Below are 141,777 nucleotides of genomic sequence, written 5' to 3' on the forward strand. Positions count from 1 at the left end.
CCTCACATCAACTATTACAGGACTGGCAGATCATTTGTTTTCAAAAGATCACTTATTCTTTTCATTTACAAAAAAACTTCTTGTCGTTACAGGCAGTCTTGTGCCAGTAAAAATGTCTGCACAATTTATACATGCCTGTTCTCCTCATGTCTCTTGTCTCAGCCTTCATTTGCACTATCTTCTCTTGTTCATCTATGTCACTCTTAATTGCCTTTTTGTCTCTCTTCTCCCTGTCTTCTTGCTGGCTTCGCATTTGAAATGAAAAGCAATGACATTTGTAGGCTGGTTCTTTGATTCCATAGGACTAGATTCCCCACAGCCTTAGAGCTGAAACAAGGCCAAGCTATTTCCTGCGTGAATTAAGACTCTTCATTTTTAGCTGTGCCGTGGGAGTCCATCCGAAGTCCTTAGATGAGGTTTTACACATGGTCCAGCTGGCAGCCTGCAGGCTGCAACGTGGCCCTGCCTTGTTTGCAGTCTCTGCTCTCCTACCTTGAAGAAGGTTGGAAAAAGTTGTTAGCGCACTGCGTGAAGTCTGGTGGTTAATGCCACCCCCTGCTCACACTGCAAGCCAGACGGGGCCAGGGGGGGCAGAGGTATTAGGATGTGGCATTAAAGGCAGGATGCATACTGCAACCCCTCAAATGTTTTTGCTGTGCTGGGTACTTATGGCTAAGTCCTGTGAGAGGTTGAGTCATTCTAATAGTTCGATGCTTCCAAAAAGGCTGAACCCACTGCAAGTCATGCAGTCCTGCTGCTTCTGTTATGCTGGTGCTGGTGCTAATGTAAAGCCAGTTCAGTTCCATCAGCTGGCAAAAGCCTAGGTTTTGTAAACTGTAAACTTAGTGAGTTGAACCTGCTCACAAGTCAGATGAGGCCTATCACCGGCATGAGCAAAGGGCTAGAACTGTGTCTGGGAATGGGAGGGGGATGTGGGAAGGTAAGGGAGCATCCTCCTTGTTGGCAATGCGCTGCTACATCAGTGCTGCCATGTTGCAGAATACCCTTGTTGCAGCTGCGAGGCACATTGCTGCGCTCACTGGTGCTGCCACCTAAGGCGTGAGTGAGTCCAAGAGCCGGCATCCACTGAACCCTGTGTAGGGAAGGACAACTATGCAAAACGGAGGGACGTGTTTGAACACATCAGCTATGTGTTTCACCAGAAGCCCATGGTGTCTATCACTACAGTCTGTTCAGCCCCTGGAAGACCACTGACCACTGCTTTCCCACTCTGGCAGGTTTTGTTACTGGAAGCGTGTGGAGATGTGAGTTCCTACCTGTGGCTGCTGCTTTGCAGCATTGGCAAGGAATCCCACTGCACACTAAACATCCTGAGTGACTTGTCTAAGATGTGGTTTTCGTAGCAGATGACTACCATAAGGGCAAAATCCTACAGCTGTTTTCCCCTGCTGTGCAGAATAACCCGTCTTGCTCAAGGTTAACAGCAATCAGCTCATCTTGGCCAAACACAGTGTTAGTTCCAGGACCCTGGTGTTGTCATGCTGTGAATGAGCAGGCCTGTGAAGCAAGAAAGTACTTCTTCAGAAAGCATCCTGTCTTTTCAAAACCTTTTAATTTAAAAGGTTAATTTAAAAAAAAAAAGTTACTTTAATGCTGAATTTTACAAAATTTTGTAAAGTACATTTTCAAATTTAAAAAGAAGGAAATGGTATTCAAATTCTGATAGGAAAAGCTGGGTTCTCCAAAGCCAGACTGGTAAGCAGAAGAAAAAATGGATTGTTTGGGTAATGATTTCATGCAAAGTATTCTATAGACACTATGGGAAAATGATCAAAACTTGGGAATCAGGAAAGAGAATAGTGAGGTTCCTTTAAAAAGTAACAGCACTGAAAGTGTGAAATTTTCCTACATCATTTTGGTGTTTTGATCAGCCAAAATCCTGTACTGTGAAGAACATGGCTTGGGGTCACCTGCTGCCACATCTCACTGTCTGTTGTCTTGTATGAGTCACATTTCTGTTAATGTAGAACTACTTCAACTGTAACACTGCTTTCATCGGATAGTCAAGTGTAAATATGCATTTCCCCCAGCAGATGCTTCCTACTATCCCTGGATATCGAGTACTACCAAGTCAGGGGTGTACTTAAAGTGGTAGAAGACATACTGTATGTGCCATGTTCTTTGGTATCACACCGTCCTCTCTGTCCTTTGTTCAACATTGAATCATCTCCTCTTGTGGAAAAGGTTCTTAAACCACATGCTGCCTGGTTTTTAGTAGGGCATAGAGACATGTTTGCTTTTCTTTGTGTTGCATCTACTAGTGCTCTAATTGGCATCATTTCTTCCAGCTGCTACTTGTTTAGCTGCAGTGCCATGTTGGACAAAAGCCTCTGTGAAGCAATTGTGACTGATCTTTATTTGGCAAGCGGTCAGAGGACAACAGGCTACTTCTCCGATCGCCTGTTGAGGTTGGAAAGTATTGCATAGTAGTGAAAAGCCTTCTGTAGTCCCTTCCTATCTGAGAATCTTTAACAGCTTTTCATTTGCTCATTCAAATAACATCAAATCGAACACCGTGACATACATAGGAATTATTATCTCTGTAGGGAGTCTCAGAAATGAAGAAAAATCAATTTCCCAGGACCTGCTGGATGATTGCAACACTTTCAGAAAATTTTGTCTGGATTACAGGTTTACATTTACTAGAATTGCCTTGCTGGGAACTCATGCTGTATGACTCTCTCATCCACTCAAAGCCCGGAACTATCCTCAGTTCCTTCACCCTCAATGCTTTAAAAACAAATCACATGGTCCTTTTATATCCACAAAACTAGGACATGATAAAGACCTTTGGCTCTTGCCAATGCCAGAGGGCAAATCAGTTACCAAAAAAAAGGAAAAAAGTTCAAAAAGGCTACAAAATAACATTTACTGTTGTTCCTGCTTTCACTTTCCTTTATCCTTGAACTCTGCACAGCAGACTCTGTTACTAAGTTAGAAACTGTAAGATGGGTTGTCATTGTATGCCTATATGTCGTATGTTAGAAGCTGGAGCAGGAAATACCATTGAAAAATTAGGGAAAAGAGGGCTGGAAAGTTCCTTGAGAGTCCATTCCGATGCTTGGGCTGGATCATCCAGACTGAAGCTACTCCTGAGAAGCAGCTGCTTAAGAACTTTTAAAAGCTTGTGATGATGAAGGCACTGCAAGCTCCCCAGTAAGCCTTATCTAGCACTGTCCATACCACTAGAAAGTCTGATGTAACATCTAATACAAGTGGTAGAGAACAGATAATTCCTTTCTTCTGCGTGGTCACCTTTCAGTCTTGAAGATTATGCTATCCTCAATCTTTTTTTAGAATAAACAAGTCTACTTGTTTCAATCTTTCCTTGCAGATCATGTTTTTGTATCCCTAGCTTTATTCTCCTAACTCTTTTCTACAGCCCTCCTGAAATATATGACACGTAGCTGGACATGGTGCTCCAGTTGAGGCTTTGCCCCTGACAAACACAATAGAAGGACTATTTAATATGTCTCATATTTTTACACATGCCAATAGCATGTTGGGTGTTTATTTTTTTTCCAACAAAGTCATCTGTTGTATGACTGAGGGTCAGATTAACTCCTTCTCAGACAGAAAGTGCAAAGACCAAAGATGAGAAGGCTGTGCCAGGGCAGGAGGCGGCTGACTCCCGTGTGCCAGACTTGCTTTCATCATGCAGCCAATGAGATGTGAACAAAGCAAATGAATTATGTGACTAATAATTATGAAAGTTTCCAAAGGACAAAGGAAACTCTCCGGTGGTCACAACCAGGGACAAACTGACAAGGCAGTTGGAATAATGCCCATAACCATTTGGGTCACTTCACTAACCATTCATTTAAGCAGTAGGACACTAGACAAAACTGTCTTCACCACTGCAGAGACCAGAAGAGAAAGTTTTTCCATTGTAAGTAGCAGTGGAAACAGTGAAACAAGAATCAATGTGCAAAAAGCAGAGCAGAATTCTGGTAGAATTGTTTGAGGGTGGCCCTCTTTTGTTTAAAAAAGAAACACAAAAAATGCTTGAGGAAACTTGGGAGCAGTAAGGTTAGGGGTCTGGGAACTAAATAGTTAAACCATAGCCCTATGCAGTCCAGCAGGAAAGAACTGGCTTTTGGACAAAATTGTTGTAAGACTGTGTAACCAGAAGCACACGGATTGTTCAGAGACATGTGAAAAGATGCTGAGCACCAAAGTCAACTGCTGATACGGCACTGATGTCAGGCTCAAGGCAGCTTGCCAAAAATAGTCCATTGGCAGTTGATAAAAGCGTTACGTATCTCATCGTACAAATCAGGTTGAAAATACAAGAAAAGAGGTTATTCAGAGGATCCATCCAAAAGTCACTAGTTAGCCTAAATTTCTCTTTATTCAGAAGTACATGGTTGAGTACTAACAAGTACTTAAGAAATCTGACCAGGTGCAAGCTGTAATGTGTGAGCAGGAACCGGTTTGCATCAGAGATAATAAAAAACGGCTGCCTGCAGAAGGAGCTGGCCAAACTTCAGGGACAACTTAAGGTCAAACTGAAACTAAAGTCCTTCTTAAAAGGAGACAAATTTGGGAAGTTGGAAAGCAGAAGTGGCTGTCCCGCAATATCACTCAGCGTTAGAATCAGTCCAAGTGATCTCTGTGCAAAAAGAAAGAAAGGAGCTGTTCAAAGTTTACCTCAAATAAGATTCCCCTGCTGTAGATATAAAACCTGAAAAGTACTAGACAGCTACTAGGAGTTTCAGGACAGGGTGTAAACATGAGTACTAAATCTGAGGTGTGAGCTTGTACGTAGCTTCCAAGAGGCCCATCTGCAAAGACGACTTTGCAACACTGCAAGTTGTAGAGAACCATTTTCACTGTATGAAGCATTTACAGCACACTGGCACCCTAATTTTGAATTCCTTATGTTTTATTGACAGGTTCATGTAAGGCTTCTTAATGAGAGCTGAATGGGCATTATCCCCTTCCTCTACCAGCTGGTAAGCTTAAATAGACTTTCTCAGCTGCCAGCCTTGTCCTGAGATTAGTAAGGGGGGCAATATCACAGGAATTTTTGACCTTTCAGGGGTAAGGCATGCCATCCACTTGCAAGGCAGCAGAGTGACAGTGGCAGCAGGGCTGCACCACAGGAGTACATCCTACAAGTGTATGGGGATAGATCCTACAAGCATGTCTGGCAGCTCTTCAGTCAGAAAGGGAAAGTGCTGAGTTGCTAGAACAGGCTGCCTTTAAGGGCAGAAAAAAGCTAATTTCAACCATTTCACAGGGAGTCCTGGGCTCTGAACCAAGGGAACCGACTAGTTCTGGTTCTCTTCCAGTCTTTGTGGGCTGGTCACTGCCACCTGCACAGCAGCCCTTTTGAACAGCCCCCATGTTGCTCCTTCTGGCTGGGCAGCGGTGTGGTGGCCACAGCCCATGTCCTGTACAGCACTCTGTGATCCTTCTGAGAGGGCACTGGATATGCATTTACGAAGCAATGTAAAGCTTGCATACTGAGTGCATAATTTCAGCATTGGTAATGCAAAGAAACGTAGTTAGAATTGCACAAAGCTGCATAATAATAATAATAAAAGTCATCTGTGGAACTACTTTGTCAAAAATATTTAACGGGGTATCTTAAAGAACAAAGTAGCTACTTAAACCCACCCTGCCCCCTTCCATTCCTCCACAGAGCAGGTATCTACGGTTCCTGTAGCGATTTAAGGAAACTTAACCCAGATACCGCTGTCGTCTGTAGGCAGCAGGGGCGGCCGCGCAACTGTAAACCGAGGAACAAAATCAATGTCCTTATAGTTAATGATGAGGAGAAACCCTGAGGGGGTGAGCGACCTGTTCATTAACTGAGGAGCACTGAAATACCCGACATACCTGTTCCAGTCTCCCGGGCGAGATTGCTAGTGGAAAAAAACACCCTGCCCTGCCAAGCCCGTAAGTCTCCCAAGGCCAGCAGCGAAAAGAAGACTTCTGACTGAAAGGACAGGGCAATTATTTTTCCCCCCCTGGTTTATTACAGATCGGCTCGGTGTCCCCCTCGATCCAAACCTCCCCTGACGGCCGCGGCTCCTTTAAATCCACCCCCTTCCATACACACACCAGTTCCCACCAGCTCGTCTCCTCAGGCGAGCCCGCCCTTTCCAGCCCTCCCAACGGGGGAGAGGGGCGGAGCTCCGCACGCCTCAAGGGCCGCCCCGGCTGAGGGGGGGAGATGGGCAGGGCTTTATAACCGGCGGTGCAGCGGCGGGCCGACGGTTTAACCTGGCGGTGGTTGGTACGGGAGGACGCGGGGGTCGAGGAGGCCTTCGGTGGTGAGTGGGGTGGTAGGTGTTAGCCCCTCAGATCGCGGGAGGGGGGAGGTGGGTGGTGGGTGTCATCTCTCACTCGGCCGGCGAGGCGGCGGAGGGGCCGGCGAGGCCCAAATGGGCCTCGCCGGCCCCTCCGCCGCCTCGCCGGCCCCTCCGCCGCCTCACCGGCCGGGTGCAGATATTTCTCTGTGAGCTTCACCGAGTGCTGCGTCTGAAGGAGGACGGAGGTTTTCTCAGCTTTGTTCAGCATCTTCCAGAGCCCTCCACCCCTGAGCAGGGACATGCCGCTTCCTCCTCTTCGTTGTTTTTCCTCTCCTGATACTCTTCATCTCAAGGCGAAGCCGGAGGGAGGTGTGCAGTCATTGTTGCCTCTCTTTACCCCTTAGCAGGTGTTGCTGTGCACTTCTCGGCTGTTTAGACTGGCAGTGCTGCTCAGGGAAGGTTTGCTGCAGGCAATCCTTTTTAATTTCGGGGAGGAGGGGCTTTTACTGGCTTCGTACTTGTAGGGCGGCTGGTATTTGGCAAGAACTTGCCATAATGGTTGCTAGCTTTAACCCTGATTTTTTTTTTTTTTTAATTTATTTCTGATGATGCTTCACTGCTCGAATACAAAGTCTGAGCTGTGTGTCTGCAGTGTAATCCGTGCAGTGAGAAAGTATTGTTTGGGTAACTATCTTATACGTGTATGCTTATGTTACCGGTAATAACTTTTTAGGACTAATAACTCATTTAGCAAAAGCCTTCTGTAACACTCCAGGGTCAAATTAATTTTAAATAGCTAAACCTACTGTAAGCTGGAGTATGCTGTGTGTGTAGTATACTAGCAATATTAACCGATAAAGAATTTGATATGTGACTTTTAAAGTCTGTTCTCTAAGTGGGAAATATCTAAATGATGCACATCTAAGTGATGCATTCCTGTATGGAACCTGGGCTTTTGATTTTATTTCAGTCATGCTGCCAATTAAAATTGATCAAACTTGCTTCTGACTTTTGCAAAGTGTGTGTGGATGAATTGCTGTTAAGGGTAGTATCACTTCTGTCATCTTACTGATGTTCAGGGAACAACAATGTATATTTGATAAGGATACTTTCTTTCTACTAAAATAGGAGACCTCATTTTATTTTATAGTGAGGGCTGAACTCTGTTTTTCAGTAGTTTGCCAATTGAATTGCCAATTTAATTCTTCTAAGGAGATGCTTACTATTTTTATCAGTGTCTGGAAGAATTTCTGAGTAAGAAGCAAGAATTCAGAAAATGAGACAGCTGAGGTGAAAGGGCAAAGTTGCTTGCTAGTGTGGGGTTTTTTTGATTATTTATTTTTTTAGATAAGCTGTGCCACTCTGCCTTAAGAGTGTGCCACTCTTTCCTGTAAGTATGGAAAGCTAGCAGAAGGGATGCAAGGCAGAAATAAGTGGAAAGACTGAGATGGTTTGGCCTAAATGGTGGGAAAGGAGACTAGTAAGCCTTTCAGAGGTACAAACATTGACAGTGCTGTGTAAGGCCTTCACCTTGGAATATGTCAAAGGAACAGTATGCTATCAAATTTCTACTTTAGGATATCTTATACATATATCAAAATTTCTGCTAATATTAAAAAAATCTGTGTATAAATTTAAAACTTTATTTGGCTGTGCTTACATACTGTGTCTTACATATTGTGTCTGTGCCCCAGAATTACATAGAAAAACCGAGTAGACTTCACTGCCTAGGCAGAGTGAAATACAAACCAAACGAAAGTACACATATACTTTAGTTTTTTCAGTATTATGGTATTTGTGATAGATGAAAAATTTGTTTTAATGCGAGGGGAGAAAAGTTAACTATATTTTCAATTCTAACAAGTTTCTCAAAAGCAAAGACCATATGTGTAGCTGATAATGGGGAAACTGAGCTTGGCTTTGTCTCCTTTAATTAAATGATCTGCTATTAATCATGGTAGGACAGGAATTTGAAGAACTTGGAGCTGGAAGTGACCTGCCTCTGGCACAGTGTCATAACTGATATGGCTCTGCAGCTTTCATATTGAAAAGCTGGCATTGTTTATGCCCATGGCTCCTGGTCTCTGTGCTGCATTCTTTTTGGCAATATAGTGGGTGCCCTTACTTGCCTTTTCTTCGTGGGTTTTTTTACATCAGTTGTGTTCTCTGCAGTGGCCTAAAGAGTAAGATGGATTTCTGTGGACTTGGCTGTAAAGTATTTGAGATTGTGTGCTTTGAGCTCCTATGGGTTTTTTAATTGTATTGACTGTTGGAAGACTGAAGACCCAGATACCTCCTTGTGAAGTAAAGATGACAAAAGGAAAACTAGGGCTACTGTAACTACGCAGGCATGCTCAGTGTCTGCAACTTCTGTTAACTTCATTTGAACGCTGCATTATTGGCACTTCTAGAGGAAGTGACCAAAGAAGGTTCATCTTTACAGAAGGGGTGCTAAATAACTGGTGTGTTTGTGGTATTTTCCAGCTGGGCAGTACTGGTGAAGAAACAAAGTAACAGGGAATGTATGTGCCAAGGGAAATAGTTTCAAGTACAATTATTCCACAAAATTAGATAACTGTAGAATCCGATGTTTAGGAGGATATTATAGAAAATGGGGAATGGAAAGTATTTATATTATGAGGAAGGGGAAAGATAAGCTGTGGAGAAGACCTACTTGGTTTTGGGAAGTGCAATCTTGTATGGGCTGGACTAATCTGGTTTTGCAGTTCTTATCTCTTTTCTAAGATAATTGGATTACTTTAGCATTTTGCAAAGCATATGCCATAGTTAATTATGATTTGTGGTCACTGTCAAATTCAATTGACTTCTAAGTTAGAGCAGTCTTTTTTTTACTGTGAAAAGCATTATGCACCTGATTTTTACCATTTTCATATAATGTTCACAAGAATGAATATTGTGAACACTGGTAGCAGAAATAGGCCTTAGTGCAGGCAAAATGTTGAATGTGCCTCTGTTTTCTGTTCAAGTGTACCAGCTCATGTTAATGTTGATACCAGGAAAAAAAAGGAACAGGAGTTTGGTAATGACTGTCTCAAAGTTCCATTTGATTGCAGGATGTAGTCAAACTAATTCAGCTTGGTAAGGAATTGTTGGAGGTTATTCACTGCAGTGCTCCTTAAGATCACGGTTGGACTTGATGATCTTAGAGGTCTTTTCCAACCTTAAGATTCTGTAATTCTATGATTCTATCATGCTTGGGAGACAAACTATTTTAACCTTTCATGGTGAGGATAGTGGTGGCCCAAATACATAGTAGAGACATTGATTTGAACCCAGATGCCTTTGTGCAGCATTACTGACTGACTTCTGATTGTCAAAGGTATTAAATGTTTTTACCCTTAGTATGTTTGAAAGGTCCATCTTCAATGGACAAGGCACAAAGTTTTATTAGATGTTAGCATATATATTTATATAACAGCTGTACTTATAGAAGCATTAAATCATTGTCTTATTTCACAGAAAGAAGAATCGATAATGTCAGCACTAAATTGGAAGCCCTTTATTTATGGAGGTTTAGCATCAATCACTGCAGAATGTGGTAAGCTTTTCCTTTACTCAGTCCCTTTTAAAACAAACTTCATTCCATGCCATCAGTGACACAGTAGTAGTATATGGTGGTCTACGGCACAGGAGTTTTTTTCTTTAATGCTGACTGAAGAGTTGGTCAGAACTTTGTTACAGTGTCAGAACATATCTGTCTGTAAACTTATGTCCCATGTGAGTCTTGTTTTTATACAAACTTTCCCTTTGGATTCTGTTATTTGGTGTTTGTTGATCTGTTCCTAGATAGTGGTCGTAAGTATGCACAGCTTTTATTTTGCAAGGGTAGACAAGTTAAACTCTTAACTTAAACATTTTTCTCTTGGCTTTTCTGAGTAGCTATGTTGCAGTTTAAATTTCCTCTCCTTGAATGTGAGTGGCTGATCAGATTTGAACACTTAAATTCAGTTAGTGTGCAACATAGAATAGTTGCTATAGTGAGACAGTGCATCTGATGTCTTAGTGCCTACTCTAAAGACAAACCTAAAATATTAACATCCTTTTAAAATCTCATCTGAAATGCATGTATATGAAAATAAAAGGAATCTGGGTTTTCACAGTGGCAGAACATAGTCTGACATATGGTGGGCTGCATGTGAAGTTTGTCTAATAAAGTAGATGTAGTATAAAATTATACTTAAAACTACTATTTTGTTTTCCTTTTCTACCTTCTCTTATGAATTCTATTCAAACTTGAGTTTGAAACCTTTCTTATTTGACTTGACTGAATGTGGCCAATAATCCAAAAGCTTTGTGAGGAAAACAAGCAATTCATAAAAGCCTTGCTTGTCTGGTAAACCTCATTAGACTAGATGTACTTAATCCTCACTCCTATTAGTGTTTAGATGAGTAGTGAATGTTGAGGTGGTCCCTTTCGTAAAGATAGGCTCTGGAAGAATATGCTTTCTAAGCCTTTTCATAAAGGGAGCATGGAGAGTATGAACTTAACATAGCAGTAAGCTACAGGAAAGCAATAACAGAAATGGGTACTGCTGCTTCTGCTTTTTTAGGTTCTAGATTAGAATCTGTATAGCTTGTCCTATGGAATTTATTTCTTTGCCTTCAATTAAATGCTCTTCAAAGATGATGGTAGAATACACACACAAACTCTGTACTTGATTGTGAATGCAGAGTCCTGTTCAGCGTGGCTGTTTACAACCAGGCAAGACCGTGTTGCTTGAAAACATGGCGAATGTGAAATGCAAATACAGGAAGTAGGTAGGGCCTCTGTCAAGCTTTTAGAAGAAACAACGTGACATAAAATGAACCACTTGTTTAAAAGAAAGTCTTGGTAAGACAGACTTCTTTTCCCCAGGACTATTTTTATGTATTTTAGGATATAATAAAGCCTGCTGTTTCCTATATCATGTTTTTTGTTGTCTTTGGCTAGCTAAGTACTTGATTAATTTTGTCTCTGATTTTTCTTTAAGGTACTTTTCCCATTGATCTGACCAAAACACGTCTGCAAGTTCAAGGTCAAGTTAATGATGCCAAATATAAAGAGATCCGCTATCGTGGAATGATGCATGCACTAGTCAGAATATGCAGAGAGGAAGGATTGAAAGCCTTATACTCTGGGTAAAATTAACTGATTTTCAGTAATGGTTTATGAACAGTATATTGATAAGTATAAGCCCATGGTGTGTGAATTCTTGGGTTTCAGGTTTATAAGGTATTTGTTTAGCCTCAATTAATCTGGAAGTTGAAAGCCCAAGCTCAGATTGCTTCACACTTTGCACTCTGCAATAGCATTTCATGTTTTAAAAAAACCAAACACAACAACAAACATACACACACCAAAAAACCAAAATCATAAACTTGAGGGTAAAAAAAAAAGCTAAGCATGAAATTATTCTATACAAAGCTGCTCTGGATGTTCCATCTCTCAGAAGAAAAGTTGAATTAACCTTTGTGTATAAACAGGCATACTTTTCTTTAAAACATGCAAGATGGTGGGGGAAAGATGTAATCTGCAGCTTACATTTCAGACAAGCTTGCCAGTTATTTTATAGATTGCAAGTTGAGGCACGCTCTAATAGTAATCCTTCCACAGTTCATTCATGTTCTTGCAGGCTTTATTAAAAAAAAACAACCAAACAAAAAAACCCCAAAACAAAAACACAACCACAAAACCTTGTTTTGCCTATGGTGAGTTTAGATTGTTGATTTAAATGAACAAACCTTTCTCTGGTAGATATCTTGTGTTCAGTCTGTCCTGCTTTAAAAAGTATCTGCTAATCAGTCTTTTGCAATTTTGAGCATAAATATTATCACCTCCTATTTTTACAGGATTGCACCTGCAATGCTACGGCAAGCTTCGTATGGAACTATAAAAATAGGCACTTACCAGAGCTTAAAAAGAATGTTTGTTGAGCATCCAGAAGGTGAGTGGGTTTGTTCAATTTAATTGAGGACTGTTTTGCTTGAAGCGGGCTGTTTCCATTTGGTATCTTAATTGGTTTGAACAAATCTACTGAGAAGACATTCCTCGTAACAATTGCAAAGTGAGTCAGCAAGGAGAACTTGTCAGAGCAGTTTTTAAGGCTTCTGTAATCAGCACTCTCTCTGGAGGTGTGGCATCACCCTGCCCTTATGCATCTTAAACTTTCTAAATCTACAGCTAAACTTTTTCTTTGTTTATGGAATAGATGAAACCCTGATGATAAATGTTCTATGTGGCATTCTTTCGGGAGTAATCTCATCGTCCATTGCTAACCCTACAGATGTCTTAAAGGTAATTATGTTTTATGTAGAGTTTGGCCTTAGTTTTTGTCCTCTCCTTGAGGAAATGCTGAATCTCCTGATGAATGTAGGATTTGTTGTTTTGTAACGCTATCTATTCTCATCTCTCAACTTTTAAAAATCAATAACATCCTGAATTCTTGAAACCTTCTTCTGGTCTGTACTAATTATTTGGAAGTATGCACCAGGAAACTGATGGTTGGGGAGACAGTTGGATCCATATAACTTTTTCCTGAGGGTGGGGAGGGAATAATTTTAAGATGACTCTTTTTAACTTTCACGCTATAGTGTTTGTGTGGAAGCCACATTGCATATTTCATCTATACTTCTTGGTAAGACTTATACTAGGATGTTTCTCGAGCTCAAAATAGGTGGTCAATTCAGATGCAAGTGTTTCAGTGAGTGCTACTTGTACTGTATGATTTGTTAATCCTGTAGAGAGCCTTTGCAATCCAGTGTCCTATGGAAATAGTGTTCCAGCATCATAATTTAAAGAGAATTGGTGAAACTATCACCTCTTTAAGAATCTGTTAGCTTAATGATAGTCAATCACCTCTTTTTCCAGTTACTTAAAAGGGTTGATGGTATTTAACTTACAAAACTGTAGCATTTGACTTGCATGGCTGCCTCTAATGAAAAATTCAAGAAAACTTTCTATTCTTCTAAAATTACTAAAAAATTAATCCTTCATAGGGCTAGTGTGGTTATGCAGAGGCATTTCAAACATAAGCTTCTATTTCAAATGTGGCTTAGGGGACATGGTTTAGTGGTTGGACTTGATGATCTTAAAAGTCTTTTCCAACCTAAATGATTCTATGATTCAATTGGTTATTTCCCAAAATTATGTCCACGTACCAACTTGTTCGTCACCAAACTTGTATTTGGTAGTTACCATGGCAGGTTCCCAAGGACATTCTTAGAAATACACAGAGTCAAAGACCATGGTTCCTGCTAGCTGAAACCTTAATCTTTTTAACCTTTCATTTTAATGTGTTCATGTGAGAACGCTGTAAAGGACATCCTGCAGAACCCATCTGTCAGTTTAATCTAAATGGAGTAGTGTACAAGTACAGAAATAGAAGTGACTTAATGCAGTTAAGAACTACACCATGTACTCATTCAAAATTAGCAGCTGCATTTAGATAGTTAAGGCACTTCAACAGATTGCATCATGGTTATGATAATGTCAGCTATTAATTTGTATTCAAAGAGAAATTGACTTTACCAAGAAGATTGTAACTTAAAGTGTTTATGAAACTGTGGTAAACTATTATATGTTTGAAAAGTATTTATCTTCTAATTCTATCTTCAAATGAATCTTAGATCAGAATGCAAGCCCAAGGTAGTGTGATTCAAGGAGGAATGATGGGCAACTTCATACAGATCTACCAAAGGGAAGGCACTAAAGGATTATGGAAGGCAAGTTTTCTGATCTATGTCCTACATTAAGTACACTTTCTTGCTCAACTGAATCTCATGTACTTCTGTAGCATTCTCAGTCAAAATATGGAAAAGTCAGTAGCTAATGTGTACGTAGTTTGTCATGACTGCTTTGCTGCTGGTGTCTCCGGTGCATTTTGACAAAGGGTTACTGTCAGTCTTGTCTTTCAGGATTAGCCACTTCTTAAAAAAAGGGGAGACAAATGGAGGCTTAAATGAGGGTGACTGGCTCTAGTTCAACAACCCTTTGCAAGACACCTCTCAACTTGTGTGCTCTGTTCTTAAAACCAATATTAAAGAATGTTCAGAAGTAAAGGTACTAATGAACATACCTTCCAGCTCAGGAATTCTTGTACTCAGTCTTATAGGTTGTCTCTTATGCCACTTAGTCAGTGACTTTACAAAACCAAGCATGGACAATTGTTCTGAAACAGCTGGAAAATAGAAATATTAATGTGCTTTTATCTGCAAAGTTTCTTATCTCCAATTTTCTATTCACCTTCCTTACTTTTTCAGTTTTTCAGTTAGTGAGGGGAGCCAGTATCACCTGGCTGTTGAGGTTTTAGCTAACTGTTGATGTAAGAATTCAGATGTTAAGCAGAGATGGAGTAGCATAAAGGAACTGAAATTGCTGTTTAGCGTGGAAAAGTGATTTATCTATTAATTTGAATTTGCAGACTTGTGCTAATTAGCCTTATTTGAATTCACGGTGTTCTTAACACATTCATGGTGTGTTGCTTTGTATTATAAAAGCTAGGTTTTTCTGATGGTGCACAAAGGTTAATTTCAAACTTCAAATACATACTTTCTTTTGCCAGGGAGTGTCATTGACAGCACAGAGAGCTGCTGTTGTTGTTGGAGTGGAACTGCCAGTGTATGACCTCACCAAGAAGCACATAATAATGTCTGGATTTATGGGAGATACAGTATATACTCATTTCCTGTAAGTTTGTATAACTGTTTGCATAGCTCATCATTGGTTACTGCCTATTATGGGGGATGAATCTTTTGATTTTTCTGTCATCAGTCTAGATCTAAATATACTTCTGATGTGTTTATACTTTTTAATGCAATAGCATCTCAAGTGGTAGCACATTGCATGGAAGCTAATCTTATTTAGGATTTGGATTTAACTTCCTTTTGAAGATGGAATTTTGTTTTGTGGACGGTCTGAATCATTCAGCTTTGAGTTGAGGTTAGAGGAAAGTTCCAATCAAATATTTGCTATTCTCAGAGTCACAAATGTCTGTTCAAGTATACAGAAGCTGTATATGAGGGCTATATATCAAATCTTCAAAATGATGCTTTACAGTAAATAGAAAATAATTTTTCACATCTATTAGTTGACGTAATTTTTAACTAAAAGTATTAAGCATTCATATTACTACATGTTTTCTGCAGAGGGGGAATTCTTGTGCGTCTTTAAATGTGGTAGGTCAAATTTAATTAAACGTTTATTTTATTAGCTCAAGCTTTACTTGTGGGCTAGCTGGAGCCCTTGCATCCAACCCAATTGATGTTGTGAGAACACGCATGATGAATCAGAGAAGCCAACAACACGGAGGACACTCAAACTACAAGGGTACTTTGGATTGCTTGTTACAAGTAAGTAGTTCATGTATGAACATAAGTAGAAACTGGTGCCATGAAGCAATTATTTTGGTGTAGAACTTGAAATTGTTCTAAGTTTCCCTAGAAATTAATCTAAGTAACTTAAATATGCTTTTTGCTCTTATGCTCAAAATGACTGTACTGCCAATAATGAACTTGATGTGAAAATTATCTACTGTCTTGACGGAAGGGCAGGAAGAAAGTTAGTATGTACTACAGGCACTTACTTCCTTTTGGTACTTGGATGAGTAGACTAAATTTCTGAGCAGCACTGTCTCTTACTTAATTTTATATGATGTTAGGATATTGATAGGAAAGTATCATTTCATTGGTCAGTTCTTGAAGAACAACATCTTCTGGGGTGCAGATGGTTTTCTGTGTTGCTTACTGCATAATGGAAAGCCTAGTACAGCCAAAGGCAATGTCAGTCTCTGATTTTGATTATTTTGGTTTAGTTTCTTCAACCCCTAAATAGGGTATGAGGTTTGAACCTGATGGTCTCTTATATGGAGAAGAGTGGATAGGAAGCTGTTGGTGTCCAAACTGTTGACTGAACAGTTGAATCTGTATAACAGGCCAAGTCACACTGTCCAGTGGAGTTTTGTGAAGTTCATAAAACTGAAAAGTTTCAAGGGTGTGCCTAATGTGACAGCATGTTCACATGCAACCAATTATAAGGGGGTGCCAAATATGAGCTGCAGGTTTACATGCAACTCTGTGCAAGGTTTTGGAAAAACAAGTCCAGGAACGCAATTTGGACAAATCTACGTTAAGCACTAAATGACATAGACTGCATCTTTACCTGCCAGGCAATGCTGCAGACATTGCTAATCTTGGCTTTATCTAGTGAAATGTTTCCTTGTCCCATCATACAATATATTTAAATCAAGGTTACAGCACTAACTCATCTCTTTCAGTGCTATAGAATCTTGTTAGCTGAGATGCTATCTAGATTTCTAGCTAATAAAGAATTACCCAAGTGTGTTCTTGATGTGTTTTTTTCTAGACATGGAAGAATGAAGGCTTTTTTGCTCTGTATAAAGGGTTTTGGCCAAACTGGTTAAGACTTGGGCCTTGGAATATCATTGTATCCTTTTTCAAAGGTGTGCAAAACCATTAAGCTAGCTGTATGACAGCAAGTATTAACACAGCTTCACAAAGTGCTCTGTGTGGAAAGTGTCATGTCAGTATAAATATTCCTTTATGAATGGAACACTTTAGTTGACTGTTTTCTTAGTCAACTGCTGCTGGTCACACTGAATTTGATTCATACAGTGTGCATATTAGAATGTGTTCTTGCAAAGCATTTTTCTCTTCCTCCAATTTCATGCCTGTACGTTTCCTTAGTTTGGAGCCTAGTTTTAAATAAAATTGACCAGATCAGTTAGGAATGGGGGCTATTTCTAGAACTGAGGAAACTGTTGGCAGTTAGCCATGAAATCTTTTTGTATTTATCTTAGTCTCATACAACTTGGTTTGTGTTTCAAGAGCCAGCTGACTGGAACCTGGGAAGTGGGTTGGTAGTAATGTTTTTTACCATGAGCAAACCTACTTTACCTTGTCAAAGCTAAGTGAGTAAAGTCTCTAAGGGTTTTCATAGTAGTCTCCTGCCTCCTCAGTCCTGTGGTTAAGATCCTGAGGAACAGGGATGGGAAAGCGGTTGGCATCACCAGCCTTAAAGCTTTTGATGTTCAGAAGTGCCCTGAAGCAAGTTTTATTGTTCTGCATAACAAAAATGGTCAACTAGCACCATTACACAGGAGGGAACTAAGAAGAGCAAAGTTTCACACAGACGCTGCTGTCCTTTAGTAGTGAAGTCACCAAACAGGAAACAGTTTTCCTTAATCAGCTCTTCCAGTTCTTTCTGACCTATGAACAGCTGAAGAAATTAGACTTTTGACATGTGGAACTGTATGCTGGATTCTGTCAATGTACTATTGTACTGAGTTTAGAGCGACTTGTAAGTTATCCTGAGTATCTGCTCTTATTGCCTGAGATGCTGGCCAAAGGAAGAGGTCACTACAAGACTTGTGGATGAGAGCAACCTGGAAGTGATTGCAAGGCAAACTGCCTCCTGTGTGGCTTGCTCACGTCATTTGGTGGATGATGTGCACTGTTTTCTGGACTGAGCCAAACTTCTGTGAACTATTTAAGTGTTCTTGAATGTGATGATCTGGAATGCAACTTTATGCTATTGAGACTCAGATGCACAGTGCTTTGTAGGTATAAGAGGTAAATAACAATCTTTCTCTCAAAGGAAGATAGGTAGTACCAAGGAGCTGGGCTTTTCCTGTTTTCAGAAGTGTATACAATTTGACCGCAATAGTTTATAGTTTGCAATGAACTGAAAGTGTCACGAGACATCTTTGCAGGCCTTTGGTTCAGTAAAATACCTGTCATGATACAAAATCTTCTCTGGTTTTAGAGATTTCATGTGTTCTCAGTCCTTAGATGTCTGCATAATTTGCTGGGAATAATCCAGCTTCATTTGAAAGTATGGTTGCTACAGCTGTCAGTTTTGCACAGCTTGAGGAAAGTTGCGGTGGTGGGGTTTTTTCTGATCTATCATTCTTGGTTTTCAGCACAAGTGATTCTTCAACATATTCACATGTAAATTATAAGTAGGAATGGAGTTCAGGCAAGTCCATGCTCATCTGTCTGTCTTGCAGAGAAACTTTCCGTGCTTCTTCCATTGTTGGGAAGAACTAGGTGTAATGGTTACCAGCTGTTCCATATCATCTGAAAGACAAAGTCTTATGCTGAGCAGTTCAGGCTGTCACCTGAACATAGGTGTCTATGTAAAAAGAAGGAAACCCCTCCAAAGGTAAGTCTGATGTACAGACTGCTTTCCTTCGTTAAAAAGACACCCAAAACCCGACTGAGCGCTTTCCTATAGTGAACAGGCCCAAGTTGCTGTTACATGCAAGTAAACACACATGTTGAAAACAACTGCAACTTCCTTAAAGCATTACCTTTTGGGTTAAACATACATCAAAACTGCAGAGCCATTAACTAAACAGTTATGTCAAGGTTCTTACAAATGCTGCTGTTAATTCCAAGAAAGGAAATGTGTGAGATCCAAGTTGTACAGTCGTTCCTCCTGTGCACACAGAGGGTAGCAAAGCAGGATGCACAGCTTCAGATTTTTGTGGTACCATATTAATCTCTTAAACGTTTTTGGTTAATCATACATTCCACTTAAAGAAATTTCTATTATCACTTAAAATTAGTAATTTTTGAATTCACAAATGGATTTTTAAATGCACAAGGCACTTTCTTTCCTAAGGTATAATGTCTTTCTATGTATATGGATATGCTTATGTGCAGTGTTTTTTTTTCCTTACAGCTGTTTCTATGCTTTAATAGAAATATTTGTAAATATTTTTGTACACTATGTAAACTAAGCATATGTTTTACATTTTTAAGCTTATTAAAAGTTTTAAAATCATCATGTAATGACTCTGAACTGCTTCCAGTTTCTAAGTTTCAAATGTGTGTGTGGGGGGGAGGAGATGGGTGAGTTTAGAAACACTGGAAGTGATTAGCAAAGGAAAGCTGTTGGTGGCATTGAACTGTTTGATGTTACTGGTTACTTAGCCAAGGCAGACTAAAGTTGCTGTAGTTAAAAGCTTATGTTCCTGTAACTTACTGCCTGAATAACATGCATTAACCAGATGTTTTCACTGTTCTTTGGCACATCTCGAACTGCAAGACCATTTCCCACTCTGATCTGTTCCAGACCGAGCAGTTTTCATAATAATCAGCTTAGTTTTGGGTAGCAGCAAAAGTAACCGGCTAGACTGAGATAATCATAGAATGACAGAATGGTTTGGGTTGGAAGGGATCTTAAAGATCATCTAGTTCCAACCCCCTGCCATGGGCAGGGACACCCTCCACCAGACCAGGTTGCCAAAGCCCCATCCAACCTGGCCTTGAACACTTCCAGGGAGGGGGCAGCCACAGCTTCTCTGGGCAACCTGTGCCAGTGTCTTACCACTCTAACAGTAAAGAATTTCTTTATATCTCATCTAAATCTATCCTATTTTAGTTTAAAGCCATAATCCCTTGTCCTGTCACTCCATGCCCTTGTGAACAGTCCCTCTCCAGCTTTCCTGTAGGTCCCCTTGCGGTACTGGAAGGCTGCTGTAAGGTCTCCCCGGAGCCTTCTCTTCTCCAGGCTGAACAACCCCAACTCCCTCAGCCTGTCCTCACAGAGAGGTGCTCCAGCCTTCTCATCTTTGTGGCCCTTTGGACTTGCTCCAACAGTTCCATGTCTGCCTTGTACCGGGCCCCCCAGAGCTGGATGCAGTACTGTACTGCACTTGTAACTGGCGTGGGTTTCTGGTGTTCAGGTGTGGTAGCACGAGTCTGACAGTTGCAGCTCCGAGGGGATGAGGAACCTGCTGGTTTGGAGTGATGAGGTGGGAGTACACTGCACCAGTTACTCTGTGGGGAAGCTGGAGAGGGACAGATGGACACAGTGGGCTGAAACGAACTGCTGAACACCAAAGGTATCAGAACGTGGGGGTGGGGGTGGAGGGTCTTGGCTGGAGGTGACTGCTGCAACAAATGCCTCCAGCTCTTTAATTCAGATATGCTTTAGGATTTATTTGAATGTGTAATAATAAAAGATTTAAGTTTACAAAAGCCAATAGCAAGCTGAAGGTAATGAAGGGTATTTTCAAAGTGAAGACTAAATCCTGCAGCAGGTTCTGAGGCAGGGTGGCAAATGCAGCTGTGGTCACCTCTCGGTGGCATGTGAGGGTTTGACATCATCGGCTGCTCCTGTGCCTCAATTATCCATTTCATGAGGACTTCAGTTGTCGGACCGAACTAGACCAAAAGCACTGCTGTAAAAGCGAGGCTTTTGCTAACCCAACTGTTCCGATGTGGTGGAGTTTGGGACAGACACCTGCTGCCCGGAGTGAGGTGCCACCACCAGGGTCGCCCGGCGCCTCCCTTCCCCCATCAGGAAAGAAAGTTCCAGGGGATGGCGGGGGCGAGGCAGGTGCCAGCCGCGGCCTCTCCCCACGCTGCGTGTCGGTGTCCCGCGGGGCACCCTGGGGACACGCAGCCAACGGCGGCAACCGGACCCGGTGGCGCCGCAGCTGCCTGCGCTCCTCCCCGCCGGCAGGGGGCGCCATCCCGCCAGCCGCCGCTCGCTCGCTCGCTCTCCCTCTTCCGCCCCTCGCTTGACGCACTTCTCCTCTCCACCAATGACACTGCTGCCGCGCGACGTGGAGCGGAGTGCGCTGTGCTTCCCCCGGAAGCGCCGCCACGCTCGCAAGCGTTCCGTTCCGTTCCGCCCCGCTCCCCTTCTCGGCCCGGCCCGGCCCGGCCCGGCCCGGCCCAGCCGCCGCTGACCCCGCCGCCGCCAGCATGGCGGAGCCGCCACCCGCGGAGCCGGCGGGCAGGGAGGTGCGGGACCGCCTGAGCCTGTGGGACCGCCGTCCGGAGCCCGCCGCGCCGCTCAGCGACCGCCAGACGGACTCGGTGCTGGAGCTGAAGGCGGCGGCTGAGAACCTGCCGGTGCCGCCCGAGGTGAGGCGGCAGCGCTGCCCGGGCCGGAGGGAGGGCAGGAGGCGCCGCGGTGCCACGTCGCCAGGCGGCCGGGGGTGGTGGCCCGGCCCGACCGGCTGGGGCCTGCGGAGCCGCCGCTCTCCCCCGGTTTTTACGCGGTTCACCAGCGTCTTGCGTTGTGGCGGGGCCCTGAGCCCTCCCCCCGCTGCGCCCACAGCCGCTTCCCCAGCATGTCGCCCCGTTTCGCCTCCCTCGGGAGAGCTCGCTCTTCCCTCAGCCTTGCCGAGGAGCCGCACGCCGCCGTGCTGCCCGCCCGCCCCGGCTTGCGGCGGTGGCAGCTTTCCTCTTAAAATCCATGGGGCTTTCGCTGCCTGTCCTTACTGCTTCCCTCAGTTCATCAAAGTTTGTCCTCTTAAAATTGAGAGTTTTAGTCGTGGAGTTACAGATTTTTCAGATCCTTCCTTGCTCCGGGGAGACCTTACAGCAGCCTTCCAGTACCTGAAGGGGCCTACAGGAAAGCTGGAGAGGGACTGTTGACAAGGGCATGGAGTGATAGGGCAAGGGGTAATGGCTTTGAACTGAAGGAGAGTAGTTTTAGATTAGATATAAGGAAAAAATTCTTTACTGTTAGAGTGGTAAGACACTGGCACAGGTTGCCCAGAGAAGCTGTGGCTGCCCCCTCCCTGGAAGTGTTCATGGCCAGGTTGGATGGGGCTTTGGGCAACGTGGTGTAGTGGAGGGTGTCCCTGTCCATGGCAGGGGGGTTGGAACTGGATGATCTTTGAAGTCCTTTCCAACCCAAACCATTCTGTGATTCTATGATTAATTTGATCCTGATCAATTCATAGCTGCTGGCACCAATGTTATTTCCTGGTACAACTGGCACATGATTCAGTGAGCTGTATAAAGCCAGGAATAGTGGTAAAGAGCCTAATAATTTGTCGTTAACAGGGAATACGTGGTCTCCCACCCAGATAAAATATCGCAGTCTGACAAGATGATTATTTATGAATGCTTCCTTGTCTACAAAGGGAAGGGGAACAAAATGTTTGCATTCCTTAACTGTACTTTTCATGAGAGGTTTTTTATTTGAACAGGATCGTAGCGCAAGTTATAGTGCCATAAAATCAACAAAGTTGCCTCTCAGCAAGCATCTGAAAAATCAAAATAACAAAGGAGAGGGGGTAAAACAATTCCTTTCTGAAACGCACCTGTTTCATTTCATGCTTCCTGGTTTCTTTTTTGTGTAAGCTGTGTGCAACTGTATGTAAAGTAAATATTGGCGGGCGTCCAAAATGATTGTAGAAGGATGTGCTGCTATCTGAGGATATTCTTAAGGATCTAAACCAGCTTTGCAACAAGGCGAGTACCGTATTTGCCAATCAGGACAAGGGAGATGCCAAGACATTGAAGACTTCAGCTGGTCTGGGCCCCTGCTGAAGTGGATTGCCATAGCGGTGCCTCGGCCATTCTGAAAAAGCAGGCTCTGATCGACTCGTCTTTTCCTCAGTGGTAGTCATGAGAGAAACTCTGTCTCCCCAGCTACGGTCCTGCCTGTTTTGAAGGGCAGGGGCAGAGATATATGGGAGTTGAACAAAAAAGGTCAATCTGTGTTTTCTCAGATATCTGAAATCCCCATAGTTCTTTCTTTGCCAGACTGATATTACCAGGCAATGAATGTTTTACTGAGTGAGTAATTTCCTAGAGGGATACCAATTTGTTTTTAAGTAGTGTTTTTTGGTTTTATGTGACTGATGTTCTCAGCCATAGGAAACATACTGTACCTGTGAAGTGAATTAAAGAGAGTATTAGGCTAATGAAGACTATATAACGATATTTGTTTTCTTGAGTTACTTTCTTCCATATAAGCTAATTAATAGTCTTCAATCATACTTAAATATAATTTCTCGCAAGTTACTTTTTTCCATATTTTTCTTGCTTAGAAAAACCACAAAACATTGTGGCTGATAATTCCCATTCAGCAGAGCTATTCCTTGTCTTCTAAAAAAGTCTTCTTTTTAGCTTGACTTCTTCATTAAAAAAAATTTGAAAGAATATGAAGTGCTATTTCCTGAATAAATTCTGGCAGTGTTGAATCTTGAATTTTTGATGAGTATCTGGTGAAAAAATCTAACAGTTCCTGTGCAGTGGTGTTTCCATGTAGTGTAGGCAATAGTGGCATTTACTTCTGCTTCTGCATGTGTTCTGAATTCTCATGTTCTCAGACAACTTTTCTAGTGTATTTGTCTGTGTACAGAACCAGTTAAATTGGAAATTAAAGTACAGCTTATCAGTATGTCAGGTACATGTACATTCAGTTTCCATTCTTACACAAATGTGTACTTACATAAAATGCTGTATAATATTTTCTGACTTTAACTAAAAAAAAAAAAAAAGGTGTTGCTGAATATATAGATGTGGTAGTTGTTGGTGTATTATATTGATGGATAAAATGTCCATTGCATTTGTTTCTTCAAAGGTAAATACCTGTAATTTCTCAAGTTGATGCTTTGGATTGTGGTGTTGTAGTTGAGCTGAATATACTAATTCTTAGTAAGTTGCCTAACTAAAGTTTTGTGGGGTTTTGTGAGCAGCTTCCAATTGAAGATTTGTGCAGCCTAACATCCCAGTCACTAACTGTTACGCTGACAGCTGCGGTGCCGGAATCCACAGAGGATGTTCTCTTGAAGGGATTTGCCTTACTGGGGATGGAGGATGAAAGAATTGAAACAGCACAGCAAGTAAGTGATGCTGAATAACCTCCAAGCTGCAGTAATATTCTTCAGAGAATTCTATGAGTTTCTGTGTCTCTTGCCTAGCTTTTGGTGGGTTTGTAGAAGTTTTTGGGCCATTCTCAAGATGCATGAAGAAACTTGGGGGAGAAAAATCCTTGAAGTCGTAGCTCTTAAGTGACAGATACTTTTCCCGTTTCGAGTGGAGTCTTATGTGAGAGTAAGGTGGTGTTGCTCATAATATAGAAGAATGTCATGCACCCTCCTGCCCTTCCTAATGTGACAGCCTTGTTCTTGTGCAAATAAAACCAGATGAAATTGTCTTTCCCATTTTAATTTAGTAGAGGAATAGAACAGAATATTTCAGTTGGAAGGGACCTACAGTGAGGAGTTATAGTTAGTTTCATTGATTAATAATTAAGTTCTAAAACATCTCTGCTTTTTAAAAAAAAGCTCATCTTCATTTGACAGATCTGATTTTGTGTTTGTTTTTTTTTTTTTTTTAATTGATTACATGTGATATCTGTGTTGTTCACACCATAAAATCTCTTCTAGTTCTTCTCCTGGTTTGCTCAGGTACAAACACAGATGGATCAAGATGAAGGTGCCAAGTATAGGTACGTGTTTTTCCTCAGTTCCTTTCACTGCAAGCACTTTAAACCTTGAAGGACTTCATCTTGCCCATAGAATGTTAGCATGCATTTGGATTCAGCTGGCAGGGAATAGAGGAATGTGTTGGAACAGCTGAAGCTTTCCAAGGCGGTATTCCCCACTCCCATCCCAAAGACACTTGTGGCATGAGCAGTTAAAAGGGACACAGATTTCATTCTGAATTGCATGGTATATTAAGACAGATTGAAATTAGTTTTGGCTTATAGAGAGGGCTGTAGATAAAGGCAGTCTAAGAGCTTTCATGTGCCTTTTCGGCTGCTGCTGCTATTGAAATGGCATCCTCTGAGGCTGAGACTGTGTAAGCAGATGTGGCTGTGAGTTGTTTCTGTTATCACCATTCAGTTTGCCGGTGACTATGGCTGTGACTTTGTATCTGCATTCCCTGCATACCTTGGCACTTTGCTCAACTCCGGTTTTGAGACTTGGCATTCTCATCTATTTTTGTCTAACTGACCTTTCTGTCAGGCTCAGAAGAGCCCCTTCCTACTGACTTTCGCAGTTTCTTCTCAAGAGTCTGCAGTACAGCTGAATGGCTTAGCCAAATCTGCTGATGGCTTTTACAGATACTGGCCTGTGTTTCAAAGCTTTACAAACTTGCCTTCGGCCACAAACTTGCCTTTGGCCACAAAGAGATACTGCCGTATTCCCATCTTCTGTTTTTGTCTGCTTTTCTTTGGTCTGTCTCTTCCTCTGACGTTTGAGGGTGTGTCTGTTCTTAAAAGCAGAGGTTTAGACATGTACTAAGCCCATGATCAAATCATTAACAACCTAAAAAGAATAGCACACTTGCACTTTGTCAGTTGACATGTTCATAATAGCGCACACAGATACTTAAGCATGCCATGGATGCAGAATGGTGTGTAGGATGGCCAATATGTAATTGTTTGCAGGGGGCCAGAGGAGCAGGAGGAAAAGAAGTTGCTTGCCTGTTGTACACTAAAAGGTTGCACATGACTACAGAGAGTTGTGATTTTACTTGTTGCTTTATATGTGGTAAAGTAGTAGAGCTCAGACATTTTAGCTGACATCGAGGAACAATTAATTTTAAATGATGTTTAAGTCAAGCTGAATGCTTGACATATATTTAGTGATCATTTAGAGTTTATATCTGCCTTGAGCCTTAGACGAACTCGGTGACATTAGACACTGGATCTATTTAATTTAAGCCTCTTTCAATCCTCACAGTAAATTTTGAATCCTCTGGATTTCAGCTACTTTAGGAAACTAAAACTAGTTTCTAAATGGAAACTGAAAATTGTATAGAAGACGAGACCCAAATTAACACTCCTGTTGGAAGCAAAGCAGGTAGAATTTGGCTGCTAGCAGTAGCTGCCAGTAGTCACTACGTTTGCACTGTCCATTTATAAAGTATTTGCCTACTCTAGACTAGCTGTGGTGCGTGCTGCTGCTTTCTGGGTAGGCTTACTGTAAGGATTGTCGGGGAAGTGGAGTTACTGTAGTGGCTGTTCTAAACCCTATAGCTCTGTTACTTCTGCGGGTCACAAAACATCTGCTTATTGTGCACTCTTGCTTGATGCAAGCAGTCTTGTATTCCTAGAGAAGGGAAGGTTGTGGCAGTGTCCCTGCAGGCAGCTGCATTTGCGAATACAGAAAGTGAAATTTTACTTCTATTATCTGTCGATTCTTTTTTTTTTTTTTTTTTTTTTTTCTAGACAGATGAGGGATTACTTGTCTGGCTTTCAGGAGCAGTGTGATGCTATCTTGAATGATGTGAATAGTGCCCTTCAGCACCTGGAGTCACTGCAAAAACAGTATCTTTTTGTGTCCACGAAGACAGGAACGCTGCATGAGGCCTGTGAACAACTTTTGAAAGAGCAGGTAATCTTTGACAGGAGGATTACTGGAAACTTCTAAGATACCGTAAGTGAAAGTTTTTCTCAGGCTGGGAAGACTTGAGAGCTGTGGTGACAGTCCCTCCATTTGCTTTGGACCTTGGTTTTGGTGTGCTTTGCCTGCAGTTAGGGTGTCAGGCTCTGCGCAGTAAAATGTTCAGTATGTGTGGATACACACTTTAATCAAGAAGGGATAGCTACCTGAGCGGAGGTTTTGTAACTGATGCCTGACAAGTACAAACTTTATTGAGATTAATAATTCATATGACTTACAGAAGTATTTTGAGCTGGTTATTGCAAGAAGAAAGATTTTTTTTTTTTAAAGTTATGAGCTTATTTCCCAAGTTCTTTTTTTTCTCCTCATGAACTGCTCCAACATGATATAATGAACATGTCTTTTTTTAGCATGACAGGATAAGGGAGAACTTTCAAAGGCTCTAATCCTGAAATACAGGATTTCTACAGTTCTCTGTAATACTGATGACAGCATTGCTGTTTGTATGCAGTACTGTCTGTGGAATGCTGACAAACCTGTAGAATCTATATTTTTAAATACACTATTGAGAGTAATGTGTCTTTCTCTGGTAAGAGAGAGCAAGCGAGCACTGCTGGATTCTGCATCTTTTGTTGTACTTACTTAGTTGCAAGTTATCCAGAACTAGTTAACACTGGTGAGAGCTGAGAGCTGAAAGAGAGGCTGAATAATTTTTTTTTCTCTATATATATAAAACCTACTTGCTAGGTTGTTGATTTTCTCTTATTTATTGTTTTTTAATAGTCAGAACTTGTTGACCTGGCTGAAAACATCCAGCAGAAACTTTCTTATTTTAATGAGCTGGAAAACATCAACACAGTAAGTATTATTTCACTGTTAATAGTCTTCGAAAATGAAATTGTACCAATCTTTTGAACTTTGTCACCAATGCAAAGTTACTTGGGTTCCTTACAATGATGATTTGTCTTGTTTTCCAAAGAAATTGAATTCCCCTACGCTGTCTGTGAACAGTGAAGGATTCATTCCCATGCTGGCTAAGCTTGATGATTGTATTGCGTATATTTCATCGCATGTAAGTAATTCTGTATTGGTTTTAGTTAAATCTTAATATGTTAAAAATGATGTATGCGTTCTGTTTTTATGGTGGTGTTTTCCCTATAAAATGTTCTCTTTGCCAAATATAGTAAAAAAGCAAAGATGGTGGTTTATAAACTTAAGAAGTTTTTACTGAATATATTTAATATGCTGCTTAATTTTTATAAAACACTGCTTTTAGTTTGTACAAACTAGCATTTCTAGCTAGTAAAAAGAATATTTTAAGTTTTGATAATTTTTTTACTCTTATTGTTCGTATTTAAAATGCATTTTTTTATTTTTTTCAGCCAAATTTTAAAGACTACCCAGTATATTTGATTAAGTTTAAACAATGCCTTTCTAAAGCTATGCACCTTATCAAGACATACACTGTGAATACATTACAGAACCTCACAAGCCAGTTAATGAAAAGGGTAAGGTGAATCAGTAAGTGGTAACTTGAGCTGTACTGTCTATTATAACACTATAAAGTTTTCTTCTTTTTTTTTTTTTTTTTTTTTTTTTTTTGGAGGGTGGGAGGTGTATTTTGTGTGAAAATAAGTCAGTCCTATACCACAGTGTTTCTGTAGATTGACCAAGTTTCAGACAAATCTCACAGAGACTTAGTGATCCAAAAGATTTAAAAATAGTAGTAATTTAAAAATCTTGGAGGATTTTTAAATTGAAGGAGGTGAGGTAGGTGAACAGTACCCTCAGTGAAGGCCAGGGATGGATAAAAGACTGAGTTAGAGAGGCAGCAACCGGCTGGCCAGACACATGCTTTCCTGAACCAGTGTGCTCACTGTAGCTCTGAATCGACTGCAGCCCGCGCTGCCATCTGTGTTGCCATATGGGGAGGGTGCACAACAGAAATACGGGTACTGGGGGGGTCTGTTTTGGAGGTGGATTGTTAGAGACAGAGAGAGAGGTTGCAGGGAATACTTGAAGAATGAATGCAGGAGCTGGGTGTTGCAGGATGAGAACTGTTAAAGCTCAACAAAACTGAGTTCATGACATGACTCTTTCAGTATTATATTCCAGTAAGTATTTTGGTCATCTAAGTATTTCTTTGTGTAGCTGCAGAGAGTAACTGTGACATGTTCCTACTGGTTTTGGCAGTATCTTTTGGTTAGTTTTAAAATGTTGACAGCGATGTTAGAGAGTTGCAGGAAGAGTTAGATGCTTTACTACTGCTCACGCCAGTGGGGTTTAGGCATAAAGTTAAGCACGGAGATTTTTTGGTCTCATTAAAATGTTAATAGTCTTGTGCCGCAGTATTTTGGTAGAGGAGAAAGGAGAGGGGATTGTCTCTTTCTACTCTATTTCTTTCTCCAATTAGTAGTTGTATGCCTTGTGCTCAGTCCTGTTGCAGTCCAGCTTGGTGTCACAAGGGATAACCAGTGAAATTGTTAGTTCTCAATTCTCGCATCTTTCAGACATAAAGGGATTTTTAGACATGTTAATGGAAACTTGCTAAAGGATACTCCTGTATTGAAGATCTTGGTTAAGTGGTGCTGAATATTTTTCGTATTTGGTACAAAATTACTTTTTATTTAAAAAAAGTGTCATAGCTGGGTTTGATACCAATGGATTGCCATGACTGCGCTAAATTGAAGCAGAATTTAACATCTCTGATAAGCATGCCTTGCAGAAAGAAGGGAAACCTCATTTCTGGATTTGAATTGCTGCTTAGCAGTTCTAAGTCAGGAAGGAGACCTCTTTTAGAAGTCACATGACATCCTCCTTCCCACCTACACAGCGTTTTCATGAATGTTTTGCATATTTCTCTGAAACCTCTAATGTCTGCTTCTGGCAAAAGAGCAGTACTGGACTGGTGATCTTCAGTTGTGATCACGTGTTGAGATTTCCTGTTGCAACACAACAAGAGGTTTTGTTGGGACGGGAAAGGGACTGATGAGATATCTAGGTGTTCTTCGTCACTCTTCACATCTGAGTGTTTGGAGATTTTGATCTGTTTTTGTAGAAGGATAATCAGATTGCTCACAGGGATGAAAGCAGGAGGTGGGGAAGGTGGAAGAGTTTTCCTGCTTCCACCATGTTTTGAGGGAAGGCTATCCAGTTCTCTCTGTCATCAGTAGGGATAAGGGGAAGAAAGCCTGGTGGCTAAATTGGGTCTTCGCTCTGCTTCGTTAGTGCTAGAATTTGTCTAATTTCAAGCTGTCTGCCCAGCTAAACTGAGGAGCCACAGGGGGAACTGCCTCAAAACTTGACATTGCAGTTGAAGCTTGAATGCGAGCCGAAACTTAGCTTCTCTGCCCTGGGACTGGCAGAAAAAAGGGAAATTTTGTTCCATTATAATACTACAGATTAAGGAGTAACAATCAGTACTACTGTGGCAGGTCCAGAGAAAATTGCTTTCTCTGGTGGAAAATGCCGTAGTTACTGAAAATGTTGCTTTTGCTCTAGAGACTGTTGGTTGAAACTTTCTGGTTTTGGTTTTGTTTTTCCATCTGGCTTTATCTGAGCTCTGAAACAAGGATGCCTTTCTAGGTGGAAAGTGGCAAAGAGCTGTAGAAGCATAAAGAGCCAGTACCCTGTTTTAGAGCCTAATTATCTCAGCCATTAAATACTAGAAGCCAAATATAGTATCTTCCTTTTTAACCAATTACTCATCTCTTATTTCAGGATCCTTCAGCTGTGCCAAATTCTGACAATGCCTTCACACTGTTTTATGTAAAATTCAGAGCAGCTGCTCCCAAAGTCAGAGTAAGTAGGCTGGTAACTTGCTGTTAAAAAGGAAGCTATGAAAATGGGGTTTGAATTTATTAGTGGCGTGAATGCAAAGATTGCGTTTTGTGCAAGTGTGAATGTCCAAAGATTGCATATTATTTCCATGGAAAAATACTGCAAACTATTTTCCAATTATTAGAAAAAATCATTTACTGGTAATATTTTTTTTTCTTTTTATTGAGTAGACTCTTATTGAACAAGTAGAACAAAGATCTGAAAAAATGCCAGAGTGAGTATGTCTACAGAATTTATTTTCAACAATTGTAAGTTTTGAAAATCTTTACTTTTAAGTATTGTTTAACATATTATTAGTTTAAAAGAAAGTTTTAAAAATTGATACTATGTAGACCTAAAAGAGGGTATTAGAATGAATTTTATGTTTACCAGAAAATCAGCTTCAGGGTGCAGTTACTGTTTTAATTTCTTGGCTAGGTATCAACAAGTTCTCAATGAAATCCATCAATGTTACCTCGACCAGAGGGAGCTTTTGCTTGGTCCAAGTATTGCTAGCACTGTTACAGAATTAACCAGTCAGAACAACAGAGATCACTGTGCTCTGGTAGGTGACAATCATGGGTTATGGGGTTTTTGTTATGTTTTAATCCTCTCCCTCCCCCAAGTAATATGTAGTTACTTAATTCAGTCATTTACATGCAGAATTGTCACTTTTGTGGTTTTGAATCATTACAATTTTACTAATACTTTCGAGTAGTGCCTGTTTTGTGGAAGATTATTCTGTAAAAGCTCTGCTCTGCTGCAAACCTTGCAAAGGGGTATTTGCAAAAGCAGAAAATGTGGTTACTTAAGTTTCATCAGAAACAAAAAGGGACAGAAGTTGCACAGTGAGCTCTTATTTGGTAGTAACGTCTTTTCAGGCCTTAGTTTTATAGTTGATCTCAATAATTTTGAATTTCACAAAGCTTCAATTGAATCATAGCTGTAGTAGTAATAATAATGCAATATATAATATAATGACATATAATAATAATATCTGTAATACCTCCTGTGGTACAGATGCAAGGAAAATCATTTAATAATCAAGTATTTGTATTTCTGTGAATACAGGTACGAAGTGGTTGTGCCTTTATGGTCCATGTATGCCAGGATGAACACCAGCTTTACAATGAGTTCTTCACAAAACCAACACCAAAACTGGAGTAGGTGGTACATGCTGGTTTTGGTTTACTGCATGTTGTCTTTATTATGCAGTGATAGAGCAGACAATGTTGTATGGCAAATAGGGTTGTATTGCAGTGGTTTGGTAAGAACCAGCAAATAATCACTTTAGGTATCAGAATTTGATGTTCTTCTGGTTTTTTTGCTTCAAGCGAAGCTGATAGTTTACATTTTCTGTAAATAATCTGAGTAATGTAAATGCTCTGTAGATGGACTGAAAGAGGTAAAGACACACAGTGGCTTTGGAAATAGCTGTAGAAGTTTACAGCGCTGCACCTTTCAGCTGTTTTTGTGCTTCCTCTATGCCAATGGTTTGTACAGTCAGTTGCAGAAGTGTAAAATTCAGCTGATGAACTCCAGCCATTTTTCATCAAGGATTTAGAGTTAGTGAGCTGCCCTGTCTTTCTCTTTTCTGAGAAATTGAGGTCTTGTGTGGGACATGCTCAAGATTGGAGGTGACCTAACTAAATTCGCTAAAGAACCAATTTTAGCTATCTCAGTGCAAATCCTGAAGTAAACATCCCTAATTGAAATCAGTGTAAAATGTTGCACAGACAGAAATTTTGTCACTATTGCTCTTCACACTGAGAATGAGAACAGACTTCTGATTATTTTTGAATCTTGATGGTAGTTACCTCCTTTCGTAAGAACTTGCTTCCCTTTTTTGCTTGCATCTAAATAAAATATTTTGAGGAAAATGTTTCAGATAGTAACTACTTTGTTAGGTTTTTTTTTTAGCTGCATAATAAATAGCCTCATTTTTTTCTGAAGTGTTGAGGTGCTCTGAAGACATAATAGCTAGTTGTCTATGTACAGATAAGAGTTTACAAAAAATCTAGCCAAGAGTGGAGATCTGAGGTTGAGTGTTGTATTTAATAATAAGGCTGTTGACACTTTCTCCTTTGTTTCTACTTTTAACATGGAGAGTTACTGTTTGAGTTACTTATAAAGCTATAGAATGCAAAAGAAGAGAGACATTCAAAATGGTTCTTCTGTCAGCATTCTTTTATGAATGTTTTCATTTTTTGTCCACACTCTGAAAGGAACTGAAGAGTACTTGTTCTACTGTCAGACATTCTTCATGAGTTAGGAAAAAAAATAAATACAGTGCAATAAACTCAACAACTGTGCCACACTGTAATACTGAAATATTCTTAGTGTTTATATTTCCAAGTCTAACTGGGGAATTACTTGAATTTTCAGCTACTGGCGACAGCATTATTAGCTAATCTGTGATTAGTGAAGGGAGCACTGAGAATGACAAAAATGTCTAGAATGAATGCTACTGAGGTGTAACCCAAGATACTCATCACTTTGAACAGGAAAAAAATAATACATCGAAGTAGGATTTTATGTTGGAAGTTGTTACAGAAAAGGTTACCAAGCTTCTCTTCCTGTGTCCCTCTTCATGTGCTCCTGGTTCTAATAAACTATTGAGTACTTGGAATCAGATGAGCCTTTTTTCAAAGGGAGAAAAGGGGGTATGACTCTGAGCTCAACAGGAGCATTTCTTTACACAGAAACCAGGTAAACCAGTTTGCAGAATCTTCTCTTTGTGACAGGTTGAGTTGTTGGTTGTTTTTTTGGGTATTTTTAAAATTTATTTATTTTTAAAATAATTCAAAACTGTACCACCATTTTAAGCAGTTGGTATCCTATATCTTTACATCAGGGGTTCATGTTTTAAACAGTCCTTTCTTAAGTCTTCTGTGATACTGTATTGCATTGTTTTCGCACCTGCCTTTAAAAGCTCTTTGCTGTAAAATAATCTGTGTTTGTGATAAAATTTTATTTTGGTATTGCAGGATCCTGAAAGTGTTTTGCTTTGGTTTATTTTTTTTTCCTAGTGAACTCTTGGAGAAGTTGTGTCTTTCATTGTATGATGTCCTAAGGCCAATGATCATCCATGTCATTCACTTGGAGACACTTTCTGAACTCTGCGGGATTCTCAAAAATGAAATGCTTGAAGATCATGTACAGAACAATGGTAACTCATAGATGGAACCTGATTGTTTTTAAATGTTATCTTAACTGATAAAATTCTGAAATTGCATAGGCAAAAAAATTCTTAGATTTTTTTTTTTATCTAATGGATCTTAAATATGTCAAAGATGAGGTAAGGTTATTTTAAATAAATTAGATTTTTCTCATTTATAATAGGTCCATATTTATGGGTTTGTGGATATCTTCATTTAAATTAATATACTGGTGCTAGAGAGTCCTGTTTTCTCTGGATTGTATAAATGCAAGCAAGCATCCACCGAGTGTGTGGACATGCACAAGGTTTGATTTAAATGAACTTTTCAAATTGAAGTAATTGCTTTCCTTGGCCCTGCTAAGGCATCATCTGTGTAGAGCTTTCTGCATACATGATGATAAAACAAAGGAAAGCAAATCTGATTTTTTTCATTGTCCTTGATGAAGTGTTTCCCAGACTAGAAATTGTAACTTCAGCAGAGGAGTTATGTAGCTGGTAGAGATTGTGGAGTTTTGGAAGTGTTCAAAGCTCATAGTCTCGGAGAAGTGAGCTGATCATCAGAAAAAAAAAATTTGGTATCTCATTTCCTTAGTATGACCAACGTGTAATGGAATCATTTCACAGTCTTACCCTTGCACCAAGTGATAAAGAGAAATCATACTTGGTAGCTGGTACATAACACAGTGTAGGTCTTTGTGCCAATATCATGAGAAATTGCTCATTTTCCTGATAGTAGAATTATAATGTTGTTGGGAATGAGGAAGAAAAATGGTGACATAATCTTTCAGCTAATCTTCAGAAGTGATTTTCTACTGCTTAAACTCAGGTTGATATAATAGTTCTTAAGTTGGACATGAACTGTGTTGTATTATCTGTTCTGGTAGGTCGGTAGATGAGTTATCTTGTCAATTCCTGATAGTCACACTGCAGGCACTGGCTATGATGGATCTAAACCACCTTGGTTTGGTGTCCGGGCAGAAATGCCACTTGGCATACACAGGTCTCAAATAATTAGAATGCTTAATTCTAAAGATGGTGCCTGATGTTATCAGTGTGAGATCGCTTTTTCACAATGTAATGAAAATTTAGGGAGGTGAAGCGACTGCAATATGGAGTTCAGTAATTCCTTGTTTGTCACAAATTTGTCTCATTCCGCTGTTCCAAAAATAGTCTGACTTCATCTGCAGCAAGCCAATTTTGTGATGGTTCTATATGTGATACTTCAAACTTTTGTGTATATAAGCTTGTTTTGCAATTAAATTAACAAATTTGTGCCTTTTTTTTACCTTTGTCAGCTGAACAACTGGGTGCGTTTGCAGCTGGTGTCAAGCAGATGTTAGAAGACGTACAAGAGCGTCTTGTCTATAGGACGCATATTTACATTCAGACTGATATCACAGGCTATAAGCCTGCTCCGGGTGATCTTGCATATCCTGATAAGTTGGAAATGATGGAGGTAGAGCATCAGCTTTTTTATTGTCCTTGATTGGTTTTCTTTTTATATGCAGTATATACAATTATGCAGTATAGTCCTTTGCAGATGGAGTTTTCCAGTTCTTAGGTGTATTTAGTATTACTGGCACTATTAAATTGGCACCTGCTGATTAAATTATGACCCTAAACTAGATGTCAGAGAACTCTTTATGTCAAACTCCGTAAAACTGGTGATAGTTCTCATAGTGGACAGTTTTATCTAAACTTGAAGCTTCTAAGTTTTCTCTCATAATAGTAAACTTTTATTTGCTTTCATAATTAGTAGGTATTACCCAGTGTATTTTCTAGTTGAGCTGGAGTTGAAGAGAAGCTTCAGACAGGTACAATTAGCTGCAAGTTTGTTTTCAGAATTACTGATCAACTAGTGTTTGGTATACGTGTGTGTACACTATGCTCAGACAGTGTGAGGGGAGAATTGCTTATACCTTTAGATAATTTAACGTGTCAGTGACGGTTTCCAGTAGCCTTTTGCAAGTTCTTACCACTATTAGCCATTTTTTGTAGTCATTTGAAGCCCTTTGAGTCAATGCTGCTGTTGAAAGGAATCAAACTAATTCTACTTACTTTTAAAAGGTTAATACTATATTGATGACAGATTTCAGAATGAAACTACTCACAGAAATAAGTGGCCAATGAAAAACTTTAAATTAGTTTTTTACTAGAGCAAACTGTATTTGATATGCAACTGAAAGGTAGCATTGCATGGAAGGGATTGAGCATAATAAAGATCCCTGCCCAAATAACTGTTGCCATTCAGTTGATAATGAGAGAGGCCCAAGCTGTCAAAGGATTGAGTTGACTAAGAATGGTGATTCTGACATGGACTGGCAAGATCTAGATTTTATTGCTCTGTGCTGCTTTCCATCTACCATGATAGCTGGTGGTACTTAGAAAATCGTAGAACTTATTTGCAGCTGACCAGTTGATAGAGAAGCTGTTGTTTGACTTCAGAATCAGAGCATTACTTACACAAAACACAGAAGCTTTATAGCTATATATATATTAATTACTGTGGGTTGGAAGAAATTACATTGTATAGCTGTACCTTGTTGCATTCAATTCTTGCCTGTAAATAGACAGTGTGAGAAACTTGTTAGTACTGAACTCTTGTTGCTATAATCTTGTCTTTATACATATCTAAAGCTGTTACTATGTTACAGTGTATACTTTGGTGATTATAAGGGGCATTCGTAGGTTTTTAGGAAAGCATTTACAAATCCTGAAGCTAGTGAGTTTGTAGAATACTTGCCCTTGATACTGAAAGTTTAAGGACTAATAAGCTTTTGAAGAAAAAGCAAAAACAGTAATTGAGAAACCCACCACACAAAATGTAGCTAAATGAGATCCCTCCATTCAGAACAACTAGTGATCCAAAGTTTTACCAGCATAACTGTTAGGAGTGCAGGTTGGTTTCATTCTTTTTTTGTTAAAACTATGTAAATAGAACTGAATAAAAATACTGATTGTGACAACTTTTTAATGTTAGCTATAACTTCTGTAGGCAAGCAGTGCAGATACTTAGTCCACACAAGGCCTTGTTTTCTAACTAGGGTCCTTTGGCTGTTTAGTTAGAAAGAAGAAAGTGAGTTTCACAGTTCATTCTAAATCCAGAAATGACGCTGTTCTTCATATGTCCTCATAAGACTCCAGTTTTTGCCTGGTTTGAGATTCATTTTGCTACTTGATTGCTTTTAAACCTCAAAACCTTGCTATTTAGAGAGATCTTCTGTCTGAGTAAATGGATTATTAAAATGTTAAAAGCACAGGGCAGAAATGTTTCTTGTGCTGTTCTGCTCAAATATTAATGCGGTTCTTTGCCCATTCTTGCTGCCTCTCATTGCTTTGAAGCAGACCAAGTAGTGAAAAAGGTTGAAGTGTGGAAGTGTTGAGTTATGTTAGGGCAAAGCTTTCTGTTGAACTCCTGCAGGGAATAAACTAGAGAGTACTGTGGGGCCATCTGTACGTATCATTTATAGGAATAAAGCCATCACAGAAATGATCCGTGTGAAATCCAAGCGAGTGTTGAATTGGGTTCCCCTACTTTGAGCTTCTCGTTCTAGGTGGCTTCACTGATTATTATTTAGAGATCAGTAAAACCAGGCAAAATTGAAAGAACAGTGTTTTACACAGATCTGTGTAATACTTGTGAATCTTAAATTGATATTGAAATGTTTCTGCTGCTGTTTTGGAAATGTCTTTTTCTTTTAATGTCTTGGAAACACTGGGGAGCTGAGCATAGCTGATTCCTTTTGCAATTTAGTATGCTTTTCTCTGTTGTAATCAAAGCAGTGTGATACTACTTAAATTAAGGGAAAAAAAATATTTTGTGGTATGTCTTCCTCTGCAGCAAATTGCACAGAGTTTAAAAGAGGAACAGAAGAAGCTGCCGTCTGAAGCTTCGTTTTCAGATGTCCGGCTAGAAGATCCTGAGTCCTGCAGCTTAGTTAAATCTGGTACGGAATATATCTCATGTTATCAAATTAATGCATAAAACTCATGGAGAATGAGCATTAACTTGAACCATCAGTGAGAAACTTGCTTGTATCTTAAAGGGGTTTTTTCCTAGAGTAATTCATAAGAAATTTTGAGAGATTAGCTTTGTCTCAGGGTTCTTAATAACTTTTTTTTTGGAATGAGAAACAACTCAATCTTGTTCTTTTGGTGGCATTTCATTGTGCTTCCAGTACAGTCCATTCTGTGAAGCAACTACTTTTGTAGCTGACAGCATCTATTGTACTTTGTATAAAACTGAGCTTCTGTATTCTCTACTGCAAAGTAGCTGCCCTGCCATCAAGATGTATACTTAAGGATGCTTCTGTTTCTTAGCTGTGCTGAGAAGGGTGGTTTGGTGTGTCAGGCATGCCTCTTAAATTAATGCTTTGAGCATCTAGGAGTGTCTTTCTGTGTGCCTTTACCTGGGAAAGCAACTCTTCCTTTGAATGTGTTTCCGCATACTGAAACCAGTTAGTCATTTTAGCTGTTTACAATAATACAGAATATAGTCCTTGACTTTTTAAATATGTGACCTATGTGCTTGTAAATTACAGTGAACTGCAAGCAAATTCCATGAAACGTGGCTCTTCTGATGCCAGTCATTTGAGTGTTACAACCCTTTAAATTTTTGTCTAAAATCCATGAAGAATTTTCCCCTTTATTTTATCATTGTTCAGAATGGTACAGTGTTACTTTTCCCAGCAGCACCTTTTTCATCTCTTTGTCAGTTGTTTCTCATATTCCTTCTGATTACCTGGTAGTTTCTTGCTTTTGGCTTGCAAGCCGTGCAAAGGTCTTTCTGGCTGTTTCTAGCTGGACTCCACAAATCCCATTGAGAGTGGAGTTCATCTTGCTTCAAGCCAGGTGTGCAGCTTTCACAAGTCCAGTAAATCCCACCTGCATTCAGGAGATGGAAGGAACCTATACTGTGTAACTTGAAGATAAGTGTCTGAGATAATTGGGATTATGTGCCCTTCAAAGGTGCGCCTCTCCCATTTCAGTGCCTGCAGGAGTAGCTGAAGTGACTAATAAGTAGCCTAGGAACCTCAAACTGGCAGCTAAGGTCTTACAGGCCGTCTGATTACTCTGACTGACAATAAATTTATTGTTGCAAAAGGTAGAAAGATACTGCTGAATTATTTTGAACAATTCCCTCACCGATCACATAAACACTTCACAAGTGCTTATTCCATCATTAGGTAAAACTTTGAAAATTTTACTTTTTTGAATGGTCGCTAATTGGAATCAGAGTTCTGATGCTGTTGACTCAGCTGTTTCCCAGGATTTAAGAACAAAATAAAAATAAGACTTCTGTCTGTCAGGTCTTGTGAAAATCTATTTTGAGCATACAGAATTATTACAGAGGTTACCCAAGAGGAGCACTCTTTTATGTTTACAACCCCCTCATGACAAAATTGTTTTTGCAGTTATTAACATGATAGAATCATAGAATGGTTTGGGTTGGAAGGGACCTTAAAGATCATCTAGTTCCAACCCCCCTGCCATGGGCAGGGACACCCTCCACTAGACCACGTTGCCCAAAGCCTCATCCAGCCTGGTCTTAAACACTTCCAGGGATGGGGCCTCCACAACCTCTCTGGGCAACCTGTTCCAGTGCCTCACCACCCTCACAGTAAAGAATTTCATTCTAACATCTAATCTAAGTCAGCCCTCCTTCAGCTTAAACCCATTACCCCTTGTCCTGTCACTACACTCCCTGATAAACAGTCCCTCACCATCTTTCCTGTAGGCCCCTTCAGGTACTGGTAAGCCGCAATTAGATCTCCCTGGAGCCTTCTTTTCTCCAGGCTGAACAACCCCAACTCTCTCAGCCTGTCCTCATAGGAGAGGTGCTTCAGCCCTCTGATCAGCTTCGTGGCTCTCCTCTGGACTTGCTCCAACAGCTCCATGTCTCTCCTGTACTGGGGCCCCCAGAGCTGGACACAGTACTGCAGGTGGGGTCTCACAAGAGCAGAGTAGAGGGGCAGGATCACCTCCATCAACCTGCTGGTCACACTGCTTTTGATGCAGCCCAGGACACAGTTGGCTTTCTGGGCTGCAAGCGCACACTGCCGGCTCATGTTGAGCTTCTCATCAATCAACACCCCCAAGTCCTTCTCCTCAGGGCTGCTTTCAGTCCATTCTTTGCCCAGCCTGTAGTTGTGCTTGGGATTGCGCCGACCCACGTGCAGGACCTTGCACTTGGCCTTGTTGAACTTCATGCAGTTCGCACGGGCCCACCTCTCAATCCTATCATGGTCCCTCTGGATGGCATCCCTTCCCTCCAGCGTGTTGACCACACCACACAGCTTGGTGTCATCAGCAAACTTGCTGAGGGTGCGCTCGATTCCACTGTCCATGTCGCTGACAAAGATGTTGAACAGTGCCGGTCCCAGTACCGACCCCCGAGGAATGCCACTCGTCACTGTTCTCCGCTTGGACATTGAGCCATTGACCACAACTCTTTGAGTGTGACCATCCAGCCAATTCCTCATCCACCAAGTGGTCCACCCATCTAATCCATGTCTCTCTAGTTTAGACACAAGGATGTCGTGCAGGACAGTGTCAAATGCCTTGCACAAGTCCAGGTAGATGATGTCAGTTGCCCTTCCCTTATCCACCAACGCTGCTGTTTAAACCCTGTACTTTCTGCAACTGTGTAATCCATTGTAGGATTATCCCCGGCAGAAACAAAAGCGTGAAGAAGTAAAATTGATGGAATTTTTTTCCCTTTTTTTTTCCCTGAGTGTCTCCTATACTTCCTTGATCACGAACAGTTTTTTTTCTTTTTTCTCCTGTGCTTCCCCCCCCCCCCCAGTACTTGTTTGATCTTTTCAGCTGTTGAGCTAAGTGTGTGTGTGTGTCATTGGAGACATGCCTGTAAAACTAACTCATTAAGAAGGGTCAAGCTGGGCCATCCCTGAAAGCTAATTCATATTTTTCACAGCCATGTGCTCTATGCACATCAGAAATCTAGTACTGACCTGCTCAGAAGTTAAAAAAAAAAACCCAACCCTCACCTGTTTGGCTGCAATAAAATACGTCTTATTACTGTGGAGTCAGTATAAAGTGCAATTGATACCGCAATCTCCGTCAGTTGAAAGGACAGATGGCCAAGTTTGTCATGTATTTTACTTTTAAACAGGTTCAGCAGAATCCCTTAATCCCAGGCACCAGACCACGATTTCACCAGCAGATCTGCATGGAATGTGGTATCCTACTGTCAGAAGGACGCTAGTGTGTCTCTCCAAACTGTACAGATGTATAGACGTATGCAAAAATTTCTTTATCTAATATTTTTAAAGTGAAGTTAGGAAGTATGTAGCACCATGTCTAATTATTTTAATGTAAGTTAGGAGTGGGCAATTACTGGCCTCTGTTATCTCTTTTTGCTATGTTATGTCTTTTTGCTGCTATCTTTATGTAAAATGAGAACTGACAAATTTAGGTCATCATCTCCAAGACAATTTTGTATTTGTAGAATTAGAAACAAGGCATTGATTTGTACATTTATTGCTTCTGCTATTACAGAAATACTCCAGTGTCTGAAGCTTGAGATACTTATTGCACCAAAGTTGAGGACTGAATAATAGAACAAGAAAGAATAGAAAGTTCTGGGTTGATTATAGAGAATGATCTTATTGCTGAATTTACTGGTTGAATGCATGTCTTGCGATGTGCTTTGCAGGACATCAGACAAGGTGATGTTTCTGGTCTTAAAAATGATGACTCTACTACTCCTACATTTTGGAAATGTTCTCAACATTTTTTTGTAGCACATCGTTTCACCTTCCAAAATGGAGGAGATGTTTCCAAAGTTTAAGGCAATAGGAATCTTCATGTCTAATGGAAACAAAAGCAATGTTAACTTCACAAGTATTTTGAGACTTGCCCTTTAGAATCTGATTTTTTTTGTGTGTCACTTAATAGCATGAAAGAATAGTAAGTCTCTGAGAAACATAATGCAAGTGGTTTTGCTTTTCTGTATGTGTTGTATCTTTATTAGATACTTTTAATGCATGTAAAAATATTTTTCATATGTTATGTGAAACTGCTACAAAGATGCTATTTGCTTAAAAAGAAGTTGGAAAATATTAGTACTTTATTGCTTAATAGGTCAGTCTCATTAAAGATAAATGAGTATTTGCCCTTGTTTTCAGCTAGGCCTTTGGAGGAGAGGTCATTTTTGTGTTGTTTGCGAGGCTCATTTATAGTGTTATCTGCACGGTGGTTTATCTTTTCACCGAGATACTCTAGCAGAACTGCCATGCCTTGCCTGCACCCTGTGGATAGAAGAAATGAATTAAGTGGTACTGGCAAGTCTTGGAGCAGGCAGGGCTGTCATGTAGGAGTGCTGGCGGAGGCGAGCAGTGTTCCTACGGGTAGCATGGCTGTATGATCTAGTTGCTGCAGCTTAATGAGTTACTTACTCTGCGTCACCTGGGCCATGGCAGCTGTCATGTTTGTTTACTAACCTGGCGCAAACACGAGGTAATTTGACTTTGCTTGAGGTTAAGCTCACACAAATGGTCTCACATCTATTGCAAGTATAAATTGCACGCACAGATAGTTAGTTACCCTGACACATGAAGTGTCCACTCAGGTTACCCAGTAAGCATTGTTTATCTCGGTAGCTGTGAATGCATTAGGTGTCACTATGTCACTACCCGGATGCAGATTCAGAGCCAGCAGGTGAACAGGGTGTACTTGAGCGTCCAGTCTAAGTGTTGTAGCAAGCTTTTATGCAGGAACACTCCATCCTGTCTTATTGCACTTAGATGCTATGTTTGTACCTAACCGATCTAGAGTTTTATGTGCTGGGAAGCACATCCTTCACAAGCCACAGCTCTTAAATCCTGCTTAAATTTTGCCTTTTTCTTTTTTTTTTTTTGGTCTCATTTCCTCTTCCCTGCAGAGGGCAGTGTTTCAGGGATTATCACAAGAGGCCTTATCTGCCTGCATCCACTCGCTGCTGGGAGCTGCTGATTCTATCAGCAAAAACAAGGTCAGAATCTCTGCTTTGGGTATGATTTCCTTCCCCCCCCCCCCCCCCATATATATCTAAAGCCATGAAACAGTTGTTCAGAATTCTGTTGAAATCTCGGTGAAAGCATGTTGCTCTGTCCCCAGAGACCTGATGGATTTGCCAGCTTTTAGTCACGGTTAATGTATTGTAAAGCAAAGGTAATGATTCACATGTTAGCATATCTGAAAAGGTGCAATACCAATCATAGCAGTCGTGTTTACAGGCTGCTCTAACTCATGTGAATTCAATCAAATTATACCTAAAGAAAAATTCTGCAAGAAGTCTCTGCTCCCTATATTTGTTTTCATTGCCTGTTACTCTTATCTCTCTTTCTCTGCCTCTATTGTTTGAATTTTTTGAAAATCTTTTTAAGTATTAAATGCACTGGGGAGATTTGCTAAGTATTCTCTTCTCAGAACTGTCTGTAATCAAAAGCTTTGATCTGATGTGTTGCTCAGAACTGAATACAGTTTCATCAAGTCATTTTAACCTTAAGTGTTACTTTAAGTAGTTGGAGGAAACCTTTTTTTTTTCCTGTCACAGTTCCTTTAATACAAATGCTGTAGCAATTTGCTAATTCCTAACAGCCAGGAAGTGAATTTAAAAAAAAAGATAGAAGGAAAGTGTCAGTAGGCTGAAATTGTTGGATTTGTACAAGCAGTAAATATTTAGTAAAGTTTTAGCTGCTATGGGAAATGAAAAACTGTTTTGAAGTATTTCTTTTGAGTGTCCTTTGAAAAATATGTCTTGAATTTCTTTTTAAAAGATACTATGTTTAAGCTGCATTTCCTTCTAGCTTGAGCAGATAACTATTTCATGTGTAATTGTTTCAGAGTTCTGCAGTTAATTATCCATTCCAGCATTGTATATTGAGTCAGCATTGACTTAAAGTATTGCAGAGAACGAAACCGATCCTGCAGTGAGCTGTAGATAGGTTAGCCCAGGACTAGGATCTGTACCACTTTGTTCTTGAGGCACATTAATTTAAAATTATCTGGTGAAATCATGCATGTAAGAATAATTTAAAAAGAAACCAAACCAAACTCAAGAAACTCTTCCAGCACTTATTTTTAGTAAACATTTCTATTTGTTAAAACTCCAGATTTAAATCTAATTTCTTCTTTACTATTTTATTTAACAGTATATATTAAGGAAATTTCCAGCTTGCAAAAGCAAATTTGAATTCTTGAGACCTCTTCCATTTACCTCAATGAGCCATGAACTTCAAAGATTAAAAGCAGCATGCAGTATAAAGCACATAGCTAAAATAACAAGCAGTGCAAAAATGATCGTCTCAGTGGTGTGAACTTGGCCTTGTTTTATTCTTGTATCTTTGCTGTACTGTTTAGAAATTAACTAAGCCTTGTGTTTAATGACATGAAAAAAATGCCTCGTAAGACCTTTGCACAATAGCACAGTTAATGTTTCTGTAATAACCTTGATTATCTGTCTGATTGGCTTTTTTTAAATCATCATAATGATTAAAAAAACTTTAGAACCTCATGTTTTTCAATTATAAATTATATGAATTACATAAAATAATTCCTGGCTCTTGTGAAGAATAAGTTTGTCTCTTTCAAATAATGAATACCTGTACCGAATGTGGACATTCGGTAGAGCTGTGTAATCTAATTCTTCTAAGAAATGTGAATAAAGTCTGCTGCAGAGCAATGTGTTAGGAACAGTACAGAAGTGGGATTTGTTGATCCCAGGGTGTAGTTAATGGCACTACAGACTAATTGAAAAAGCTTGTTAGTAAGATTATTACTATTTATTAGTTATTTCCTATAACAAAATTAAAGTGGAGGTGTTGAAACTTTGCTCTTCATTTGTTTGTTTTTATACACGTAATGCATGTTCTTTCTCTTGTGCTGTAGACCCAGGTTGATGGACAGCTTTTCTTAATAAAACACCTCTTGATTCTTCGTGAACAAATTGCTCCTTTCCACACTGATTTCACCATTAAGGAAATTTCCCTGGACCTTAAGAAAACTAGAGGTACTAAACAGTTGCTGGCTACAGAATGGGATGGGATTGTCCTCCCTTAATGTGCCAGCAAAAGTTCTGGGTTTATTTTATGTTCATTTGCAATGATCTGTACGCTTGTTCTAATCTCTTGCTTTATTCTTATCTTCTCTGAAAAAACAACCAAAACCATTCTCTCAAGGGCAGTTCAAGATGTATCTAATGCATTCTTTACTTTTATATGAAATGCTTTTGCTTTTTGCTGCTGACCTAACTTATTTATCCAGTCCTTTTTAAGAACAGCTAAGTAATCTACATTTCTGTTGCACAGAGATGATTTTCTCCTTCTCTGACCCTTTAAAGGAATATCTTTTGTTACTGCTGTTTAGCAGGTGAATTTAAAAATATATAGTTGACTTGCATAGAACAAATTAAGATGTCCTAGACCTTTCTGTGAGGTTTTGTTTTAGGAAAGGATTTCTTATATTGCAAGTTCAATAAGCGGTATTGTTGAATAGTTTTATGTAGCAACCATTTCTGTCGTATGAAGGGAAAATAGAGTAGTGGCCATGGTCATGATTTTTTAAAATTGTACTATGGTTCCTTTGTAAAATGCAGGAAAAAACCCTCTCGATACAAAAGTGAACAGTCATGCACTTGTCAAGGTTATAAAGATAATGGGAAAAATACTTGGAAGCGTGTCAAGTTTCTCTTCTTCCATTCCAGAAGAAAAAGCTGAAGAAATAACTTTTCTTTCCTGCCATCTAATATGCTGCTGTTTTAACTCTGAAGCAAGCAATGCTTAGACTAACCATTTCACCTGTTGCATTTGAACATCAATGAAACCTCCTACCTGTTGAGTAGTTTCTAGTTGACTGGAGGTTAAAGGGCAAATACATCCTTTTGGTGTTTTGTCCTGGCTGACACACAACTTTGTTCTTCGATTTCATTTAACTGAATAAATTTTTGTGCCAGCCAGTGCTTTGCAGATGGTAGTGGTAAGTAATGGAAAACACTTTATTCATATTGGGTGGTGGTGAGGGTGTTGAAAAGGTGTACATTCTGCTTAATTCTTAATGTAGTGTAGCATAGGCCAGTAGGGCTTTTATATTTGGGATGAACGGTAGAAGAAAAATAACATGGCTAATAGGAGTTTTACTGTGTTCTAGCCAAGCTGTCTGCACATAGATTTAAGATTTAATTTGGGATTTGTAGACAAAGGGACACTGCTTAATGTAAAAGTCATGCTTCTGCCCAATTTTTTTTCAAGTAGTGTAGTGCTAAGGTTCTTGTAACTGAAATACACAGTTTCAGTGTATTTCAGGGGAGAAGTGACTTTCACACTGACTAGCTCACAGGCGTCTAATCAATCAAGAACTTGGGCTCTTTTTGGATTCAGTGAAATTTCTGGAAAATAATTCAGTGAACAAAATAAAACCTTCTCTGCAGTCTCCTTTAACTGCATCAGAGTGCAGATTTAAGATTTAATTTGGGATTTGTAGACAAAGGGACACTGCTTAATGTAAAAGTCATGCTTCTGCCCAATTTTTTTTCAAGTAGTGTAGTGCTAAGGTTCTTGTAACTGAAATACACAGTTTCAGTGTATTTCAGGGGAGAAGTGACTTTCACACTGACTAGCTCACAGGCGTCTAATCAATCAAGAACTTGGGCTCTTTTTGGATTCAGTGAAATTTCTGGAAAATAATTCAGTGAACAAAATAAAACCTTCTCTGCAGTCTCCTTTAACTGCATCAGAGTGCAGATCCTTAGTTCTGTACAAAGCCTACGTGCCTATGTACCTGGTATTCCTTCTTTGTTTAATGCCGTTGAGAACACTTCTTTAACTCCTACGTCTTGTTTTCCTCCCATTGTTACATGCAGCAAGAGGGGTACAGAATAACTTTTGAAATGAAACAAAAAAAAAAAAAGGCAGATGTATGTGTAGGATGATAAATGAATGACATTGGGGCAACAAGCAGTACAGAAACCATGTTGGTAATTTTCTTTTTCCCCAATCTGACTAGATTTCAGGTTGACAGCATCCCCTTAACACTACAGGAATAATTTCAGTATCATGTGTTAATTGCAGACATTAGAACTTCTTGGAACTTCTGCAGAGAGCATAAACATGAGTGTATATCAACCTTGATGTTTTGTTCTTTAGTCCTAACTAAAATAATTCAGCACAGAGGAAATGAGTGACAGTTCTAACTTACTTCATGCAACTGTACTTGGTTTTCACAGGCAGCGTGAGCCAAATTCTGCGTATTGTTCTTTAACTGCTTAATTACCTAGCTTATGTAAAAAGTCTTTCATTTGTAGATATAGTTACAAAAGGAAAAGAGCTCACACAATTTGTGTGCTGACAGCACTGCAGCTGGTATCAGTTGTTTGTTAGGTTGTTGTAATGTATTTATCTGTTTAGACTGTGCAACTGTTAGATTCAGGTTTACCATAGATGTAACTAAAAAATAGTGGATTGAGCTTTGTGTGCTTCTGTACTTGTGCATCCCCACCTAGTGGGAGTGGAATTGTTAATGTTGTATTCCTAATCATGCTAGGCCATTTTTCTGAGTAAATGAGTTATTAAAGTTTTTAATTCCTGGAGCTGAATCCCATTGACTTACAGCGTGAGTGACTTTCTGATTCACAGATGCAGCATTTAAAATCTTGAACCCTAAGACAGTTTCAAGATTCTTTAGATTAAACAGCAACAACGCCTTGATACAGTTCTTACTGGAGGTAATATGGATTCTTATTGTATTAAGAAAAATTTGGTCTTTTAAGAGGGTGGTGATCTCTGGCAAATAAAAAGGAGAGCTTTGTTGTCTTCCGTTCAAGGGTACTCCAGAAATCAGAGAACATTATATTGACTCTAAGAAAGATGTAGATCGTCATCTGAAATCGGCTTGTGAGCAGTTTATTCAGCAGCAAACGAAACAGTTTATAGAACAGCTGGAAGAGTTCATGACAAAGGTACAAATATGTTGTATGTTCGTTAACCTAACTGAAATACTGGTAGGATAAGGGAATTGGTATTTATATTGGGTATAGGAGAAGTTGCTAGTGCTGTCCGATCAGCTGAAGATGATGGCATTTCCCGTTATAAGGTAGTTCTTCCCTTTAAGTTCCAACAACAATTTTCCAGGTGTTTTTGAGACAGATTAAAGGAACATGACATAGTTTGTTTTTAAAAGAAACCCTTATGCTCTTCGATCAAGAAGCTTTCATGTTTCACTGACTTGAAACAGGTCTGTGCAAGTTGGCAGGAGCTTTTCTGTTTGCAGGAAAACTCCTACCTTGACTGAATTTTTAAGCCTTCAGAAACAATTTTGGGTCATGCATGTTCTTGAGGGAGTATGGCTGTGAAGTGTGTTAAAAGTTTCTGTTCTCAGTATATTTCACACCAGTGAGGTGCTGGCTGAGCAGGACTTTAATCCCACGTCCTGTTTGTGACAAATTCCAGATAAAAGTTGGTCAGAACGATTAAGAATCCGAAGGAATGGGTACATAAAAGATGTCTTGCTACAATACACTTTTTTCTAGAACCTGCTCTAGAGCTCAGGATTTCTAGGCACCTTGAGAAAACCACACAGCAGGATCTATTACTTGTGGAAAAGTGTGATGTGGATCCTTGTGTACTGAGAATAAGTGGTTTTACAGCATGACATCTCAGAAATTGGGGCTACAGCATTGCATGGACATCACATATATCCCAGCTGCTGGCTTTTGAGAATTTAGGAGACTACAGTATTACATTTGCTGGTGCCTGTCGTGCTGGGGTGAGGGGCCAGTAGCGTGGCGAAATATAGATGGGTACTCCATGAGATTGATAGATTGTCCAAATGATCGCAACGGTTCATGGGGAATTTGGGGAGTTTGACTAACCTGCTTAAGTATATATCTCTTTTGAGGTTTCTTTGTATTCTTAGGTGCCTGTCTTTGTAAATTTAATCCCATTTTGAATTTTACTTTCAAGAAGTGATCATGACTGTAATTTTGAACTGCATTTCTGTCAGGCTGCTTCCCCTGTGTGGTGTTAAGTCAGTGCATGGAAGAGAGAGAGCAGGGGAGATTCCATACACTGCAGTATCTAAGAGACTTGTGCAATTGTTACTTGGTCACTTTGTTGTGAATTCATCTGAAAGAAACATAATTTTGGGGTTTGTGCTTGTTTTTAGGTAGCTGCTTTAAAAACAATGGCCACTCAAGGAGGTCCCAAATACAGCCTTTCGCAGCAACCATGGGCACAACCAGGTATTTGCTTTGTTTTATTCATGTTACCTCTGAGGTGCTTGTAGGCTAATAAAGCCATGATCATTTACTACTTTGAAACTTCTGTAAACTTCTCATCAAATGGAGAAGAATGACCCCTTCCATCCACCATTTTTAGTAGAGCAATATAAGCTGCATTACATGGGCCTTGAGTATTTCAGAATGTTACTTGTCTCTGTGCCTGACTTGTAAAACATAGCAATGTGAAAAGCTGGCCAGATTAATTTCGACTGCGGGACTGATTTATTTGGAAAAATTCTAAGTACCTAAGAACTGTCTACCTTTTTCCTGAAAATCCTGGCTTCCGTTTTTACCTGTGTGACAGTTTAAATGTCTTAAGATACCTCTAAATCAAAAGCTGTCAGACTCCAGAATATACATTTAATTGGTGCAGTAGATGAATGGCTTGAGTATTTCTCAAGCTGTGACTGTTCTTGCATGAAAACAGCATTTCTGCAACTGCATATGGAATGTGCTTAAGGAATTATTTGATTACATTAAGATAAAGGTTTTGCTTTTGTAGGAAAAAATGAGTCTGCATTGACGCTTTTCTTGTCTGCGCATTTGGTACCTACTTCCTTTTCAGTTTCCCTGTCACTATGTGAAAATGGAATCCAGCTTTGTTTCCCCATTCTTAAGGATTCAAATGTGAATGCTTCGTAGGAACATTTGGAGTAGTTCAGATGTTGCAGGGTTGTTTTGCTCTTCACCTCACAAAGTTGTGCTTCTGGGTGACACTGAGAAATCCGATTATTCCAATGCATACATTGGAACCTTCTGTTGCATCATATTTTTAAAATGCAAAGCTAGCCACGTTCATTCATAATTCAGTGCTGCTCCATGGGTCAGACACTCTCAAGGGCTAACTCGAGCTTCTACTTAACATCTCCTGCTTCTTCAGGAGTATTTTTAATGTTTGTTTGGAGATAATTATGTGTGTAGAGGCAGGTCTAAGCAGAGCTTCTGCTGTTTCTTGGAGTCATTTGTTTGCGAAGCAGGAGTATGTAGAAAATTTAGATACAGTAGAAATTGAGGTGAAAAAAAATTAACATAGCATTTTAACTTCAGTAATTTAAAGCTATGAACGGATTTTTCTCCTGCCCTTTAAGCAAAGAGCTTGTAAAACCATTAAAATACCTAGCAATAAAGAAAGAAGGCCTTGTCTGAGGGAGGATTCCTGTCTAGTTGATTCAAAATCCAGATGGCTGCACAGCCTTTCTTCTTAAAGACATGGCCTGTGGTCAGTAAGGAGAATTTGTGGTGTGCTGTTCTCTTTACTAGCACTGTTTATTCCCCAGGAGTTTCTTTTCCAGGCAAGTTTTCTAGTGGGAAGTGTGTGTAGAACTTTGTTGGGTTGGAAGGCTGTGACTTCAGGAACCTCAGGAGGATGCGGTCGTTTGCAGAAATGGGTTGGATGCATGTTCTGCAGGGAAAGAGGGGCTGAGGTCTTGAGTAGGTCCCAAAAGAAAAGCCTTGCCTGGCATGTTGTGGTTGTCTGACGAGTTGATGCCGCGCAGCCCAGTCACCCCCTCTTTCCCTGTCACTCAACCCTGTGGTTATGATCAGCCCCAGTAAAGAGCAGGTGATATTCTGGAGTGTAGATTTCAACTAGCAGAACACCGTTTTAGCCTGTTAAGCATATTTTCTTTTACTTTCAGCAAAGATCAATGATCTGGTCTCTTCTACTTATAAGACAATAAAAACAAAGCTGCCATCAACGTTACGAAGCATGTCATTATACTTGTCCAATAAAGATACAGAATTAATTTTGTTTAAGCCAGTTAGGGTGAGTATTGCTCGATGTACTTCAGCATGTTTTCCTCTAGGTGTTGGGCCTTCATTTAGTTGGAGACTTAAACATATTTTGTGGGATTGTTGACCTTATATTTCTGTGTGTCTATGGTTATATGTATACTATATCTATATAACTGTATGTATGCATATATTTATAAGCGTATATATACAGACACACATACATATGTGTATGTGTATATCTGTAGAGTTACTCTAGGCTATCAGTCCATCCAGAGAACATGTAACAGATACCATGCACGTGTAATAGTGAACAGACTATGACAGTCACTGTGGTGTCCCTGATCCGAGAAGCCTGTGGAAAAGACACATGAAAGAATAGTAATAAATAATCTAATGATATGTTTGGCTTAGGGGAAGAAAAAAAAAAAGCTGTTCTGCTCTCCATTGTACTCAGCCTACATAACAGGCTTACAGGGAAGCAACTGGTTCTGTTCATTCTGTAGATCTTCCACTCAGCACCATACAAGCTACTATTAAGAAAATTAACTCTGTCCCAGCCAAAACCAGTACAGCTTGGTCCATTACACATGGGCAGAAGCACTGGAGGCAGATGCAATGAGAGACCCACTGTAAACCGAGCAGGAAGAACCAAGCTTGAGTTTTAAGTTTCCAGGTTAAGTCTGTAGGACTCAGTGTTTCAGCTTAGCACATCTTAGCTGAAGTTTTTATCTCTCAGCCAACGTGAATTCCTTGTGGCTGTTTTGGGGCTTTAGAAGAAAAGCTCTTTTTCTTTTTAGAAGAAAAGCTTCTCCCTACCTGGTCACTTCAGTAGCTATTCCATGTACATTGTGCTTATTTTGGTTCATGTTTGAGATGAGTGTTGTGGATTTTAATATTAAGATTTTTCTTCTTTCCTTCAAAAGAATAATATTCAGCAAATGTTCCAGAAACTCCATGCTTTGTTAAAGGAAGAATTTAGTAATGAAGATCTTCAGATCATAGCTTGTCCTTCAATGGAACAGGTATATATTGAAGCTCCCTGTTTTATCAGTTGCTCTTTCATGTGACTGGCTTTTTTAAACATTAATTTTTCTTTTTAGTATTTTCAGTGTTCAGAATCCCTATTTATTTATTTATTATCCCCCATAATCCTGTATGATGAAACTCAGGGTTTTATCTGAACTCTAGGCTCTCAGCTGAAAGGGATTTTTGTTTGTTTTTTTTAATGAATATCCAATAGAGTTTTTAAACTGAGGGTGGTGATTGATGTTGCTGGGGATAGAGTTGTACAACATCATAGCAGAGTCTTGCCATTTCTGGGCATTGTCTTCTCAGAGAGAGATCAAAGCTAATGAATATGCTTTAAAAAAGCTTGTGCATGTGAAGGCAGTCTTGCTTTTGACAAATACAAAAAGAAGCAACTTTTACATTTAAGAAGCATGACGAAGAATTACAGGGGTTCATTTGAAGTAAATTGCATTGGGAAAATGTGCAGATGTTTATGGAAATGTAACCCTACATAATAAGGTCTTTAGTCTCAGAGATGATTGGGGTTAAGAATTCTCTGTATTAGGATGCTCTGACAGAAACCAAATAGGTTTTTAAAAATCTTGCTTTGACCTTAGTGGTCCAAGGAATGTGGATAGAATCATGATTATTCCAGGATGCCAATATTTAAACAGATAATCTAGTTTACAGATTAGAGCACATTGCCTGTGGTGAATGTGGCAGCAGGGATGTGTGATAACTTGGAGCACGGAGTGGGAGTGATGTACTGGAAGGAGGTGGGGTTGTCCTAGAGGAGATGGCTTCCTCTAATTGTTTATCTCTTAATCCTTAGGATCACTTCTCCTACGAACTGAAGTGTATGGGAAACCATATTGTAATCTGGGAAACAAGTGTTGTGAAGGATCCCAAATATGTTTCAGATATCTAAGATGAATGTGAACATTTTTTGCTAGTATGCTATTTTTCGGAATTCCTTGACAATGCATGAAGTCATTTTAGAAACTCTGACACAGTAGGTTGTGACTGCTGAAATGACTAGTCAGCATAGTCAACAATTGCATTTTAAAAAGCCTCTGAGCAGATATTTGACTGGAAATTTTGGCCAGTAGTTTTGTAGCTGTCTTCTGATTCATCTAAGACGATGTGCTTTCTAAGAGTCTTGTTTAAAGGGTGAAGTGTAAGACATCAGTTCTGAAACTTAGCTGCTCTGATGTAGGCTTTCCTTTTTGTCTTCCAGGTCAACTTGCTTTTATCGATGTCCAAGTAGCCCAACAGTGAGGCTGCTTGAAATAAGCTTCAGCTGAATGCCAGACAGTGAAGGGAATGCAAAGACATTTGCTTGAAGTAGATGAAGGATCCCACTGTGCAGTCCAGTCTGCATCAAAACTATCCAGGCTGCTTAACTCTGTTTTAGAAACAAAGAAACAAACAACACAGTTTTATTGATCTGTTAAAGGTCTTCCTGTTCGTTGGCTGGAGAAGTCGGGGCCGGGGAAAACAAAACAAAAACCCCTCTGCTGATCACTCTTACAGAAGCTCAGTTACTGCCTTATCCAGATGTTCTCAAAGTTGAAATCCTGGGGTTTTTTTATGTAAAAACCTTTCTTGCTTTCCTTTAATAAGCATGTACACAGTGAAAAGCCGCACTTTCAAAGACATGCTGGAAATAAAGCGCAGGGAATCAAATGGTAGCGGCGATAGGTATTTACAAGGCTTTGAGATAAGCACATTGGTATGACGATTTGACTTAAGCAGGCAGGCTCTGATTTTTCTTTAACTTCCCCGAAAATCCTGGTAATCCACCATGTGCTTGAACATAATTCAGAGATTCTTAGTTGGGAAAACTTTGTTTCCCACATGTGAAGCATTTCTCGAAACACTGGATGTGCTGTTTTTCTTAGAGTGTTGTGATTGGGAGCGGTGAGGTCTGACCTGAAGTTTCATGCTCTCACCTTCCTCCATGTAAAGAATCTCATTTCCTTGGGATTTGCAATGGAAAACTGTGCAATATAATTTCTGTTCTTTCTGAGGGAAGCGCATGTTTTCAGATGCTTTACTGCAAAGCTTAGCATTGAGATTCTCAGGTACTTAGTCTTAGGTTAGAGTTGGTTTTTTGACCTCGCCCAAGAGCAAATGGTGGTATTACATTGTTTAAAATGGGGACTGGAACTTGTACAGCCTTTGCGCGCTGGAGTAAGTGCTAGTAAGGGCGTGTGTGGATGCCAAAAATGGAATGTGCAAGCCTGTCAAATCAGCATTGTAAACGGGGGATAAGTACTTGGTAACTGGTAAACGGTGCACGGTGTTCAGTATGCATAAATTGGTCATTATTTAAGAAAGCTGAACACTAAAACACTCGGTCATGAGTTGAATGAAACACTACAAGCAGCTTTAGGGTGTCTCAGTGTGTAAGTCTTTATTGTGCAGCACTGCAAAAGAAAAATGTGGTGACTTACATGGCAGATTTTTAACTTATTTATAAAACCGGTTCTGTAGTTTTAAATATGTAGAAATTTCCATGCACATTGGTGGTGTTTTGATTTAATAACTTTTCTGTTATAAATGACATGGCTGAAGACTAAGATGGTAGGATTTAAAGCTACCACGAGAAGTAGTGCAGCAGTGGTGCAGAGGTACATAAGTGGTACTCATAGGACCTTACATGACTCCTTAAAAATTAACTAAAGGAACTAACAAGGAAGAAAACTTGCCCTTTCTTTTTACTTATGTAAAAATACAGGCTGTAAAATAATGTCCAGTGCATTGTAATATATGTATATTTGTTTTTTATAAAGTTTTACAGAAGGACTGTGTGGTCGCTGTATAGAGTTGTGACTGACTTAATACAGATGTTGTACAGAAAAGACATGAAGGGTAAACCATTGCAATAGTTACTCTTGTGCTTGGGATCTTTTTCTCTCTTAGAGTACTCAGACAGCTCTAGGGCAGCTGGTTGAAAGATTAGAAGAGCAATCAGTTTATACAGCCTGTTTGCTAAACGAACATTTGTTTAAACATGTACAGTTTCAGATATTTACGTTTACAAATAGTGTAAATACTTTCAAAAGATTAATTTAAGATGCTTTATATTATCTGACTAGAAACTTGCTGTTTTTAATTTTTTTAAATAAAAATGTTGCCTCCTATTTTGGTCCAAGAGTAAAGCTTTATTCTGTATCCTGAGGCTTGTCTGTCAAGATAACTGTAATACAGAGACAATAAACATCCTGTAATCACAGGTGGTGCATTGTTGAGAAGTGTTCTTTTTTAGCAGTAAGAGAATTGCCTTTATTTGGCACAGATGTATACCTGAGTGCTGAATATACACCTAATTGTTAAAGTAATGCCTCTTTATGGTTATAATAAAAGTAAATTTGTATTTTCTTTACTGACAAAGGATCTTGTGTGACTAAGCGGTCTCTTTGCTTGCAGTTTTGTTAGGGGGAAGAAACCACAGCTGTAGTACAAGAACATATTTTAACTAGTTGGCTTTTACTGAGAGAAAACTTGGGAAAATCACAGGTATTACTGTATTTGACAGCTGTTCTTATTGCCCGGTTACTCAGACTCATCTACTCATAGTTTCTCATTACCACATACTGTTCTTCTGGCCCTTGGTATTGTAGAAACACATCAGCCAAAGGCTTGTGGTGTGTCCCCTGGAATGTCAGCGTGAAGCTTCCCTTCACCCTCTGGCTTTGACAATGTCATTTGAATAAACTAACCGGGGAGTGGTTTTCCTTTTTTTGTGGAATTCAGCTTCAATCTGACTTTTATGGGGCAGTGATGCGTGACCGTTGCTTCCTAGGCACCTGGAGCCTCCTAAAGAGGTTTGGCCCCTTGGATTGTATCTCTCATAACTGAAGTGGATATCAAAGCAGGTGGCCAAGCATTCACGCTTCTTTTTGTACAACAGCGATGCCTGCAGCATAGCTTGTGCTGTGCCAGGTGTTTTTCAAGCAAAACCAATAGTCCTTTCTCAAACTCTGTGTGTTTGATGTTGACAAAGTGATGTGGGTAGGAAGAAAGGGAAAAAGTTTGTGCTGCTGAAGCAACTCATGGTGACTCCAGGTAGATCCAGCCCTGTATCCACAAATGCTGCTTTCTCTTACCCTCATGAGTTTTTATTCTCATCGAACCCTAAAACCAAGCCAAAACTGTGGAACAAATCAGATCTGTGATAAAAAGACTTCTGAACAGAGCAAAAAGAAAGAATCAGTTGGCCTCTTTCAAGTGGTAGCCAACCATGCCGCTAAGCCATAGGACTTACCATCTACCACCAACTTGAGCCCTGACACCTAAGAGGAGGCTCCTCATCTTCCCTCTCTCTCAGATGGCCCCCGGTCCCCATACCCAAGCTGCTGTTCCTTGTCCTTTCTCCACCAGCACGAGTGTCTCTGATGAATGGGCTTTGGCTCTCAGCCAGTCACGCTTGGTATGACAAGCTCCCACAGTCCAGTTCATCAGCTGCAGGAAGGAAGGCATCTCCTCCTTCAAAGTACTGTTCATTCAGTGTATAACCCCACTGATCCTACGATGATCCGTCAAGAGCTTTCAGAAGAAGGGCTTGGTGTTACAAGGACTTGATGTACAGGAAGACAGGCAGCATGAGCTTGAAAAAAGGAGCTTTGTTTTCATCACAAAGTGACTGTTATCACCTTGATGAAGGAAAAGTTGATCTGAAATGCTGATGTAACTGCTTGCTCGGAGTCTTAATATCTTCATTTCAGTATTTCACATGGATAGGAGATGATGAAAGGCAAGGAGTGATATCACTGAGAGAGGGATTGCCAAAAGTATTGCAACACCGTCTGTATTTTGGACAGCAGGCTCCTGAGATGAATCTTTTTAGACTGAAGGAAGAGTTCCTCTTTGCTTTCTGGCCACTTAAGTAGGTGACTTGTCTCTGGGTCTTTCAACTGCAAAGAGAGCCCATGCAAAGTGAAGAGTCTTAATGCTGAACCCCCTGAAGGGTGGCTGAGCAGGAAAGCGTTCCTTGTAACCCAGACTTTCATGCTTACCTGTGTACTGTGTCCAGGCTGCCCCTTCCCTCCAAGCCCGTGGAGCACACTAACCTTACGGCTTCCCCCTTGGAGGTGATCCTCTTCCAGTGCATGTACAGGGGAACTAAGGAGCTGAACTCATGGCTCTAGCCTCCTTTGGTGGTAGTGGGCTGCCCAGAAGTCATGGGACAAGGAAGATGACTGACTTCCTTACTTAACATAGCGATGAGTTCTGAGAAGTCTGAATTTTAGGGATGGAAGAGCAGGTGCTAGTGCTTTATGGTTTCACATACTGACCTTGGGTTGTTGCCACCTTTCTGAATAGGTTCCCCTAGATGTTTGTTTCCATTAGCAACACATCTGTGGCCATGTATAGACTATTGCTGAGGGCTGTCAACATTTGGTTTGTGCTAGCTCCAGGGAAGACAACTCAAATCCTTCACCCTGAGGCCACAGCCCCCAACCAAGCATGAGCTCCTCGTGATGTGTCACCTGTGTGTCAGAGCTGACTAGTTGTGTTTGCATCCAGTGGAGGACAGGGATGCCCACCCGTAGGCTGGGGCAGTCACACGGGCACTGAACAGGGCTGAGCCCTGGCTAGAACATCATTTCCACCTCCAGGAAAGGGTCAGAGATGGGAAACCTGAGTGACAACAAATACCAAAGGATTTTGGCACTCCTCTCCCCAGATGCTTGTTTCACATTAAGTGAAATGCTGTTTAGATAAAATCAGGAGCTTTGTGTTTGTATTGACATTTAATATAAATGTTTTGAAAAGAAATAGTGTTTCAAAATGAATTTGTGAGACATGCTGTTCTTACCCTTCAGCGACAGCATTTCAATCTTATCTAAATGCTTTCCTGAAAGGGAATTTCATTAAGATTCACACAGGCAGGAAATTTGCTTTTGAATGAAGCAGTGATTTTTCCACCTGAAAATTTGTGACCAGTCCTGTGCAGCAGCCCCAAGCTTATCTCCTTCGGACGGTTTCCCTGATGTTGCTCTGCAAGCAGCTGGTAGGCAGGAACTGGCCAGGACTTACCACAGCAAGTGCTCACCTTGAGCTGGGGCCCCACGTTGAAACGGATGCTATTGCTGCTGCTGGTGAACAATAAATAAATTTGATCCTGAGCCAGGATTTTAATGGTGATGTTGTTGTTCAGTTTCATGGTGATGGACTGGAAAGGAGGGCTGTGAACGTGGTGACTGAAGTCATGCCACTTCCAGTGCTTCTTGCAGGCCCGTCTGGTCAAAGCAGATCCCAGTGCAGGGGTCCAGGGTGGGCCTGGGGACAAACACGAAGCTGGATGTATCCAGAGCCAACAACTTCCCCACCCAAAATGCCATTTCTTGTCCGCAGTTGGACAAAATTCTTATTTTTGCTGTCCACGAGTCACTGCTGGGACCTGATGGATTGGGTCAGGGACTGGTTTTTGGTAATGGTCTTTGTCCTACAGTAAAAGCATGCCACAGAAATTGGCTGGCCCCTGGGAGAGCAACGAGTCCCAAAGGGCAGAGCACGGGCTCTGTATGAGTCCCCCTTTTCCTATTCCACGTCTACATCTTCTGAAAGACCCTAGACATGGTAATTTCTTTTGCTCTGGCAACCCTTATGCTAAAACAGGCCCTCCATGTGGGTGTGTGTGGTCGTGTGTGTGGCTGGGTGTGGGAAATGTCCTTGCCAAACTGCAAAGGAGAGAGAAACGCAATGTGGAGGGGAGAACAGCCCGTATTTCCAGCATACAGACATGGATCGATACTCCCCATCCCGTGGCAGCCCGGCTAGGTGGCTCTGGGTGCTGGAGCATCCCCCCAGCCTTAGCATTTGGGGAGTTTTATCATTCAAGGCATGTGTTAACGTTGAGTTTTTCCTGCCTAGGTGTGAAGAAGTTGATTCTCACTAGGCTGCGAGGGCGGCTCAGCCTCCCCCAGCATTACCTTGTGCTGCAGCTCAGTAAAAGCAGGGGGAAAAAAAAATGAAAAAAAAAAAAAAAATCTAAGTTTGCAGCTGCGATGTGCTTCAGCGCCAGCCGCAGACAAGCCTGATCCAGTCCATATGCGGGACAGACAGCCTACCCACAGGTTGTTGGTTTTCTGTTTTCCTCTCATCAAAGCTATTCTATTCTTTTTATAAATATCAGCGTGGTCACTAGGCATTGCTCTTAATTTACAGCTGCTGGGAGAAGCTGGGAGGGTTGTAGCAGCCTGCCCCAGCTCGGTGGCAAGCCAGCAGCCGGCACGTGGCTAATGCTGATGGGGAGCACATGGTCCAGTGGGGCCAGGAGAGCCCCATGGTGGGGTCACTGATGGTTTAGTGCTGCCAGGGATCGCTTCGGTGCTGGGCTGTAAAATCCTGGCCGCTGCGTGATGGATGAAAGACCAGCGTGTCTGCAGGCGAATGGTAGGACTGCAGGAGTCTGAGGGAAGCATTATTGCAAAAGCTATTTAAAATGATTTGTAATAGCGCGTTAGACATTTAAGATGTCCATTAATTAGTCTCAACGCAGGGAGGACTTGTAAAATTGAGATGGGATTTACTGATTCCCCCAGTTCCTAGCTTCCTGAAGGGAAACTTTGGAGACTGGAAGTGGGGTGTCAAAAATTAGTGTTTGATGGCTCGAACGCCAGCAGTTTTTACTGAAAGCCATCAGTTACCTCATATTACAACTTAGACTGCAAGAAATTGGTCACCTAGGTCATTGTTCAGTGAGGTACACTCACTGGTTATGAGAAACAAACCAAAAGCAATGTTGACCTCAAGCTAACTGACTCCAGCTATTGAGGTTTGCCCTCACATACAGATAATAAGCTCACATTCTTCCAGCGTGGCCACCTGGGGCTTCACGAGAAGCTGCTAAGATGTGCCCTCATCCCCGCACTATAATGGGGCCAAGCCATCTCCATGGCTGTGTGGCCAACCTTGTCCAAATTCAATCCTCATGCCGGTGTCTCTGGACAGATGTCACTGGTAATTGAGTTGGTGCACAATGTGAGAAGCCACCGCTCTGGTGGGCTGCAGTGCAGCCCTCCTTCTTTTTCATGCACTTTCACATAGAAAAAAATAAAACTGGAACAAAAAAATGAAGATATTTTCAGCATGCCTTAAAGCCCTGGGGTGCCACCAGGGCAGGCTGGGGCTGAGCTGAGACCCAGTGTCACCTCTGGGCTTGCACTTACCAGAGTTGGCCATCAGGGTGGATGCAGACCCCGTGGCCGTGGCTCCTGAAGGCAGTCCTGATTCCCGGGTACCTGCTGTCCTCCAGGACGCAATAGGTGAACAAGGCTTCCTTGGAAAACATGATGAGAATGGCCACGTGTCCTGACAGGTAGCTGAGAAGTAGTTAAGGAAAGACAAGCCCATAGAAAGCCCACAGAAAGCATGCTTTGGAAGAAAACCATCGTGGGACAGTGTCTGGGGAGAAGTGACCCAAGCCTCTCCCACCCTTCAGACAGCCAACCCTAAAGCAACCAGCTCTGTAGACCTTGTTTCCTTGTAAGTTTGGCACAAGTTGCGTAGCAGCCCAGGAGGTGGGTTACACCAAGGGAGGAGGGTCGCGGTGACCCACCCCGAGGCAGGACATTCCTACGGCTGCCCCCCAGCCCAAGTGCCATTGCTGCTGGCTACTAAACCTGGCCACTTCCATCTGGGAACAGGAGAGAACACGTCCGTCCATCAGGATAACATCATCTTACGGGCTCAGAACAGCAGTGCTGCAGGAGCAAAACCGAGGAGGTGAGAGGCAGGCAGGAGCTTGGGGGGAGCACTGCGGGGCTGCCTGCCCAGACACGGGGACAGGGATGCTCTGCCTCCCTCTCCCCACACCGGTACCAACCCCGGAGCGCCAGCAAGCCACACCACCACACTCTGCACTTTCCACCTAGCCTTGGTTGGGGTTTTTTTTTTTTTATTTGCTTACTTTTTAATTAAATCCTTTTAAATAACAGAAAAAACTCATCCTGGATTCTGTGTTTTTGCATGTTATGTACAAAGCTCAGCTCTTCTTATTTTATTAGCCACTCTCTGATGATATAATTTGCTAAGAGCCTTCTTTCCATCAGACACACAAGTCATTTATCCTGCAACGTACTGACAAGCGAAATAGAAACATTTCTTTGCTAAGGGCTTAGCTCCCAGCATTGCAAGGGAGCTGGGTTTAGTGCTTTCTAATAGGAATAAGGAGCATTACCGCCGGCTTCTCTGGGAAGGACGGAGAGCAGCTTGGAGAGGGGGGAAGCGGGAAGACCTTGCTATTCCCTTTTAACATCATCGTTAAAAGCAGCAGCTAATTCTCACGTGAAGAAAGGGGCTGCGCTTGGGTTTTGTCTGTCATGGGGACCAGAGGGACTCATCCGCAGCAGCTCGCGGGTGGAGGCATTTCGTACATGTGAAGTGGCTGGCTCCAGCCATAACCGCGGCACTAATTTATAACCTGAAGATGCACGTTTTGGCTCCACAGAATCGCTAAGAATTACTTCCTGGTTGTAAGAGATGGAGGGGAACAAAAAAAAGCAACAAACAGACGATTTTGTTCCTGCTTTCATTTTTCAGGCTTTTTATGAGGCTAAAAAGACAGACAGTCCTAGGCAGGAGGATTTGCTACCCCTATATTTCAGGAGGGGAGAGCAGTATAATGCGCTTCTATGTCGAAAATAAAAAAGCCAACAAAATCACTGATTGTGTGATAAATCACAGGTAATTTTCTTGCACGCCTGCAGAAACTGCAATACTGTCTGGTTTGGGGCACACCTGCAGAAACTGCAATACTGTCTGGTTTGGGGGGAGGAAAGGCAGGGGAGAAAAGAGAGGAGCTGTGCTGCGGGGGGGGCTGAGCTGGCAGGGGGTTCTATCCCATCCCTGGCTGATGGAACAGGTCCCCAGTCTCCATTTGCCCTCCCAGGGTGACTGGGGCTGGGACAACAGACCCTGGGGATCTGCTTCTCCTGGCAGCTGGGGTGGAGGGGAAAACCTGGGACACCACATCCCAGGTGCTGGACACAGCGGTGACATCTCTACAGATGAATTCAAGGCTGCCTGGACACTGTAAAGCTTTTGCCTGCGCTGTTGAATTGCTGGACTAGGGCTTGGCCTGGGACTGGGAGCACTCCCCCAAGTGATTCCTGGCTGAGGAGCCTGGATCTGACCCTGCTAGGCATTCTGGATAAGGCAGCCTGATTTGGAGGGTAAGAGGGATGAACGGTGTGGAAGTAGACTAGGGTCTAAGGCTTCAGTTGGTGTGGAGATCACTTATTGGTGGTGTTCAGCCTTCAGGCTGTATAGGATTCTCCATAAGCGAAACCCTTTATACTTGGGCACCATCCCAGTAAAACCGGTAAAACTTGGTTTTCCACCTCAGCCATCAACACCTGATTAAGTCCATCTTCAAACAGCCACAAGTTGGCATGTCCCATCAACTTTGTACACCCACTGATAATAATTTTAACATTTTACTGAATCTGCATCTTCTCCATATCTTGTAGGAAATATCTAAACATATTTGACTGGAACCACAGGACTCTAATGGGGCACGAGCAGACCCAACACTGTACAGGTGTCTACAGTCCCTACCTTAAAAGCAACAAGAAGAGATCCAACAGACTACACCCACCTTTAAGTGCACTGCAACAAACTCACTGTCCAGCTCCAGCAGGTCTTCTAGAGGTGCTGATGTCGGTCGGTGCTTTTTGAAAGGGATAGTTTTCAGTCCGACAGCATATTCATTATTTTTTGAGAGTCTGAAAAAGATTCTAGTCCCTGAAAAAATTTGAGAAGGTTGTTGTTGAGGAGAAGGTGATGCAGCTCTGTTTCTCCAAACCTCATGTCATGGATTATTTGGAAAGGAGGAGGGATGAAGGGAGGAACTGAGGAGTTTTTGTGTGTTTTGCCTTGTTGGAGGAGAAATAAGTGGAAAGGGAAAAATCTAACCTAACTAGGATAGGATGGGCTCTGGGATGCTGCAGGATGACTTTCCTAAGAGATGTAAGGGATCTCCTTTCCTAAAACAATGAAACAACCAACCCATGAGCAAGTGATAACTACCTGTAGCAAAGGATTGATTAGACATGAACTAGCAAGTCTCTTCCTTACCATCTCCTACTCCTCTCAACCAGAGGATGTATGGCCTGGAGATGACAGGCCTTGTAGACAGGGAAATACGCAGACCTGTGTTTTGAGAAACTACAAAGGTTCCGGGCCACTTGTAATTAGGATTATGGCATCTTTTACTACACAAAGGGCTGCAGTCTCTGCTTCTTCTCTAGGTGCACTGAAGCTACCGCGTGCTTCTGGCTCCAGGTCAAGCCCAGCAATCACAGCAGCTCACTAGCAAAGCTACTTACAGGCAACAAATCTCAGATACTGCTGAAATATTTCCCTGTAGTTCTCAAAGCCTCCTTCATCCAACCTAAGATCAAAAAAAAGGGAAGGTAAAAATGAGATAGAATTGTTGGCTAATGACACTACCCAGATAATCTACGGGAAAAAAAGTATCATGGGATGTTATATCAGGATTCACCTGAAGCAATGCAAACATCTGCATATGAGATTGTCACCACAGACGGCTTTTACAGCCAGAGAAGAGATACGGGAGATCCATCTCATTGCAGGCCTGATGAATGGTGCAGTAGACATGCCCGTTTCCCTGCTCTTTGGTCAAGGGGAGCTGCAGGTGACAGGGGAGGGCTTGGGTATGGGCTTGCAGAGGTGAGGTGAGTCCCAGCCCTCGGGACACAGCTCATCACATGTGTGGCTGGGTGCCACCCCCCTCACCCCCCCCTCCACTTGTGTGTCATACCCCTGACTGTCACTCTGGTCTCTCAGGGCAAAACTCAGCTTGTGGCTGGTGGGACCAAGTGCTTCATGCCACGTATGCTGCTGGCCCCTGCAGAGTCAGAAGGCAGACTCTACCCAAAAATTTCAAACCAGGTCCTACCTGGAGACCTGAGTGGCACTCAGACCTTGTACTGCCCCTCTGTACCTGAGAGAAACTTCATCATGGGCTGCTGCTCCCATGAAGATAAGATGGCACTTACAAGTCAGACCCCAAAGGACCAAAGTGGTGGGAGAAAAAGGAAAACAGCAACAAAGCATGGATAACTCAAGTGATGCAGTCCCGTCTCTGCACACCTTGGTGAGGCCAGTGTGCCCCAGCCATGACCACCTGTGGTGTGCCCTGGGAAAGATTTGTCCCCAGCGGGGCAGAACAGGAGTTAGACCCTTCTGCTGCTGATCACCCTGGGAGGAGGTTGGGAAGTCACATCCATGTCCACTCAGGCTACTGGCTGTGAGGACTGAAGCAGCTGTGGAAGGAAGGTGTGCCGGGACTGTGCAATGGGATGGAGGCCCCAAATGGGATCAGATGCCCTCAGGGTCTCTTGGGAGAGAACAGTTACCTGGGGTTTCACTTGGGAAAACATTTTGCCATCTGGGAAAGCATATGGCCTCATCCCCCTTTCTAGAGAGCTTCCTAATCTGCAAATGTGAAACCTTTGATGCCAAAATTGTTGAGATGGCGCAGCTGATGGCTGCTGAACCCTCAGCTCTAGCTGCTCCTCATCAAGCCACCCAGTGGCCTTCTAAGGGTGCTACAGCGAAGATGAGCCGCATGAGGACCCTCAGGCAAATATTGCCTCAGCAGCACTGAACCATACTGGTCCAACATCTAATAGCCCCATTCAGCACTGTTGCCTGCTCAGCACGTCTTGCCCAGGGCAGGTGATGGATCTTTCCTACCAGTGGTATCATCATAGGACTGACATGAGGATGCCTCACTGATTGTTGGTGCACATGGGCAGCAGTGCCACAACACTGCAAGCAGGTTCCCATCAGAGAAACTCCCTGGGACCAGAGTGAAGGGACCTGGTGATGGGACTTCCCTCCTCCTACCGGGGTCGTGGGCAACTCTCCCTTGGTCCCTTACTGCTTCAGCAGTTTCTCCTTGATGCTGCTCCTCAGCTCAGCTTGGGAAGGGTCGGAATGGGGAGTGATGACCAGCTTTTCCTCCGCTTTGCTCATCAACTCTTGGATGACAGCAACAAACACTTCCTTATATATCCTGCAGCAAAAGAGCTGTGGGGTACAGCACCCATCAGGAGCAGTGGGGCTGGCATAGGGCACCTGGGCAGACCAGGGACCTCCTCACCCTCCAGCTCCTCTACTCATGTCCCTCTCCCCTTCCTCTCTGCCGCTGCCATGGGGTGGTCTCTCTCCCTTTTACCAGGAAGAAACTTACGTTACAGGCATGCTCACGCAGTACGGGCAGACTCACATTTTCCTGGTGTTGTTCCTTCAGATCCACCACTGTTGGGATTGGCTTTTCAGGAGCGCTGCAGAAGGTGCACTTTTCAGACTTTTCCATCCAAGTGGTCTTCTCAGAGGACAAAGGAAATTGAGCATCAGCTTCATGAATGTTGTAGTTTAACCCGGCTGGCAGCTAAAACAACCACACAGCTGTCTGCTTACTCTCCTCTACTCAGTGGGATGGGGGAGAGAATCGAAAAGGAAAAAAAGGTAAAACTCATGGGTTGAAAAAAGACAGTTTAATAGGACAGAAAATAACAACAAGAACAACAACAATAATAATGAAAAAACAATAAGTGATGCACAGCACAATTGCTCACCACTCGAAGCTGATACTCAGCTAGTTCCTGAGCCATGCTGTTTCCTGGCCAACCCCCAAGTTACATACTGACCATGACGTCATATGGTAGGGAATATCCCTTTGGCCAGTTTGGATCAGCTGTCCTGGCTGTGTCCCCTCCCAGCTTCTTGTGCACCCCCAACCTCCTCATTGGCAGGGCAGTACAAGAAGCTGAAAAGTCCTTGCCTGTTCAGCAACAACTACAAACATCAGTGGGTTATCAACATTATTCTCACCCTAAATCTAAACCACAACATTATGCCAGCTGCTGGGAAGAAAATTAACTCTATCCCAGCCAAATTTGGGACAATTCATTTTTCAAAAAAATAAATTGGGCTTAAGTCTAGGCTGTTCCCATAAAGGCAACCAAACCCACTGCATTTAGTGTAACACCAGAACTCCTTTTCGGTATGTATATATATAATGTCAGGAAACTCGGGTTGTGTTTAATTATCTGTATTCCCAAATAAATGCAGTTAGCATGTTTACGCTTCCTTCATAAGAGCTCAATGGAAAATTACAGTTGCTTTTCATGTGAAAATATGAACTTGTTAATTTGGCCTTCTTTTAACATCCTGTGAAGCACTGAAAAAGTGAAAAAAAGGAAGAGCAAAAAGGGCTTTAAGCTTTCTTAAAAGGCTTAAAAATTTAAAACTTTTAAAACAAGTTTGAAAAAGCAGCTCCTGCCTCTTCTTTAAAAACAAAACTCTGAGAAACTGCATTAGAAAACAAGACACAGTCAGTTTTTAAGGCAATCTTGATATGGAGAAACTTCAAGGGAAATGAGAATGTTTGCATTTTGGAAAGGAAAAAAAACCTGCGCACACAATACATTTGTGACTGAAACATTCATGATTAGCTCTCCTCCTTCCTGATAATTGCTCAAAAGTGGCTGAAATCTGGTTTAGCTTTAAAAGACTTTTTCCTCTCTTAGTGCTTATAGTAGTCATCCCATGACCGCAAGCAGTCATGTCACCTAAAGCCACCCCATCTTGCCCCAAGTTGCTTTCTAGGTGGGTTTTCTTCTTCCACCAGCCACCTGTGGTCCAGGGCCTGGGTGGGCTGGCCAACAGCACAAACCCTGGTGCCACCAGGACCAATAAATGGCACCCATACCTTTTTGCAGCATACTCTGTTTTTATTTGCTTGCAGTGCAGGTTCGTGCTGACCCCAGCTATGTAGGCTGCTGCCACTGCTGCTTATGCAAAAGTTGTTCTCTGTCAAAATCCCACATCTGCCTTTCTGGTGGTGAGAAGAGATGGAAATAGAGACTTCTGCCTCCATGTTTAAGATGGCCGAGTGCCTTCCCTACTCAGACGAGGAGGGGGTTGAAGGCTGCAATATCAGGAGCTCTGCCACTGTCTGCTCTCGAATTGCTGTTTTGCTTTGTGGATCTGTGAAACCAGTGGGATTTTTTCAAGCACATGCACAATTTCTTTGCCAGGAGACAGGTCTTCCCACCGCTCAAGAGACACTTTGTGCCCGAGTCACTGATGCCTGCTCTTTTCTTGTGTCGACAAATGGGTCCTGGTTTTTTTTGACAGTCAAGCTTAAGTCTCTTAAAGAGGAGAGCCTCTGGCCTCTGGAGCAATTTTTGCTCCATTATCAGAGAAGAGACACCATCTTCCTTTCTCCCCTCGCAGCTGCAGGAGTGTCAAACTGCCTCCGCAGAGTAGTTTCCTGGGAGCTGTGAGCCTTTTCTGGAAGGCATAGCGCCAGCAAGCTGGCAAATCTGTACTGCCTGGCTCTAAATGAAGCAACAAGAAATTACCGGGGTCAGGAAGGAGAAGTAAACACTGTGTGACCCTGCGGCTCTGAGGTGCATCACTGGACAGGGATGAGGAACCCTCCACTGAAGCTGTTCACTTTCTCACCTGTTTTTTCCCTATTTGGATTAATTTTTGTGCTCACCATTGGTGCTGGGGTGTTGCTCAGCCTACAAATTGCAGCAGCAACTCTCCAGCCTCTTCCCCCCAAATGAGGATGACCCAGCAGAAAGAAGTGCCCCTTGTTGTTGCCCCCCAGCACCACTCCCCCGCTGAGCACTGCTGCAAGGTGCAGTGAAAAAAACACCACTGAAAAAGTGCTCGTCACTGGTAATTTCTGGTTTCTCTTGCTCACTGACTGGCTGGGTCTCACCTCGCCTGGGCAGAGGGCAGCTGCCGTCCCATCATCCTCATGCTCTCCTCCCATGGACAGTGGGTCCTCATCTGACTCTGGCCTTGGACTCACTTGGGCAGGCTCGACAGGCTGCTGTGTGGCTTTTTTGCAAGGAAGAGTTGCCAGTTAGCTCCTATTCATTCAAAGGGACATCTCACAACTTTGCTAGCAGAGGTTTTCTCAGAGAAAGGCTTTGCCATCCATTGCTTGCCCTCCGTCTCCTTTCCTGGGACCCCAGGACTTCTGCACGCCTCTTTGTGCCAGGGCCCAGCTTCAGCAGGAGAAACGGCCACCACAGGACCTCCCGCTGGTCCTGTCCGTTCTGTTGGAGGGGGCAGACACACATCCCAGCAAGCGGCATTACCCCCACCATCTATTTGTGCAAGGGGAGAGGGAGATGCGTTGGTTAGGCACGGTGTCATCCATCCCCAGAAGCACCGACTGATCTCCAGTGACATCCCAAGAGCTTGGAAAACTACATTTCTTCCCTCTCCTTGGGACCTGGCACTTCAAATTTGAGAGAATGCTGCTAAATTAGCCTAAGCATGGTCCCATGCTTTTGAAATATTCATAAATAATCTCAAAATAGCAGTAAGCAGGGAGAGAAGAAGTTTGTAGATGATATTCAGGGTGTTTGAGGCAAAGGGCTGACTGTGAAGAGTTGCAGAAAGACCCTCCTGGCACTGAATAAAAGGGTAATAAAATCACAGATGAAATCCGATGTAGATAAATGTAAAGTGATGCGCATGGGAAAAGACAATCCTAGCTTTACATACGAAATAATGGGCTCTGAGCTGGCTATTTCCACTTGGGAAAGAAATCTTCAGGTTATAATAGATAGCTCTATGCAAATGTCAGCTCAACACTCAGTAACAATCAAAAAAGCAAACAGAAAGCTAGGAATTATTAGAAAAGGAGGAGAGAGCAAAACAGAGGAAATCATTATGCTGCTGTATAAATCTGTGGGCCCCCATCTCTTGAATACTATTGTGCAGTCCTGATTCACCAATTTCAAATATGATACAGAAGAAATACAAAAGTTACAGAGGAAGGCAATTGAAGATGATCAAAGGCATAAAAGGGCCTCCATTCAGGGAATGACTGAATAGATTAAGACTTTTTATCTTGGAAGAAAAAATGACTGAAGAAGAAATATGACCAAGTTTTGTGATGGGAAGAGTGGCGTGACTGGGGAACAGCTGTTCACATTATTCAGTGCTCTTCAAAGGAAGAGAGTGATCATCAAAGAAAGCTATCAAGTGACAAGTTCAAAATAAACAAAAGACATCTTTTAGCTGTGGCACTCCTTGCCATAGTGTACCGTGGATGTTTAAAGTTTGCGTTGGTTCAATAGGGTGTAAATTAATGGATGGAAGAGGAATCCATCAAGGGCTATTAAATGCAGAGACGGTGTCTACAGTTCAGGAGGTCCCTGAATCACAGACTACTAGGGGAATGGTGAGTATTCTGGGAAGTATAAACAAATGTTTGCTTTGTTTTTGTATTGCTTCCTGAGCATCTGCTGGTTCTCGTCCAGGGCAGGATGCTGGGCCAGGTGTATTTTGGGAGCTGACCCTTTGCAGTCATCCCTATGTATGTCCTGCATTTCACACCAGGCCGTGTCTCCCACTAGGGCAAAGCAGCTTAAATGTAGCCCGAGGTGTCTGGTGTTGCTGCCCGTCACCATTTCCAACACAGCCCCCTGCATCACAGAGACAGAGCTGCTTGGTGGCTTTCCAGCCTGAACACACAGCAGTGATTTTCAGCCTAAAAACTCTTCCACCAAGACCCGCAAGCAGGTGCATCCCCTTTTCCTTTATCTCCCAAAGCGAAAGCCTCTGTAGGCCAACCACTTCAGAGCATGGACCCCTTCTTGTGGGATACCCCTACTGTGGAAGACAAAGCCGTGACCTCTGTGGCGGTTGGTGGGAGCCCTGAAGCAGACCTTAGAGACCGAGGGAAAGCACTAAGCCACCTGAGTGCTGGCTATCCCTGACGGCACACTGACATAAAGCAAAAGGCACATGCTGCAGAAACCTGGCTCGCACCATCTTCTCCCATCACCAGGTCTGGGACCTGAGGAAGCCTGTCCAGTCCACCTTCTCCTGCATGGACAAGTCATCTCTGCCCATCCACAGCTGGAGGCCAAGTCATTCTGAAACACAGCTGATAACCAAGGCATGCGCCTTGTGCTTCATGCAGATCTCTAATGTGCATCTCACTGTGCGGTGGAAATGTAACCTGGTGGTGGCTGTGTCTCAGAACAAGGATGTTTTATGGCAGCCTGGCCTGGATCATCTTGGGTTTTATCATTCCAAGGTATCATTGAAGGAGAATGCATGGTTATGAATGATGGGAGAGGAAAAAAAAAAAAAAAAGAAGAAGAAAATGTGCAGCAGTGGCTCGAATGGTTGGTCCAAATCTGAGTGATTCACTCAAGTTTTCCCCCAGTAAATTAAAAACAAACATTTGGACGTTCCACTGACACAATAATTAAATGCCTCTTCTGGCTAAAAACTCACCACCTTAATGACAAGGACATTTGTGCCCCTGTGCACTTTTCCAAGGTTGCCTTAAAAGCCATGCCTTGGCTCTTTACCAGCTGACAGACACAAACTAGGAGCCTTGCTTTGCACCTCCTTTCCAGCTAGAAATGAGAATGAGGAATAGTGGCTATTACAAGGTAATCACACCCTGGGGGAAAATTCCTGAGCTCAAGTATCTCTGTTCCCCAGATCAGGGTAATCTCCTTGTGCTTGGCTAGCCACTGGCAAAGATTGTCAAGCCAGGCTGGCTTGTCACTCCCAGCGTTTGCGAGCCTGCCCTATTTCTGGAGGCTGCTGCATCACCCAAGCAGCCTCACGTTGACATTCCATGCTCAGTAATGTGGAAGTGAGGCTTATTTTCTGAAAATCAACCGGTTTTACCTATAAAGCTTCATTTAAAGTAAATATAAGGCCAAATTCTACCCTTATTGATACCTGTGCTATTTTGCAGCAGCTCTGAAGGAGTAATGATATATGTTGAACTGCAAGTGGGCAAAAGCAGGAAACCCCAGCTCTTGGTTGCAACCTGGGCAAACCAGTTGGCTTCCTCTTCCTCTCCTGTTGCTTCTGCCCCTTTCACCCACTCCTTCTCCTTCTCCTTCTCCTCCTTGGGGCTACCCACCCATCATCAGTCGGGGGTCCTGCTGCCCCCGGGTGCCCGCTGGCACTGCAGCCAAGCCGATGAGCCAGAGCAAACCCCAACCTGGGGAACCACACATTGGCTGGCCTCGTCCCACCGGGGCTGGAGGGACTTTTTAGCCACATGCCTTTTGCGTGGGCTGTTGGTGCAGCATCGCTGGCGCAGGCTCCTCACTCCTGCGATGGCCTTATTTTAATGTATTTGCGCTGAATAATACATATTTCTTGTGAAGAAAGGCAAGTATTTCTGTGCAGGGGGAACTTGGCAGCTCTGAATACTGAGCAGCCATTTCCTCAAAGCAGTAGGATTCAACCTGGTAATCAACCCTATTAGCATTAAAAGGAACTGTCTAAATGTCAAGTCAGGTTCAATAAATAAGCACTAACACATTTAGAAATGGCTTAGAAAGGGGAATTAAAAGTTTTGCTGCTAATTATGTTTCTTATTTTAGATTTTCTGTCAATTCTAGCTCTTCCATTCAAATTAGACAATCGTTCGCTGCCAAGATGAAGGAAATGAGATGGCTTGAAAGTTGAGGGTTGGCAAAGCTGTTCGTACATAATAGAGAGCTAACGGGGACCTCAACTCCTCCCACAAGCCCCTGGAAGTATAGTAAGAATGGGGTCACCAGACCTTTCAGTCACATACCTTCTAGCCTCCTGTTACAGTGTGTCCCAAATCCTCTGATCCCTCTTGATCCCACCGGCATCGGAAAACGCCAGGGGACAAAGGAGAGGAGGGCAGGCTCTTCAGACCAGCTGAAGGCATGTGGCCTGGGAGGTGGGCAAGCAGAAGCAGGGAGCAGAGCTTGCTGGAGGCACGCTTTATAAGCAGCTTCAGAAATCAGTGCCAGTTTTAAGAACCAACCCTACTCCTTCTCCGGACCTGGCTACCTCCAACACTGCCTGAATGGAAGTGGCTCACCCACGTCTGGTGCTTTGATGCAGTAATGACATATAACTGGTAATGATGGCAAAGGCTAATCCACTCTGCCCAGTAATGTCCCCAGTCAATCATGTAATATTCTGTTATTGGAAAAACTCATTTTTGTTCCTCCGATGGTAATCAGTATATGCCCTGAAGCACAAGGCTTGATAGCCTGTGTAATTTGCAACCTAGCTAAGTGTAACTGCAGATGTTAATCCTATTTATACAAATGCCTGACAAGCAAAAATAGGGATGGAGGGACGAGCTGCAGGGTGGGGGAAGGCACAGAGCTGGGTTTCCAGGAATTCTCCTGCAGATTTCAAGCTGCTGTACCCCAGTGTTGAGAGACCGAGAGGATTGGAGTGGGCAAAGAGAGGTAGCACAGGCAGGACTCTGCAGTTGTGCCTCTCCTTTTGCCTGGTATCTGTTCTGGAAAATACTGGAGCAGACCTCACCTTGGAGCATGTCCCCTGCTCCAGGCAACAACTCTTTACCTAACAAACAAACGTGTGTCAAAGCTTGTTGTGAAAACAAAAAAAAAAGCAAAAAGCAAAAAAAAAAAAAAAAAAGAAAGAATCTCTTCTTTCTGCCCTTTCCCCTTTTCTCCCCAGAATGAGCACTTTTTATCCCAAACAAGAAAGGAAGTGCTTTACAGTCCCAGGTCTTTCTTTCACAGCCTGATTCCTCTGAGGACTGCAGATACCCAGACAGAAGAAGAAACGAGGAGTTACCTAATCTGCACTATTTTGTCACCAAACTTTCAATGGACAACCAGGAGCACTGTCTTGCTGAGCCTATGTCCCCTGCCCTCTGGAAGCAGCTGCTCTTTGCTTTGCAGTTTTCATTTTGCAATTTTGCTAAATTTCTTCTCCTCTGAGTTTTACTTCTGATTTATATCCACCTACCATTTCAATGTCTCACTCTCTCCTAATCCCTATTCTTGTTTTCCTCTCCTCCCTGGGGTCTGTCCTCCTTAGTTTTTCATTCATATCCTCACAGCTATTGATATTTTTTCCTTCTCTAATCTCATATTTCTTGCCCCCTCTCTCAGATTCCCAGTTTTCCTTCTTTCATCCCCTTTCCCAACTGTTTTTTCTCCAAAACACACATTTTTCTTGCCTCCTGTGGTCTCTGATACCCTATCTCCCACCCAGCTGAGATGTGGCAGAATTGAAACCCATTGAAATTGAGGGGGAAGACCATGGGAGGAAGAGGGCTGTGACCCTTCAGTTTAAGGTCGGTACTCCCAGGTATCCACTTGGCCCTTTCCTAGAGGTTAATTCTAGTATTCAGACAAAAATGCTCCCATTCGTATGTCCCTCCTCATTTTTGTTATGGCCCTGGATGACTAGGCAGGATGACTTGTCCTCCATGGCCACCAAAGAGTGCTAATCTCTGATCCACAGCGGCAAAAGGAGGACTTCAAATGCTTCGGTCATTCTTATGAACAAAATGGTTTTTAGTTTAGCCTGGGATTTTCAAAGGATGGCAGACGGACACCTAGAAAACTCAGATTCATCTCACAGTGGCTGTGATTATTCCAAATATCACACTATACCTTGCTCACACAGTCCTGCTTGGTTATTCTCCTCTCCATCCTCCGCTGCTGCCTCTTCCTCGGCTTCAACTGGCCCCTCTTTCCCTCCAGCCTCAGGATACACCTCGGTGTCCCTGGAGAGGACCTTCATGGCTGAAGAAGAGCAGAATTTCACCCAGCATGAGGCCACAGCACTGAAACTGCTTCTGCACCATTGCAGCCTCCAAGGAGTGCCAGACAGGGTGGGGACCGTGTGTCCATGCCTGGGTGGAGGGGGGTGGTGGGCCAGCTAGGCATGACCTGCCTCTGCAAATACCTTACCTGAGCATTTTGAGGAGGGTGTCCCATGGGTCAGGAGACCTGTGTGAGCTGAACCAAGGCCCAAGGTCATCCCCATAAGTGAAGTACCTGAATTAGGAGCCTAATATTGTCAACAGCAAGGCACCTCGCACAGCAAGCGATTTGGAGGAGTAGGCACCTAGCTCAAGGGGGATGAGATGGGAACACAGCTCTCTAGTTACCCACTCCTAAAAGGGCAGGAAAAGACATTTCATCACCTCACCAAGGTGCAATGGGACCTAAACACACTAAATAACGTATTCTGCGTGAGCTGCGCCCTGAAGTGATGCTCAGTTTCTCTACTTGGCTGCTCAGTACTGAAAATACCCTCCTAATCACACGGTGCAGGACTAAACTGTGGGAGGAAGGGTTATTCAGAGAGGCACTGAGTTTGCTCCCATCACAGGTGGGTACTCAAAACACACTTGTACTGGCGATGGGTACCTGTGCTTGGATCGCTCACTTCCCCTGTTTTCACCAAGGAGGGGGAGGAAGGGAGGTCACTGCTTTGTAACTGCAGAAAAGCCCCAGTTTCTAGAAATTGACACCTTCAGGTGGAATCTTGCCAAACAAGTCTCTCAGGCGTTGCATAAGAGAAAGATTTAATGCCAGCAAGCCTGGGCTTTGCAGGAGCTGTGACCTGCCAATGACAATGGTTCCATCAGGACAGGACAGACCCAATGTCATAGGGACCAGCGGCCCAGCAGCATTTCCAGCCACGGATTTTGCTGGCTTTGCTCCCCGCAACACGCAGCACCTGCACCCTGATGTGTTACTGCTGGCACCATCCCTGCCCTGCAGGATCGATGACATCATTGCAGCATTTCCCTGTTCTTATTCCAGGTTTATCTAACCTAAACCAAACACCAAAAATCCCCCAAACCCAAACCAAGGAAAGCTCAGCTCCATGATCATTTAATTAAGAAAGATACCTCTGGAAAACATAGTTATAGACTACGCTGAATTTCTTGCATTTTGTTTTCCTGCTGTCCATCTCTAGGGAAGTCTCCCACTTGGGCAAGAAACATCAGATGCACTAAGAGCACACACTTGTGGGTGCACGCAGTGCTTTACCTCACCAACACGTCCTCTCTGCCTGGCTACACTGAGTCTTGCTTGCTTTTTAGAGCAAAGCTGTGACAGCTTGGCCCTGTCGCACATTTTCATAGCTACAGGAGCCCCGACTGTGGCCAAGAGCCCTCCCCGCTTGCTGTGGTTCCAGCTGCAGGGTCTAAGGGCAGCAGTGAGGATGGGTTGGCAGGGAATGGTAATATCTTTAATTTTATCCATTAATATAGATGGAAAAGAACAGACGAGCATTTGGGCACATTTGTTACTTTCTTTCAGACCTGAGAAAGAGTTGGTACAGCCAAGAACACATTTTCCACCCCAACTGTATATTACAATTGGTCTAATAAAAATGTATTTCATTTGCCTACAAAAATCACTCTTCTGGGCACTTTACAGCCGTAAAGCATGCTGTTTTCTATTCCTGGCTTCCTTTAAAAGGCTGCTTATATTAGTGAATGCACCAGACACATGGTACAGCCAAGTGAGAACTGCTGTAGGCATCTTCACATTATAGTTTTCTAGGCTTGATCCTCCATGCACTTAAACTGATTTTACACTCATGGTACTGCTGGGACATCCAGGCAGCTGCTTCAGGTTTTCGTCAGTTTAAGTAAGATTAGGATTGGGCCCAAGAGCTTGTGTGCCTTGCAACAGCCTATGTGTTGCAGGCACTTTTACCTTGGTGAGGCTCATATCTGTGTTTCCAGAGGGCAAAGAGGAGGACTGGGATCCACAACTGGGGTGTGTGCAAAACTGATGGTTAACTGTGGGAATGGGCAAGCAAACTCAGATGAAAACAGGCAAAACTGTTTTAGGATCTGGTTGTGATGCACAAGTAGCATTTGGCCCTTTTGGCATCCCTGAGACCCTGTGCAGAGGACAGTTTGGTCAAAAAAGGTGTATTAAAACCAGAACCTTAATGCTGCTCACCTTTGTCTTCCGTGGGCTTAGGGCTGCTCCCACCACCCACAGGCTCTGAGCTCTTCTCCTCTATTACTGAAACAACCTAAACATCATGTTTTAGTTATAAAGTGAGTTTAGTGGATGGAAGGGTGGGAGGGGAAGGGGGATTAAATTTACTGCTTCAGTGACTACAGATCTGAAATAAATCTCCGATTCAATGATAGATCAATAACACCAAGATTGGGTTTAAATTATTAATAAACTATGAGAAACGAGGATAATTATTCTATGAGTCACAGCTCTCTAATGCACTGCACATTTTTTCCCCGAGACATCTGCATTGAAGCACGACCTGCCTATCTTTTGGCAGAAAGCTGTAGCCAAGAAGTTAATGCTTTTTGTTTTGCTAGCTAAGCATTTCATAAACCCTCGTGGGCTGAGACAGCCTAGTGACAACATTGTGCTTCTCTCACAGAGAAACCCTTAGGCCAGGATCCCCTAAATCATTTAGGTGTCTAATGTGCCCCTATAAATCAATGTGGTTGATTTGAATCACATTTGTGAATGGTTCAGAAGGACCTCAGATGTCCTTCCAAACCTGGATGGCTGGAGATGGAGGAGTTGCGTTAGCCTAAAGGGAGATGCTTGCCTTGAAAAGTGACCTTGCAGAGGCCTGTCTTGCGGGTGGCAACAGGGAGGGACAACCTCAGGACTGCAGGAGGCAGGGAGGAGAGGAACAGCTTTTGCACATTGCTAGTAGACTGCAATGACAACACCATGGAAACACTTGTGAACTTCAAGTGAAATTCACTTTACTCCCCCTTTTTGGCCAAAAAGAGAGGGATCCATCAGCCCGAGGAGACCTATTAAAATCAAGAAGCTGAAAACTAGAATATTCCTCCATTCTGGGTCGCAGCCATCTCTGTTGATTGAGATAACCCATGCTGACACAGCATGGGCTGGAGATGGTGAGCACCTCTGGGCATCCTCCTACCTCAGCAGGTGTCATCCCTCAGCTCCAGCGTCATAGCTTAGGGTGGTGGTGGAGAGCAAGTCCGACTTCAAGGGCAGCTTACTGCAAAATCAGCTCATCCCTGCTCTCTGACAGAGCAGGCTGGAGTCGTATGGGCTCAGAGCGCTCTTGATGGTGCTCATCAGCTGCTGGGCTACCAGGCAAGGTGCTCAGCATTGTCCTGGCTTACCAGGACGGTATGTTACTTAATAGGAGAGGAACAGAACTCAGGCTATTGGTAACAAGAAGCTTTTATCCTTGTCAAAGTGCTTCAACTGAATCAAAAAATCTGCTGAACAAAGCCTACCTTGTGACTATTTTTTTTTTTTAGTAAACTGATGCCAAGAAGCCACTTTTAAAAAGAAACCTACAATTCTGAGTACTTGGGATGTTGGACAGGACTGCTTTAAATGAACTTCCCATCCTCTCTGGCAGCCAGGGACTCATCTGAATAGCTCCACTCTGTCTGGGTCATCTCATCCTCCATGCTGCAGCAGGAGGCAGGATAGTTGTCTACAGGCTGTCTGCAAAGAGGTGACACCAGGTGGGATGCTCATAGGTGGTTCATGGCCAGCAGGGAAGAGGGATGTGGGGTTTAGGAGCAGACAAGCTTTCCCAGCAGGCAGAGGCACACTCACAAAGCTAAGGGCAGCAGAGCAGAGAGGGGTGACTGCCAGCACCCCAAAATGGGTGGGGAGTATTGGTAGCAGCTGTGCACAGAGTCCTCTATGGACTTACTTCTTTCCTTGCCTCTAGTTCACTGGATGAAACAAGGTTGTATCAGTCCTAAAATCCCTCTCCTGCTTATCTCAGCTTACACAGTTCTGCAAATGGCATTATGTGATCCCTGCTTCGCCGGGCACCCCACGCGGGCTGGGGCACCCCTCCTTTACCACAGCAGGTCCAGCAGCAACTGAGGCTTTCCATACCCCCTCTCAGTCTCTCACCTGAAGTTATCTGTCAGGGTATGAAATCATTCTGAGCCTACAACACAGAGTTATCAAGGTGTCCAGTCACTTCTGCCTGTGTAATGCAGGGAGAATTTTTTGATTGCCCCGGTGATATACTAATTTAAAAATGCCTGTGGCCTTGGCAAATAAAAAAAAAAGAAAAAAAAAAAGATGCTGAACAAACTGTGGTTGGGGCCTGACTTGATCTGATTCAAGGGAAGGAGTGAAAGGCTTTTGATTTTTTTCTTTGTTTATTTATCTGCATTAGTAATTCAACAAGGCCTTTACACATCACTGCTTTTTTATTAGTTACCTATGAATTGTAAAGGATTGTGGGCACAGCACACACGAATTAATGCATCTGTGGATGAAAACTTTTGAGGAATAGTGGGAGCAGTGATGCTCTGGTGCCTCCATCGCATCTTTGCTCTTCCAGCTCTGCTGAGGTAGCGAAACACCATCATCTCCGCCTTACACATGAGAAGCAGAGCCCAGTAAAGGGTCATGTGCAGGTTAACTGGGACAGGTATTGAACCCAAACGTCACAGGAACCCCTGTTCCTGGGACCGGGTGGTTGGCGGGCGACTCAGGCTGCTCCACGGGTCAAGTTGGTGTTTGCTTGGGGATGTGACGTGCTCAGACCGAGCAAACTGCCTGCACATGAGGGCTCTGGCTGCAGCCCCAGTGATGCGCGGGCAGCTGGCTGCGTCCACCCCAAATCACGGCCGGTCCCTTAAGGACAGCTCAGGCCAGCCCTGCGAGGAGCTGCTGGGCCCCCTCCAGCTCCCACCGCAGCAGCAGCTCTGCACCTGGCGGGAAGGCACAAACCTCTCGGATGGGTTGGAAATCTTGTTCTTCTTGCATTTGTGTAGTCACTTTCTGTTAGCCTGGAAGCCATAAGACTGATTTCCCTTGATATTGCTACAGAGGTTTTACCTTAGACCATAACATTTTCATAATTTGGGGAAGAAATAGAGCCTGCACTCTTTCACGCTGCAAGTTATGAATTTATAACCCTATAATGAAAAAACCCACCTTGCTACACGTTCATGCAGTGATACATGAACATCACTACAGCCTTCCCTTAAGCAGCTGCTTATACCCATTTCCCTTGGTGCCAAGCACATGTGGTAACTTCTTTAAGGAAAAAAGCCAAAACATCCTTCAGATATTCATATAAGGAATGTTATCAATGAACTGAGTGCCATTTAAAGTACACTGCAGAAGAATTTGGTCTTTATTTGTCTCTTGAACAAGTGTCTCTATTCAATTTCTCTTCTCTCCCCTTCTCTCTCTCTGCAAGGAAGATTAGATATGTCTAACGTTTATATAGGGCAGCCAAAAAGAGTGAGCTACGTCCCCGGCCGATGTAAATCCACGTTGCTGCAGCAGCATCGGTGGTGTGAAGGGTGGTATTATGCTGATTTACTGTGGCTGGGAAATCAGATCTCCCTTTCCTCCCCAGCTGGAAGAGCAGCCTGCAAAATAAAAATCACATGTTGCAGCCACTTCAAGAGATGCTGCATCAAATTTATCTGTCTAACAACAACAAAAATTAAACAAAACCACCTCTGCAGAGGCCGGCAGCATCCCTTTTAATACAGCAAATGTTGAGGGGCCCAAAGACAATCACTTGGACGGACATAACTTCTAGTTTATTAATAGCAGGGGCGCAGCGGCGGCTGCCAGGCTGTGGATGTCTCAGACATCCCAGTAAATCTCCAGTTGTTAGGTGTTCCTGCTGCTCACCCGTGTATGGCATAAATACAGCCTAACATGACTGAATTATATAGAAAAATGTTACCAATTACTCTCCTTACTTGGATTCCTTCGGCTTAGAGCCAGTGAGCCGAGTTGACGGGGAATCTGTCGCTGGTGCTGGAAGGGAGAGAAAAAGCTTTCTTTAAAAAAACACCCCTCTTTTTGTGTAGAACAGCAGGGTTTTTTCCTTGCCTTGAGATTTCCTGCCATTTCATTATTTTGTATTTCAGATAAAACCTTCCCACCTTAACGAGGAACATTTTTCCCCATCGGTTTTAATGGTATAATAAATTGCGGGAGAGCAAAGAAAAACTCCCAAAAATGAGCCGTAAAAAAAAGTTGCTGGAGACGGAGGGCAGGCTTTGCAGAGGAAGAGACAAGAGTTGCAAGCTAATTTACTTTGCCTTTCCATTCAGGTTTCACCTGTAAGCAGCTTGGGTCTCCTTATTGTACCAACTCTTTGGGAGGGCATATTCCCACACGTGTTTCACCTTCCCTGCTCGTGCCATTGCGGCTGCACAGGGGCAATGGGGCGAAGGCGACCTGGGCTGCGCCTCTGGGAGAAGGTCATGATGCTACAAGAATAGGGAGGGAACCGGGAATTTTGTCCCAGACACCTTGTACAGGTAGATTAAGTGCTCTGGGGTGGTTTGCTGTCAGAGCAGCACCTTTCTCCTCCAGGTTTGCATTAATTCAGTGGCCACAGGCTGCACATTTCCCTTTGTGTGCACCTGGGGTCTGGTGCACCCCCCATGTACCAGGTTAATTGTACATCTCTGCTCAGCTCAAATGCTCTATATCAGATGAACCAGTGCTTATGCAGCCCAGCTCAGTGCCAACATCCCAAGCGGTGTTATTTCCAAAAAATCAGAGAGAACAGAGGGACAGATTTAGGGCATGCATATGCAGAAGGCGATGGGAGAGAGGAGAGGCACCTGTGGGCATGCAGAGGTCTGGGGAAAGAGCATGGACATGGAGGCATTTGGGGAGGGCAATAGGGTGCCAGAGGAGATGATGAAAAAAGAAAATGTAGGAGAATAAGAGACATGGAAGAAAAGAGAGGTATGACTGTGACAGGGAGCCAGAAAAAGCACCAAAATGAAGGTTACTGCTCAGATTGCATAACCCACTCTTATGAAAGACCAAAAACAATGAAAGGAGATTGAAAAAGGCCAAAGAATCACTGTACTGTACAAATTCTTGAAGAGATATTAACTGTTCACTCTAGGTCCCTAATGAGGCATTCCCATATTTTATTTTCCTTGGTAAATTTACTTGTGTCTAAATACTAGCCTTCTACTGAAACAGGCTAAAAGAAATTTCATATTTCATCTGAATTTTAAATTGTGATGTGGAAATCCAACAAGCGATTGCCTGGGATAGCGCTGAGCGAGGTTTCTACATGCATTTGCTTCCAGTCACTTGTGGCTGTTTCAGATCCTCAGCCTCTTGCTGGGGCAGATTTGTCCTCAAGGATGCAGCTCGTGTGTCTGTCTGCTAAGGATACTTGCTTTCCACATGGAAAGCTCTTAAAAAATAAACCTTACGTGTGCAAACAGTCGATTTTTCTCATTCTTGGGAGCCGGCAAATTTGCATTGAGAAAAATGAAAAAGTGAGCACAAAACACTTCTGTTGGCCAACCCCCAAGGAGGATCAATGCATGAATTCTCTAGGAAATAGGTAACCCTTTACTTCAAGGATTAGCCTGGCTCTTTCATGCCGGCTGTGCACTCCTGGCTGTGCCAAGGCAGGCTGTGCTAGGGGCTGTCCTATAGCAGGTGGAATGCATGTTCATAGCGTGTTCAAAGAATATGGAAAAAGTCCAACCTTTCCTCTAAAAACCTGATTTATACTTAGGATAAGGCCAAGTTGTCCTACTTGGACCCCAGTTTGGGATCCAGTCTCTCTTGCAGGAGGCCAGACTGTCCCTATGTAGGGAACCAGTTGCCGTTCCCCACAGCTGCGGTGTGGTCCCTTTCCAGTGGCTTTTGATGGGGCCACTTGTCCCTTCCTCACCCACTCGCAGGGGACAGCTGGGACCCTGTCCTGCGTACAGCCACAAGGCACATCCTGGCTTGCAAGCAGAGGAGATGATAGGCTGTGTCACCACAGGCAGCCAGAACTGAAATGGTACAAGTTCTTGTCATCCTTGAAAAGTTGTTTGTTCCCCCCACCCCAATCCGTAATTTAGACGGTTTTCCTTTCTGTGGATTAACTACATTTTTGTCCCTGCTATCTGCCTCTGAACATTGGCTGGATTACTTAATGAGTTGTAAAATATAATTAAAAATAAAGTGTGTGTGTGTATATATGTATATATATATACACACAAAAAGATAAACATAGCTTGAAATATCTAATAAGCGAGATAATTGTCTAATATTAATTTGCTGACATTTACATGCAACAGAGCAACTCTGCTCCAGACAAAACTGAATCACAGTGTTTGGATTCTGAACACCTTGGAAAGTCAGAAATGCTGCCTAAAGTGGATGGGTGGGTTTTCTGTTTACACTCTGTCCTGGCTTCACTCTGCTTCTGTTTAAATTACTGGTAAAATCCAATTTTTTCCAGCTGGGGCACTTAGGCTAACACCTTGCATTTGTGATGAGCTCTCTGACAAACTCCATGGTTGGAATTCAGGTCTGGGTGCTGGTGCTCTTTACTGTGCTCTCACAGCTCGATACTTTTGCCCAAAACATGGTAGAAACCAGCCATGTGGTCCACACAACTGCAGCCCTTGCTGGCAAGCAGGGAAGGGCAGGCACATGTTGCTCCTCAAAATCCATCACCATTTTAGGTGCCCACGTGCAGCAATCATATTTGCCATACGCAAACAGAAACGTAGAAAAGATCAAGGACAGGTGTCTTATTCTATCTCCTTCCCTCTAACAGATAGCTGAAAAATACCTCTTAATAACTTATCTTTCCTTGAAATTTTTTCAGAGGTCTTCCAGCAAACTTCTTTGCTATTTTCGCATCTCTTTGTGGGAAAGGACGAGGAGGGTCCCTCAGACTCTGCCTCCCAGACAACCTCTGTGCTGGTTTTCCTGGTCGTCTCGTTGTTGAAGCGAGCAAGATTATTCTGCTTAATATAATCTTGTATTCTCTGCTTATTGAAGGCTTCTTCAGAAGTCATGTACTCCTTTTCCAGCCTTTTCACATTTTCCACTGTGAGAGCAGAGCTGGAATCTGATGACCCAGTCCCAGGGGGAAGTATTTTTGGTTGGGAGCGGTTACTGCCAGACCCTGATGGCTTGCGTCCATTAAACATATCTGCAATGCATTAAGGAGATGAGAATCTTCAGCAACAGGCAAAGTCAATTCATCATTCTGGTAACAAAGAAAGAAAGAAAAGAGAAATCCCATTAGTCATTTACTCCTGACGGGCATATTGATTGATGTAGTTAAAATGTTCACACTAAGATAACCTTATTAGATTGAAAATCACTTTCTTTTCAAGAGGATCTACTAGGCTCCAATTCAACAAAGCACTTAAACAAATACCTGATATTAAGGGCATGCCCAAGTCCCGTTGGTGGGATTTTCTTATAATAGGTTCCACCTAACACTTAAATGCCAAAGTTTAAGATGGCTAAAAAAGACGGCATAATGCCTGTCTATGGTCAGATACGCCCAAAGTTGAGCAACCAAATACCTTGCATCGTAACATGCAATGATACCCTAGTCCCCACTAAGGCTGTTCTAAAGATTGCATCAGTGATTTCATTATTAACCCAGTTTGCTTTGGCTGTAAAATGCTGTACAGTTGAAACTTACTGTATGCAGGCTGGAACTGAATGCACTTTATATTCATTACTAGTACTCAGACAAATTATTTTGGACATTTTATGCTACACACTGGTGAACAAAAAAATAAAAATGTACAGTGGAATCTATTAAATCTGTTTAATTGGACCTGCTGGTAGCCATCCGACCATGCCAATTAAATAAAGACAAACAAAAGCGGCTCTCAAAGGACTTGCAGTGAATAAACCCAGGGTAAATACTGCATGATTTTTGTTATTGCATTATTCTATATAGTTGTGTGTCTGAAACATAAACTAGCCATAAAAAGCGACTCGCCCTCCTGTTTGCAATATCTGGTTAATTGTGTCTGCATCTTCCCTTCATCCACTCAATCTGTTTAATGTCAAAAGAGAAAGGAGGGAAAAATAATAAGGTTAATTTGGCAGAACTAGTGCCTCACAATCTCCTTTTCCCCTGCCCGCCCCTCCCTGCCAGTTCCCATCAGGCAGGATGCTCCTCTGTTCTGACTGACTGCAGAGACAGCTGCTTCCAGGTGTTTTTACGGATGCAGGAAGCCCCAAACCTTCCAGTGCCCTGGGTGCCAGCTTTGGGGCACCCGTGGATCGCCTCCAGACTACGCAGCCTTCTCCATCCATGTGGGTAGAGCAGTCTGCCAGCTGTGGGAGCCCATGGGCACCCACGCATGTGGGCACTGTGGATGTGCAGGGGACTGACTGCTCAGTGGGGCGTGCTCCTCATCTCTAGGCTGGGCTTCCCTGGTGGGACAATTTCTGAGAACAGAGTAGGCATATGCCAAGCAGGAACAGCACAGCACCGTCCATGGTGAAGACGCTGACCAGATGAGATCCCAGCCAGCACTCTTTCTGTGGTACTCTGGCAATGGTCATCTGTTATGATTTCTTGCGTACTAAAGATAGGCCTGAGACACGATGGTTTGTGTGTTTTAATCCACAAGGCTGACCTAGTTTAGTTTCTTAATACAAGTGCCTGACAGAATGAACACAAATACTACAGAGAAGCATGGGTATAGGGTATCAATACTTTTCCCTTTGTCAATTAAACTTATACATCTCATTAAAAGAAATCACTGAGCTGGTCTGGCAAAAGCCATATTCCCTAACTCCCTGTTGATTCACATTAAGGACTATCTTTAATTCTCCTCTTTTATCTTTCTCCCAGGATTTCAGTTCTCTGGAACTTTCCTTCTGATCCAAGACTTGTGAAAACCAATACCAATGACCCAGAGAAACCCCAAAGGTTTCTCTTTTACTACTGTTTGGTCTGGGCTAGCTGTCTAGATCTGATTTTAAAGCATCTAGCTTTACCAGTGGCTGTATAACACTGCATCCTTCATTGCTGGGACAGAAAGTATCTCATTATCATGTAATCTAATTACATCACTTGATTTTCATCTCCTTAGAGAACTAGCTTTGGAAAAGTCTATCATTTCTGCCTTTCATGACAATTTCATGTCATTTCTCTTGTAACAAATTAATGTTAAGATTCCTTTGCTGCTTCATCATACTTTAAAGCATCTCTGATGTCATTAACTCTACTGATCATTGTACTGCTGTCCTTTTACTTCCTGTGTCAAGTTTTCATGGTCATAGACCTGTAGAACAAGCCGGGCTTGAAGGTGCCTCTGGAGATCGCCTGGTCCCGGCCCCTCCTCAAAGCAAGTCAACTAGACCAGAGCCCTCGGGCTCTTGCTCAGTCGAATTTTAAGTATCTCCAAAGACTGAGATCCTACAGCCTTTCTGACTCCAGTATTTAACCACTCTTATGCTGAAAATATTTTTGCTAATATTTAATCGGGATTTCCCATACTCCAGTGTCTGTCACCCCTTATCCCACTGCTGTGCAGCTCCGAGGAGTGTGGCTGTCTTCTCCTCACCCTCTTGTTTGGCAGCCATAGGTAGCAACGAGATGTCCCTGAGCCTTTTCTCCTCCAGGCTGAACAGTCCCAGCTCTTTCAGCATCCTCTTATGCATACAGGCTCCAGTCCCTACATGTCTTGGTGACCCTTTGCTCCAGTACGTCCATGTGTCTCATACTGGGGAGCCCCAGACTGGGCACAGATGTGTCTCACCAGTGCCAAGCAGAGGGTAATAATCATGTCCCTCCACGCAGGGTTTGGAAGTCAAGTCTTACTTGACCATTTTGATTGCCACTTCCTCCAACCCGGTGTCACATTTGCCTCTCCACTCTCAAGCCCTGTAATTGCCATTTGCCTTGGATTGCAATGCATGGGTCTGGGCAAGCTCAGAGACTGCTCTGGGGCAAGCCGGTGCCATTTTCACAATGTCTGCTCAGCAGGGGCTGTCCTGGCCCCGTTTCTGTGCATGGTGCTTCTCTTCACCTCCGGCCAGGAGCCGCCTTTCACCTAGGTAAGTCCTGGCACAACATCACCACTTAAAACTGGTTGCCACCCTTGGACTCTTCCTCTTTCACAGATGTTTTGAAGGACATTTCATAGTGCAGTCTTACTAAGACTTTTCAAATTTTTTCCCTTGCAACCTTGAAAACAGGGAATTTGAATTAATAAACGCAGCACTGAAACTAGCACTTTTCAAACCCAGCGGAAGAGCGTGAGCCATGAACATGTAGGCTTAGTTCACCTGCCTGGCTCCACACAGAAGCAGCAGCAGCAGTGCCTAGAAGTAGGATCTCATCCTTAATATACAGTTTGCCTATGTTGCCTGGTCACTCTTCCTATCCTGACTTCCCTCTAAAACGAAAGAGAAAAATCAGCTTATACAGCAAGTGTGGAGAACTTTTCTTCGAGCGGTGGAGTCATTTCAAATGGACTTTCCCATTCTCCCTGTGCCGCTCCACACAAAACCATACAGCTGATCCTATGGGAATCGTATATCAGGAGGGTAAAGCCTTCAGGACAGATTGCTTCTGGCTCTGTGCTTTTACCAGACCTACCAGGCTGAGCTCATCAGGACGGTCCTACTGAGTTATATGAATTATGGTAGCTTTTAGAGGACCCTTTCTTGGCACTTGGCACATCAAAGCTGTGCAACTCATGCATCAGCAGTTTCCCCACAATTTGAAGAGATGCAATATGTGAATGTTCGTGTTGAACTTTTCCAGGAAACTGAAGAGGATCAAATGAAGCGTTTTATTGAATTCTAAATAAGGGGTTTTTTTTTGTTTGCATGCTTGCTTTCATCAAAAGAAGTGTTTGTTAGAAACAAAAAGCCCATAGCAAATTAGAGGGCCACATTTTGAAAGTGCCAAAATTAAAGATTTCTGCTTTGGAAGTTTGCCTCCCCCTCTTCATCACGAACCATTCCGGGATTTTGATATCAAACCATCACATTTTTCACTTGACCTGATACATATTTTTGTTACAAAGCCCAATCTTTTTTGCAAATAAACATTTTGCTAATCTGGCCAGATAGGATCACCACACAAAGAAGAGTGCTCTTGCTTTTGTAAGCTCATAGTTGACAGGGACCGGTATTAAATAGAAAAATCAGTCACATCAAAATGACAGGCTTAAAAGTCTAATAGATAATGGTAAGCTGCCCATTACAATGTCACAGGAGATTGTCCACTAAGTATTCACAAAAACATCTGCAGCACAGCGACGCATCTTCTCCAAAGCCATCTTTGACATCAGAGCTCACCATAAAAAGCAAGTGAATTCAAAGCAACATTTATTGGCTATTTCCTGTGAAGCTTCACTTTATAGCTCTTCTGTTCTCATAATAATATGCTGAAATCTAGTCAGAATATTTGAATCTTAGAGAAACAAAACACAGCTGAAGTAGCTGGAAGGCGAAGGGCTTGGGCGGCAATTTCCTCTGATTCATCGGGAGACAAAGGCACAGCGATGACTGGTTTGTGTTAATAACACAATTTGCCTCCCTGGTGCCGTTACCCCCATATTTCTTTGGCTCTTGCTGTCACGCCCCATCTCGCAGCCCCCACTCCTCAGCTGTCAGCCACAGCCGGGCTGGACGTGTCCATGGGAAGTCACAGCAAGACATCCTGCCATCTCCATCCTGGGGCGCTGCCCTGAGCTCGGTGGGGCTGGCAAACCAAGCTGCCCAGCCTCACGTGAGTATTCCCATCACAGCTGTCAGCTTTGCCATCAAAAACTTGTTTTCCTTACTCTGAGCTGTCCCATCATCCCCCATTAAAAATCAAGCTGAATTCACTATTTCTATGACCGTGACCCTTGGGTTGGGGTCCCCCGCTGCGTGCAAGGATGGCCGGAAAACATTGTCAAGCTCTTTTGCTGAGAGCGGCTGGTGTGACCCAGCATCCCCAACAGCTCTGCTGAGTGCTGCAAACACACAGGCAAAGACGATGCCTTCCCCGCGGGATCATCCCAGGAGAAATGCTATTATTTGCACGGCTGTAACTCCCCAGGCAGTGGCAGAAGGCAGAGAGTGCAATGCCATCAAATGAGGATTAAATTCCGCGCCATACTGCTAAATGTCAACTAAATTAATTCCAGTAGTAAGCTCCCTGCACATATCCCAAAAGGTAGAAGAGTGCTGTGTACACAAGGCTAGAGACACTTTCATACACAGACTTTGCAGGGGAATTTCCACATCGTAGTGGGTCTGGAGAGGATACTATGTAAATATGAGTTTAATCAGCCTCTGCGTTCCTTTGCTATCTTCAAGATATTTGTGCTTGTAGAGGGAATCTTTACCTCTAAGCAATGCCTGCTTGATCATGTGGGATTTATATTCTCCTGCTCTATAGTCCACTGCAATGAAAGGCATCTGACGGTGCCTCTGCTTTGTTTAGATGTGACTTAGCGGCAGGACTTTACAATGCAATATCTGACCTCAGGAGCTTTCAGACCCACAGCCCAGGAGGGACTGAGTCCCCCAGCGAAGCACTCCCGTCACTGTGGTCACCCCATTTTGTTGGAGTGGAGAAGTCCGCTGGCACCGTGAGTGCTGTGATGCACAGAGCTATGACTAAATACAACCCACTGAGGGCAGGTTGGGCTGATGGGAGTCCATGCTTCCTTAAATGCCAAAGAAGCAGTTGTATGTGTTTATAGATACATGTACATAAGTATTCATGTATCTATTTATAGATCCAAGGAGAGTAGTTGACTGCTTTCCTAATATCTTTTATATATGTGTGTGTATATATATGTATAATATATTTTTACATAAATACACATGCACCCCTATATAAAAAAGCATTTATGGGCTTTAATTGCAGAACAAGCCCATTAAAAGCAAGCAGGATGTTTCCCCTATTTCTACCATTGCAGCTGTGTCCAGACTAGATCTCCAAATTCCAAGTTATAACCACTACTCTTGTAGAGAAAACAATCTCCTAAAATAACTCCGTTTCTGCACTTCGCACTTTCAAAGACATTTAGAAAGCAATTGGTTGCCATAAATCACACAGAAGACTCTTGAGTGGTCTCCTATTGTGCAGCCTTTATGCCTATTACATCCTACCAGTCCCGTAAGCGCCAGCAGAGCCAGTAATACTCATCTCAGCAGTGTCTTTCAGTTTGGAGGACTGCATCCAAAAGCCTGGATCTCACCATAGCGGTGACATTGGCTCCAAGCGAGGGGCTGCCTACCTCTCTGTAACCTGCAGCGGCCATTAACATTCTGTTCTAAATATAGAAGGATATGGCAAATATGCGGTGATCCAGGCCCCAGTAAATTTACTCAGCTTCAGGGTTATAAAGACTATGGTATTTCTGCAGGTGTGTGGATGAGAACCAGCTGCCTCTGCTTGCAGCCACTAACACCTGCAAATTAAGAGTTAAATCCATTTATTCTGGTAAATTAGAAAAGCAACTTCTCTTTCCTTGCATTTGTAATACATAGGCATTAGCACTAGCAGCAATCCTGCTTAGGAGGGGCATGCAGAATCAAGACTATCAACTCTCTTGCTGGGATTTTAAAAATAAACCTGATTTTAGCAGATCCCATTGTCTGGGCCATGGAGTGGACAGGACACACACTGTACTCACAGCTACAGTCCGTGAATATTCTTCAGAACATTCAACAGGACAGCAATTACTTGACACAGTAAAAAAAAAGAACCTCAAGCTGTATATCATGGCTATTAGCGTGTGTTCTGGGATTTGTGTCACGGAGACAAGAAGTAAACTGAAGTTAGATTGTCTGAAAACACAGAAATCCCTGATTAACACTGCCAGTGGTTCCGGCTCTGCCCTGCTTTGGAAGCGCAAAGGACTTGTCCAACAACGATGCCAAAGATTTACTGCGTTTGGCTCTGGGTAACACAGAGCTGAAGTTACTGCTGGCTGCGGTTTTGATTTCTAACACTGCAGCGAACTGCAGGTAGAAACATTTTGTGCTCGTTTCAGCACGCAGGACCTGATCCTCTCATCCACGCAGAGGTCTCTGGGCTGCGGAGGGCCTCCTGCTTCACACCCAGCAGTGCAGGAACAAGCCCAGCACCGCTGCATTTCACCCTGCCCTGTGCAGAAGCCAAATATTTTAGTAGAGATCAGAACAGCATTTCTTACAGGTGGTCAATAATGCATAACTAATCCATTAGCCCCTAAACACAGAGCTAAAGGACGTAGTCACGACACACCCAGTGAAACACCCGTGGTGTAAATTTGCAGCAATACTAACTACTGTTACTGTAGGTTTAGAGCTGAATAAATCACAGACTCACGGGCAGTTGCACTGAGAAAGAGCTGAGAAGCTCTCTGATGTCTCCTCTTTCCCCTGAAGGAATAAACTATACTTCTGCTATTCGACTGAGCCTCTTTTTTATGCTACACTCTCTAAAGTATGCATCCAGAAATAAAAATGTTATGGTAAGTCTCAGGAAAAAATACATATATTCATGAAGATGTCTATTAAAACTACAGGTTCTGAAGTAGAAATTTACAACAGCATAATCTGAAAAAAATAGAGAGATAAACGAATGTGAACATTGTTTATGGAGGGAAAACAGAGAAAGAAGCCAAGAATGAATGCTGTCAGCATTGACCCTGCTGAAGCACAGTCCTACCAAATGCCCTAAAAAACTGCCCACCTGCACGCTATCCATAGGCACCGTGGCAAGAAGCCGCCTGCAAGGTTTCACTGTCCCCGTTTGCCATTTGTAGGGTCTGCCAGCCCCAGGGGTGGGGGCACAGGGGGACACTGACTCCAGCTCTCACCAGGATCAGCTCAGCAGATTTTGGAGAAAGACAGTTTTGCTGGTGGATGGTTCGTGGGGTTTTTTTAATTTTTTTTTTTTTTTTTAATTAAGGTATATTATAGTATGGTCTGGCCAACTGTTGCTCCTACATTTCAGGGAAGTCTGACTTCAGGGAGGTTTGGGGAGCAGAAGTGTGTGGGGGGTCAACTCTGTATCTCTCCCTATCCCATCACCCACCCTTGTGTTTCCACCCCTGCCTGCTGTGAAGAAGGGGACAGCCCTGCAGCTTCCTCCTCCTCCCTCCGAACAGTGCCAGGGTTTTTCAGGCAGGGATTTGGTTTTCATCTACTGGGCAAAAGGGAAAACGGGGAAGGAGAGCAACAAAAACAGGAGCAACAAGGAAACACGGACGAAATGGTAAAGCAGCATCTGACAGTCACAACAGGGCTCCAAAAAAGCTCCCTCCCCCCCAAAAAAAACAACCCCGGACAGGCATCCCCGGACATGCTTACTTCTCTCCAGGAGAGGAAACCACCCCTCCCTGGTCCTGTGAGGGGCAGGTAGAGACCTGCTGGCAGGGAGGTGCTCAGGACACCCTCTTGGTCCTCAGTGGTCCTGAGGGCTGGTGGACCTCTTCTCCTTGTTGTCCCCTTGTCCCATTGTACCCCGTTCTGTTCAGCTGCTGGTGTCATGGTTCCCAGGGCCATAGCAACGGGCTGGACAGGGAGATGGGGGCTCCTGCCAGCTTGCAACCCTCCCTGGAAATTTTGGCAGGGCTGCAGGAACCTGGTGCAGGGCTTGGGGGATGGTGGGGACAGGGACTTGCCATGGTGGAGGATGTGTGAGACTGTATCTGGAGAGGTCAGGACTGCCCGGCTTGCTGGAAGCGGGATGCCAACCTGCAAGCTTGTCACAGGGAAGGATGGGTACCACCAGCACCTGAAGCATCTTGCCCCAGGCAAGCCCTGAGAGGAGGCAGGTGAATTGCCCTTGTGTGTTTCTCCACAAGGAGAGACTGGGCATCTCACACTTGGATCCATCCATCTCAATCACGGTGGACAGTTTCCACCTGAGGCCTCTGTCGATGGTGTTTTGTCACCATGTGCTGCATCCTGAGCCCCCCCTGGCATGAGCTGCCCCCATGGTCCCCAGCACACGGACATCCTCACCCCATCTAGCTGCTGGTGCTGGGGCGCGAAGTGAATTAGTAACCCCTGTTGTCCTCAAAAAGGGCTCTCCAGCTTGGTGGATTTAGGTCTTTTATATGCCCTTTTCCCCCCCATCCAGAGATGAAATAAGGTTGTTTCTTATTCTGGCATCTGAGCGTCTGAGTTGAAAGTGCTTCGGTTCCTGGGGAAGCTGCAAAGTCCAATGACTCAGGCAAAAACTGCTTCCTCATTTCATTCAGAAATTTCTTGAAAGAAAAGCCAGTTTTAAAGAGATTGCTTGCTAAAGTCCAGCTGTGAGATGTACTGGTGTCATCAGGAAGTCGTGGCCCAGGAAGTTGTGCTGTCTCCAGCTGTGTTTTACGCTTTGCAGCCAGTTCCTTTGAACTCCTCCGTCAGACTCTGCAGGATATTTTCCATGCCGGCGACCATGCTTGCGGTGAGCCCGGGGGATGACCTTACAAAACACACGGGGAGGAATTTGCCTTGTGCTCAGCGGTGGTTTTTGGTTTGTTGTTTTGTGGGTTTTTTTGGTTTTTTTGCTTGTTTGTTTGTTTGTTTTAAAGGGAATAAATGACAATAGGTGAAACAAAACAAAACGTGACAAGGTCAGTGGCCGCACAGCCAGGCTGCCTGCAGAGCCCTCTGCTTTATGTGCCCTTCAGCTCGATGCCACAGCCTGGTTTTCCTCTTTTGCAGGACCAGCAATAAAAATTGAACCAAAATGTCAGTGAGTTTGAGCTTTGCATGTGATCTGAGAAGTTAGAATTGATAAGTTGGTGTCTGGAGGGCTGGTGGGGCTGGAGGAGCTTTCTTCCTCCTGGCTCCGGCTGCAAAGGGTGGAGAAAAAGCACCAGATGATGGTCAAAGACATGGTGTCTGGGTTCAGGGGCTCGTCCCCTCTCCTGGACAGCCGTGATTCAGATTTTTACCTTGTGTCCCCAGAAATTCCCTAAGGGTACCCAGATATGGAAGTTTCTCATACAATGGTGGTGTCCAACAGGGGCTGGGGGTCAGCTTCCCGTTGCAAAACGATGAGTGGTTTTGTGAACGCAGGGGGCATTCCCTAATATACAGTAATTTAAATCAAAATCATGTATTGCACAGTACATACCTCTAACATACTATAGATTTTATAATTGACTTGAATTTCTCACTAGGAAAAAGTCAATTCCTGCAGGGCAGGGCAGCCAGAGGAAAGAATGCTTTAGTCTGCTCAGCAAACAGGGACCTATTTTTAATCCAAAGGCCCTCTGTTAGTTCTTACCTATTTAATGTAAAAGCAGGATTTACTACACATACAACTTAATCCCCTTTTTATATTTGCATAGAGATCCTGGAGCATGTGTATGAACAGTTTTTGAGATAAGAGAGGGAAGGCCTCAGGAGTCAAAGTCATTATTTTTACATGAAGTATTTAATGCTAAACATAAATATTGAGAGGACTGAATTCCCATGCACTTGCAAACTTCACTCTTGCGCTCCTGAGGATTTTTGCTTTACATCCAATTATTAAGAGCACAGTTGTAAGTGAACAAAAAAAAATTACAGGAAGCCTTTATAGCAAAGACACTTAGCAGGCTTCATTTTCCAGTTAAAAGGAGAGACAGATTATAGACAAAACAGAAGCAAAGTGGTATCTTTCCCATCTCCCCCAAAAGAGCATGGCTAAGGAGTGGATGTGTCAGGCAGTAGAAACCCAGCCCTAGGAAAAGACTTTCTTCAGTGATGACCTCGAAGGGGATTGAAGCTGGAGTTCCTGTGGTGCACATTCATCAACCCTGCTCATTGTAATTCGCATGATTTACGTTCTCACAATCATGATTAGGTGGTGAAAAAAAATGATCTACACGTGGGTTGACTTCAGAGAGCGACATTCTTTGTCCAAATCCAATCAAGCCCCGCGGCAGGCAGTCCTTTTGATTTAGCATTAATTTCAATACGTGTGGCCCTGAAAATAACCCTCCTGGCTTTGGAAACCTCAGAGATGAAGAGACTATTGGGTAAGGGCTGGGCAGAAGATTATCTCTGAGAGTTGTCATTCCTTCCTCCAGAGGCAGTTTTGCTGGAGTGAAGAACAGGATGCTGCACTGGCATGAAATTCATTTAAAAAATCTAGTCAAAGGCAACTTGGTGAAGAGATTTACTTCTCTAGACATAAAAGTGGGTCCAGAGAAACTCCACCAGAATGGCTTGTAGAGTTGTTGGGGGCTCAACAGTGTAATTGCAGTGAAAAGCGGACTTTTGCCTTATGGGGGGCTACATAATCAGATTAATTTTTGCTCCTTTGCTTCTAATGGCTGTACTAAGACTTGCAAATTGCATCTATCTTTGGATGTAAAATCAGTGACTCACTTGATGTCCTTGTGACTTCAATGGGCCAAGATTTTACACTGAAGCCTCCTGCTGCTGCTCCTCAAAGCTTTCCAAGATAGTCAAATAACCACCCGGTTCTTGCCTGCCAACAACTGGGCTCTCCATTGCAAATCAAAGATCAAAACCAGGCAGCCTGCATGAGTATCGGTCTGATTCTCACTCCTAAACCAGGGCAAAACTGGAGGGTAAAACCCAGGCAGCATCTCTCCAGAATGTCTTTCCACATCACCTTGCTGCATCAAACTCCAAAAGCAAATCTTGACCAGCACTAATGAGCAAGAACAGTCTGTGGCCAGTCATTCCAGCAGATGACTCATGGATACGGGAGAGGAAGAAATCAGAAGAAATGTGTTACTTAACTACTGCAGGCTGAGAGAATGAGTTTGAACCCAAAACTTGAGTTCAATCAGAGAGACAAATGAACAAGAGCGGTTTTATTAGCATGCTACATACTGAAATTAAGGAACTATTCTATCCTAATAACGTTTTTGAAACCATTAACCAGTCACACTACGCCGGTGACAGCTCTTTCCTATGCTCTTGAGTGGTTCTCCTGCCCTACAATTTTTCTCCTATGAACAGAAAGCTGTAGTGCTGATTGCAAAGGACAGATACCTAATTATAGGGCTTGTTATTAGTAGAGTCTGGGAAATAAAAAGTCTGCAGTTCATATAGTGTAGAGAATGATGAAGCATCTAAAATCACTAATGTGACTTAAAATGGTGTCTATTGGGATTTGCAAATTTTTTCCCCCATTAAATCCATGGGAAAGCCTATTTGAAACAAGATTTGGAAGGCTTTGCAGTTTTTTTTCTTGACTTTTGCTGAAACTAAACTTTGAATGTTTTCCTGATGTCTTTATCCCATCAGTCTGTCAGTCAGGCTTACAATGCCCTTCATGCAAACCTATCAGGGCATTCTGTAATCCAGTGTTTAATAGATGTCTTGAAGGAAGACAATGTTTGACAACACCTCAAAGGCTTGAGATCCTGCTGCACCCAGGCTCATCCCAGCAAGTTTCTGGGACATGTTGTCCCTTTGCTACCCTTGGTGCATGCTTGTGGCTGATCATGACATTGCAGGCTCGTTATCCTCATGTGTGGCTAAGGGGGAACGACCTTGGGAAGGGACAGGAGCGGGGCTGTTTCCAGTCGACTCACACCTCTGTCCCTGCTCACAGTCTGCTTTATAGTTGCGTTCAAATCAGATATATTGTTTAGACTAAAATGGGGAGAGAGAGAGAGAGAGGGAGAGAAAAGAAAGTATCCAACAGTAAAGATGTGAAGTGAGGGGAAACAGGCACTTCTTTCCATGTTGCTGAAGGCTTCGTAAAGATAACAAGCCATTAAACTTTATGACCAAGCTCTCAGGGTAGTACTGGCTTGTTTTTTTATGCAGCTGTTTCCTGCACAAGTTTTGGTCTGCTTTTGACCCCTCTCATCCCCTCCTGCATTTTTCTCCCTTCCCTCTGCCTTTCTGTGAGATATTTGGTCCTTTGAATAAATTGCACCTATTCATTTCTCACAGGCTTGTTGTTAGTCCAGCGCCTGTCTCTTAAGGACAGTCCATCAGACTGAGTTAATCTCATTTGGTGATGGTATAAAGCACATCTGGGCTTGTCTCTTCTCAGCGGATGTTCCTAGAAATTTTGTGTGCTGATACCATTCAGTTAATGAGTGCTGTGTCTTTATGGTCTGAAATACCCGACTCCAGAGTCCCTGTTATGTGGGACATGGTATGCACGGAGATAAAACTGTGGATTACTCCACGATTTTAATCTGGGCATAAATATAGAGGAAAGGGTCATTTCTAATTCCAGACTTTTCTATTTTCACAAGAAAAAAATATAGATCCTCCAACGCTTCTTCCTTCTCACACCCTCTTTTGGAACTCTCATATCTTAGGCTAGTTCTAAACTTTGTCCGAACCCCAGAAGACACAGCTCATAATCAGCAAATTACAACTTGCCAGACATAGAAATATCAAATGCAAAAGGAAAAAAACTGAAGAAAAAGAAGAAGAAAGAAGAATGGTACATTCTTGGAACTGGGTGAAAGGAATTAGACTTTAATGTAATGTGCGAAGGAGTAACAGAGCAGCTAAGGTTAGAAGGATGTGGCAGCTGAACCCACCTAAATATTGGAAATCTTAGTCCTTGTAACTTTTGTGGGAAACCCAGGGCAGTCTCCCAAAAGAGCAATAATGTGATCTTGACATTGCTAATGAGCTGGCCATTGTGGGATTCTGAAGCAGCTGCAAATGATACAAAAAGTTTACCAGGGAAATCAAAGATGAGAAGAAAGCAGTAACTAGAGAGAGAGAGAGACAAAATTCTGTTTCAAGGATTCTGGTTCTCCTTGACATAACATGTCAAAAGCTGGAAATATTTAAGCATTGGCTGTAAACAGCTTTGACAATCTGATTGATGTGGGCATTAACTGAAGTTACGACATAAAATATATGATCCTGCAAGTGCTTATTTTTCCCCATGAAAACGATTACCACAAGCACTTTGCGCAGTGACATGTATGTGAACTTGTACCTGCAGTTTCTCAGGCACACTACAAAAAGATGTCAGTATAATGAAGAACCACTATCTCTATCATTTATTTTATATGTATATGCAAGTGACAAGACAAGGCATTTAAAACAAGTATCTTTTTAATAAACTCCATGGTCAGACCAGATTGTAGTTCAACTCTTGTTATCCACATCTGCCTTTTTTTACTCAGGCAATTTTTCAGTGATTCTGTTGTTTGGAAAAAACACCCAACTTGTGTGATGTTACATCTCAGGTACTGGTGTTTTATGTGCATAATTTGGAGGAAATGCTGCTTCAGATTTCTGTGAGTGTCTGTACTTCCAGTGCTATGTATTTTTTCCCCCTAAGAACACAGGTATTCCACAGAAGGGTAGAGTTTTACTTGATATTACCATTCACCTAAATCTCAGAGGCAGTTTCTTTAGCAGGCCTCCCAGGAGATCTGCAGCTCAGCCCTAGCCATCACCCAGGTATGTCTGTGCTTTGGTGGCTGTTGCGCATCAAATACAATGTGTTTCAACAACAGGGCAAGCAATTTCTGGTCTCATTTGCTCAGGCATGTTTATTGCATGCAAATTTTTGCCTCTCAACAGTACTGCTTGGGGCTTCCTCAAAAGAGAAAACGTGAGGGTTATGCGTAGGTGTAAATGGAAATGGTTGGAGATGCTGTCTAAAGGTTCAGTGTTTGGTGGGGTGGAGCTGGCGCAAAGGGAAAGAAATGGAGATAGCGGCAGGTAACAGAACTGATAGGACCATAAGGGCTGCCAGTAATCACACTGGCCAGAGGAGCTGGAGGTAGCTAGCTGTCTAGTTGTCTGCTTTTCTCTTCTGAAGCAGAGTTGCATGAGGTAGATGCTCATAACAGAGCAAAAGTAAATATGACAAAACAAAGACAAATAATTAGGCAGGTGTCTCATTATTTGTAAAAGCATCTGCTGTCATCAGAAAGAAAGTAACTTTCTGTGTCCCATGGGTGTGAAGGAAATTTGACCTCCATAAAGATCCGGAATCCAGATGTCAAATTAAAAGAACCCTACTTTTTTATTTTTAAAACTGTCATTATTTTTAGCAAGTTTTATGATTGTTGAAGGCTTGAGGTTAGCAAGGCTGAACCTAGTCAATGAGACTGTAGAGTACAGCAGATAATGGTATCTTTGATCAATCAGGCAAAACAGATAAAAATGCACTGCAAAAAATTGGCCCACAAGCCACAGAAATATCTTTTTTCTGTCATTCATCGGTTCTTGGAATGAGACTTGTAGAAATTAATCAGCATTGGGGTGGAAGGTGAGGGAGATATGGGCTGATGACATGTACCCTGTCTGTAAGCTTATGACAGGCTTTGGTTCAGTCATTTCAGATGAGGCTTCCCAGGTCACTGGAGTGCCCCTTTCTGCCTCAAAAAGGCAGCGTTGGGCCACTGTCTTCTTATTAGTGTCAGGTAGAAATCTTTGCTAGAAATAGGAGGACAGTCTCCAGGTACCTTGTTAGATACGGAAGATGTGACAATCACAGCAGCAAATAATACTAAGCATTTCATGGTTCAGGAAAGACTTTGCGGTCTCATAAAAAAAGGGTTTGCAGAGATTCTGCAGCCAGAGCAACTATTCTTTTCTGTGCAGTTCAAACTTTTGAATAAACATGCAAGCAGGCATGCGTTTAGAGGAGCAGTTGTGCAGCTTTCCACAAGCTGCAAACTAATGACAGATTGGCTTTAGACAGCAACTATTGGCCCGTTATTGTATTTCTATTGAATAAGTGCAGGAACCAGTGTCCTTGGTGTTTGTCCATTCATCAGTGAGCACCATGGTACTTGGTCCGTGATAACCCGCAATGCACTGGCAAGTACAAACAGTAAATCATATTCCTGATACTCTGTCTATGCAGAAAGCAACTTTGGTAAGATAGGAAGAGTAACATCAGCACAATGTGTAACCTCAGTGTCTGTATTATGCAAAACAGTGTTTCATTTAATGGGCTGACTGCCACATACTTTACGTTTATCTTGTACAGAAAGTCCAGGTGGCTTATGGTTTCTACCGCAGTGCTCAGGTTAAATACCGTGCAAAATATTTTAATGGGCATCACGTATTTCTCCCACCTCATCCCTGCTCACAGTTGGAAAGAGATGAGCTGTCTTTTCCCCAAGCAGAAGAGGCTTAGCTTTCCTTCTTGCACAGCCAGCACTGCTCAGACTAGGAGTGGTGCCTGAGGGAGTCTGAGATGGCTGGCAGCTCAGTCACATAACATGACTTATGCTGTAGGAGACATCTTACAGAAGAGACAGTATCCCTTACACTGTAAATCAGAGACCCAAAGCTTGTGTATACATAAGTGAGCCCATTGGACAGTACACGTTATGATGTTCTGCACCCCAGGGCCACCATATCAGAAACCTTGCACGAGGTGTGGTTGCCATTGCTTGAGTGCACTGGTGTAAAAAGTTCCCCTGAAGGAGAACCAAGGACATGTGCAAGCTAGTAGCACACAGCTAATTTGCAGCTGCATGGTCACAGTCTTACACTTGGCCCCAGAAGAAAGATCACCTCCAATACTCTTCCCATAAGTAGTGGTAGCAATGTGACTGCAGTTCACATTTAGCAATGCAGGACAACATTACAGCTCTCTTTGAGGAGTGTCTCTTCCCATCCCATCACATGCCTCGCTCCACCTTAGCCTTTTTCTCGGACTTTGCTCACTGAATTGTTGACATTATGGTAATGTGAACATCTTCAGGGAATTTGTCCCTTCATCTAGCTGAGATGTCTGCTTTTGTTCCTTCTGGATGATTAAGAGTGAAAGTGCTACACCAAGTAAGGAACAACATAGTAATAAAAAGTAGAGTCATATTTTTTAAAGCCCAATAACTCTGTACTTGCTCCTGCTGAGATACACCTTACGACGAAGCTTATGCCACTGATGGGACTGTTCATTTGAGCAAGGCAAAGCAGCAGGGACATTATAATTAATAATGCTTAGCAGGAAACAAGTTATTGTGCTTGGGGCAAGAAGGGCGAAAACTGTTCTCTATTATTTTTTGAAGAGTTAATTGGTAGTAGGCAAAGATTTGCTGCATTGAGCCAGCAGGTGCTGCTTTATGACTACATTAATGTTAATGATATCCTCTGGACACATATGAAGACAGTTTAACCTATTTATTTCTCATTGCATTTCTCTGAGTGTATGTGTGTTCTGGTTCCAGTTATTTTTTGAGGTCCACTGCAGAGCACTTGGACAGAGAGTGACCCCAAATTTGCATAGATGTTTGCAGGTAGTTTTGTAAGACCAGGTAACTTTTGTAACCTCCAGTCACCCTGGGATAGAATTTGCAGATTAAAAGTTAAGGTAAAAGGGCTATTTCCGTGGCATAAAATCATTCCTAGGGGTTTCATAATGTTTCTACAATTGCCATTTAACTGTTCCTAGGTGTGCTTAACAATAGTACCCAGGATCTAACTGTTTATTCTCTTCCTTTATCACTGAAACCTCTCTGCTTCTGTCACACCATTAAAGAAGTACTCTGGCAGCAATTTAAACCCTGAGATGAACAGATATAAAATTGTGTTCCTCTAAGCAAAGCATGCCATGGCCCATCAGAGCATGATACATGCTAAAAAAGGGTAAACCAGTGGCTCCACAGAGCTTGAAATGGTCTCATTTCAGCACTCCTCCACATTTGAAGTTTTGTTGTGAGCCTGTATTACCTTTTTTTCTGTGCTTTTTGCGTATCTAATTTGGCAAACCTACGCTGTCCAGCAATAGGCTTCAGACACCCTTCAAGCAATATTTTTAATAGCGTACTTGTTTTGCACAAGCCCATGAGCTCCAGTCAAAGCCTAGGTGCAACTGCAGCAGGCAAAAATGTTGTGGAAGGACAGTCTGTGGAGCTGGATGTAGAGCTTTTCACAAAACTCAGGTGACAAAGATACTATTAGAGAAACCCACCAGGCAGAGAGTGTTTCTGAAAGCCAAACCTGATTTTTAATGGATTACCAGATGAGTCCTGTGCCCTGTTAGAAGTCTGCCTCCACAGATCTCATGATAACAAAATGGGAGAACAAATTTTGCCTGTCTGTAAAGGCTGAGAGAGTTGTACACAGCAGTGTCTGCCCATTGGTGCGACTTCCAAGTAAGCTATTCCATAATTTCTTGAAGGATGAAACATGGGTATTGGTGTATGTAATTTTAGGGAGACGGGCCAAAAGTATGAGACAGCAAGGGGTGGTACGTGGAGTTAAGAGCGGAAGTTGATTAACAAGGCAGGGAGGGAAAAGACTGAAATCATAGGAAGTAGAGTGGGAACCTACATACTCATCCTTTTTGGAAATGGCATCTCTAGGATACAACACTGTTTTGTGAGCTATAGGAATAAAAGAAAGAAGCCAGGAGCAGCAGTGACTGGGGAAGACAAAGAAGAAGAGGTGCAGAGTAGCTGATGGAGCTGGGCTGTGGTGAAGAGCTACTAGGAAACCTCATCCATCGCACAGATGCAAACCTAGTGTTTTGGGGTCTCCATGTTCCTTAGAGGTCAGCACATATCTGTGAAACCCATTGACAGTACAGCTATCTCCTTGTGGCAGGCATGGCTCCCTATAGCATGGCTTTGTGTATAAAATAATTACTTGTTCTTATTGCTATTGTAAATACATCCTGTTTAATTCAAATTGTGGAGATGTTACTAGTTCTGCTGGTGATGTGTAGAGATCAATGCAGTTGTACATAACCAAATTTTCTTGGTTCATCTCTTTAAAAATGCACATGCACAAACACATGTCAATTGAACATTAAGCCTGGAAAGTCAAACAGGCAAGAGATAGGAAATACCTTAGCTTGGCAGTATTTCTAAATGAGACATGTCTGTCTTCCCTGGTGGGTTTCCACCATGCTCTGTCATTTAATCATCTGGGTTAGCATCCGAATAGATTTTTTACGTTGTTTTCATAATTCTTCATGTAGCATTGTTTATAGTATACCATCTAGTAAATCCTAACGGGATACTAATTTTTTAAGATCTTAATGTCATCTTCTTTACAGCTTTTAAAATAAAATGAAATGGTTAGATTTCAGTTAAACATCCTTGTTAAAGTGGGAGCTAGTCTGATAATGACTTAAATTGGTGCTACGTGGCCATCACATGTTATTTGATAAGCATTCCATTACAATTAAGACACAGCTAATAGACAATTAATATACAGGATTACACACTTAACTAATTAGATGATTTTTTTTTTTGTTAGATTAAAATGTACAGGACTCCATAAATCACTTTTAGAGATTGTTTAATAAGCCTGAACCCTCAATTTTCTCCCTGTCAATCAGGAATGGAGCTGCTGACTTTTCCTCTCACCCAGCAAGACTTCTTGTCATGTGGAGGAACTGCTGCCTTCAAAATGAGATGAAACACCCTTGACTCCTAAACCTCACGCCCACTCACAGGACATCGCAGCTTGAGTCTGTGTTCACGTGGTCTGCTCTGGTTGTCGAGACTGTCAGCTCCTGCCCTTGCACATGAAACGGGACATTTCTTAGTGTTCCCCCCATCCCCACACCTCTTGCAGTCTCTTGCTTGGTGCCCGTGAGGGACAGGGATTTTGCACATGGCTTTTTGTAACCCCGGGAAGACGGTGCTTATTTTTAACACGAGTCTTTCCGTTCTGCCAAGCTGACCCCATTTAGGTGTCCCAGGCCAAGCAGCAGTCGTTGGCTTGGCAGCACCCTTCCTTGAGCCAAGCTGAGCTGGAGCACTCTGCTAAGGTGTGATGGTCCACTCTAACCACCTAATTGAGGAGGTTAACCACTGCAGACTTCCGCAGTCAGTGCAGGGAGAGACAGCTATGTCTTTAGGAGGTGGCACATCACGTCCATCAACGCTACGGGCCAGAGAGGATTCATGTCCAAACTGTAAACACCTACTTTGAGATGTCTACATGTGCCTACAGGACAGTAAAGAGTTTAAGCTCTCCTGCAGTCAGCAGAGACCTAATCAGTGCAGTAATGAGGGCTGGAGCATCACTTCACTGATGAGCCACCAAGAGCTCAGATCTGGTACCTATTGCTATTTGGGATTTGTGGGTATCAGAGATCAGGGCCAGCAGGTTTGGCACGGCCCCTGGAGTCCACACAGGATACCCCACGGTCACACATGACACATTGAGATGACCATACCCATCTGATTTGTCCCAGCGGAGAGGAAGGCCATAGAGCTCCTTTGGGTGCAATGTCAGCTCTGCCCCTCCATCATGCTTGATGAGTTTGCCTCTGCCCTCTCAACAAAAACAAGTGCACCTATGATTATTGCTGCTAGTACTTACTCAACAATAAACAATTAATGGGCTTTTTCAGCAACACAGAGTGTGCTGTAAAGTTTGGTCACACAGAAGTAGGAGAGTGATACAGTAATTGGGCTGTGAGTATTTTGTTGGCAAGGCTTACAAGCAATATATCACAGAGACACAGCACAAAGGAATAGCATTGACAGGCAATGGCTTAGAGTTGACCAAGAGACTGCACATGGTTTTGATATGTTTTTTAAAATATTCATAGCTGAAGTAGAATGAAAGTAAGGTGGGAATGAGATCTAAGATGGAAAAACACAAAGCCTGGCATCTCTGTAAGATGTCACTTACTAACAAAAGTAAAATGTTTTGCCTCAGCTTGTAAACAATGTATGTATTACAATCATGGGGATAAACAAGAGTGGTGCATAGGGCTTCTTTACTGTACTGCTCTTCATGTTCAAAGCACTTTACAAGTAAGAATTAATTTCTCTTGACAGCTTGCATCAGAAAGTCAGTATCCCAGACTCCCTGAGAAGCCAAGGAAATGGGGCTATTGGAATAGATGACTTGCACAATGTCTAAAATGAAATTATAACCAGAGGCAAGGTATAAAAGTAGGTATTTACAGATTCACAGATTGACAGATTGGTAGGGGTTGGAAGGGACCTCTAGAGATCATCTAGTCCAACCCCCCTGCTAAAGCAGGATCACCTAGGGCAGGTTGCACAGCATCATGTCCAGGCAGGTTTTGAGTATCTCCGGAGAAGGAGACTCCACAACCTCTCTGGGCAGCCTGTGCCAGGGCTTGGTCACCCTCAGAGTGAAGAAGTTTTTCCTCATGTTGAGATGGAACTTCGTGTGTTCTGGTTTGTGCCCGTTGCCCCTTGTTTCGTCACTGGGTACCATTGAGAAGAGTCTGGACCCATCCTCTAGACATCCACCCTTTAAATATTTATAAGTGTTGATGAGATCCCCTCTCAGTCTTCTCTTCTCCAGGCTAAACAAACCCAGCTCTTTCAGCCTTTCCTCATACAAGAGATGCTCCAGTCCCCTAATCATCTTCATAGCCCACCTCTTGTTTCAGCTCTCAACTGACTCAATCATCCTGGTCGCTGTTGACATGAGTATGCAGAGTTTGGTGTTTTGCACAGCATTGGAAAATGGGGGTTACACCATTAATGTAACCTAAGGGTTACACCAAGGCACACTGGCAGCAGCACTCTGATGCTGTCCCTGGAAGGATAATTAGTCCAAATAGGTGGTGACATAGGTGTGTCCCTCAAGCCATTTGTCTATCTGAAAAATACCCTGCTCTGGAGGTTTTCATTGCTGATTTTTACACTGCTGACCAAGTGCACTCATCTCTTCCTGGGCAGAATACAATGCTGAGATATCACCACCTGCCCTTCCAGACACTTCCCTGCCTCAAAAACTGAGAAAACATCATTTTTATTCCCTATCCAGTTATTCAGGTCAGGAGATGATTCAAAATCACTTAAATATGCAAGAATTGTTTTGGTGACTCAGTGGGATTTGCATCCAGGCTTAATGCCCTGGAGAACAGTGGATGAGTGCATGGTGAGACCGGCCTGTGCTGACATGAACGAAGACTGGCATTTCAGAAACACAAATGTAATTGGGGGTGGTAGAAAGTGGCAGTGGATGCCTTTGGTTTTATCAAATAAAGATTCAGGAGTATAACACACTTATAAAAAAAGACAGAAGATGCTCCATAATAAGAAACATTATGCTTTTACTAAAACCCCAGATTGTTCTGATTGCAGATACTTTAACAGGTCTTCTAAGCCTAAAAGCAAAGGAAGAAAAGGGTTCAGATTTACTGTAGGTACATGCCACCATTACTAATGGGAAGAAGGATGGGATGGGGTCCCCAGGGTCCTTTCTGTAAGATCTTCATGGCAGCAGTTCAAACTCTGATCTCCCCCCCCCGTTTCCAAACCAACACTGGATGGTGACCTCTTGCGACTCAGCATGGAGCTGAGTTTCCAAACTGGAGAATATTTTACATGTGTGGGATCTTCCACTCTCTCCCACTGGATCCTTTCCAGAACCAGATAATTTCCGAGAAAAAGGACAGCAAGGTCAGCTGAACAGCCTGGTGTAAGGTGTGCAGGTAGGATGTGGGGTATGGCTTTGGTTCCAATTAATATTTAATTCTTTGTATAGTAAAACAGCTTCACCTGGAGAAATTGAGTGGTCTGAAACTGTGGACAAAGCAATCAGCTGGGAAGTTAGTTCAAACCCTTCTAACAGAGCAGGGGTTACTTTTCTCTTGGCAGGGAGGGGAACACACTCAGCATTATTTCTGCCTTTGTAATCTTGTGAATGACATCTCAGTCCTTTTGAGAGTCCAGCTCAGAAATCAGTGTAGCTGCTGTAAAAAATCTGCAGTGAGCTGTTGCAGCATTTCCAATTGTGATGTACGTCTCCATGTATGCGTATACACATCTGATGTTATTCACTAAATTTGATCCAAATGTATTAGTATTTGAAGACATAATTTTCAGCACATAAATGACTTGCCAAAAGAACTTCATCTGACTTTAAGGAAAATATTGCATAAGAAAAGGCGAAGGTACACTGCTAGCTTAATTCTCAATGGCTCTGGATTAAGCAGGCTTTGTCTGCTGATCAGTCCTGTGCTGCACTTGTTTCTATTAACACAGTTTCCAGTCAGCTTTTAGACCTTAAAATGTCCATCAAAGGTCTGTTTCAGTGGTCCACAGCCTCAGTTCTTCGGAAGTTCAGATGGGCCATTTCAGTCACCTCTCCTGAAAACTGTAGCACCTGGGTAGCACCCTTAAATTCACATCTGATGGAAGGCCAAGCACAAGCATCCCATGGTAAAATATTTTTTTTTCTCTTTTGAGGACATTTTTCTGCTTTCCTTTGCAGTATCCTGGAGCTTCAATAGAGGATAATGCTCCCTGGGGAGTTGCCATAGTAACCTGTGATTTTTTTTGTTGCCTGAGATTAAATATAAGCAAAGGAGAAATTACAGATGAGAATTTTACACCTGAATTTATCATCTTTGCTTAACACCAAAGCTGAACTCTACCTCCAACTTCCTAAAGCAATAACAGTCACCTTGAGGCTGATGTCAAGTTGGTAATTTTCACTGGAAAAGAAATTAACTACTGTATTTATTATTCAAGAACTCTGATTAGAAAAAAAAAAAATCCACATCTGAAAGATGTAGCAAATAAGAAAGAGAATGAGATCATGAGAAATGGAAAGACATGGAAGTGGGAATAGCTGCTACAAATAATATCTAAGCTTGCAATGCATGAATGCCCTGCATATTCTATGTTCTTCTTAATAGGGTTCAGTGATAGTATGCTCTTAAACTTATAGTCAAAGAAAAACTCCAAACTCATGTTGTCCTTGGAAAATAACTTCAGGTCTCATAGTATATACAAGGAAGTAATTTTTGAATGCATCAATATCAGTTCAGCAAGAAATATCATTTGAAGATTCAGAATAAAAACAAAATTTGTTTTAAGAGGGTGTGATGGAGAAAGAATCCACCCAAACTGCTCTCAGTTGTGAGCATCAAAGGCAGATCAGGAAGTCTGGGTTCAGGAAAGGGCATGAGAGCTGAGCTGCCAGAAAGGTCATTTCCATGAGAAATAACCCAAAAGTGCAACGCTGGGAAAACCCAAAGACAATCCTTGGAGGCCAGCGGGGAAGGAGTGCAGAAGCAGGTTGTGTGAGGAAGTGTGCAGGACCTCCCAGCCCCCAGGGTGGGGGGGGCGGGTGCTGGTTCTGGGGTGAGGTCCCTGCCAGCGCTTGCATCACAGTCGGTCCCCTCTGTCGTCAGTTGCCATCCCCACCACCCCCAGACACCCCAGCAGCAGCAGGACCTCAGAGTGAGCTGCTTGGCTGGGGTGCAGGGAGGGGGAAGACCACCAGCCCCAGCGAGCAGGTGAGCACATGCCGGGGGTGTAATTTCGCGTTGTTGAATTACCCAGCCCAGCTGCCCAGCATTTCCTGGGATTATTTACATCAGAAATTGGGGGGAAATGATATGGGAGGTGGGGGAAGTTGAAGCGCCTCTCTGAAGCCTGGGTCAATGTCTCCCCTGCAGTGCAAAAGAGCTGACAGAGATGCTGTCAAGTTTAATTGTCCCCAAGATAATGTCCTTCAATGCTGTATATATTATACGTTTCTGTTTATCCTGAAAACATGCCGTATAAACACTTTAAATATAAGTGACTTTAACAACTCTAGCTGCCTGCCCATGATACTCAGTGGCAGATGGGTCTAGGCTTATGATGCTGGATGTTTTCTGCTTCTCATCTGGATATTTAGAGGTCCACCAGTTCCCCCTGTGGCTGATTTACCTTCCCATCCTAGGGTTGATGGTGGAAACACTGGGACTGGGGCACCCTAAGGGAATGGGACGGGTTGGAAAGACTGCGAGGGAGAAGGTATGAGGGAGGGAGCAATATATGAGTCTGAACATGACATAAGTGGAAACAAAAAACTCCAAAAATGGGAGTTTTGAGGGAAATCTCTTTTAGCAGAGGAATGATATTATTAAAATATGAGTCTGATGTGAGATAAACCAGGTGGACCTATATTGCAATTGCTCTTTTCTGCATTAAGGGATTTTGAATGTGGCCAATAATTCTCTGAGTTTCTGAACAAGCTTGGGAAGGAGGTGAAGGAAGCATCTATGGATGTTGGCTCTCAGAAGTAACCTGGAGGAGCCCAGAGATGCAATGCTGTGTGGTGGAGATGGCAGGGAAAGAGGGGAGGAGCAGGTTTTGGAAAAGAGAGGGAGAAAACAGAACAGGGGGTGCACAATGTGATGGAAGAGCTGGAGGGTATGAGGAGCTTGTGCATGGTTGTCACCCCATGCCTAACGCTCGGGGCAGAGACACGGGGGCAAAATTAATGAAGGTAAAGCTCTTCTCACCGATGGAAAGACAGAACTGGTGTTCACAAGGGAGACGAGGGCAGCTGGGGGACCGCGGAGGGGGAAAGGGGTAGAGCTGGGTGAAATTTGACAGCCAACCTTTTTTTTTTTAATAACTAGAAAAAGGCACATTTGTGCTGTTAGAAATACTGTGCAGAAACTCTAAGAATTCCAGTGATTTGGTTATGAGATAGTTCAGCCTCAGTTCAAATTACTTCATCTTGAAGGTCACACAAATCTAATTTTGGTAAAAACTGCAGAAAATAAGATTTTCTTGACATAAACCACTTTTTTTTAAGGTCTTTTTTCTTTTGTTCATGTAAAAAGACTGAAATCTTTTGTTTGCCCAGGTTTACTTATGACTAGAAGGTGATTTAAGCAGCAACATTTTGGGCAGAGGGAAGGAGGAAGAGTGTTGAGCAGATAAGTCTGAGGTTTCTGTGACTGAAATGAGAAGCATTGGAGGTACAGCCCAGCAGTATGGATTTTAAAGAGATGGGTTTTCTGGTGATGTGAAAAAGAGGCAGACAGACAGTAGGAAAGAGATGAGCAATCACTATTACAAGGCTAGAAAGCAAGAAAAATAATGGAGCTATCAAAGAATATAAAGAAAAGAGTGACTGGGGACAAATGAGAAGGAAAGAAGGAGAATTATCTATGGGTTGTGACAGTTTTTGGACCATGGTAATGGGAACTTGTCAGAAAAACGTGCAAAGAGCAACAGAGCTCTCCTGGTCCCAATGTTCTGGGGCTGTGGTTTGGATTTTTAATTATTTATGTGTATTGTATCATTCACTGCTCTTCCTGTTCACAGTTCTGTGGATTTTAAGATTAAAAAGCACAACTGTCATCACATTTTTGTGGTGTCCTGTTAACACAGGCTACTGAGCATCAACAAGAAAAAGCTGCTCTTGAGGCCAGTTTTTCACTGTCATCCTTTAAAAAGGTTTTCTTTTGAAAAGTTGGTTTCAGCCTTATAACAATTTTTAATTCATTTGTCTGTCACTCAGTTGGGAATGGACTATTCTGAGGTGCAAGATACTCTCGCATCTTACCCCCTTATATGTCTGTAAAAATGAGGTAGAGAGAAGGAGAGTCCAGGTTTTATACAAAAGTTTGTGGTGCTGCCATAGAGCTGCTTTATCTACCAGTGCCAATTTTCTCAGTTCCTATAAACTCTGTTTCTGGTGTGTTCCTTACCTTCCAAAGTCAAAGGAGCAACATGGTCAGCTGTGGGAACCGACTTATTTGCTTGTTCCTGTCATCCCATGAACCTTGAATTTTGGCAGTAACTCTGCATTTGTGTTCCCTGTTCTTTCAGTCTTCTTTCAAGCTTCTCCAGCCCTGCTGTGTCACCTAATTCTTGCCAGTGGACAGTGGCCTCTTGCAGAAGTCCCAGAAGAAGTCTTTTTGCACAGTCCTCCTCAATTTACTAAAGAAAGACCATGTCTGCTTTTGATCTGACAAACCAGAGCATGCAGCGTACAGAACCTGAGATAGAGTATATCGCCCCACGGATGAAACTGAGGGATGAGATGTTTGTCTTTATTGACGGTAAATGGGTGAACGAGATCTACTGCCAGCCACCCTTTGCTGCCCACCGGAAACTCTTTAGCAAGAAGGCACAGAATGAGTGGAGCATTTGGGAGGAGAACAGAGCACTCTGGGAGGATAACAAAGTCCTCCGGGTTGAGAACAGGATGCTCTGGGAAGAAAACAAAGCTCTGCAATGTCTCCAGTCACAGAACAAAGCTGTCCAGGTTATTTACACTGATCCCATTCAGCAAAGTCTCCAGAAAGAAAACAAGCTGTTCCCACTCTTCCAAGAGAGGAACATGGGCTTTCAAATCAGCCCAGGCAACAAAGCTCTCCAGGTGGTCCAGGAAAAGAATAGAGTCATAGAAGATTTCCAGCAGGAGAATAAAACAGTCCCCATCATCTGCAAAGACCGAAAAGCAATCACAGTCCATGAAGAGAGCAAAGATGCCAGCTCAGATCTTCAGGAGGACACTGATGCCATCACAGCTGTGGAAGAAGGTAACCCTGGCCCAGCCCCCCAGCAGGAAAATGAAGCTGAGAAGAAGAGCACCACTCCAACCCAGAATAAGATCAAGTCTTCCCCAAGCACACATGAAATCATCCGGGCTCTCCAGGACTTATACGAACTACTCCACATCTTCCTGAAAGTGAACCATGTCCTTGGGGAGAAACAGGGCTGTCACATTCTCTATGATGTGAACAGGTCCTTCCAAGAAGATTATCATAAATTGAAGCTGCAGCTGAATGCTGTGAAAAACACTGTGTCAGACATTACAGCTCAAATGGAAATGTTGCAAAAGGAGCTCATTGCCATCACTTCCCCAATGTATGAAGAAGCAGGACATAATCTGGCAACTGAGCATCAGCTTGGAGAGATGTGAAGCTTGATGAGAAGTCCTGATAGTTCAAATTCCTGGAAAGCTTCTCTCCTTGTTTCAGGGAACCTAATAAAATCCCAGCAGAGCCTGAAGACATCTGTGGAACATTGTATTATTCTGAAACTTTCTTACATTACTTAGATGTATTTCACCTTATGATTATACAGCGTTGGTGACCGTCATGAATTTGCTGTCAGAAAAACATGTTTTGCACCTTTTATTTTCAAAATTTCTGATAATAAGGCATAGATCTTCAAAAGATAATTCATGCTTTTCACACTTAATTTGAGGTGATGACCTCCTTGTGACAGGCGATACTTTTCAGAGGGATGGGAACTTCCTGAAAGTGAGGATCCCAACAGTGAGCTGAATTTGGATCCCCAGTGGTCTCTTTCTTTCTTATGGCTGGCCAAGTTCAATGGCTGAACTGTGTCTTCTGTCATGCACCAGCCTTGCCTCTCTCATATAGGGTAAGCAGTGGAAAATGAAGCCTCTCAGATGAGACAGGCCCATGAAACACCATGGGACACAGGAAAACACACTATATGTGCCATATATATACATTCTTGCTGTTTCCTTTTCCCAGTTCCACATTCCCACTTAAATTGTTGTCTCCCTTGTTTAAAGCTCTTCCTCAGGAGACAATCCGTCTCTTGCCTCAGAGTATAACAGAACCATAAAGCAAACATTGCCCACCAAAACAGCACGTCCCCTTCCTCCTTGGTTATTTGTAAATTACCTTCATCGTTTTGTACCTTAATTAGGCTTAATTCTTCTCAAATTGCCTTGTTTTGGTACGCTTGAATAATCCTACTGATTTCAAGTGAGATTATTATTTGGTAAATGACACTTTTAGGATGCAGTGTGTAAAGGAAAGACTGCTTAGTGCCTTATTGATAGCTCACTGCTAAAAGAAAATTCCTGTAGACTTTGGTGGTTTTTTTGGACCAGCTCTTCTTTGTGAATTAAGAGTGTCTTTGTCTGCAAAGAATCACGTACGGTTATGGAGCTAACAGCTCTCTAGCCTGGAGGAGCATTGATATTTCTAGTGGTGTCACAGGGCAAGGGAATGCCCTGCCCCTGTGCAGCAGAAGCCCCTGGACAGCTTTGTGAGTCTGAGCTGTCTTTCTGAAATCTTCCACTGGACTTGGAGACTTGAAAGCAGGACCACACGTACCGCAATAACTTACTGTCACATGCCGAGGAGTGGGCTGGGGTAAGCATGCTGCGAGGCTATGCCCCGATACCCTCACCAGCCCTGCTCCATCACCCAGTGGGTCCCCGTCGGCCCACTGCAGGCTGGTGGGGAGGGGTTGACCTCCTCTGCACCTTGGTCCTGCTGCTGCTTCTCTTAGGATTTTTACACCTTGTCTTTGCCTAACTTTTTTATTTGAATGTCTGATGATTTCCCTCCTTTGTTTTAAACTGTTGATAACTGATATCAACTCAGCAGTCCCCTCGCCATGTGCTTTCTTCCACTTTGCTTTTGCATCTTGCATAGCTTAGCGGCCACCATACTGTCTTACATACAGAGGAGCTGATGAGACACCTGCAGTTCACCATTCAACTGCTTTCAGTAGAAATGTCCCATTAACTCATGGCTCAAAAATTTGGGCCCTACCTCAGGGATACGGCCCCAGAGAAAATGCAGGGAGGTCAGGAGTATGTCCTCACCTGTGATGGAAGGGGAGAGAAAGAAAGAAAGAGTCACACTCATGTGGGTGCTCAGGCTGTGGGGGACACTACTTCTGGGGAGAACTGCCTGTTTCTGCACCGCTGCTGAACTGTTGCATGTAATCATAGCCTGAGAGGGGCAGACAAGAAGACAACCATGAAAAAAAGTGAGTTACAGCTCATAGTCCAAGGACATACTCACAGCCCTCTGCTACAAAGTGCTGATGAATAAAGGAGGATCCTTCTTCCCAGAGGTCACGGTGGGGCCACAGGAGTGAACGGAGCAGGCAGCAGGGCCCCATCTCCTGCACAAAGCAGCGAGGTCCCTCTTAATTTCTTGAATGGTCAGATAAGGCAGGTTTTTAGCAAGCAAGTAGGTTGCCAAAAGCAGCATTTTGGTGGCTGTTCCACGGCTTACGCTGGTACTTGGATGTATATCTTCTCACATTATGAATGGACGTGCCAGTCTCAAGTGACCTGCTGACACAAGAGATGGAGAGCCTGTTGATATGTTCACATTTAAAAAACGTATCTGGTCTCAATTGTGTGGCCAGAGTGCCTGGAAATGCATTTTTCTCTCTGTCTCAGACATCCCTGATGCAGTGCAATTTGTCGCAATCTTTCAGGCAGAATACAGGAGTCTTTAGGTAATCTAACAAGACAGGCGCAAGGAGACTTCTGCAGACAATTGTAGGAGCGTTATTGTAAAGAAAAGGGAAGGTTATGGTGAGGTTTACCTCTTGCAACAGGACCCAAGAAACATCTTGTCACTCTAGTTTATAGGTCTCTAGATGATGTGACACCAAATTACCTAAAGGATGAATTATCTTTCACCTTGTATTTCATTCAGACACCACCAGGCCAAATACCAGTGATGACTGTTTACTTCAGAGGTTTAAAGTAAGAGGCATTTTCTTCTGCTGTTAGGGCTTCAAGATGCCGAGGCAAATCTCCTCTCATGTTTGAAGGTAAAGGGCTGGCTCTCAGTGGTACAGGAGGAGGGAGGGCTGCATATGTAAGGACCAGGTGAGAAGAAGAGGGCCTGGAGCAACGGCCATTAATAGAAGGATGCGCAGGCAGCAAGTTGCTCCTGCTCAATGACAGGATTATGACTATATATAGATAAATACCTCAGCCCCATGCAGGGGAACATGTTCATGCTTCTGTGCCTTCAGACACACTCCTTTTCTCCTAACTGTAACCCTCACTGATGTAGTATTTGTTAAGAAGCAGGAGAAGGTCTATGGACACCCTAATGCCGAGCTCTGGAGGGGAGCAGCGGTAGTAATGAGCTTTGGTTGTGTGTTTGTATCTTAACAAAGTGATTTGTGTCCTGTTAGAAGAAATAAACTGCTCCTTTGCCAGTGGTCAGGGCACTGACTCCTGCCATGTCCCTGTACACAGGCAGGAAAGACACACGAATGTGCAGCTTTCCACCAGGCACTTGGGAGGAGTAATTTCTTCTAGTGGAGGGTGTCCCTGCCTGTAGCAGGGGGGTTGGAACTAGATGATCTTTGAGGTCCCTTCCAACCCAAACCATTCTATGATTCTATGATCTCACCTAACATCAGGTGTCCAGGAAAGGACATCCAGATCTCGGCTAGTCACTCCGGGCTTGCTTTATAGCCTGTAGGAAGAAATGGGCACCTTCAGTCTGTGACTTATCTGACCTCTCTTAGACAAATGTTTTAGGATGGGCTGTCACCAGCTGGAGTCACCTACTTCTCTCTGTTGCGTCTATAATTACTTTGGGGGCAATTAGCTCCAACTTAGATGTTCAGTTTGGAGCTCTCCGAGTTAGAGGGGACATATCCTGCTCTCTGAGCAAGGAGCTTGGCAGTCCCAAATGGTGGAGGTGCTTCACCAGGTAGTGAAGTGGCACAAGTTCAGGAGCACGTGCTGCCAGTTCTAGTCCCTTTGCTTTGCTTTGCTTTGTGTGAGATTCTTTCATTAAGCAGCTGACTCAGATCTCTCCATTGTGTGGGGAAATTAGTCTGGGCAGAGCTTCAGTGCAGGAATACATGTAGGATCCTCAGGGGAACATGCTACTTCTCCCAAATGCTAACAATGTTCCTGGGGGAATTAGGCTTTGTGAGCCCTTCATGCTTTGATTGCTGCTTTGGATCTTCAATCTTCCTAGTTATAAAAAGTCTATACCTAATGTATGTTTTTTGGCAACTCTTAAAGAGAAGTTGAACTGAGTCATGCCTTAAAGGTTTCTCAGGTCTGTTATTTGCTGAGACAGCAATGCCCATAATGACTGCCCAGCACTTAATCTTCTGTGATAAACAAACTCTCAAAATCCCAGAATCTCCAGTCTGCGCCTATTTAATTACAAACCAGACAGAGTTGGTGACAATAGTGGAGGTTCACTCCTGGATGATGGGAGAAAGGCAGACAATCATGAGTATTGCTCGGTCTACATGAGTATTACTCGATCTGTTACTCAATGGTGAGGGCACAGATGGTGAGATTTGACCGAGATGCCTGCAGACCACCACAGTACTGCACGGGGACAGTCCGAAGCACTGCCCATTCTCTGCTTTGCTCCATGCCCCCAGTGAGTGGCCATTAACCACTTCAAGTGTGGGCCATCACAGTATCCTACAGGTCTCCATCCATAGTTGGTGCTGGTGAGGAGGGCTGGGCTCACAGCTTTTGCAGCCTATTTAAAGTACAAATGGAGGGAAAATGCAGCAGCAGGTATTTACAGGAATAACTTGTTAATTATCATAATATTTAGGCAGGTTTGGGAAAAAAACGGGGTAAGCTTAATTTTTTTTCCTAGCCTGTTCACTGATTTACAAGTCCCTGGAAACTGATAGTTATTCTAGTTTGAAATGGATGGATGTCATTCTTATGGTGCATAATTTACCTTTTGCAGAGAGACAAACTTTCTGTCTCTCTCTTTCTTATTGTTGCTGATTAGCTCCTTATTTTTGCACTACTCATTTGTCAGTACTATTTTTGGAAAGCTGGGTTTTTGGCAAGGTCATCATCAGCCTCTTGCTTCCCTCTAAATTGGATTATTGCCTGTAGCTGGGCTCTGTGCAAATGCTGACTTTCCTGTTCTCATTTCTTATTAGGCTGTCTAATACAGCTGGGTTTGTACTGTCTTCATATAACACGCACCCTGGCCTTTTGTGCTTGTCTTAGCAGCCCTGCCACATCCTGCCCTCCATAAATTGCAATTTAGGAATTTTTTCAAAGTGTTTTGAGCTTCCTTGAACCCTGGCTTTGTCCTGTTAACTGCTGAAGACAATTTTCCCAGAGTTTTGATTGTGATTTCATGAAGTCAGGGATGTGCTTCAGAAGCTGCGGCACTGGCCAAAATCCATGCTTTCCACGGTAGTGCAGGCTGTTTGTTGGGGTTGTCAGCAGCCCAGCTTGGTCTTCCCAGCATCGGTCCCAGTTCAGCACAGAATTAGCCATAAGTGTACTTTTAAATGCAGGATATGGTGGAAGTTGTTCACTCAGCCTTTGTGCTGAAACAGGACTAGTCATCTTTTTTTGACATTCAAATCGTGAGTAGTGCAGACTACTCACGATAGTCATGCAGTGAGGTGCAAAGAAGGGGAGGAGCAACTTTTCAGATAAGGTGCATGAAGAAATTGTTTCCTACAGAGGTGGTTGTAAATACCACATTTTCCAAAGTGGTATTTATCCCACCTAAGTGGAGGCACTTAAATGAAAATAGTAATTGAGACCCACGGCCACCTGAGGTGGCTTCTGCAACTGATGGAGAAAGGCAGGCTTGTTGGAAAGGCCCCCTCCAGGGATGCAGGTCTTTCCCCACTGGCTGCAGAGAGTCTGGAGTGGCCAAGGTTAGGTGGGAAGAGCCCAGACCTGAGCGATGGTCACATCCCTTAATGCATTTGCCCAGGCAGCACCCTGAAGGATACCGAAGGAAAGGGAGGTAAGGTGAGGGAGCGGTAAGTGACTTGGCAGAGGTCACTTGTCTCGCTCTCCTTGTAGGCCAAAAACAAAAGCTTGGTTCCTGAACCTGAGATCAGCTCCCCAGCTAGATCCTGTCGGCTCACAGCTGTTCACCCAGCCTGGAGTTGGGGATTTAGCCACTGAGCAGGTTTTCAGCATTTGCGGGTTCGGTCCTGTGCTCCTTGAAGCCTGTGGCAAAACTCTGGCTGAGGAGAGCATCAGCAGGATGGAGGATTGTAGTTAGACTGCACAAATAGCATAACCAAATCTCACCAAAATCATTGTAAATATATCCATTTTAGCTCTTCAGCCTTTCTGTGCCTCTGGCTTAACAGGTTTTCTTGTTATTTTGGGTGCAAAAGGTAAAATTGCAGAACTTTCAATTTTTCAGAAAAATATAATTGAGAGAAATGTTTTCTAAATGAAAATTGAACATGTTACTGATTGTGGGCTATGCCAAATCTCTAACATACATCTTTGATCTTATGGCAGTGTCTGGAGAAATTATGGGATTCTAATATGGAATAATAGATTCTCATCAAGACTTCTAGCTTTAGGAAATTGTTTAATCTCCATTCTCAGTGGCTGTTTCTTTGATGCAGCTGTGACTGAAGGGTCCCAAGTGCTGGGAAAACCAGCTCACCAGCTCAGAACAAAGCTGATTATGTAAATTGTGCATTAAGATTCAGCTTTGATTTAATTTTATTCTGTAAATAAATATCCCATTAACATCCATCTGTTAAAAGTCAGGTAAAACATTCTCAAAACCTCCTTTGCTATGGCAGATGTGACTGTATCATAAATAGTGACGGGGTGGTGGCATGAGGATATCAAAGTATAAAGTGTGAAGCACATTTTAAGCAGCAAGGAAGGTGATAACATTTATTATAACAAAAGGGACCTTGTCTAACTGTTTGAGACAGACAGTGTTTCATTTGCAGTTGTACTGTCTGAATCATGCAAAATGCTTTCTCTGATCACTCTCTCTGAGATCATTAATAATTATTGCTCATTAGTTCACTTAAAATGCAAAAACATTTCAGCTGATGAAGGTCATTACTAAACGATGTCCAAGCCTTTTGCTTAATGTCTTTTTATTTCAACAACTTGTGAGTAGTCATCTCCCCTTGTTCTAGCTGGTACTCCACCACCAACGATGTAAAAGATTATAGTGATCAGTAACAGAATGATGAACTCTGTCAGGTTTTCTCAATTAATCTTCAAAGAGTACGAAAAGGTTCAAGTGCTCTTCACCCATAGCTATTTTTAACTATTTTAAATAATCAGAGATTTCATGGGCACTGCAAAAGAGCACTCGACAAAGAAGCAGGTAGGGGATTGGAGCAGATTTCATTTACACTGGAAGTATAAAACTATGTGTCTCTCTCAGCTGAAGATCAGAAACAGATTCCTTATATATTCTTTACCATCCTGAAGGAGAAATTGTAACAGTGGTAATTTAATTACATAAAGAGAATGGAAAAGTTATTTTCTATGGGACACACAGTAGGGAATGGTTAGAGTTAATGCATTGCTGTACGCCTCTAAAATGGAACAAGCAAGGGAGAAATTACAATTCTTCAAGGTACTGTCAGACTTGAATGCAACCTTCCAATACTCTGCTGTTCCACCTAAGCTCCTTGTTTATAGGAAATCTGCACCATATGTGCAGACTCTTACTGCTTGGTGGAAGCTAGCCTTAGGCATAAAATTGCATGCCTGTAAATACCTAATTGTTGATACAACAAAATACCATATGCCACACTAAAGCTGACAGTCTAATTCCCAGTAAAACCAATGTGCATTAATGCTGCATCGGAATCTTTTGACCAGAGCAAATAAAAGCAGTGTCTGGCACAAGTTTCAAGGACGGTTTACTGCTCAAGTTAAAAGTGTTTGCAAACCCAAGTCAGCTCAGTGGTTCTCCAGGTATTGGATATCACAAGCCATGCCCTCATTCCTGTCCAATTTTCCAAAGAAAGTGTGAGGTCGTGGGGACTGTAGATGCAATGGAAGAATATGGCTGATATTACAGGCTCTCCTGATGCATCGGTATACAGCAAGTCTATTTTGAGTGTACATCTTCTCTGCGCCTTCTCAGCTGTCTTAGGCTTTCATCTTCAACTGGATTTTCTGGTGTTGTGGGTGTAGGGCAAGGAGTAGAGGATCATACAGCTTTGATCACCTCCCATGTTCCCAGCTGTCACAGGTGCAGTCAGATTAGAAAAAGGAGGTTACCCACCCCACCATGGTGCTTGCTCTGACGAGGCAAGAGTGACCTCTGAGGAGGACATGGAAGGGGCCCTGAGCTTTGCTTTATTGTGCATTGCTGCCCTACCCATTGCTGAGTGAGGCTAGGAAGGCCAGTCTGGGTTCCTCCTTGAATATCTGCACATCCCTCCCCTTCTACTTCATGTGAGATAGTTCTTCTGCCACCACACCTATAGGCATGTCTTAGGCAGAAATGTTTTCTTCATCACATATCCTCTAATCCTCCCAGGCTGCAGAGATATCAGCAGTCTGGGGAAGCCGGACTGTAACAGGGGAAGACGCGTTGCTGCAAGCAAAGCTTTGCTCAGTGGTGGATGTCAGGTGCAGTCTGAGAGACCTTGGGGGAGTTTCTTGGCTCTAACACCACGTGTGAAATACAACACACAAACAAAAACTCTCTCAAGAAGGTTGGACATCTCACTCATGACATTGCTCAGGATGATGTGCTCTGCCAAGATGGGGGTGGGGAAGCAGCAAGGCACTGAGTGAACCTGCTAGAGAACATCTCCAGAGCTGGGGCATTAGGTTGACCAAGATTGCCCAAGAAAGTACTGTTTTCTGGCAAGGACACCAGCTATTCTGTAAGCAAAAAGCTCAAAGCCCTCCTGGGAATAAACACAGGTAGAGTGTGGATGCCCACAGTCCATGGAGTTGTTCTTCTCCAGGCAAATAAACAGCTAGAAACAAAGCACGTGTTGCACAATCGGTTCTCTTTTACAACATACAATCAAGGTTTCATCTGGTCTGGTTTTCACAAGATTCAGATGCAAAACTTAAATTAGTCTTCAAAAAAATACTTGTTTCTCCTCTTGACATCCCATCTCACAGATTTGCTCTGATCCTCTGTCGATGATGTGACACCATAGTTATCCATTTCCTCGCTATATTCCTAATCTCGCTTTACCTGGGACAAGTTACTGTAAAACATATAACACACATGTTGAAATCAAGGGATGAGGCTCCTGGGAACCCTTGGATGTGTGACTGCTTTTGCTAGTATCTAAAACTAGGCTTGGATTTCAAGCCCAAAACTGATTTCAGGAAATGACTTGAATGGAGAACTGATCAGAGCTATTTCTGTTCCACTTACTTTTGGCAGGGAAGAAAAACCTTGCCATAGCTGATAGATTTTCTATCTTGCAGCAGGCAGAGAGCAGTAGGACTCCTGGGGCTGGGTGGACTTGGTGAATGCCCCCTTCACCCCCCACTCACAAAGGGACATTTCCGATTCATTATGTATTGTCTATCCAGAATGAAAATCTTTCTAAAAGAAGATTTTTAGAAGACACATGTTATTCTAATCAGATGCCTCTGTGATCTTTGCAGCAGAGAGGCCAGGGATTGTTGGCAAGCTTTATTGAATATGACTTAAATGCATTAGATTAGAAAGCACTCAATTTAGCTGGTTGTTTTTCCTGATTTGCTTGGCTACTCCAACCATTTCCCCCTCCCTCTCCTTTATTGTGATGGAGATGCTGTGAAGCTGGCATGCAGAAAAGACTGCATGTCAGCATATTCAGGGTCCTAAAGGCGATATGCGTCCATGATTGCATAGCACAATGATGAACCAAATTCCAGGGCTTCCTAATTAACCTATCTAATTTATCTTCCCACCGTATGGTAAATTGGAAGTTAAAAAGCAACAGAGGAGTAATTCAAGGCCTTATTTTCAGATGGTCAGCCTTGCAATTTGCACGGATTCTTTCCACCTGGGATTGAAAAGCAAGCTCAGATAAAACTGATGCCACCTCCAGTTATTTGCTGGAGTAAAGGAGAGAGATGCAAGTACACAGGGAAGGCTGAGTTCCCCATTAAATGGGAGATGTTGCTTTAGAAAAGTTGGTGTACTGAGATCCTGTATGGATTGCAAGGAGTCTTTCCTCCTGCAGGCAAAAGGCATATTAGTTCTGGCCCCGCAAGAAGCAGTTTGCAGGGTGTGTGAGGGAGGGGGGATTTAGGTGAAGGACCTGATGACAAGCCCCTTTCCCAGGGCTTGAACCCTACTGGGGTGTCAACCATCAGTCCTCAATCCTTTACCTCATCCACTCCCTCCTCTGAGACCCCCGAGCCTCCCACCATAACAGCACCTGGTAACAGCTCTGTGGTGCTCTGCTTCTTTGCGAACACACAGGTTTAAATAAAGGAGGCAAAGGAAGGGAGAGGGGCAGGGAGGGAGCTGTGGGCCACCCCCAGGACTTGCTCCCAGCCTGGTGGCTATGACAGAGGGGCAGGAATCACCCCCTTGCTCTGGGAGAGATGGGGTGAAAACAGAGACCAAAAGGCAGCTGCCTGGTAATTTTTTTTACAGTGGTTTAATAAAAGATATCCCCAGTCACAGAGTCTCCAGGAAAGGGATTTAAACACATGCAAAACAGTCTGAGGACCTGCCCATCTTACCTTAGGGCTTGACATGCCCTGTAAGTGGGCCGGGCTCCTTGGCAACTGCTTCTTGGTCTGCAGAAAATGACTTAACCTCCTGCTGCACCCAGCCTTGGAGAAATGAGTCCTGGGACTTGGGCTGCAGCACCACTGCTGCGTCTGCAGCACTTATTCATCTACAGCTACGGCTTGCTTTCTGCCTGGCCTCCGGCTCTTCTGCTGCTAAGCTAACCAGTATGTGCACCCAGTAAATACCCCAGGAAACACTATGGTTGGAGATGTCCTGGTCACCTGGGGAGATGAGAACCCTCTTGCTTCCTCAGTATTGCGACTTTGCCATCCCACATCTGTGTTGCAACAGGCTGAGGTGTCACTAATGCAGGCAGCAACAGTGGAAAAAAGGAGCTTGTGCAAATATACATACCAAAGGTAAAATGAAGGTGAGGAGCCTGGTTCATTCCTTTTCTGGATCACCTGTTTCCAATACAATTCCAAGTTAGCCTATAAAAATACATATAAGCCATATATACACATGCGTAGGTGCACACACAGACAAACACACACACATTCACACATACATATATATTTGGAGTTCATTAATAATATTATTTATAATCATATAATAATATCATAATACCATATAACCAAATACTAATATAATTAATATCAATTAATAATTAATTATAATTAATTTCCAGATCCTTTAACAATGTCCAGAAATAAACAAATAATGCCCTTGCACAAAACAGGTTTTGTGGATATTTACAAAGGATAGCAATATGCTCAATTATGCAGCAATAAGGCTGGTGATGGACATTCTTGGAAACACGGTCCCAATAATACTTACATGGCATTTTGAAGCTTCAGAGTGTGCTGAAAACACGAATAAATCCCATGAACTGAACAGCTTGGTAGCACTACCTGTCTCTTTCAAATGGATTATGAAGGAAGAAATGCCACCATTATCAGAAACCAGCTTCATGTTTTCACTGAAGAAAGAAATCAATGAGCTCAAAGCTGAAAATGTGGGGTTTTCAAGTTTTAAGGAAAAAGTAGGCTTACCCTTGAGGAAGGCTTTTGGGACCCATCACGGCCACTGTGAAGGTCTCCAGTGTGGGAGCAGGGGGTCTCCTCTCACCACCCCCCGCACGGGGCACCTGTCGCAGCACCCCCACAAGTGCTTATTTCCTTGGCTATAAAGGAACACACAGTAATTGGCTTAGATGTAAACATCTACGTTTTTAACTATATATGAATCTGGGTGAGAGGTCTCTGATACCTCGTGCTACAAGATTTGCTGCTGCAAAGTCCAGCTTTCTGCACAAAGGAAAGCTAATGACAGCAAAAAATAGAAGAGGTTCCACACTACCGTTAGTTTCCCTTCGCTATAGGAAGAAATAGCTTTAGCACAGACACATTTTTCCATCCTGAAAATGTTTACAAATAGTTTGACTAATAACCCATTCAGTATTAAATGCATGTTTAAGCATTCTGCTGAATTATGACCTAAAGCAAACAAGTTCAGTCCACAGAAAATTCAGCTGATGAAATGAAAGAAAACAGTAAAAAAAACCCACCACTAATCTATTTTTGTGTTGTCTGTGACAATGACTAAAATGAAACCCTGTGGGATTATATCTCACTAAAATAAAACTCGCAGAAGAGGTAGCAAGAAAACGGTCATGAGTCAGCGACACACATTGCTTCATCTCTTTTGGCTCTGTGTGCGCTGGCAGGCGGGAGCTCTGCACAACCCCACAATTTCCATATGCTTCTGGGACTGATGCTACTGCTGACACTGGAAAGTGTGTCTGCGTGATCCATGTTTGCAGTGTTATTTCCTAATGCGCAATTTGCTTTTAGGTAGAAACCGTTGGAGAAATTAAGTTGTGAGCAACCAAGCTTGAAGCAATACTGCAAATGGCACTAAAGGTTCCTTGCAATATGGTACACCCTTCAGAGCAATATACTGTAGTTTAAAGGGCAGGTGACAAACAATACCTTCACTGAATTTTTCCCTTCTGCTTTAGCAGCTCAGATAAATTATAGCATCTCCTGCACTCCTTTCCCCTCAGAGTAGAACTTTAATTTTAAATTTCATAGTATGCTGGAAATAAAACAACAACAACAAAAAAAGAGTAAATGACAGAATAAATCTACCAGGGAAAAGAAAACGATGGAGAGTTGCTCCAGTGATTGCCAAATGTTAGAGGTGTCCACTTGATTTCATGGGTATTATAGTTTCAAAGTGGTCAGAGCTACCTCTCTGTATTACAGTCACTGCAGTTCAGTCATGAAGGTTTGGCTTCCAGTTTTCACTTTAACCTTTTTAAATCCTGAATGAAAAAAAAAAAAAAAAATTAAAAAAAGCTAATGTAATAGTATATTTCCTGGACTTTGGCCTGCCAAAGCATACAGCCCACGCTGGGGTCTCACACATCATTCCTCTGAATGATCAGCAACAGTGGGGACAGAGCACTGAACACAAAATTAACAAATCATTTCAGTCTGACAGGGCTTAAGTTTAATTTTGCTGCAAAGCATGACCAGTACTAAAAGAGAGGGCACCATAAGCAACACTCTTCTTCGACACCCTCACATCTTGTTTTCTCAAGGGCAACCTAGGAAAGCAATTGGATGTCCTCCTAAAATGCATGCCATAGGTCAGCAAGGGGTTTTGAGCTCAGTGCGAGAATACTGACTGAAATCAAATGGCCCTTAATTCTGCCAAGGAGCTCAAACTAGACAACTAGTTCCTTCCTGGCCCCAAAACTTATGAATTTTGCACCAGCAGTGGCTGGTACCAGGAGCTTTAAGCCAGGAGAAAGTCTTTGTCTCAGAGGATTTCTCCACTGGCTTACCACCATGATCCAGCCCTTCATGGAGGACCAGAGACTATTTGCCTAACAGAGCATGGCAGAAATTATCTCTTTATAACAGCTGCAGGACTGGGAGAGAGTGAGAGATTATTCTAGACCTCAGACTCCAGGAACAGCAAGAAATGCCTCTTTTGGGGCTGTGTCCTTTAAGATGCATACAGATTTAACTATACTACTCCGATACAGCTTCTCAAACATGTGGGGTTAGGAAGATGCGATCCAAGCAGACAGTTGCAGTGATGCTGCCTCTGTCTGACAAGGGAGAAGATTTCCTGCCGAAGCGTCCTCTCTACCACCAGGACATGATAAGGCAGGCTCAAGCTACCTGAGTTGGAACTGCAGTACGGAAATCATCCTGATCTGTCCCTGAAACAGCACCTCTCCTGCTCTCTCCTTGGGCCCCATGGCATTTCTGATACTATCAGAGAAGAAGATGGATGTAGGTATATACACTGGCTTCACTTTAGGAGGATCTTGGGAGGAACGACCATGTCTGTCTGGATTCAAATGGCAAATTCACAGTGGAGATCTCAAGCTCAGATATGGTCAAAATTATACCCAGTGAAGGCAAATAGACACCTTCAAGGTGCAAGACCTCTCCTAGCACAGAGGTCCAAAAGCAGTTGGATGGGTTTGATGCTAAATGCACCCATTTCTGCCCACAGACAGTAAAGGGAGCTGAGAGTGGGGCATTCAGGAGGACATGACTGCTCTGTTGGCACCCCAAACTAGGTGAGACAAATCCTGGCCCTTCTAGCCCAATTAGCACCATCCTACCCCTCCAGATCAGCTTTGCTGCTGGAAAGTTGTGATGGTTCCCCCATGTCAGCATGTCATAGAGGTAGGTGAGCGCATCGGTCACTTAGCAAAGAGGAAACCTCTAAAAGGTGTGCACAAGTATATATGCATGTGCATCAATAAAATCCAGTGTATTAGTGACTTTATACTGAGTGCCTAATTAGGTGCACGTGCTTCTGGAGGACAAGGTACACTAAGTCAAGAGCCTGAGCTCCAGCTCCGAAGGAGGAGGGTAGGTGACTCCAAGGATAGATCGAGAGGGCTGAGATGTGAGGTGATGAGTGACTAGCAGCCAGTGGCCAAAGTACGTCCGAGAGCCTTTCCTGCTCTTCAGCAGAAAGGAGGTGGTCAGGCTTTAGCCTCTCATCCAGGCAGACAGTAAAACCATGTTTCTTTTCCAGGACAGTCATAGCTGTGGCCTGTAATGTATTGTTCATGGTCCTCACGCGCACAACTTGCAAGCGCATCCCAGCAAAGACAAAGCTATTCAGGCTATTCAAATCAAGGAAATAATCATTACTTGCAAAATTACTGCAAGCTGATTTTCTCATTAAAATTTCATTAATATATTTTTTCCTGACTGTGCTAAATCCCATACTTTTAAAAGCGTATCATTCTATTATATTTCCATTAACAGTAGCCACCATATTAATAGCTTGAAAACACAAGTTGGTACATTTATGCTGCTAATGAACACGACCCTCCCCTCTCAAAACATAGTTATGCCATGCAAAATAAATATTACAATTAATACTTTGCATTCCTCCCATGGACATGTTTTAAAGAAATCAGCAGGGTTTCCAGTTGAACTCAAAGGTCTCATCTGTGTTTGGTTTGGAAACAAAATGACACCGAATTATTATTGTCTCCATCCGAGCACAGTCAGAGCCCGGCTGACAAAAGAAAAGTGTCACACGAATGCAGGTTGCTGCTTCATCATCTTCTCCGGGCTCTGAGAAGGGTTGTTTCACAGGCAGAGGCTCGTCCTGTTGCCCCTCAAGTAGGGCCTGCTGAGCCCTTCGGTGGCATGGGTTTCTGTAATGGGTCCCCCTGCCCTGTGGCAGCTGCACTTCATCCATCCATCCATCCTCCAAAATGGGTTTTTTCCTGCTGAAAACCAGCAGGCTGATATGGAAGCACTGGTGAGCACAGTGGCTTGAAAAGTTGAGGGAGGGAAATTGGTCAAGGACGTCCCTATCTGGGACAAGGAACTGCTGGCACCGGTGGGAGCTGGAAAAATCCCCTCTGCTCTCTTTGGTCCTTCCCTGTTGGTTGTGCAAGGAAGCCTTGCACACCTGCCTCTGCTCTCACTGGGGTGTCAGCCAGGAAAAAATGCACTGGGGGCTTACTGGAGTGCAGGACGTCAGGAGGACGCCAGAGGAGAAGAGTGTTTCACCATGTACCACATCGAGCATCTTCTGAATGCTTATCCCACTGGCTGCTGCCTGTGTTACCGGGCTGCCTCTGTCCTCATCCCTGGAGGACGTCAGCCATCACAGGCCCTGGCTCCAAGGTGTGGGCTCCTTAGTTCAAAATGCATAAACGCACCCCTCCGGCACGCTGCCAAGAGAGCAGCCTTCACGGCCCGTCCCGCTTACAATAAAGGCAGCTTTTAGGGACACGAAGATTTGGCTGGATCAGCAGCCTCAGAGAGATCAGGATCACCCCCGGTGTGCACAGATCATCCAGAAAATAATCCCATTAAAAAAAATTGCTTGTAATGACCAGAGGACCACATGTGAACGGAGGAGACAGATGGGCCGTGGTGCCCTGGCATGCCGGCACTCTCCTCAGCAGCACGCCTGCTTGCTGCAGGTTCACAAGGGTGTAAATGGGGGGAGAAGTTGATGGATTGCTTCAGCATCTTGCAAAACACCGTATAACCCCCAAGGGCTGGAAAAGGCCCCCTTCGCTCAGCCTCCCTGGCCGTGTAGGTGAGCTGAGCGTGCTAATAAAGCAATCAGAGCACAGAGGCAGCCCGCTCCGCCGTGCCAGTTACCGTGCAATCAGCAGTGTTTACTTTCTCATACTTTTTCTAATTAGGGGGAGAGAAAAAGCAATATCCATGCATGCTGTCTCTGGGGAGAAGATTGAATTTTAACACGTAACTTAAGGAAAAGATAGAGTTATCTTTTTTCGGGACCCAGGCTAATCTCCCCTTTCCACAGGGGAGGATTAGGGTTAGGGTTGTAGGATTTGCAGTTTTAATCAGGGTAGCCTTGACAACTTTCATTGTCTGCTCCAGATTACTCCGGTGTCTCCATATCCTCCCTTCCCTCTGAATAATGAGGAGCCACAGACTGAATCCTATCTTACTGATACTGCTGGACTTTTACGGCTTTATGGAAATTGGCAGTAACTATGGCTGCTGCCTCTCTTTTCAGAGCAAAATGAAGGTTTCATTGGCACTGGGTTCTCAACCTGCTCTCCTCAATGACCCAAAGGATCTGGAGAACATAATGAAATTTTTTGTACTGGTGGTGGGAGCAGCAGGTCCAATCCTGCTTGACCCAAGTGATGGTTGATAGATGGCCCAGAGCAACAGCTGAAAAGAGAGGAGCGGAGAGGAGAGGAGAGGAGAGGAGAGGAGAGGAGAGGAGAGGAGAAGAGAGGAGGAGAGAGGAGAGGAGGAGAGAGGAGCTCTCATCAGTGGAGTCTGTCTCTTGGACCTCACCACGTATTTAAGCTCACCACCTCAGAAAGCCCCAAGGTTTAAGGGGAAAAAAACCATCATCCTTCAGGACTGGATGATTCAAGAAATTGATGAATTATTATAGAGGATTTGTTTCATTTTGTTTTCCTACAAGAGTAATTTTGTTAGTAGAGGCTGATATATTTTGGCAAACCACTATTTGTTTACGTGGAATGGAAATGAAATCCCATTCCACTTATTGAAGTAGAAACAAACAAACCTGGCATTTTTCTGGCCTGGAAATCCCATTCTGGTGAGTTCTGTGACAAAAAAAAATAAATCTTGTCTCTGTCCTTGCATGTCCAGGCTGCCATTACCGGTTGTGGATGCTCTCACAGGGCAAATCGAGATCAGCTCTTGCTTGTGCAATCAGAAAACCCCATGATCTGCATTAACCAGCAATGACCAGACCTTGAAATGAAGATAATCTTCTTGGTTGAGGAGCTAACACAGTGCCCACTTACCCGACAACAGAAAGAAATTTCAGCTGGGGTGTCTGGGAAGAAAATGTGCTTAGGAGAGTTGCAGAGAGCACTCTTTTATCTTTTATGGTTTTGTAATTAAAAACGGGGTTTTTTTCTAGCTTCTTTCCCCCCCCCCCTTTTTTTTTTCCCTGAAGAAGATATTTTGTAGTCATATATTGATTTTGACCATGTTTTCACATTATGCTTTAGTGAAGTTTGAGGTGGACTGTCGGGTTATATCCTTGAGGGAGGGAAACAAAGGGGGAGAAATACAGAAAGGCCTGAAAGCCCTGACCTTTTCAATCTTCCCGAGGACCTTTTCAATCTGTTTTGACATAATCCCCTTCTGTGAAAACCATCAGAAGCTATGGGATTTCTTCTAATGGGAAAATTAAAGCAGACTTCAGAACTTCAAAAACTCTCATGACACCAAAGTGACTTGCCACCCTTCAGCCGTCCCTCGTGCCTTGCGCAGCCAGATGAAATGAGTACTTCAGCTTATGTTTAGCAGGTCTGTCCCAAAGGTGACAATAAGCAGCCCCAGAAGGAAGCAGCGTGTGTGTGTGGGGGGGGGGGGGGGAAAGAGCCTGGCTTGGGGCTCTTGGAGGCAGGACACATGCAGATGTGCAGCAGGATCCAGCAGCTGAGGACACTCCTGGGTCCAGTTATCTAGGGGGAAAAAACACCCTTTTGCTTTGGGGTGGGTGTGAGGGCACCTGGTGTCCCACATAAGGACCTCCTACTTGCTAAGGAAAATAGCCCTGAATGATTTCTCAGTAGCAGCAGTGATCCAGAAACAGGGAAAGCACATGTACAGAAGGTTTTCTAAGTAAAAAAAAATAAATTTCTCCCTCAGTGTTGGTGTATTTATATGGATTGCACACAGATGTGCTTATGTTTGGGGTTGGATACTCTCAGCCCAGGGATACCAGAATCTCCGTCCACTGCTGCATGGGAGCTGCTCTATATTCCCTGAAGTGTCCTGATATGGCTGAAAAGGGCCCTAAGAAGGTGGCATTGTACTTCCTGGGAGAAAAAGCAAAATTTGTACAAGACACTCTTGTAGCTCTGCAAATTGTTCTGGATTAATCTTAGCCATGTCAGTGATCCTGGCAGGGTGATAAGTGACCTTTTTCCAATTTCTCTGCTACTGCTTGATGTAGGACTGATCATCTTTCAGTCAAAGCTGATGTTTTTATAAATAAATCTGGAAGGAAATTGAGTTTACATTCAGTCTCTTTGGCTATAACTCAGTTTTCATTGATGCAATAAGTTTGCAGAATGAATTTATTCTGAGAGTCTTTATTATATTTGTTAACAAGAGCAGTGCTATTCCACTGGAGTATTTTTAACATAGTATTTTAAACACAGAGATGTTTTAATCTCTTAGTTGCTCTCATTAAACTTAGCAGCTTAAAAAACATGACTCCATGTGGACAGTTGCAGGCATGAAGAATTTATCATTTGTGCAAAAATAAACCCTACTCAGATCCTTCCTGAATCCACCCTCGTTTTGCCTGTAGCTCTGGGAAAACTACTTCTTTTTACAGATGTCTGCAGCCTCCTGCATTACCCTGTCACTTCCAGAAAATAGGATTTCTCACCTACAGATGGTGAGGAGAGAGGAGGATAGCCGTGAACATTAGGTTGAAATTACTTGTCAAGTTTGATCAATTCATAGAAAGACAAAATCCCTTTTGAAAAGGCACAGTTGATTTTTGAAGATTAGTAGCAGTGTCCTCGCAGCTCCATTGTTTGGGTAAATTATACAAGGGTGCAGTTTATTACCTAAATGAAAGATACATTTGCATGTAGATGGTACATAAATTATTTCATTCTGTTCTGAATGGTGCAATAAACAACCCCTCTTCTATACACACGCGCACACAACTGCACACATACATTCACCTACCCGGGACTTATCAAACAGGGGGTGGTTCTTTTCTTTGTGTTTTCTTTTTTCCTTTTATTGCCTTGTAAGTATACTATTTGACAAAGCACTAGGGAAGGAGTACATGAATCTGTTAAAGATAACAAAGCTCCATTATGACCCGAAACTCAAGAAAGCAGACAAATAAATCTTTCATAATGTGGAATAGCTGGTCCCTAGCTCTTCGAGCAAAGAAGGAGTCGATCTCAAAATGAGCGCTAATCTGAATCCTGCTGTTCTTGTGGTGACTTCTTGTTGCAGCAATTTCTTCTTACAATTTAGTCATGTCATGATGCATTAATTACCATCTGTGTGGTTCTGTTTAATGGGAGCATTAAGAGACAATACCTGTTTTGTTCCCTCCTGGAGTAGTATTTATAGGAGACAAGTGTGCGTGTGCCAGAAAGCAGCTCCTGATCTGCTGCATGCTTTATGGTCCACCGATGTAGGCTGTTAACAGGCAGGCAGTTGGTTGTCTCTGACAGGAAAAAAAGATATATTTCATAAACAATTTGAGCTTCCTGCTCTGATTTTCAGCCTGGTTTCATTCAGAGATGTGGTTTAAGCAGCCCTGCGCCATGCAATGTCCTCATCATGCCTGAACCATTGGGCAATTTTGTCTGGGTGCACCAGAGCTGGGGGCAGCTCAGCCTCACCACCAGCGGCTGTATTCAAGCCTGGATTTTGGTTCTGCTGCTCACAGATACGAGCAAGCGCTTCTCTCTACCCCATCTCTCTCCCAGGGTGGTGGTAAGTCCACGTCAGCTGTATTGGGCAGATGGGGAATCAGGTGTCCCATGAAAGCAAGTGTCCTGGGCTAACCTGGAGCTAGCAGGTGGGTTTCAGGAGGAGAACTGACCAAGCTGAGGACAGGGAGCTCCCAGCAGTGCCTGCAACAGAGGACGGGCTACATCGTGCATGCACTCCCAGGGGACAGTGTAGACCCTGGGAAAGGTCTGCAAGGCTGCAGAAGTGTCCCAGGCTTGTGGAAAGGTCCAGCTGGAGCTCTTAATCCATCTCTTGCACAAGCCACTTGTCTAAGCCTTGGGCTGGAATAAAAAAGTGTGGATGCTTCAGCACCCAGCCCCTACAAATTGGGGAAAATCAAAGTATTTTTGTGTAAGAAATGTCCTGATTCCCCCATCTTGGGCTGTGTGGAAATCCACCTGAAATATTATGAAAGCCCTCTCTGACCCACTTTGTTTGCTGATCACGTGCAAGCAGCCTCAGGAAAAATAAAGCAGCTCTTACTTCTAGTCGTTTTCCCCTTTGTCTATTAACATTTCATTTTCCTAAGATTAAGGAGAAAAAATTGAAGACCCAAACAGCCTGGTGTTTCTGAATACTTTGCAGCAGCAGAAAGAAACAAAATGAAAAAACACCTTAAATTATTGCATTTTCAAAAAGAATCATCATCTCATCATATAGACGGTGTGCACCAGGTCCTCATTAACATCCCAGGCTATTTTTAGCCACTGTTCTTGCTGCACATGAAATTTAGCTGTATTAAAGGAAGTACCACACTCCCTTCCTCCTAAACATCATTTTGGTCCACAAAAAGCACTCTGACCCTTCCTGCCTCGGGTTTGAAGGCACAACTGCCTTCTCTGCAAACTAGCGACTGCTCTGCAACCACCGGGGTATTCGTTCATGGGGAAGTGGAGGAAAATCACCTGCCAGATCTCCCTCTTCTGTCATCAGCTCTTTTTTTTTTTTTTTTTTTTTTTGTCTGCTATGAAGAAACTTGTTAATCCTGAAAGAGGTAGAGTCCTCCTCTTTACACCTTGTTGAAACAGAGTCTAGGGTTGTGTTGGCAGGCCAGAGAAAGAGAGGACAATGGAAATTAAATTATCCATTTGCCACTGAACTGGAGACCGATGCTAACCCACAGCCCAGGATGCTCCTTTGGTAACCTTTTATAATTGCCAGCTGGTAAATGAATGAACTCCCCGGGGAATTTTAGCATAAGGCTGGAGTGCAAGCACAGGGCACCCTTCACTTCTATCCTGCAGTGTTTGCAGTAGGTTTCACTCTGGTTTTCCTGGAGATTTGTGTCCCTAACAAAGAGCAGTGGTTGATGTGATCAATATAATGACTTTATTCCTTTCCTCCCAAAGTAGGTGCATAAGTAGCTGCAATGGCTTACATCCTCAAAGTGCCCTACCTCCACCCTCTACAAAGGAAACTACGGGTGACCTGTGCAGACCCAGGCACTTATCTTCCAGATGCCTAAAATCAGAAGGGACAACATCCATGCTTCATGTCTAAGGGGAGAAGTTGGTTCTTATAGTCCCTTCAAGTCCACTTTTATTTGCACATATGGCAGGGAATTTCAGGTGCCTCCACTCTCGATCAGATACAATTTTCTTTCACTGTTTTGCTGAATTGTTTAACACAAGCTCGATGTCTCTTGCAGCTAGGTTCCAGAAGTATGAGTGGTAATGAGGCAGTAATTTGTACGAGAGACAACAGGTCAGGTGAAGGTACCCTGCTCTGAGAAGAGGGTGGAGGTTGCTCCAATAAACCATGAATATTCATGTTGCACATCTGGTCAGTTTTGATCACTCAGCTCTTTTCAAAGCAATTTCTATCAAGCTTCATGAGCACCTGAAACAGGTTTTGGCAATAAGAAAGCAAAGAAAAAGATTGATGTTAAAAAGAATTGACAGGCAATAGGGTTAGAGATCCTGCCCAATTCTGATCGTGCAAATAACCAACCTGAAATTAAAGAATCTGTGAAGGTCCTTGACAATTTATGGGGTAGTGCTAAAATCTATTCCCTGTTAATTGTCCAGAAGAAAAAAATCAACCAAATAAAAAACAACCCCCAAAGCCCGCAAACAATGAAGAGCAGCCTCATGTTGTTTCCATTTAGTCAAATGACAGAAGGATTAGAAAACACCAAGAACCCCTTTCTTTGTTTCCCCACAGGCTCTGAGGTAGACACAGGACCAAAGCTCTGATTCCCTCGTGAGTTTTCAAGGTCCCACCACCAAATGCAAGTGTTGCTGAATCCAGCTCACAAGACTAACTGGGGACAGCCCAAACTGGGAGTACTGGGACCTGTGTTTTGCCTTTGGTGATGGTGACACTTTTCTTTTCAAACTGGTTGTGACTGAAGAAGATTAAAGGTAGGCGATAATGAATTGTAAGACAAGCTTTTGCAGGCAGTGCACTTTGGCAATTGTTCTTTTCTTCCTAATGTTTAATTTCTACCCTCTCATGATGCACTACCCTCTTCATAAAAGTAGCCCTTCAACACAAGCAGGTGATACAAGCTGAGAATGCCAAATAGGATTTAATGGCGTTTCTCATGGCAGACATTGTGAAATGTTTTACAGATACCAATAGAAGGGGTTATTGCAGCTCTTTCATGTAATACATCATCATAAGGATTTCTAGAAAATGATATACATTGGTTCAGATTAAGAAATTCTCTCTGAGGCATCATTTCATGTTAAAGCAGAGCACTGCTTTACATGTAATTACTATACAATGTAATATATAAGTTGATGTTAAATGTTGGGGAGGACAGTGGAATATAAATGCTAACAAATACAAGTATGTATGAAAAAATGTATGGAAGAAAGCACTGCCTAGGATTTGTACAGTAATTTCTTACCTATTCCTATGCCACTTTCTTAAGTTCCAACCTGGCATACCTCTCCTGGATTCAGACAGGTTATCCAGGCTTATCTTTGAGTCTGTGCTTAGTCCTTCCCTGTCCATTGAAATGCTTAAGTATATGCACAGATCTCCTGACTGAAGTCATAGGAAAAAATTGCTGTGCATTGGTCCTTAAATGAAGCAGCTGCTTTAGGAGCTTTGCCTTCATAAGAGGCTCAAGTGGCACAGCCATGTACGGCTCATCCAAATAAGGAACAGTTTCAGTTTCTCAAAGGATTAAATTTCTAGAGGCATTAGCAGAGTGATACTGCTTGAATTTTAAAAGAAAAAATGGGCTTTTGAAGGTATTGTCATTGATGCTCACAGATGGACACACCTCAGCATTTTTGGAGGTTAAGCTAAGCATTTGAATTAAGTGACCTAAGCTGTAATTAAATCATGGAGTAGTCACGTTCCAGAAACCCCTCTTCTTCTCCATAGTCCTCTGCTGAGTTTCAGGGACACCCACCTTGCCAGCCCAGCTCCAAGCACTCTTTACTGCACTCCTTGATGCTTCTTTCTCACTAACTGAAACGGGAAGCCTGTCTCACAGTTTCTTGCTGATTTTCTGCCTGCTGCGTGCCTTGCAATGCTTGTGCTAGTTTGCCTTAGGGTTAAATGTGTCTATCCTGGGAAATGACACTGTGTTATGACATGTGGCATCTAACACAAGGCTGAAGAGATAGCCAGGATCCCCTAACCCTTTGGGAATATGAAGTCTTGTGCAATTATGTTGACATAACATAGAGGTGGTTTGGGTTCATTTTTTCAGCTGGGCAGTTTTCTCTTTAGAAGAATTAAAGTGAGGACTTTTAAGCACTGCAAGGGGATGGGATTACTACCTGTGGAGGAATAAGGATAGTTTTGTAGGGTGTTTGGGCTGGAGGCAAGGCTGCTTGCCAGGGAAGGAGATTGCTCTGGAGTGTCTTGATGAGGGGACAACCAGCTCTGCTGCCTTGGGGTTGGCGACCCCGTACCCCATGACAGTGTTTGAGCTGGAGCTGCAGCCTGAAAGCTGTGGTCTGAGGGACTGAGCACCATTCTTGGGATCATGTGTCACCATGACCACAATCAAAATCTCCCCCAGATAAAGCAATCTGAATGCAGTCATCACCACTGGATGAAAAGAGAGCAGTAAGTCATAGGAATTTCAGTCAAGATTCTTCCCAGCATCACCACTGTTATTTCTGCCTTTCCCTAGAGGACCTGAGACCAAACATTTGTGTGACTGAGTAGTCAGGAGGACCTCTTTTAATCATAGCCTTGTGTGGGAGCTGCCAAAAGCAGCCTCTAACTACACAGCCCTTTTCCAACACGCTCCAGCTTGACAACAAATAAGTCCCCAAGACAGTTCAGTTAGTGCTTCTCTGATCAGAGATGACTGCCATCGAGTCTTTTAACATGCAATTATACTTTGAAAGGTCACTCAGTGAAAGTGGTGCCGTGAGGCTCCATGTTTATTGACTCCCTTCCCTGGGCAATTTGCTCACTTTACATGTAATGAATAAATGCTGTTCTTGGCTGCTGCCCAGCCCAACCGGTTTGAAAGCCAAGCTGTTTCAGCTTTCTGTTGGGACATTGCCACCAAAACTAAAGGTTCCTCGAGAAAAACCTCTTGACCTGTAGCCTAGGAGTGTCTTTTTCCTGTCACATTTGGATTTGGGCACTTTGCTGTAATCCTCCTTATCAGCATCCCCATTTCTTCTTGTTTTCTGCTGCTGCTGAACTCCACCACTCCTTGTATCTGAATTAGATTTTGGTGCCATTTTGTCCCACTGTCAACTTTCATCTGTGGTGTAGCTCCTAACTTAGCTGTGATGGTTCAGACCTATCTCTAGAACTGGCTGTTGTGTCTGCTCAAGGCAATCAGGAGAGGAAAGTGGAGTTTGTCATGTTAGACAGTATATCAGCCTTCTAGATGGCTGCAATCTGTAGGGTTAATTTAGCTCCAGGATGGGCAGCTGACCCAACATGGGCTGAGCAAGTGACTTTTAACCTGGTAATGTGGTGGGACTGTTATGGCAGGATGGCTTCTGATGCTTGTGCTGGCTCATCTGCAGTCAGATCATGGACCTCACAGCAATGCAGTATGAACGTAACTGCTTTACAGATCTAGGGCTGGAAAGGATCATTCTGATCTTGTGGCTGAATGGTGCAGATGGGGTTTCTGCAGCAAGCCTGTACCTGAGGAGCATCATCAAGTCTGGAGAAGAACTACACTGTACCTACACAGAAAAGCAGTCATGTCAGTCACTGAGGAGCTGAGAGCTCAAAGTGTTGCCCATTTGACCTGATGATAGCCATCGAGTCTGAATGGGAAACTTTATGAGTCATGGTAGCGCTTTCACTTAGGTTGCACTTCAATGAAGACGAGTGCGTTTTGCAGAAAGAAATCCTGTTTCTCTCTGGATGGGGGGATCTCTCCAGTTAAGGCTTATATTCAAAGACTTCTCAGCATTTGGGTCTGTGCTGTTTGGAGTTTCTCTCATTGTACAGTGATGGGCTCTCCAGGATGGACACCCCTGTGATGCTTCTGTGCTGGCCTCCGTGGCCTGGAAACCTGCATGGCTGGTGTCTCAGCTCTGGTTCACCCAAGTTTCCAGCTGAGAGAACAAGAGCAGTCAGGAGACATGGGTGAGATGTGATCCAGCACAGACAGTATGATAAAGTGCTCACCCTCAATACACTGACACATCTCATGCAGAAATGTTTTTTCAACGTGACTTCTCAGTGTATACATAACCACCAGTCAACATATGCCAGTCCTGAATAACAGGCTATAGGGCTGGTGAGTTTGCCATAACCCACAGCCTGGCTGTCAACATCCTCCGGTACAGATGTACACTGCTGGAGGGCTCAGGTTTAATCTCCACCGGTTTTGCAGGAGTTATCACACGCAATCACTGTACAACAGCAACAACAATTTACAGGCTGTCAGGAATGCAGCCAGTCCTCCTCAGACCTGCGGCTGTCCCTGTCTTCTGCCAGTACAGCGGAGGAACAGTGTGGAGGCTTACCCGGAGGAGGCTGGATAAATCTCTTTGGCAGCTCTCACACTGGTCACACCGTTCAGTGGATATTTATAATCTTTTTTTCACAGTCCTGGTTAAGTATTTCTTTCCAAAAACTCTGGAAGTGACAGAGCAGGGGCTGTGACGTGCCAAAGTTCAACCCTCTCTGCCTAACTGGAAATCCTTATCCGAGGACACAAGTCACAAGAAACTGCTGCCCAGAGGCAACAGCAATATATTTCTGCTTCACTCAGGACTCTCCTAGCTTTTTTTTTTTTTTTTTTACAGTTCAGCATTTCTTTGTGTAATCAGGATAGTCCTGAGACTGTCACTCTTCTGGATATCTTCTTCCACATCTCAATAAGGCAAAAGCACAGGCATCACCCGAAGCCCATTTTGAGTAATGATCCCTTTCTGTATCAGCTGCTACTTTAAAAGATGTTATCAGCCCTAAAAGGCCTCACTGCATTATTATTTTATGTTAGTATATTATACTATTATTCATTTATATTACTGTAGTTCCCAGAGACCTTTCTGTGGATCAGGACCCTACTGTGGAAGGTGTGGTAGCACCTAGCCATTTTTTATAGCCTACTGTCATTGTCAGAAGCCAGAGAGGAACTCGTATGCTGAAATAGGAGCCATCTCATGGAGATAGGGCCTGATGCTTCTGTGCAAGATCTTGTTTTAATTCTCAAATCTAAGGGAGGGACTCCCATTGATTTTGGCTGCTCTTGGACTGAATATCTCTAGAACTGGTGGCATCCACTTCTGTGGTCCAGCCATTTGAGGAGAGACTCAAACTGCTCCCTGTGGGTCTATCTAGTGCTCCTGCTGTGAAAGGCAGAGGCAAAGACATTGGGATTGCTTTCATTCCTCCCATGCACACACACAGATGAGCGTAGCAGAGCCTCAGTGGAGCCTTGCTGTCTTGTGCCCTAAAACCACCTTGGCCTAAAAGTCAGTATTCGTAGGTTTTACAGAACAGTCTTAAAGTCATCAAAGGCTTCAAGCAAGCTGCCTGACAGCTGTTATCTTCAATAGTTGACACAGGGATTGTAACATGAAGAAAGTGTCTACATAGGTCATGCTTGCAACTCTGCATTCACTCTTAAGAGGTAGGAGACATAGTGCCCTCCCCTGTCTGCTAGCCAGGCAGTCTGGTCTGAAAAGAAAGATCCTTTCCAGACTTATTTCATACATGATAGTGTTTGCTGTACTTTTTAAAGTGGTTTCCCTTAGTAGAGGAAGGAAGAATATCAGCCCTGAGGAGAAGGACTGCATCCCTGAGGAGAAGGACTTGGGGGTATTGATTGATGAGAAGCTCAACATGAGCTGGCAGTGTGCACTCACAGCCCAGAAAGCCAACCGTGTCCTGGGCTGCATCAAAAGAACCGTGACCAGCAGGTCGAGGGAGGTGATCCTGCCCCTCTACTCTGCTCTTGTGAGACCCCACCTGGAGTACTGCGTCCAGCTCTGGGGGCCCCAGTACAGGAGAGACATGGAGCTGTTGGAGTGAGTCCAGAGGAGGGCCACGAAGCTGATCAGAGGGCTGGAGCACCTCTCCTGTGAGGACAGGCTGAGAGAGTTGGGGTTGTTCAGCCTGGAGAAAAGAAGGCTCCAGGGAGATCTAACTGTGGCTTTCCAGTACCTGAAGGGGCCTACAGGAAAGATGGTGAGGGACTGTTTATCAGGGAGTGTAGTGACAGGACAAGGGGTAATGGGTTTAAGCTGAAGGAGGGTCGATTTAGATTAGATGTTAGAAAGAAATTCTGTACTGTGAGGCTGGTGAGGCACTGGAACAGGTTGCCCAGAGAGGTTGTGGATGCCCCCTCCCTGGAAGTGTTCAAGGCCAGGTTGGATGAGGCTTTGGGCAATGTGGTCTAGTGGAGGGTGTCCCTGCCCGCAGCAGGGCAGTTGGAACTAGATGATTTTTAAGGTCCCTTCCAGCCCAAACCATTCTGTGATTCTATGATCTTGAGTTTCTGTTGTACTCAAGCCAATAGGACCTGACTGGCAGTGAAGTGACTCTTGCTATGCAGACATCCAGTCTGTGGCAATAAGGAAAGTGCTTTTAGGATCACCTGAAAACTCTGCCATGAATTTCACGTTTGCATTTGAATGTTTATTTCTTTGTCTAAAAGCTCTCATTTTTCAGCTTGCACTGCATGGATGTTGAAGCAGTTCATCACTGTTGCCATGAAAGTTCAAAGCCATTTATCTTCAATAAGGTTACTTGATGCAATTTCTAACAGCAAGAACCCCTCAGTCCTGGGGCTTTCTACAAGATTAAGTGATGTATTCAGATAGGCAATGTCTCAGGAGGATTTTCAGTACCTGGAAGATATAAAGCTCATTCTAGTTGAAGGACAGCAGGCTTTGCAATTGGTGTTTCCCATTTGCCTCCCACTAAGGTTTGTTAGGCTCTTTTTTTGAGCCTGGCATACCTTTGTGAAAGCACTGTGAGGACAGCCATCTTTACAATGAATGTTAGTCCTCATCCTTCTCTTGAAGATGATCACTACCTGCTAATCCTTTACACCCATGTTGTGGAGGGGCAGAGGCCAAAAGGGTATAAAAAAAGCTATGCATTAGTCTATTGCCTTTGTGGAGAGAGAAGGAATGAGTGATCATAGTCCTAACCAAGGATATGAGGTATAGGTTTAATTTGATGGTGTGCCAAAGATTTTTTGGGCTGTTTTCAGCAAATACTCTCCAACCTTGGTGAAAGTCATACAAGTGAAAGACAGCAAAACTGTCAGGTGCCAGGGCTTGGAGGAACCACCAGCAGCTGCAGGTAGCTGGGTACTCACCAAAACCAGAGGAGTTGTGGGGCAGGAGAGGGGTTGGGTGTCTGCACTCACTGTGCAGCACTGGGGCCATCTGCATGCAGAGCCACACTGCTCTCGAGATAGGGCTCCCAGCAGAGGAGAGACTCTTTTGCCAGGTGGAAGGTACTAATGTGAGGAGACACGTCTCTCCACAGAGCCTCAGGTCCCCGCTGGTTTGCTACTCTCCGGAGGTTTGATCATTTTCCTGACAGCTCCCACTGTGACCTCACTCTGAGTGGTTTCCATTGAGTAATATTTTTGTCTGGAGGCTGAGCTCTTCCCTCAGTTATATATGTACACCTCTGGAGCCTGCAGGCTCTGCCTTGTGCTACCCTGCTCTGAAACCCACTCAGTCTCTGCAGGGTCATCTCTGCAGCAGATAAACCATCTTTTTGTGTGAACAGTGATGATATGTGTGGCTGAGTACAATCTTTGTTTTCTGCTCTTTGCCCAGCCGGTGTGAGCATGCAGAGTTAAGTGAATTTAAAAAAAAAAAAAAAAAGAAAAAGGATTAAAAACTTATGCTGGTGTCTGAAGAGTTCAAAAGCTGCAGCTCCTCCATGTGAGAGGGTGTTCCTGATTCAGCTGGAGCAGAAGTGCATCTCTGAGTCTGTTCTGGTGGACTCTTCCCAGATCAAACTCCTTTTCAAGTGTGTTATGGGCTAGAAAAGCAGATAAATCACCTATACTACAATACTGTCAATCAAGTTACATTCCTCTGATGCCCAAAAGAGAGGGCCATTCAGCAGTATCCAGTAATTTATTGCAAACCATTCATTTTGTTATAACCATTTCATTGTCCAGAATTTACCATCCCTCCTTTCTTCAGTAACGTACTGGCCAGTATTCATAGAGGATGGTATGAAACAGAGTATGTGATATCGGAGTCCAGTGGGAAGAGGACTACTGCCCTACTTCTCAGCAATCCCTCTGGCTGGCACTTGCACAGCAAGATCCTTTGTCATCTTCAAGATGATGAGACTTGGGATGCTTCAGCTGATTTATAAGGAGTCATGGATATATGATGTGAGCTTAATTCATAATGGGATTGAGCTGAAAGCACTAATGCTGTTTTACTGCAGATCTGACATTAACATTCACACTGTGTCTGATGGATAGTGCAGAAGAACCAAAGTAGGTTTTCTTGTGGGTCTGGTAGCAATCCATCTGGCTCAGCCTGATGAAATTATTGCTACAATTACCTAATCTGGGCACAAGAAAATCCATCCACACAGATACGTAAAAACTCTAAAAAAATATAAATACTATTCTGTCTATGTAAAAAAAAAAACCAAAATAAAAAAGGGAATATTTCTCTTAGGTAGGTAGGAAAACAGAATTTTGCAACACCTGCATAGCAATTGTGCAAGACCTTATTTTCTCCTGCACCTGGTGAAGGGTACTTCCTTACTTCAAAGAGATTTAAGACTGTGTTATTCACATTTCTGAAGGAATTTGGAGTTATTGGGTGTAATAAATTATAAAGATGAAAATATTAGAGTATGAAATGTATTCTAGAATTCCCAATTTCAGCCCAGATTTGGAAAGCCAAGCTACAGCTGTCTTTCAACCGTGAGTGGAGTACTATAAAAAGTGCTATATCGTGGGCACTGAAAGAGTGCGTGTAAACTGAATTTCATGGTTGATCCTACTTGCCAGCATTTTAGGATTTATGTCCCACCATGCAGAATATTTACTTCACCTTTGCTTTATGGGAGTGAAGGGTTGCTCATAGGCTTTGAATTATGACAGAATGTCTTCCATGGAAGAAAGTTCTTAAATATAGCCTTAAACATTTGAGTTTTACGTTGAGATGCTTATGAAGGCTGGATTTAGGCATCCATGTCTCCTTTCTCCCCAAAATGTGTCCTCCTTTTCTGTATTGGGAGTCTTACTGGGCAGATTTTCATCAATACTTCAACGTATCTGGATTTCTGAAATCTCTGCCAGAGCTGGGGCTTTGCAGCTGTGGAGAGAGCTGAGCAAGGAGGTTTCTTGGTTGACTGCAAAGAGCAGCAAGAACAATTTAAGCAAAGGCACTGGAGAGGCAAAAGCGGGAGGAGGCAAGAAGCACCATGGGCTCTGCAAGCTGGAAGGGGAAGCCCAGGTTGAGAGCTTGAGAGAGGGTTGAGAAGGTTGACCACCAGATGAGGGGGAGGACTGGGAGGGAAATGGAAATGCTGAACTTTTGGTGCGATCATGAGAAGGCTCTGGGAGAAGGACACATGGGATGTGAGGAGGTCTGTGTCAGGGAGGTCACATTTCCACTGTGCCTTGTGCCCCATCAAAACCAGAAAACCAGGATTCTGGCAAGGGATGGAGATGCCCATCACAGAGAACTGCTGCTGTCACATGCATCCTGCCAGAAATACATTGGTCCTTTGGCGAGGGCCATGGCCAAAAATGCCAAAAGTGCATTCTTCATTTCAGTAGATATTTCAAGAACACAAAGTGCCAACTAGCAAGAAGTAAATAGTCTGGAAGAAGTGAACACCCGAGGAATATCCCTTCCCCTAGAACTGGTTGTGATCATGCAACAAAAGCAGCATCACATTAGGTCTCTACCACAGCATACAAAGAGCTCAGGAAGTTTAGGCTAGAGGAACTGTTTTTATTGGTATTTTATTGCTTTTACTTTGTTTTAATTCAGCAGCAGAATATTTGCCAGAGGAACTGGAGAAGCCAGTTTCAGTCCACAAAAATGCCAATGATTTATTTATTGCTATCATTTAGGGAAAGGGCAGCAGTTGCTGGTCCTGAATATTTAACATCGCAGGGAAAAAGCAAGCCACTCTGAAGCTTGCATGTTCCAGTGAAGCTCTGCAAACCAGCATGCCCCTCTGGCCCCCCAAATTCAGAGGTGGGAGAGCTGTGAAGGTATGCCCCAGCATACTCTTACAGGGACCAGGACAACCTCTTTGGACCTTAGTTTGTGTGATCATGGGCAGCCTGTTGAAGAGACCCTAGCTCCTCTCTGAGTGGTGACCTGCTATGAAAGCCCAGGTAAGGAGGCGAGGTGCATCTGCAACTCAGAAGGCATTACCTGCATAGCATTCATCTCAGGAAAACTGCAATTCATTTTACTTCACACATCGGTTAGAATAATTCCCAGGAGAACAGCAGGTGGGAGAGATTAGCATCAGAGCTTTTCCCTACCCAAAGCTAGCTACAGCAAGATGCCTTTTGAAACACTAAAGAACTGTTCTTGGCTCTCTTCCCCCTTTCATTGGTTTTCCATGGGACTCAAACAACCAACCTCAATCTCTGCAGATACAAACTGACCCAACCCACCAGATGTTTCTCAAAAACATTCAGGAGCAGCCTGGCCACAGCCACACACAGGCAGAAATGAAAACACGAAAAGACAATTTCCAATGTGTCACACTCACAGTACAGCCCCCTCCTTCAACATGCCACCTGCTGCAGTGGGATTTCACTGCTGTTATTGGGTATGGAGGAAACGTGCCTGACTGCAGGTGGGACTGAGTATCAGAAGATGGCCAGCACCTGCCTCTGACTCTCCCAAGGAGCCAACCAAGGGAGAAGTTCTTAGAGAAGCCTGGGTTTTTTTCTTGTGACTATCACCATCTGTGAAACACCCTCAGCAGAAAAAAAGGGACCATCATCACCCTCTATGTGTATGGAAGAAAAAAAAAGGGGTTATTTTTAAAGGAGAGCATTTCAAATCTCATAGCCAATTTGCAAACAGATATTCCAGCTGCATTATTTTAAATCAATATT

General features: G+C 43.2%; 4 protein-coding genes across 9 annotated transcripts; 3 read left to right on the top strand and 1 right to left on the bottom strand.

The window, feature by feature from the left end:
* Positions 1 to 6,189: 6,189 nt before the first annotated feature.
* On the top strand, positions 6,190 to 19,086 carry SLC25A30 (solute carrier family 25 member 30). Of its 6 annotated transcripts, XM_075741812.1 has the most exons (11): positions 6,203 to 6,302; positions 6,478 to 6,650; positions 9,762 to 9,840; positions 11,273 to 11,420; positions 12,132 to 12,226; positions 12,491 to 12,576; positions 13,908 to 14,003; positions 14,843 to 14,967; positions 15,491 to 15,629; positions 16,642 to 16,722; positions 17,494 to 19,086. In XM_075741812.1, the coding sequence occupies exons 3-11, from the start codon at positions 9,777 to 9,779 to the stop codon at positions 17,533 to 17,535; spliced, it is 876 nt and encodes a 291-aa protein (XP_075597927.1). In that variant the 5' UTR covers positions 6,203 to 6,302; positions 6,478 to 6,650; positions 9,762 to 9,776; the 3' UTR covers positions 17,536 to 19,086. The 6 variants fall into 6 exon arrangements, with proteins under 6 accessions (XP_075597926.1, XP_075597927.1, XP_075597928.1 ...); XM_075741811.1 differs by lacking the exon at positions 6,478 to 6,650 and having other exon boundaries at positions 6,190 to 6,265; positions 13,908 to 14,007; positions 14,847 to 14,967; XM_075741813.1 differs by lacking the exon at positions 6,478 to 6,650 and having other exon boundaries at positions 6,203 to 6,314.
* A 1,765-nt stretch (positions 19,087 to 20,851) lies between these two features.
* On the top strand, positions 20,852 to 54,798 carry COG3 (component of oligomeric golgi complex 3). The gene is given in 24 exon segments (XM_075741815.1): positions 20,852 to 20,917; positions 20,919 to 21,176; positions 23,750 to 23,896; positions 24,443 to 24,504; positions 26,233 to 26,398; positions 27,191 to 27,265; positions 27,387 to 27,479; positions 27,790 to 27,915; positions 30,128 to 30,208; positions 30,418 to 30,461; positions 30,665 to 30,791; positions 31,298 to 31,389; positions 33,256 to 33,395; positions 34,682 to 34,842; positions 37,228 to 37,333; positions 40,519 to 40,643; positions 42,289 to 42,378; positions 44,277 to 44,397; positions 47,018 to 47,106; positions 47,206 to 47,340; positions 48,546 to 48,621; positions 50,298 to 50,425; positions 51,318 to 51,416; positions 52,640 to 54,798. Coding segments are annotated over 24 exon segments (2,637 nt in total). The 3' UTR covers positions 52,670 to 54,798.
* A 1,376-nt stretch (positions 54,799 to 56,174) lies between these two features.
* ERICH6B (glutamate rich 6B) lies at positions 56,175 to 86,508 on the bottom strand. Its single transcript, XM_075742960.1, is given in 16 exon segments — positions 56,175 to 56,321; positions 57,464 to 57,644; positions 57,646 to 57,690; positions 59,583 to 59,735; positions 60,031 to 60,116; positions 62,012 to 62,157; positions 62,742 to 62,806; positions 64,322 to 64,470; positions 64,670 to 64,771; positions 67,181 to 67,302; positions 72,873 to 73,004; positions 75,192 to 75,249; positions 75,342 to 75,360; positions 76,593 to 76,700; positions 78,947 to 79,004; positions 81,799 to 86,508. Coding segments are annotated over 16 exon segments (1,935 nt in total). The 5' UTR covers positions 82,163 to 86,508.
* A 22,025-nt stretch (positions 86,509 to 108,533) lies between these two features.
* Positions 108,534 to 109,508, top strand: CBY2 (chibby family member 2). The gene has a single exon (XM_010304136.2). It carries the CDS (start codon positions 108,534 to 108,536, stop codon positions 109,506 to 109,508), a length of 975 nt encoding a protein of 324 aa, XP_010302438.2.
* Positions 109,509 to 141,777: the final 32,269 nt, after the last annotated feature.

The sequence above is a fragment of the Balearica regulorum genome, chromosome 1 (genome assembly GCF_011004875.1).
Source record: "Balearica regulorum gibbericeps isolate bBalReg1 chromosome 1, bBalReg1.pri, whole genome shotgun sequence".
Lineage (NCBI taxonomy): Eukaryota > Metazoa > Chordata > Aves > Gruiformes > Gruidae > Balearica > Balearica regulorum.

Coding starts and splice junctions, on each gene's coding strand:
- SLC25A30 (XM_075741811.1), top strand. CDS start 9,777: ATGTCAGCACTAAATTGGAAGCCCTTTATTTATGGAGGTTTAGCATCA. Junction 9,841..11,272: donor ATCAATCACTGCAGAATGTG/GTAAGCTTTTCC, acceptor TTTTTCTTTAAG/GTACTTTTCCCATTGATCTG. Junction 14,008..14,846: donor TAAAGGATTATGGAAGGCAA/GTTTTCTGATCT, acceptor TTTGCCAGGGAG/TGTCATTGACAGCACAGAGA.
- CBY2 (XM_010304136.2), top strand. CDS start 108,534: ATGTCTGCTTTTGATCTGACAAACCAGAGCATGCAGCGTACAGAACCT.